The 144,179-nt window shown below is 30.8% G+C and overlaps 8 protein-coding genes across 13 annotated transcripts; 5 read left to right on the forward strand and 3 right to left on the reverse strand.

Moving 5' to 3' along the window:
* The first annotated feature begins 19,436 nt into the window (after nucleotides 1–19,436).
* Nucleotides 19,437–21,009, forward strand: LOC113858152 (probable esterase D14L). The gene is made up of 2 exons (XM_027490647.1): nucleotides 19,437–19,804; nucleotides 20,559–21,009. The coding sequence occupies exons 1-2, from the start codon at nucleotides 19,437–19,439 to the stop codon at nucleotides 21,007–21,009; spliced, it is 819 nt and encodes a 272-aa protein (XP_027346448.1).
* Nucleotides 21,010–31,618: 10,609 nt separating this feature from the next.
* Nucleotides 31,619–32,470, forward strand: LOC113858155 (serine/threonine-protein phosphatase 7 long form homolog). The gene is made up of 3 exons (XM_027490652.1): nucleotides 31,619–32,063; nucleotides 32,114–32,300; nucleotides 32,389–32,470. Exons 1-3 carry the CDS (start codon nucleotides 31,619–31,621, stop codon nucleotides 32,468–32,470), a joined length of 714 nt encoding a protein of 237 aa, XP_027346453.1.
* Nucleotides 32,471–49,929: 17,459 nt separating this feature from the next.
* LOC113857431 (suppressor of RPS4-RLD 1-like) lies at nucleotides 49,930–65,049 on the forward strand. 3 transcript variants are annotated; one of them, XM_027489316.1, is made up of 23 exons: nucleotides 49,930–50,327; nucleotides 50,457–50,566; nucleotides 51,121–51,767; nucleotides 51,865–51,909; nucleotides 52,031–52,132; nucleotides 52,220–52,300; nucleotides 52,732–52,798; nucleotides 55,673–55,773; nucleotides 55,896–56,003; nucleotides 56,561–56,631; nucleotides 56,733–56,789; nucleotides 57,432–57,540; nucleotides 57,623–57,703; nucleotides 58,140–58,226; nucleotides 58,573–58,779; nucleotides 59,583–59,911; nucleotides 62,639–62,725; nucleotides 62,825–62,924; nucleotides 63,619–63,710; nucleotides 63,789–63,827; nucleotides 63,943–64,033; nucleotides 64,362–64,459; nucleotides 64,549–65,049. In XM_027489316.1, the coding sequence occupies exons 1-23, from the start codon at nucleotides 50,206–50,208 to the stop codon at nucleotides 64,835–64,837; spliced, it is 3,120 nt and encodes a 1,039-aa protein (XP_027345117.1). In that variant the 5' UTR covers nucleotides 49,930–50,205; the 3' UTR covers nucleotides 64,838–65,049. The 3 variants fall into 3 exon arrangements, with proteins under 3 accessions (XP_027345117.1, XP_027345118.1, XP_027345119.1); XM_027489317.1 differs by having other exon boundaries at nucleotides 64,573–64,940; XM_027489318.1 differs by lacking the exon at nucleotides 49,930–50,327 and having other exon boundaries at nucleotides 50,459–50,566; nucleotides 51,098–51,767; nucleotides 64,549–64,959.
* Nucleotides 65,050–69,401: 4,352 nt separating this feature from the next.
* On the reverse strand, nucleotides 69,402–71,210 carry LOC113858156. Its single transcript, XM_027490653.1, has one exon. The coding sequence runs from the start codon at nucleotides 71,208–71,210 to the stop codon at nucleotides 69,402–69,404; it is 1,809 nt and encodes a 602-aa protein (XP_027346454.1).
* A 14,048-nt stretch (nucleotides 71,211–85,258) lies between these two features.
* On the forward strand, nucleotides 85,259–86,800 carry LOC113859003 (lysine-rich arabinogalactan protein 18-like). The gene is made up of 2 exons (XM_027491820.1): nucleotides 85,259–85,918; nucleotides 86,569–86,800. Exons 1-2 carry the CDS (start codon nucleotides 85,307–85,309, stop codon nucleotides 86,650–86,652), a joined length of 696 nt encoding a protein of 231 aa, XP_027347621.1. The 5' UTR covers nucleotides 85,259–85,306; the 3' UTR covers nucleotides 86,653–86,800.
* Nucleotides 86,801–94,973: 8,173 nt separating this feature from the next.
* LOC113859014 (54S ribosomal protein L51, mitochondrial-like) lies at nucleotides 94,974–96,758 on the forward strand. The gene is made up of 3 exons (XM_027491830.1): nucleotides 94,974–95,184; nucleotides 95,717–95,823; nucleotides 96,154–96,758. The coding sequence occupies exons 1-3, from the start codon at nucleotides 95,105–95,107 to the stop codon at nucleotides 96,324–96,326; spliced, it is 360 nt and encodes a 119-aa protein (XP_027347631.1). The 5' UTR covers nucleotides 94,974–95,104; the 3' UTR covers nucleotides 96,327–96,758.
* Nucleotides 96,759–102,394: 5,636 nt separating this feature from the next.
* LOC113857999 (aspartic proteinase CDR1-like) lies at nucleotides 102,395–110,445 on the reverse strand. The gene is made up of 13 exons (XM_027490385.1): nucleotides 110,065–110,445; nucleotides 109,823–109,943; nucleotides 108,224–108,651; nucleotides 107,959–108,115; nucleotides 106,801–106,883; nucleotides 106,622–106,718; nucleotides 106,431–106,503; nucleotides 106,070–106,276; nucleotides 105,766–105,890; nucleotides 104,802–104,903; nucleotides 104,637–104,734; nucleotides 102,967–103,134; nucleotides 102,395–102,833 (listed from the first exon to the last, which is right to left on the reverse strand). The coding sequence occupies exons 1-13, from the start codon at nucleotides 110,313–110,315 to the stop codon at nucleotides 102,806–102,808; spliced, it is 1,938 nt and encodes a 645-aa protein (XP_027346186.1). The 5' UTR covers nucleotides 110,316–110,445; the 3' UTR covers nucleotides 102,395–102,805.
* Nucleotides 110,446–136,718: 26,273 nt separating this feature from the next.
* Nucleotides 136,719–139,928, reverse strand: LOC113857924 (FRIGIDA-like protein 3). 4 transcript variants are annotated; one of them, XM_027490234.1, is made up of 5 exons: nucleotides 139,679–139,928; nucleotides 139,194–139,265; nucleotides 137,989–139,054; nucleotides 137,579–137,754; nucleotides 136,719–137,455 (listed from the first exon to the last, which is right to left on the reverse strand). In XM_027490234.1, the coding sequence occupies exons 3-5, from the start codon at nucleotides 139,034–139,036 to the stop codon at nucleotides 137,018–137,020; spliced, it is 1,662 nt and encodes a 553-aa protein (XP_027346035.1). In that variant the 5' UTR covers nucleotides 139,037–139,054; nucleotides 139,194–139,265; nucleotides 139,679–139,928; the 3' UTR covers nucleotides 136,719–137,017. The 4 variants fall into 4 exon arrangements, with proteins under 4 accessions (XP_027346035.1, XP_027346036.1, XP_027346034.1 ...); XM_027490235.1 differs by lacking the exon at nucleotides 139,194–139,265 and having other exon boundaries at nucleotides 139,679–139,922; XM_027490233.1 differs by lacking the exon at nucleotides 139,194–139,265 and having other exon boundaries at nucleotides 136,741–137,455; nucleotides 137,989–139,041; nucleotides 139,679–139,903.
* Nucleotides 139,929–144,179: the final 4,251 nt, after the last annotated feature.

Below are 144,179 nucleotides of genomic sequence, written 5' to 3' on the forward strand. Positions count from 1 at the left end.
TTTTAATTTTAAAAAATATTTATTTAATCTCTGAAAAATAATTATTTTTATTTTTAAAGAAAGAAAATAATTATTTATTGAAATATTAATGGGTATCTTAGGATAGAGAAAAAAAATTTAAAAATTATTTTAACTTGACAGGTCCAATTCCCGCTACTACGTATCCTCAGGTACAATGAGAAACTCAAAATCACGTAGTTCTATCATAAAAATTTTAAAGTTAGTTTATTAAAATTAAATTTAGTAAAAGAAAGTTTATTTTGAGATTAAATTATTTTCATAAGGTTATAATATTTAAGATATAAGATAACACGATTATACATGCATCCTACAAAAAATAATACGGAAAGTGAAGGGAGATCACACAATTATATTGTAAATTATTAAAAAAATATTATTTTTAAATAAAATATTTAAATTATGATTCATGTTGAAAAAGAATTTAAGATTACGTAAGTTATACATAAATCTCTTATGATTTATTGAAATATCGAAAGTAATGTAAATTACACATCAATATTGCAAAAATTTGTATAATACTACTAGAAAAGCGCTATTTACAGATGGATTTTACAGACTGATTGAAATCTGTCTGTAAAATCTGTCTATAGTTTGCCCGCCATTTGGCGCGAAATCATATAGACAGGAATTATAAACAGATTTTTCTGTCTATAATTTGAAAATAGGAGGGAATTTTATAGCGGGAGTTTCAGACGGATTTATCCGTCTGTAAATATGGCCGTTTTTAACCAACCTTTTAGATGAAAAATTACAAACGGATTTTTCCGTCTGTAAATGGACTTGACAAATTTACAGCAAAAAAATTCGTCTGTAATTTGTCACCTATAGTTTACAAACGGGAAAATCTGTCTGTAATGACTGAAACCCATAAAATCGCGCCTCCCCCTTCCCCTTCCTCATTTTTTTCATAATTCTCTCTCTCTAGAAGCTCAGTGTTTTGGCCTTTGCGAGTGATTACAGTATTCATTTGAAAGATTTTTTGCATTATTGTATTCCTGGTACGATAATCTAACTTTTAATCGATTTAATTTTTAAATTTTTTATATTTTTTTGAGACTTAAAATTTCTAAGATAGAGTTGTAGGATTGGAGATTTTATGACATGGGGAAATGACGTAGAGGTCTTTCTCTGAACCTGATTATTGTGTGCTGCGGAATTGTTTCTGTTTGTGGAGTTTGTAGAATATGCATGTTGTGAAGTTACAAGGGGATGTGCTCTAGAAAGGTTTAGGACTGTGATATGTTTGTGTTTGATGTATCGATTAATATATTGTTATATAATATATTAGTTATTTGTGGTGAAATTTTAATTTTTGTAAAAAAATAGTAAACAAATATAAGGAAATTGACATTTATTAGGGGAGATTCTGCCAAATTTTATATTAAAAATTTGTGTAATGTATAATAGAAGGTTGATACCACATTGTATATTTGTATTAGGTTTATATAGTTCTTAAGGAAGATGTTTCTCAAAAATCGTCAATGGATGTATGATAGGTTGCACCCAAGTTAGGGGGAATAAAACCTGAATTCTTTGAGGGTGTAGAGAAATTCATACGTCTGTTGTAATTCGTAATAATTCATCACTAACCAAAAAGTTAGGTGTCCACGTTCTAAGTGCAAGTGTAGAAAATTTTTGGATATTGATTCAATTAGATATGATTTGTATAAGTTTAGATTTAAACATGATTATTGGATATGGACTGAGCATGGGGAAGTAGTTAATTTAGAAAATCAAGTAGATAATTCAAATATATTACAATCAGGTGAGGATGTAGGTAATGTAAGTTAGGAAAAAAGCAATATTCGTTATCAAGAAATGGTTTATGATGTTGTTGGTCCTCAATTTGGAATTTTTCGTGATTTTGAAGCTGAACAAGAACCTAATGGAGAGGCTGCAAAGTTTTATAATATTTTAGAAGTAGCAAACAAGCCTTTATGGGATGGGTGTGCATTCAGAGTTATCTTTAGCAGTAAGAATGTTAAGCATAAAGTCAGAATGCAATCAAAGTCATAGTTCATTTGATCAATGGGCTACATTAATTAGTGAGCTTAGTCTCCAACCTGACTCCATCCCAAAAGACTTTTACCAAGCAAAAAAATTAGTTTTCAAACTTGGATTAAAAGAAGTCAAAATTGATTGTTGTTTGAAAGGCTGCATGCTGTATTACAATGATGATGCTGTTTTGACCAATTGCAAATTCTGTGGAGAGCCTACGTTTAAACCAAAAAGAGGTGGTAGAAGTGGTAAATATAAAGATATACCGCAAACTAGAATGCATTATTTGCCTTTGATTCCTAGGCTAAAAATGTTGTATGTGTCTATGAGTTCAGCTCCTTACATGACGTGGCATGCTAAAAATAAAAGAAGTGATGGGATAATGACTCATCCATCTCATGGCGAGGCTTGGCAACATTTTGATCAAGTGTATCCTAAGTTTGCATTCGATCCTAGAAATGTAAGGTTAGAGTTATGTGCTGATGGGTTCGCTCCAAACAATCAATTTAATAAACCATATTCTTGTTGGTTACACCTTTTAATCTTCCTCCTAAAATGAGCGTCCATATTTATTCTTGACTTGTATAATTCTTGGTCCAAAAAATCCAAATAGCTATAATGCAGGCTTCCCAGGTTAGGAAACAGGAGGAAATTATCATGGTGCCCAATCCAAGGTATATTGCTCCTCCCCCTCCAGTACACAGAGCATAGGAGAGGGATCCACTGCTATCTTAGCTGTAAGTGGACAGCAGTCATAACAGATCCAGGCATCATCGAGATCGTTACAAACTTTGAGATGAGATGGGTCCCCTTAGTAAGTTTCTTTCAAAATATGCCAAATATTGCGTATTTTATGTGAATGTTAGTCCTGATGTTTTATTTTATTGTGTTATCAGTTGGATACCACCACAGAAAGGTCTCCACCAGGTCACAGATACGATTAAGAAGATGTTTGATGCACCTTACACAAGTTTTGCAAAGGTGCCGAAGAATACAAAGATGGAATGGTTCAAAAATTGGAAGGTAATAATAGTGTATTAATTTTAACTAAGTGTAATTACATATGATTGTTTATACCTTCTCTAATGAAATTGTGTTTTTGTAGAGCAACTTCTCCATTCCCCCCAAGACGAAAAGATGATTTTCAAGGCCTGGAAGAGTCGCACTGCAAAGCGACTAAGACATATGTACACTAAGGCTTGTCAGGACCCTTCTAGTGCTGATTGGGTAGCACTCAACTTTCTTCATGTCTTGTAGGAGTATTGGGGTACGGATGAGTTTAAAAATCTCTCAATAAATAACAAGACAAATAGGGCATCTAATAAGGGGGGTCACTACATACTGGTGGGTCTACGACTTTGGCTGACACTAAGGCGAACTTGGTATGTGATTTTAAAATTCAGTTTACTCTATCTATAATTTCATATTTGAGACTGTGATTTATTTCGAATTGCAGGAGAAGTCGTTGAAAAGGCCACCTACGACTAGAGAGTTGTTTAAGGAGACACATACTCGCGGGCAGGACAAAAACTTGTGGGTTGATACACGATCTCAGGCTACATATGTAAGTCATTAATATATTGATACTATATGTTATTATTGGTGATTTATTAAATAGTTCTCCAAAGTAATATTTAATTATCTGAACTGAACTGTAGGATGATTATGTTCAAAGGCTTGAGGAGACATCTTCTTAGGATCCAGAGTCAGTAAATGAGGATGCTATGTGGTCACAGATAGTCAGTGGCCTTTATAAAGGTCGCATTTATGGCATGGGGGCCGCTTTGCAGACTCCATGTCCCCTACATTTGTCACAGGAGATGCCTCTTCTCTTGCACTTGAGGAAGTGGAGGACATGGTCCGCACTCAGGTCCATGCCCTCAATGAAGAACTCCATAAGCAGAATGAGGAAATGTGGAAGAGCAAGGAAAGTGCATAGAAGAAGAAGTGGACAAAGAAAATGGAGAAGAAGATAGAGAAGAAGGTGGCATCGAGAATCCAAAAGGAGGTCCAGCAGCAGATGAAGCAACAACATATGCATGCTTATTTTGATCTCATGAGAGTAAGCAGCTCCACATCTCTTCCTCCTCCTCCACCAGCTCCAGCACCACCGATTTTTACCTCCATGCATCATTCCTCTTCCGACTCCTCGTCTACTAATGATAATGCTCCTTCAGATGATGATCATACAAATTATTTATGATAAAGACTTGTATTTTATTTTTAAATGTATTTATTTGGATGCTTTTGTCTTTCTTTGTAATAACATTTAAATTTTATATTTTATAAATCATTTTTAAATGTTTAGATGCCCAATTTATAGCTGTTATTATGTTTATAAATTGTGATAATCAGAAACAGTCAGAAATAACTATCTATATAAACAAAATAATAATAATAGTAGTAAAATATATCATAGACGGATGTTTTTGTCTGTAATTGTGAAATCTGTCTGTAATTCTTTACTGACGACGATATTACAGACGGTTTATGTCCGTCTCTAAATCTGTCTGTAATTTCAAAAATCGTTTGTAATGGTTTAAAAATCTTTCTGTAAATCCTTCTGTATATACAGACTTTTTAGTAGTGTAAATTAAAGAAATATTTGGTTATTTAATTTATCAAAATTAGAAATATAAATTAACAAAAATTAAAATATGAAATTAATTCTATTTAATGAAAGGAATAAATATATTTAAATTAATTGAAGAAGATAATTATTTGATAAAACAATGAAATTTTATTTGATAAATTTATATTGCATAAGACTCAAGGTGACGTAGGTACACAAAAGTCTTAACGATTTAAAGCGTAAAAAGATAAAGACTCTACATAATAATGCTATAAACTGCTGCATTAATAGGATAAAAATATTCTAAATGATAGATTTAATAAAATAACATAATTGATTAATTTTAGAAATCATATAAATTTTTTTAAATATATTGGTGGTGTATAAAACTTAAGGTGAAATTGGTACATATAGGTTTTGACAATTTATAATGCATAAAGATAGAGTCGCTACACATTAACATTATAAATTGTCATATTAATAAAATAATTTAAATTTAAATTGATTGATTAATAAATTATTAATTAGAATGGGAATACATCTTGATTAATTATTAGGACAATTATCTAATTAATTAAAGTCAATGTATGATAAATTAATATTATATAAAGTCTTGATGACGTAGGTACACGTTAACTTTATCAATTTATAATACATAACGATAAGGAAGCTACACGTTAGTATTATAAATTGATGCAAATATTGTACTATTTATTTGTCTAAAATGTAATTCACCATGAAATAAAAGGTCAGAACATCAATTTAAAATTGAACTACATCAACCTTCTAATATTAATACAATAACATAAGGAAATAACAATACCAAAGAATAAATAATTCACAAATACATGAATATACCAAATCTAAGCAATAATACAATAATTAATATGAGAGTTTTTATTCTCACGTTACTTTACCTATTTTTTTTTTACTTATTTTTAGATTTAGTTGGTTGAATCCAATGTCTTTAAAATAATAATAACAATAACAATAATAATAAAAGGAATAAAACATAAAAACGTTCAAGCCTAATCCAACAATTATTTTAGCTCAAATCTCTTTTTATATAGTCCAACAACACTTTGTTGCACAACAAAATAAATAAACAATAATAATAAAATAAAAATAAAGAGTAACAAAAGGGAAAAAATAGAGGGAGATGATTTAGCTGCTGGAAGCTATAACTCTGAGCACGTCTTGCACCCTCATTTCTTATCGATCATTTAAAATAAAATAGTAATATAAAGATGTGATTTTATCAAAATTGATTGTGTAAAATAAATTGTTTTCATAAATGATGAGAATCAAAAAAGACCTATTGAAGACAAAAGCTTGAAGGCATTAGAAGGACTTCAAGGACCAATGACAAGGGTAAGGGTAAAGAGAATAAATAGAGACTTAGAAAAGATGATTGTTGTCTTATTTAAAAGAGAGCTTAATTTAGAGTTAGAAGAGTTCAAGATGGTCAATTACATGTGCTTAAAGAACTTAGACTTCAATGAGTTTCATTAGAATTTAATTACTATATTTATTTTAATATTAGTCATTACTTATTTTAAGTTTTTAATTAGGATAAAATTTTGCTATTTTATTTAGTTTACTTGAATTTGAGCTTATTGCCACAAGAAACCCGTTAAGGTTGTATTTGTGTTGGTCTATGAGCGTTAAACATATATATGCTCTTATATACACATTTTTAATTAGTTTTGAATACAATTTGAGATTGAACACTCTTGTGAGAGCGTGTGACTCTAAGTTCTTGAGTGAGCCAATTTTCTTTGATTTATCAAGAGGTCAAGACTCCTGTGACGATCATTCTTTAACTTATCCATCTTGCGATTGTGGTGTCATTCTCCATCTCTATCCTATTTTTACATTTATTAATTTTCTTCTTGTTTCAATTCCTATTTGTGCCCTAATAATTTTATTTTTATTGTATGAAATCCAATTCAAAATCATTTAATTTGGCAATACAGATTGTAATTGTCTTCAATAAATACTTCTATGCTAGTGAATCACATCAAACCTTTCTAATTTTTTTATTAATAAAATAATAATTATATATTAATAATGATAAATGGCCTGTAACTATTTATTTATGTCATTCTACTACGCCAGAATGGAGATTTGAGAGTGATTCTATTTTAAATTATAGAGTGTTTATAATTGCTCTAAAATCTTGCGCTATCTGATGTATTATATTTAAGAGAGCGGTTAAACAACCACTCTCAAAACTTAAGATTGGAGAGCGGTTTCACGCGGGACCGCTCTCCAAAGTATAGGTGTAAGATTAGAGAGCGGTTCCATCTCTAAAGTATAAACGTAGACCGCAAATCTGAAATTTGAAATTAATTTCTTTTTGAGTTTTCTGTTACAAAGTAAAATTAATTTATTATTACGTTTAAATCAAAATTTAGAATTTTGTGAGTTTTCTTTATTTTTATCATAAATCAAAATTGAATCTTGAGTTTATACATTTGGTATTAACCAAACAATCCATATCTGCATGAACCAAACAAAAAAAGAAGAAGAACAAATTAGTAGGATAATTTTTAACGTTAATAGAGAGAGAGAAAAAAAAGAGAATCAATGATTCACCGTTAACAAAGAGAAGAAGAAAGAAATAGAGAATGAAGAAGTACTTTCAAATGTGAAAAAAAAAATAATTTGTTGGCGCAGAAATATGAAGAGAGCAACAGAGAATGAATAGGTACTTACATATATGAAAAAAACTAATTGTTAGCGCAAAGAAGATGAAGAGAGCAAAATGAAGAGGTACCTACAGATGTGAAAAAAAATTAATTTGTTAGTGAGAGAAGACGAAGACAGCAGGCTAACAAAAAAGATGAAGAAAACATCAAAGAGGCAGAAAAGACAAACAGAACTTACAGTAAAAGAGACAAACTTTGTTAGTTAAGAAGAAGAAATGCGTTGAGTGTGTTACATTTATAAACGACTTTAATGACTTTAGAAAGCGGTTAATAGAGAACCATCTCTAAAAACTCATTTATGGCGTAGTGTTCATTTTCTATTTACGTCTTTCATTTTGCAAAAGCTTGAGACATAGTTCGACGAAGATAATATCTTGTGTAGTATACAAGTTGAGTAATATTTCAAAGCAACAATAGAGGATGATAAATGACTGGAACAATAACTAACGGTGCGTTTTTTTTTTCCTCTTTCTTGGCCTTTGATTTCTTTTTCTACTCTTTGTTTCTTCTTCGTATATTTTCTCCTACAGTTTTAGATCTTCATTTTTATCTTTCTCTCCCTATAAATGGTTTGCTCTCTTCTTCGTATATTTTCTCCTACAATTTTAGATCTTCATTTTTATCTTTCTGTCCCTATAAATGGTTTGCTCTCTTCTTCCTTTTTTCCTCATATATTCTTCCTTGAAATTTTTCTCTCCTTCGCAAAGAAAGAAATTTTTGCTTCTCTCTAAAAAATGGTTATTGCCTCCTCTAAAATTTTCTTTGTCCCCTTTCCAAAAAATAGTTCTCTTCGTAAATCTCTTGTAAATCTCTTTTTTCTCTTTATATTGGTCTTCATTTTGTACTTTTAGGGTTTTTATAAAACGTCAAAAACTTTGAGGTTTTTTCCTTTCTCATGTTTAAAGCTCAACTACGTGCTCGGTATAAACTTGCATAATGCAAGATTTTTCTTTCCGAAACTAAATTAATTTTTCAAGTTTTTATTTTATTTTTATGTTAAAACAAGCCTAAAATTTGAGAACAAAAAATTGGTATTCACATCAGTGAAAATCAATTCTTTTAAGGATGGTTTTAAGAATGATATTTGTTTTGAATCAAAAGTCACATAATTGGTGGCACCCAAATCAATTATTCACGTGCTATTAGTAATAGGTATGGAAAATTCACCATCATTACCTCTAGTTGTCATCATGCAATCATCTCCTCAACAATGTCATCTCTATTCTTCACCTTAATAACAATTGTAGTTGAATTTTTCCTTTGTTGATCCCAATTGTGACCCATCACTCTATATATCCATTGAGTTCAAATAAAAGACTCTTAGTGTGTCCTTGCTGGTTGCAGTGAGTGCGTTTATATTTAGAGTTATATATATTTGAGTTAGGTTTATGATGATTTCTTTTCGTTTGACCTTTCAAATGTCAATTTCAAGCTATCACTCTATATTACGATGATTTTAATGCATAACACTTCTCCAACTTAGGAATACATTCTTTGCATAAAATCTCTCCTCAAATTTGTTCAAACTTACTATCTAATCTAGCAAAAAATATATGCACCCTTAATTGTCAAACTGACTTATAATATGTTGTGACATCTTTAAGATCTTTCATAATGATCATATTACGATTATCCAATTCTTAAAAAATTTCTATCAATTTTCTATAATACTTTGAAAAAGTCCTACTTCTTAGTTTGACGATAAATGCCTTTTGATTTAAGTTAAAATCTTCTAACTTGCCACTTCCACAAAGAATGCCTTAGAAAATGCACTTTAAATTATTACAAGAAAATTAAAATTAATCAATATCTTATTGAATAACTAAAATTAAAATTGAAGTTGATCTAATGAATTTTTCACTGCAAAAGATGTGGTTATGTTGAAAAATACCCTCTCAAATATAAAAGTACAGTAGAATTTACTAAATAGATTGTATGAATGATATTCTTATATTAATTTAAAAATAAATTTAATCCAAATATATAATTTCTTTTATATGTAATTTTGTTTGTTTAGTTAAACATATTTATTATTTTTCATTTTTTGTTAATCATTTAATTTTAAAAAAATTAAAAAAATGAAAACGTTGCAGCTTCCTTCTTGAAATCGTGCGTAACAATGAGTTTCCCAAAGTGATTTTCCTTACTTCTGCTACCCGACGAAGTAACTAAACGGGGGAACAATTAAATTAACTTTCTTATGTAAATCATTCCTCTTGAATTCTTTCCTCGTTAAATCCGTGCAAGCAAACGAATTATGTTTGAATGGTTGATGAAATAGAGAAGAACAGATAAAGAGGTAAAATATAAAATAGAATTTTTATTTTTTAATGTTTACATAAGCTGAAATAATAAAAAAAAATTGGATAAGTAAAAAAGATAGTGAAAAATAATTCTAAAAGATCAAATTAATTTGGAAATGTTTTAATTATAAAATAAAAAATATTTTTATATTTGTATATTATATAAATATAATTTTTGAAATTAAAAAAAAAAAAAAAAAAAAATATATATATATATATATATATATATAAACTGTTCCTCCCCTATCCAAACAGGCCATAAGAAAGTGAATGTTCATCATCATCATTATGTAGGAATATTTCAAATCATTAAAAATGGGATAGCTAAAGAATGGTCTGCCATATTTGAACACAGCTCAGAGAAGCGAACTTGTATGCCGACTGGTTAGCAAAGAAAGGACATAGAAATGATAATTTCTTCGAGATTTTGAGCTCTTGCCCTTAGCACCCGAACTCTGTCGTGCTATAATGGGATTAGTTTTCACTTGGAGTCAGCTTTTCTTTTGCTTGGTTTCTTGTTTTTGTTGCACCAAACAAAGAATTTAAAGAACCTATAAAACCAAAACAATGACTGAAAAGTAAGAAGCTTAAAGAGATATAGAATAATAAGAATAGAATTGCAAATATTGGAAACATAAATGTTGGTGAGATTGCATATTCAATTTTCTCTAAAGCCAGAAGTCTTGTGAAGTCAGACATAATAGTCAATAGCAAGAAATTAAGTAAACAATATTTAATGCTTACTGAATAATGGAATATATTTACAGATTTCAGACACCATATTAAGTTCCTAAATTTTTTACACAACATTCCAACACCTCGTGAAAAATGATTTTAGGATTAGACGTCATAAAATAGAGAAAAAAGTAAAAAGATAAGAAACATAGTTAAAAAATGTGTTATTTGGATGATGAGTAAAAGAAGAGAAAGAAGTGTTTTTCTAATTGTTTAAATAAGTAGAAAGGAGACTCTAAAGAAATAATAGATTGAATGGATGAAAATGATTTTATTAATTTTATATTTTATAAAAAATATTAAATAATATAAGTATTTAAGTTTGACATTTAATATTAACAAATCCTAATTTTTTGTATAAATACATAAATAAATAACCAGATAAAGAGAGAGAATCTTTACAAGGAGTAATGTCGCCAATAAAAGCTAAATCAACGTTAGTCAGCTGAATTATCTTATGAGAAGAAGAAAGTAAGAAAAAATATATTAAACTTGTCAGTATTTACTTTTATTTTTCATAATTATTGCATGAGTTTTGTACTGACTCAGTTTGATATCACATTGGCTAAATATCTCGAATTATCAACCATACGATGAAATTATTATAGAAAACACAATGACAACAATGTGCCTTCTCGTTTCATGAAAATAATATTATTTATAACCAAGTGAGCAAATGAGATTATGTTGAATTTTTATTTTAAAATGCTAAAATCTTTTTCTTTTTTAGGTTTTGTGTTTGGATTCATCCCAATCTCCTGTTTTCATATCGGACATTAACAAAGGACACGTCAATTAACATTATCCACATCTTTTTCTATCATGTCATTAGTAGTCGGGTTTTACAGTGAATTTTGTGTGATACTCCTGCAGCCACGACCTTGGCTTTGACGTGGTTCCCCATTCCCTTTTTGCGTTTGGTATTTTAAAAAATAACAATGTATGAATCCTTTAGCAACTCTCAAACAAGAAAAAATATCTCGTGTCTATAATCCGTAATTATATAAAAAAAAAATATATAGAATAAAATGGGTATATTGAAATAAAAAGTGATAGTAAAAAAATTAATAAAAAAATATTGAGAATTTAATGAACATATATTTCTATTGACTTTTATTTACTTATTTCTTTTCTTTGCAACTAAGTAAAAGAAAATAATACAGTTATTTTCATTAAATAATCTTTAATAGCAATAACAACAACTTGAAATAAGTTTTGTCTATTAAAAATATTGTAAAAAAGAAAAGTTTTAACTCGCCTCACTTCTCAATGCTGAACTGCAACTATCTCAATGTACATATATAAATGTGTGTGCAATCCATTAATGGACATTTTTGTCCTTATCTCTCTCTCTTGCTCAACATGGACCAGTTCCGTTGATTTGTTCGAAAATCCAGCGAATCTTGCTCTGATTGAACTTGGAAAACCCAAATAAAGCGATTATACAACAATCATGTTGTAGTCCAGTAAGGCTCTATGGACCATTGTTTTTATTGATCCAGAAAAGCCCAAATAACCCTGAGATCAACAAAGTTCCTCTCTCAACCAGTTACATTATTAAAAAAAATATTTTTTAAAAACATAGACTATTTGGTTTTAAAACTTATTTTCGGTTTTTTTTATTTTTAAAAGTTCTACAGTAAAGTATAAAAATATTTTCTCGTATAAAACTTTAAAAATAAAATTAAAATATCAGCTTTATAATTAAAATTTTAAAAAGTAGTTATTGAAATTAATCAATTCCTTAACATGGAAGTTCAAACTCCCACTTATCTAAAGTCTTTTTTGAGTTCGATAACTGTTCCACACACTCATTCTATTGAGTTGAGACGAACGGAGTGCCTAACGCGACAACGATTTTTTCGTTTCATAATAAAGTTAAAACAAACATTTATATATTTAAGGCCCTCATTTATTATGGAATTTCTTTTAATATATTTTAAAATTTTTTGTCAATCTCCCTCTACTTGTTTTTATAGGCCTAAAAATGATAAAATTTACTTTCTTTATCTGTGTTCTTAATAGCCTTCTTTTTATATGTCCAAACTAAGTTAATTATTTTTAATAAGTGCTACTTCAAAATCTTCTCATTTCCAATCATTTTATATCTTATCTTTGTAGATTGCAAAACATTCATTTAATTTTTGTTTTGGTTAATTTCATTTTTTGTCTCCTAACTTTTATTTTTGTTTGATTTTAATCCCTAAATTTCTAATTGTGTGATTTTAGTTTTTCTTTTTTTTTAATTAAATAAATTTTGTCTATCCGTTGAGTAATCAATTTTTAATAGTTAACAAGCTTCTTCCTTCCTTCCATCAAAGGAATCATCAAGTTGAGCATGACCCATCTGCAAATAAATTCAATTTCGTGTTCTCCCTAATTGGAGCTCCTTTTCTTCCTCCACAATGTTGATATTGCTTTTGTCTTCCTTCTCTGACTCATCTGGAACTAAACCAATTGAGTCTGGAATCGACATTTAGTGATGATAGGGAGGACTTGTTCACTGGGTTAACTCGCTAACTAGTCATATCGAAGCGTTGAGTTTGACAATTGAAATTTGAACAAGTCTTCTCGCATTTCATTGACGGTGATAATGCCGTTTAATGCTATGAACGAAGTGTGAGACAACAACAATTCAGAATGTGAAAAATATTTTTGTATGTATTCAATTCATTTGGACTTCTCACGTTTGTTCTTCTCTTTCTATGCAATTCATGTATTTTAGCAACAACAGGTGGTGGTGAAGATATATAGGTAAGATTACTGACATTAAATACTCAACCTGATGATTTGTTTCATGAGATTATTGAAGGCAGAAGCTTTGGACTTCTTATAGTAGAACTCTGGCCAAGAGGAGAGGAGTAAAAACTTATATTTAATTATTAAAAATGAGTGAAATTTGTTTAATTAATAAAATAGAGAAATTAAAATTGAACAATTAAAAATTAAGGACTATAATTAAATAGGTACTAAAGTTGTGAGATTAAAAGTACAATTAAACCTTTTTTTTTACCAGGCTGTCCCTTTAAAATTCAGAAAAAATCTAAAATAAAAGATAATTGGTCGGATAGCTGTTTAACAAAACTTCTCTTTAAACTGAGTAAGTGTTTTATTATCACAAATAATTTTCTACTTTAACCACATATTATGTGTAATATTTTTATTTTTCTTTTTACCAATTTTATTAAACCTATTATTCTTGTCTAAGATTATTGTCATGAGGTGTTCTCCAACCCAAAGACAAAAGACTAATTTTTGCCTATAATTTATGGTGACTTTGACTCAAGAAAATTTGTACATAATAAAATTTAAATTATTATTTATCTATAAATTAAAAAAAAGTTATTTTACTTTAATACAATATTTTTTCATACTTTTATATTATGATTTAATTATTTTTTAAGAATAAATAAATTTATTAATCAATTGTTATATATATGTGGTTAGTGTAATATGAAAAAAAATTATATGTATAAATAAATTTATAAAATAAATACTCTAGCCTTTTTAAACCCTTCATAAAATTATGCTTAACGTTAATTTAGTCTTCTAAATATTTATAATATAAATTCTTGAAGCATCGAAAGAATATGAAAACAATTTTTATTTTCAAGTATGTTTCAATAAAACAATTTATTTAACATAATTTGATGGACTTATTTTGTTATCATAATTTTGTTAATATTCAAATTCATATCAAATAATTTTTTTAAATGTAAATTGACATTTTTTGTATTTTTAAAAGTAATCAATCACAATTTATTTATTAATATATTTTTTAAATAATAAAAAAATATTTATTATTATTTTTCTAATTTAAATAATTAATAGTATAAAAATATTATTTACTCTATATACTCTTATAAAATCTAGCAAGTTACATATATTTAGTGTAATACATAACATTTTAAAGATGTATACGTCACTCTAAATTAAAATTTATAAATAATTTAAAATGAAAAGAGATAGAAAAATAGATATAACGTGGTGTTAATAGTACTAATTTTTTATGAGTTCATGTTTTGGAAGTAAGGTATGGTAGGTTGGCCTCTTCTATTCATAGACCTATTGTGAATAATAAGAGTTCTATGTGGTGGCATGAGCTGATGGTGGTAATTCAACAAGGTAACTCTTGATTGGATGAGAAGCTAAATAAGTGTGTGGGGACTAGTGTGAATACTCTGTTTTGGTGGTATAAGTGGGTTGGTGGCTTTGTGTGAGATGTTTCTATGTTTATTTGTGGTAGTAAGGAATGTGAATTCCAATATTCTGGAAAATAGTTTCCATAATGGAACTAGGTAGGTATGGGAAGTGAGTTGGAGGAGGAATTTGTTTCAACATGAGCACCTTACTAATAACCTCATGTTAAAGCTTGTGGACGATGTTTATGTAAGTGGGTTGGAAGAAGATAAATGAATTTGGAGAGTTGATTCTTCAGGGTGCTATTCAGTTCAGTCTATTTATTTATTTTTATATGAACAGATGGGCTGTCCAAATAATATTGCACTTGTTATGGTGGACACTCTCAGAAAGTTATGGGAAGGGAATGTTCTTCTCAAGTGTATTGTTTTTGCCTGACAATTGTTGTTGAATGCACTCTCATTTAGAGAGTTGCTAGTTAGTCGTGGTGTCCATATAACTGATACTTCTTGTTGTTTCTGTTCTTATTTGGAAGAAATTCCAAGTCATTTATTTTTACTGTGTCCAGTTTCATCTAGGATCTAGTACTTTATTGCTCGTTGGCTTGGATTTGTAGTAGTTTTGTCTTTCTTCACATTTTTTGGCTTGGATTGGTGTTGACAGTAGCAAAAGTGAACATCATAGTCTGTTTATTGTTTGGGTTAGTGTTGTGTAGTCTTTATAGCTACATAGGAATAATATCGTGTTTTCTGCTGATATGTTAGATAAAAAGGAGTTGTTGGATTCTATTATCTTGAAATATTAGAAGTTGTTGTCATTGTATAACAAGAGAGATCCAATTACCTTTGCTAATTGGCACTTGAACTCACGTCTCTGCTTATTTAAAAGTATTAGATAACTATGTTTATGTTTCTTTTTATTTTTCTTGCTTTTTTTAGAATACCAATTTATTTTTCTTTGTGTAAGGTTTTAAATACTCCTTGTACTCATTTTAATAATATTTGTTTGCCTAGTGCATTTTGTCCTTATATTTTAGTCATTGTAGTTTAAATTGCTCATAGTTTGTTATTTTAATTTTTTGAATGTTAAAATTAAGTCTACATAATAAGATATATTTAATTGATTTATATAAATGAAGAAATATATATATATATATATATATATAAAATATTTAAATAAAAAATAAAATCTAATAAAAAATTCAATTTTAAGGTGAAGAACTTTTTTTAAGCATTTAAAAAAATAGAAAAGTAAATGTAAGCAATTAAAATAAAAAAGACTAAATTCACTTATATATTAAAATATAAGGATCAAAAGTGCAATTAAACTATCTCTGTGTAATACAGTCTTACTAATCCTCATGTTTAATAAATAAAGAAAAGATAAAATATTTATTATTTTTTAAAAGATATTGAATGTATTTGTTGACAATAAAATTGATATTAAACTTATTCATTCATTTAATTTTGGTGTTATTAAGTGGATTAATGAAGTAATTTTATAAGAGAGAATAAAATTACTTCATGACACTCATTAGTAAGACCTTTTTGTAATTTACCAATTTTATTAATTTGATCAAGGTATAAAAATAAATAAAAAATATTAGAAAACGATTAAATGATTTTTGCACTGTTAATATGAAACATAATATCTTTCAATTAAAACTTTCATTTTTTTTATCCTTTTACATCAATCAATAATGATAACAAAAATCGTTAACTTACTTCAATTAGTGTCCTATCTGTTGAAAGGTATAACAAATCTCGTAATTCTGCATATTTGCTAACTCCTTTTTACAGTCAAGTTTAGCGTTATGATATTTTAACTTGATTCAATCCTATAAAAAGGAGATATAAACAAATTTAATGTGTAAATGTAATTAATTTTTTATATTTAGTTGTCAAATATATTTATAAAGTGATTTTTAATATTTAATTTTTAACTAATTCATGTAAAACACGCATTCCATGACTAATATTGAATATTAATCTTGAATTTATTTAACTCTCGCTTTGAAAGTTATAAGAAATTCACTTTTATTTAATTACGAGGGTCCGATGCACATGGCCACAACGTGGATAGATTGGCATGTCAATGAATGTAGGATACGCGATGACCATGTTGATTGCAAGTGCGTAATGCCGTGTTGTCATTATTTTAAGTTATAATTTGATAAGTTAACGACATAAAATCAAAATTATTTCCTTGACCTAACACATTCAGTCATTAGTTTAAAAGTTATTTTGAATAGAAGAGAGGTGGGTTAGTAATAGTAATCAATAGAATATAACAGCAAGTCATTTTTTTTTTTTATTATCCTTTTTCTGGATTATGATATATTTTCTTTTGTTATTATTATTACTATAGTTTTTTTACTGTTATTACTATTTTTATTTACTTTAATTATTTTTTATTATATTATTATTATTATCATTATAATTGTAATTATGTCATATTAATGTTATTATTATTATTATTTTTATAACTTACACAACTATTATTACCGTAATAAATTTATTATTGTTGTTATCACAATTATGATTATTGGTTTGTATTTAAATATAAAGGTGCATTGAATTCTTAGTACTTGAGGTTGAAAAAGGTTGAGTTGAGTTTCTCATCATATTTTGATGATCTTAAAGGATAATATTCCTTGATATTAAGAGAGGATTGTGTTCCTAATATTGGAAGTTGAAGAAAACTGAATTTGCTTCTTTATAATGTTTTGGTGATTATAAGAAAGTGTTGTTTTTGTAAGAGATATTTCAATGTTTAAGTTAATGATAGTTTATATCTTCTAATATTAGTATAAATTTAAAAACTACTTGATTTGAGGAGGTAAGTGTAAGAATTTTTAAACTTACACTAATATAAGAAGATTATGTCTCATATATATTTGTTGACATAAATTTTTTATCATCATGTGTACATAATAGTATAACTCTTTAAGTAAGAAAGTGTGTTAAATGTTTATACAATAAGCATGATATGTCAAATAAAATTGACAATATGTAAAAAATGTTTGAGTTGTTAATTATAAAAGAGTGTCAATATGATAATTGAAGCTAAAAGTAAAAGTATATCTTAATTTGAGTTAAGTCACATAGTTTATCTAAAATAAATAGTTGATTGATAATCAATTTAGAGTTCATAATAATAAGTTGGATGAAAAATCTCTTTCATAATAAACTTAAACATAATGGTAGTGACATAAGAGATTGATTAAAGACATATATTTTAAAATTGTTATTATTACTATTATTGATATTATTACTACTGTTATCTTATTGTTATAATGTCATTAATATAATTTGACATATGAATTTTTTTTATTATTTAAACATAATTTATAATAATATTGTTAAAATGTTTTATGTATAATTAATCAAATATATATAGGATAATAACTTATTTTATTCGTATTTTTTTATTTATTGTATCTCTTTTTCTATCTCCATTGCCAAACAAGAATGAACAATTTTTAAAAAAATAGTTAATGATTTTTAAATTTATTCTTTTCATATTTTATAGCTACAATAATTAAGCCATGTTAATTAATATCTTTAGAACGAGGGTTAAAATATTAATACATAATTTTCATTAAAAGACGTATAAAAATTATATTAAAAAATTATTAATAAAATTTTTATTTTAGATTTTTAACTAATATCTTAAAGACTAGTAAATTTTTTGTTTAAATAATTTACATAATTCATTTTTTAAAAACTTATAATCGTATATTTCATTATCTTACTCTTCCACATGACATAAATAACCCCTGACTCGCTTTTAATTAGAGAGGAGCTGGTTTGTCATTTTAAGAAATAGATTATATTAAGACTAGCATTATTTAGGTCTATAATTAATAGACAGTCTTTGTTCATCGTGCTAGGCTGAATTAAAGTTCAATTCATTCTAAAATTTTAAATAGTATATCGTAAATATTTAATCCTAATATTGGATTATCTGTAGATATATTTTCTAAAACTTTTTCGTTTTACATTATTCTCCAGTCTTTAATGAAAAAAGATATTATAATATCTTATATTAATTAATTATATGAATTTTTACTGAAATAAAATTTTAACTTATATTAGAATTTGAATGCAAACCTAAATAAATTTAAGTTTGAGTAATTTATTTATTTTAAAAAATTTAATAATTTAAATTTATAATTATCTTATTTTTGTATCACTTAACTTGTTTCTAAGTTCCAACTCATTAACGTTATATATATTTTTTATTTTGGGTTTTAAAGTTTATCCAATTTTGACTTATAATCAGCATTCACTCACGCTTGTTACTTCAAGTTTACAATTTTTTGTAATAATTTTTGTTTTTGGTACTTGACATATTGTACTCCTTTTTTTGAGCTTTATATTTATTTATTTCTCCAATTTAAGTTTGATATCTTATTAAAATTTATGTTCAAATTATACAGTTTATTGTCATAATAAATAATTTAAAAATAAATCCAAATTTAATTCAAACTTAAAATTTAAAACTTAAATAGAATATTTTCCCATATAGTTTCAAATGTCTGGTTGAACAAACTCGTTCTAATCAAATCTTTTACTTTATCTCTTTTTTTTTCCTTGTCTTTCTATATCTTTTTTTTTTTATTTCTTCTTTTCACTTTTTTTTCTTTTATATCTCTCTTTTTCTTCTTATATCACAACATCCATCACATTTTTTTTTATCTCTCTCTCTCTCTTCCATCTCTTTTGTTCTGCCCATTTAACACTTAAATATTAGGTGTCCCCGTGTAATTTTTATTTTTTAAACAAGACAAAGGAAAGAAATAATGTAAGAACATCGTTTTCAAAATTATTTTTCTATTAGCTTGGTCCTTCCTCAGTTGCCATCACAGCCTTCACAAGTACAAATAAGACGAGGAGGTCTGAAACTTAGGAAGCCCAAGAGTCACGCTCACAAAAGCGTCAATTCTCGAAAAAAATGGGGATAGTGGAAGAAGCCCACAACGTGAAAGTTTTGGGATCGGGCACGCGGTTTATAGTTTTGGCTCACGGGTTTGGTACGGACCAATCGGTGTGGAAACACCTTGTCCCTCATCTCCTCGATGAGTTTAAGGTCATACTCTACGACAACATGGGAGCTGGCACCACTAACCCCGATTACTTTGATTTTGAACGCTACTCAACCTTAGAAGGTTATGCCTATGACTTGCTTGCTATCTTAGAAGAGCTTCGAGTTGATTCATGCATCTTTGTTGGTCATTCAGTGTCCGCTATGATCGGTACTGCTGCTTCTATTTCTCGCCCCGATCTATTCGCCAAGATCATCACGATCTCCGCTTCTCCTAGGTGAGTTGCTACTTAATGATTGAGTAATTATTATCCCTTTGACTTTTGTTTACAAGTACTAACAATGATTCAAGGCTCAATATTCTTAGGGTTCGTCCAACGATACCGGATAAAAACTTATTAAATATTTTTTTAATTTAAATTTATGCCTGAATTGTATTGAAAATTCGGGTAAGATGTGTTGGTGATATATTTTTATAATTTTTCATTACTATTCCAAACATACTTGTTAGTATTTTTTAAAGAAATAATATGTTTTTAATCTCAAATTATCTCATATTTTAAGAGTTTTAGTTGATCTCAAAATAGTTGTTATTTTCAATTAAGCAAATGTTAATTACTTTTTATATAACTATAGCCTTATTTATAGTTACTTTTTAGGTTGTTTAATTTTTTAATTAAAATTTTATTCGAATAACAAGTGTTGATGATAATTAACTTTTATTAGGTAAGTTATTGACATAAAATTTTAATTTTAATTTAAGCACATGTTGTCAAAAAAAGAAAGAAAAGGAAAAATGATCTACACATTGTTTTAATTAATTAATCGACAACTACATTGTATCTCATTTGATAAGGGTATTTTAATTAATAAAAAAATCATAATAATTTTTTATTTAATTTTTATAATGATTACTGCAATTAATATTTTAAAATATATGTATTGTTTTAAATTACAGATATTTAAGATAAAAGAAATTATCATTATTAGCAATGAAGGGATTAATAATATTGCATGGGGCATTTGGGGAAGGTATCTGAACGACATGGATTACTTTGGAGGGTTTGAGCAAGAAGATCTAGACGAGTTATTCAACGCCATGGCGGAGAATTACAAAGCTTGGTGCTCAGGCTTCGCTCCAATGGCCGTTGGAGGGGACATGCAGTCAGTGGTAGTGCAGGAATTCAGCCGAACCTTGTTCAACATGAGACCAGACATTGCTTTAAGCGTGTTGCAAACCATTTTCCAAAGTGACATGAGGCAAATTCTAAGCCTCGTCACTGTCCCATACCACATCATACAAAGCATGAAGGACTTGGCGGTTCCCGTTGTGGTGGCGGAGTATCTCCACCGTCACATTGGCGGTGACTCCGTCGTTGAGGTTATGTCAACGGAGGGTCATTTGCCGCAGCTAAGTTCTCCTGATATCGTTATTCCCGTGTTGCTCAAACACATTCGTCTTGATATTGCTACTACAAGGTAATGTGGTGGCTCCATTATTGAGCTTTTTCAGAAATAAAAAATAAGATTTGGAATGTGTCGGTTTCGAAAAAGACCAAATGGAAATGGGGATGGGGGCACATGTTCCCCTTAGCCCCGTGTGTGTTGCTGTTTGTTGTATTCCATTTAATTGTGGTAGTTGATCCTATTTATTAGTAGTGGCAACCATTATTTAATTAATGTCCCTGTAATCATGCACTATGAGGGTGGGGGATGAAGAATTGATCAATTTGTGTGACCCAATTCAAAACATTATTTTTAAATTTTCTTATAGTATCTTCACAATAATTTTCTTATGTTTGATATTTTTATTTTGAAAATATTTAATGGATCTACTTTTCGTTCAATTTTTTTTATAAAATAGTAAAGGTATTATTATATTGTAAGAAGAAACATCATTCATTTTTTCATTAAATTAATGATTTCCTTTTTAAATTAATTTCTTGTGTCTACTTAATTTGGCTGATAGTTTACTCTTGTTTTTTTTTTCTTAAAAGTGTATAATTTTTATTAAAATATTTATCATGTCAAAATATAAAAATATTTATTTATTGCATCTAAACATCAAACTTAAAGATTAATAATATATACTTACAGAATCATATAATCAAATATGTGTATTATTTAATACAAATAATTAGATTAAAAATATAACAAAGTAATGTATTTTTAGAAATAATCCAAATATTTAATATAATATGTTAAATACTGTTATTATTATCTTTAGAATAATAATTAATAATATTTATTATTTTAATATAAATTTAATAAGATGCTTAAAAGCTTCTCAATTAATAACCAGTCATGCTTAAACCCTTGATTTTGTTTGAAAGTTTTGAGGATTATTGCTTAGCTCGTATTCTTTGTTTGAATTGAGGAAGGAAAATAAAAAGAAGGAATTCAAGTAAAAAGAAAATAATAAGAATGTAAAGTAGACTTTTATGATATATATATATATATATAATTTGGAAGAAACATAGAAAGAAGAAAATAGGAAAAACAACATTTTTTAATAAATAATTAAATTATACTCCTTATAATTTAGTAAAATATATACATAACAAGCAATTTGGTGTCTCTTTCTATACTTTCCCACCCTCTCCTCCCTTTTCTTGGCTAGACAGGAGAAAATAATATGTTAGATTCTACAAGTTTTTGTTTCCTATCCTATTACTTTAGATTCTACAAATTCCTTTAACACAATTCGTAAGGGAAAAAAAAAGGTAAATTGGTTCAACTCCTCACGGTGTGTATGGAAAAGATTTTATTAATAGAGACTATATTTATTTCAATAATTTTTGTCTAGAGAATATAATCTTCAACTGTCAACTGAGAAATAACTTCGTTACTTACCAGGAAAACAAAATTGCTTTTCCTATTTCTTTCTTTGCATGTATTTTTCACTAAACAAAGTAATAGTTCGGCTTATTCAAGGAAAAACAACAATATTTTTACTAAGAAACAAGTTCCAGGTGGTGATTTAAAAATAGTCTTAGAAAAATGAAATTTAGAGGAAAGTCTTATATATGAGTGCCTTAAATATATTAGTTATAAATTAATTAAAAAATTATTAAAATTCATGATAAACTTAATTGCATGGTTAGTATTAGATCTTTTATTTTCTGTAAAAATTTTACTTTTAGTTTCCAGTTAAGGGAAATCAAAAGTTGATTTTCTTAATGCAATTCATGAGAATCAGATAGAAAGGATGTGATCTTATCCAAGTTGACAAAATGTCTTTTTTAATAATTAGGATTTAAATTTATTTTTATCGGAATAATTTTAGGTAAATTTCAACTAATACTTAAAGTAATAAAAATAAAAAATATTTATTAAAATGTAACTTTTTAACATTATTAATACATTGAGTGTCATGATATTTGATAAAAAATGTATTATTAATTTCTTAATTAATATCTTTAAGGTACTTGTCAATAGCATCTTAAATTGTATCTAGCAAAAATTAAAATAATAATAAACATTGCATACCTACAATAGTAAGAGTATGATACTAAAAAATGATTTTGTTGTTGTATAATATTAATACATACCATTATAAACATATTATTAATATAATGGCATTGCATTGTTAATGAAAATATAATATTTATATTAATAGTTAATTTTTACCAGACAAATATTATACTACTACAAGCAATAGTTCAAAAACTGTTTTAAAAAATATAAACACTAAATAATAAGGGTATGTTTGATTAGTGTTTTAAAAATAGTTTTCTATTTTTAAAAATATAATATAATACAAATTTATATTAAATTTTATTTTTAAAAACAGAAAAATGTTTTTAAAAAGAAAACAAAAACTCTATTTTTTTCAAATTAAGTTTAACCAACTTACTAATATTTTTTTTTATCGATATATTATTTTTCGTTACTAGTATTTGTTATCAAATCCATTATATGTACATTAATATAATAATAATTTTAAGTTCTTATAATTAAAAGAAAATATAAGTCATTTGTTAATTTGAGAACATTTTAAGGCCGGGCATCTTAACCAACAATATTCGAGTGAAACAAAAAAGATATAAAAAAGTAAGGGATTTGAGAAAAAAGCAACAAAGAACTTAAAATATGATAAATTTGGCATGCTTACAATATTTGTAAGCATGCTACATAATATATATATATATATATATATATATATATATATATATATATATATATAAGGGAATATTTCTTCTTTGATTCTTTGCTTCACAATAGTTTATCCCTTTCTTGTTAGCTGTGTGGTTGCCTTCCAACCTGTCTAAGGAAGGAATGAGGAATCAGACTTCTGTTGTGATATTTCTCTATATCTCTCCATCATTTTAAATAAAAAAATATATTGTGAAAAACTACAAACTTCTTCATAATTTATAAATTAGCAGAATGCAACTTGGCGACAATGTTATATTCGTTTTCAATTATAGATGTAATTAAGAAGGAAAGAGAGGGTGGGACAGAAATGATACTGAGTCATATATGTTTTATAGTTATTAGTAAAAAAAACATTTATAATTCGTAAGATAATGTTTTCGTTTAAATTTCAATAAATATTCATCATTTTTTATGATATGTATGTTATAATACCTATATATAATTAAATTAAAATATTTTTAAATTGTTAATTCGATTTTAAAAAATAAAAATTAAATAAACTGAAAATTTTGTATTTTATTTTTAAATTGATCAATTTATGAAAGTATTAAAAATATAAGCACACTATTAATTGAAAGAAAGAAACTTAAATTGAGAAGCAAGAATTCAATTTGTAAAACATTTGAATTAGGATTATCATTCTTTAACAACAAAATCTGCTTATACATAGTATAGAAAAAGAAAAATAAGAGAATGAGAAGAAAATTGAAAGAATAATTCATTAAAAATAATAAATGTTGAGTTTGTTCAAATTATAACTTCATTTGAAGAGATAATTTACATGTCTTTTTGAGTTTTAAAAATGAAATGTTAAAGACATGGAAAATTAAAAAGAAAAAAGAAACTAGTTAACTTGTGTTAGTTACACAACCGAAACCATGTCTTTCCAAGTCAATTTTCTATCCACTTCGTGTGTGGCTATGCAACATTGACTGTGTACCCTAGATGAGTATGGCAGGTTACATGTTCAATGCTCATTCTTTCAAGCTCTCAAGCATTCAGTTCTCCAAATGTTCCTGCATCCAAGGAAAATGATGAGATCAAGGGTTACTAGAAATTTTAGAAGAAAATTATCATACTTTGCTACAAATTTTTATAACTAAACAATTAATGCAAAACTTTAAAATTTTACACAACATTGCCATTAAATGCATACTTATAGTAATAATATCAACAATAATTATTTTATAATTCCAAACAATTAAAAGGAATTTTAAGACTTATCAATATTTCATTCAAATTGAATCATATTTATTTATATGTTTGATTAGAATGTCTCTCTAATAACTTAACCAAATTAAATCGCAAAGTTCATATATATATATATATATAATCATGCATACATGATAAAAATAAACTCTCTTGATTAGCTTTTAAGAATAATTAAGACAATTTTTTAGTATATTCAATTTTTCCTTTGTTTTAGACTTAAGTTTAGAAGCTCATGCAATAACACATATATTTCTTATTTATTCTAATTTATATTGAAGGGACAAAGAAACTAATTTTACCTTTAAAATATTAAATATGTTTATAAAGTATTAAGAGGTTAATAAAAAGTCTTATAATACAATTTTATTTGTCCTTAAAAAATTATTTGATTTAATTTAATCTTTAAATTTATTTTAACAAAATAGTCATTTAATATTGTTTCTTTAAGATATATTAGTTTTTTTTTTAATCACTAAAGACTTATTAATATGAAATTCCATCATTTTTATCCAATAAGATTTTTAAAAAACACAAATAATAAAGACTTGATTTGTTTAGAAAACTCACTCAATTCAATTTAGTTTTTCAAAGTATAAATATTAACTACAGTGACAACTTTATTTTAATAGTACATTTATTCTCCACTTGCTGCTTTCTTCTCATCCCTTGTGACCTCTTATCAATAGAATTAGAGATCTGCTTAAGTCTGTTTGTTTTATTAGGATTAGGCATATCTATAAAAAGGCTAATAGGTGTGATGATGTTTTAGCTAAATTTGGGCTTATAGAGCTAGCTCCTTATACTATATTACTATTTTTCCTGATGTCCCTATTTTTCTCCTTCCCTATTTGAATTTGAATGCTAGTAATTTTAGGCATCTTAGAATTGTAGTTTTATAGACAACACTTTTAAATATTAATAACAAAATTTATAAATTTTATAAACAATAGATGAAAACTATCTTTAAAATATAATAAACTGCAGTTATTAATTATTGTTTAATATTTAACATAAACAATTATTATAAACTCTTCTAAGACATTTAAAGAATAGTTTTGCAACCATTCTTGAATAATTCATACAAAACTCATTCTAAAAACTTGTGTGACAATACTTAATTTTTATTTTTAATATTTAAAATAAAAAATTAATGGTGGCATAAAATTGTTATATTATCATATTATTATGTTAGTTTAATAACAAAATTTATAGTTTTTAAAAATTACAAAAAAATCATTCTTAAAAATAAAAACTATAATTATTAATTTTTGACTAAAATTTAAAATAAATAATGATTATAAGCCGATCTAATAGGTTTAAAAAACAAATTTATAAAAATTTTGAAATAATTAATATAAAATTATTTTAAAAAATTGTAAGACAATATATAATTTGTGTTGTATAATATTTAAAATACACAAAAATTATTAACTATTACAAAAATTTTAAAAAAATATTATTTATGATTTATCTATATGTATATATAAAACCAAAATTTATTAATTTTTAATTTAAATTTATAAAATTGATAACTAATATTGATTCATATTTTGTTCACTTTCTCAAACTTTTCTTTCTTGTTATTATTATAAAATAAATATGAGAAATGATGAATTTATTATTCAATTATCATACATAAAACTAAATATAGTTATCATAATACTATTATAAAATTATAACATTAAAAATAATAAAATAATAGTCCAAAATAATTATTCACAATATAATAATTTAAACATTTGATATTATACAATTAAATATTTCATTAAATTAATAATAAAATAATAATATAGACACACACATATATATATATATATTAATTTTTAATAATCATTTTATTATAAATTATAAAAGTTATATACAATCGATCAATTATTATTCAGACTGTTAAAATACTTTTAAGTGAATTTTAAGAATTAAATATAATATAATTTACCCAATTCACTTTAACTTTGCTTATAAAAATTATATATTTTATTAATAAGAATATATTTTTAATTAAATTATTAATAGAACATAATTTTTACATTAGAGTATATTTTTAATATAAATTACATTAAATTTACTAAAGAAACTAATTAATTTTTTTAAAGTATTTCTAATATTGTTGCTTTTTCCCCCTATTTGCTCTCAATTTTTTTCACTTTCAATGTTTTCTCTTGTACTTGCTTGCATACTTGATCTCACGCCAGATATGAGTACAATTTTTGTGCACTTTTGTCTCCATTGTTAAGAAACTACATACTGATTTTGTATTTAAGAACAATGAATCTTTAGCTCTAGATTTTTGAATTGTCACTACATAAAAATGAAAATATGGAAGAATTATGGTGGTTAGGGAAACTGTCAATATACACTCATTTTCAGTCCAAGCTGATAGGAAGAACCATTGCATGCCCTCTAAGAAGAAAAGACAAGGAAAATATGAGAAATCATAGGATGAAGTTTACCTTATAATTGATGATGTGCTAATAATTGAAAGATTAAAATATTGTTGTGTTTTTAAAATGATAGTGGTTATTAACTTATAATATAAGTGAAAGCTAAGTGAGTTATGACTTATGAGTAGTGAACATTTTAATATAATGTGCTAATAAGTCATCTATAATTCAAAAGTAACAACTTTTTAAGTATACCACTTGATAAATAGATGTGATACTTTAGTATGTTGCCATTGTAATTTATTAAAATGTTGCCTATATTTAATGGTTATACTTTTTTTTATGTGTCCATAGTAATTAAGTACAATAGTTTAATCTAAAACTAAAAATGTGTTTGTAAATAATTGTCTTAAACAAAAGGAAACAATGTTATAAACGGAAGTTAGTTTGAGTGATAAGTGGCTCGGTATCGCTTAAGTAAAGTCTCAAGTGTGCAACCCAAAAGGGAAACAATGTTCAAACTGCTCTGATAAGTACCACTATCCAAAGTAGATGGTGCTTAAAGAGCGGTTCATATAACCACTCTCCAAAGCATGTACAACATAAAAGACACTATAAAGCAATTTCACATCATTTTAGAGAGTGGTTCAAACTGATCTGATAAGCACCACTATCCAAAGTAGATGTTACTTAAAGAGCAGTTCATATAACCACTCTCCAAAGTATGTATATGAATTGCAAATCTAAAATTTAAAATTTCTTTATTTGTGAGTTTTTTATTACAAACTAAAATTAATTTATTGTTATGTTTAAATTTAAAGTTGTATGTTTGACATTTAAATTTTTTTTTATTACAAATTAAAATCGGTTCTTTGTCTAATGCTTTGAAACTTGAGTTTGTATGTTGTGTTAATTAAACTGTCTACATCTGCATGAATCAAACCCTAATAAGAAGAGAAAAAAAAAGGATTATTCAATGTTAATAAAGAGAAAAGGAAAAGAAGAGAGAATGAATAGAACTGTGAGAAAAATATCTACAGATGTGAAAAAGACCAACTTTGTTTGTGCAGAAAAGACTAAGAAGATGAAGAAAACCTACAAATGTGAAAGAGAAGACCAATTTTGTTAGCGAAATAAAGAAGAAGAGAGCTTACAGTGAAAGAGACCAACTTTGTTAATACAAATAAGATGAAAAGATTCATAAGGTATTATTAGAGTGTACTTCATTTATAAATTAGAAATATCTAGACATTTTAAAATTTTAATTTGTGAGAAAAAGAATTAATAGAAATTTGAAGAGCAGTTAATAGAGAATTACTCTCCAAGACTAACTTTAGAGAGCGTTTAATACATAACATCTCTCTAAAGTCACATTTTAAAGAGTAATCAATAGAAAACTTAAAAAAAAGGTTCTCTATAAACTGTTCTAAAAAATATATATTAGATATTGATTCAACACTAACTGCTTTTTAAGTGTACTATTACAAAGTGATTTTACTATAACCATTATCTAAGTTAGTGTTCCAAAATTGTTGACAAAAGTAAATGCAACAATTTAGTTATTATAAACTACATTTTGTAGCCATTAAATATATAGTTGCACATGAAAAACTTTGTATTTAAGATTGAAAATAAATTTGAACTCATAATTCAGTCTAACATAACTTATTGGTGAGTTATGTTCAAAACAATTAAGTTCATAGAATTTTCAGAATTTATTTCACCCAATTTATGGATTAGGCTAGATCAATCCCTCGTGAGTTGGGGTTAGTCTACTGCATTGATAAATAAATCTTGAATCCTAGTTCTCAAAACATAAAATATGTCATATGTGATATGTGTATTTGTCTAAATTCAAAAACTTTAAGAACCACTTCTCCATAAAGGCATTAATGATGACAAGTACCATTAATCTACTATGTTTTATTGTTCTCTTTCTGTCATATGTCTTCCTGTTATTTTTAGTTCTTTTTATATCACATTCAATTTTCTTTGCTGCTTGACATGTGTAATATATATTGCATCTAGGTCTCTCTATGTCCATACTTGGCATCCCCTTTGTGTAAGTTGTGCTCTCTTTGCATCATGTATGCATTATTTACGTTCTATACTTATTGTGTCATAGTGTGTAGGACTGGGCAATGGACGGATTTGGATGAGTTTAGACTCCAAAATTCAAAATCGAAAGAATTGACTAGATAAAAATTTAAGACTGCTTCTGTCTGAATTTTCTCTTGAATTTAGCGGATAACGGGTTGAACTAGTTGTGAGTTTAGCAAGTGGATTCAAACGGGTCTGCCACTGATAAATAAAAACTAGAACATAAAACCTTTATAAGTATGCTTTGGTTAGTTTCCCAATCTTTTTTACATTTTTAATCATCCCTCATATTTCGTCACTCTGAAATAATCGGCTTTTTTTGCCCTTTTGGGGTTAATTTGAAAAAAAAATTATCAAAATAGGGTTTTATGGAAACAAATTTCCATTCTGGGGTTGACGGGTGATGTGGCAAGAGAGTCGTCTAGAACAGGAACGACACCAAAAAGCAAAATTGTCCAATTAACAGACAACACACGTGTTGTACCAAATAAAGGAAAACAAAAATTAAAAAATTTAAAAATTTAAAAATTAAAAATGAATCGACGGGTGGAGAAGAACAAAGCCACGTGTATAAATCCTAGAGAATCTTCTGGGTCAGAGCCGACGTCAGTGTCGGTGAGATCAAGGACGATTCAAGACAGTCGTCTGGGTCAAGGATGACATTCCTTTCATTGGTCCACGTGACAGAAAAGTTTGACCGTTTGAACGCAGGCTTCTTCCTTTCTTCCCTTTCTCCTTCATCTTCTCCGTTTCGCATTTGTAGAGGTTTGTCGTTGCTGAAAAAAATACAACGTTTATTAAGATTTTTGAGCAAAAAATTATTAAAAGGTAATGAGACAAATATTTTGAATATATTTTGCTTTTTAAATATGAAATTGCATGTATGTAATATTGAGATTGTGGTGCATGTGATTGTGGGTGAGTGGTTGGCTCGTGAGTGAGTGGAGCTTGTGAAGAAAAGGGTTCCTTCAAATCCATATCAAAGCTACAGAGGTGCACAAATTAATTTTAGTTTTTAAATATTTTATAAATTTATTTATTTATTTTGTAACAAATAAAATTTTAGATAAATTGTATTAGAAATTATATAATAGATATGTTATTATTTATAATTAGTTGTTTAAAAATGTAATAAATAAAAATTATAGTAATTCATAATATGTATTAATTATTAAATAAAAAAATTCTATTATCATAACTTGATAAATTAAGAGGAAAGAATAATATATATAAATATATAGTTTAGAAAAAAATAAAGAAAAAATATATATAGAATGTAGTGAAAATATTAAATAATTAATGTAGAAGAAGTAATAAATTTTCATATTTTAACAGTAGATTGATATATAAAAAAATTAGTGAAATAAAAAATATTAGATATAGTAAATACAATATTTTTATTAAAAGAACATATACAATTACATTATAGAATAGATAAAATATGAAAAGAAAAAAATTATAAACATATTTAGAATATTATATTCATAAAAAAATTATCAATAAAATATAATAATTATGTCATCAAATTTATTTAAAACATTGCATATTTAAAAAAAATTATGATTTAAGAAACAAAATAATTATTGAATAAATATAATAAATTAAGAAAATAATGATTTTATGAAAATTAACAAAACAGAAGTTTTATTTTAAGTAAGAATGTAGTAATTAATTTGCTAAAAAATAATACATTATTATTTTTCAAAAATTTTATAATTTATCTAATTTAGTTCAAAGGATTTTAGATATAAGGTATAAATTTGGTTTTAACATGTATTTTATTTTTAAACAAATAAATAATTAAATTTGGTTTTAACATGCATTTTATTCTTAAATAAATAAATAATTAAATAAAAATAATTAAATATTTAAAAGTTGTTAAATTGTTAATACAAATAAATAATATAATAATTAAATAAAATAATATTTTAGGTTAATTTTAAATATTGAAATTGTTAGAGTGAAATAATTGTAATAAAACCCATGTACTAATAATGAATAATAAAATGATAAACTGAATAGAATTTTTAATTTATTAATTTGAATGTACATAATTTAAGTTTAAGTTGACAAATTTAATTTCAGATGACATTATCTTCATCGCGGAGTAGGGTTTTAAATCCTAGCCTGAAGGATGGTTCATTATTGAGGTATCAGTCTGTTCACGTATCAGAGCATATTTAGGATGGATGTGACCACCTAATTCTGAAGGTAAGAAGGAGTCATTTCATACTGGCTGGCATGGAAGGGGTTCCAGTGGAGATAATTTCTCATCTTACCTTAGCTGGATTTGCTGGAGTAGTTCAGTTGGCATGCTTTCCTATTGACCGACATCTTATTACAGCTTTGGTAGAAAGATGGAGGCTAGAGACTCATACCTTCCACATGGTTCCTGGAGAGTATACTATAACTTTTCAGGACATTGCTATTCAAATAGGGCTTCGTATAGATGGAAAGGCAGTCATTGCAGCTGTAAGAGGTAATAAGGCACAAATTATGGAGGACTTGCTTGGTATTAGGCCACTTGATGATGCATTTATGGGGAGCGGTTTGAAGTTGAGTTGGTTGGACCAACACTTTACACATGTTGCAATGCATAATCATAATGAACTTCAGCTTACTCGCTTTGCTAGAGCTTATATTCTGAGATTAATAGGTGATTTCATGTTGGCTGATCATTCCTCTAGTAGGTCCCGGTTAGGTACCTTCCATTGCTTGAGGATTTTACTATCACAGGAGAGTACAGTGGGGGAGCTGCAGCATTGGCATTTCTATACCAAAAGTTATGCATGTCGACCAATATTAAGTGTTCTGGTATTGGAGGATTAACCCCACTACTTATGATGTGGGCATGGGATAGGTTTCCATTTTTACAGCCTAATAATCTTGTCCACACACGACCAGATATTCCTTACGGTGCACGGTATGTCTTGAATTATTGTATGTGTAATTTATGAATTACTTTTCAAACTTGTGTTACCATGATTTAAATTTATATGTGTGTCTTGCAGGTGGTTAGTGAGTCAGAGTTATAGTAGACATGATACTCGGTCCCGACATCGTCCAAAAATCCCTAATCTTGTTCCGTTGTGAATTTCGAGAAAATGCCTCCAAAATTGTGCCAAAAAGTATCTTTACTTTTTACTTTTCCAAAAAGTCACTTTTTGCCTAAAAAGACGTGAGATTCATTAATCATTTCTGAGATTTAGTAATGATTGCTTAGCCGCCGCAATTATTACACCTTTTTGCTTTAATCATTACTTAGCCGTCACAATTAATGCATTAGACCTCCTCGGATTTAGTGCCGACCAATCAAAATTCATGCACCCGATTTTGTTCCCTAAAGCGAGAACATCGTGATTACCCGAATCTTCCAAAATCTAATTCCGGCCAATTACATTTCATGCAAGTATCCTCGTTTTCCGATTCGAGGACGCCTTGAATTTTGAACCTCCTTTGGTGTTTTTCGAGAAGCCGCCATCATAAATTTTATCTTTTCCGAAAATTGCACCAAGTCTCGTCGCATTTATTACGGCCAATCATATTTCATGCAAACTTACTTCCTATCAAAATTCGTGCAACCTAAAAGTTTGGACCCTCGATTCGTGTACGAGACATTGTACCAACCTTAGCCGATTTCCATTTTTGGTAGCCGACAATCTCACACTTATTTCTTGCCGAATTTGTTTGTTCCACCCTAGTTTGACTTGCAAAAAAAAAAAAAAACCATGTGCACACTTTCAATTTTTTACAAAGCTTTAAAACAACTATTTTGTGCCACTTTCTTAGAACACATTTCTTTCTTTTTCATTCCTTCTCGTACCATTGGAACCGCGCATGATTTTTACTATGTTGCACACAAAATCAACACATTTCTCCTTGCTTTTGAATGCGAAGAACCGTGTGAGTAGTTTCAAGGATTTTAAGACCCTAAGTTACTATTTCACTTGAGTTTTGTGTCACTTTTGGAACAAATCCCTTTCTTTTTCATGCTATTGGAACCGTGCACACCTTTCACCATTTTGTACACAAAATTACTATATTTTTCCTTGCTTTTGGGGGTAATAGGAACCGTGTGGATGTTTTCAAAAATTACAAAGTCCTAGGTTACTATTTCATTTAAAATTTTGTGCCAACCAACTCTTTTGAATCACTCTCCCTTCACATCACTCATTGTCTTATGGAAAACATGCAAAATTTGATAAACACCAAACCAAAATCAGCAAGGTAACTACCTTGGTTGGCCACCCACACACCAAGACACTTACTCACAAAAATCTCCTCTAATTCACTCTCCTTTCTCCCAAACCGAGAAGCACCCCTCCCATCTCACTCTCTTCACTCAACCATTCCATCATCACACACAATCTCATTCTCTCATTCTCTTGCATGCAACCGTGAAGCCTTACCTTTCCAACACTATCTTTTTCTCTCAAATTGCCCAAACAAGACCGAGAGCCCTCAAGTCCCAAAACTCCACCACTTTTCACTCAAACACTCTCATTTTCCCCTTATTCTTCAAAAAAAATCGAGAGCTTGTAAGCTCTCAAGCTCTACTCAAAATCCTCCCACCCTTCCTTTGTTCATTTCAAGCAAACCAAGAGGATCAACACTTCTGATTTCATCCATTTTTCACTCATTCTCTCAAGGTAACTGAGAAACTCATAGCCCTTTCTCTCTTTCTTTTTTTCGTTCAAACCTTTTGGAGTTTTGTCCAAGTATTCTCCTTCTTATTCCCTTGAGTTTGATGGTTTCAAAGGATATTTTAGTGGAAGATTTTGAAGCTCTTGAAGCAACTCCTTCTCGGATCCAACCTTGCGTTTGGAGAGTTCAAGCTCAAGCTACCTTCCTCTCTTCATTTTCGTGCTCCACTTAAGGCAAGGGGGAGTTCTCACTCTTTTCTTGTCTATTTGCTTACCCTTGGCTATTTTCGTGATTTCTCTATGAAAAATAAATGTTTTGCTCCTTGAAAATCTCTTTGTATTGTGAATGAGTTCCATGCATGTTGATTTCGAGACCTTTCTTGCTTGAAACCTTAAATTTTGTTCTTGCATGTGTGTTACTCCTTCAAAGTTCTCATTTTTAAGCATTACATGTTTATTTGGCCTTATCACTTGCCTTAGTTTTCAATTGTCCCTTGCTGGACTTCTATTTAAATTGTTCCTCTTGTGTTAAAGTGATGGACAGTGAGTGTGTGCACCAAGATTTATCCCTTGCATGTTGTTTATGGTTTTAAAATTTCAATCTTTAACTTTGTATACGTCAACCATCTTAAAAGTTTCCATTTTTAAGCTTGCATGTCAATTTTAACTTGTATGCTGCCTCGATTTTGTTCAACCCTTTGCTGAAAAATGTATTCAAATTCCTTTTTGCTTGAAATGTTGAGCCGTGAGTGTGTGTACAAAAAATCCACTCTTGCATGTTGATTTGTTAATCTAAAAGCTTTGATCTTTGGCCTTGCATGCATCAACCTCCTTGAAAGTTCTTATTTTGACCATTGCATGTGAAATTTCCTTGTGTTTGGCCTCGGTTTTTGCTAGTTAAAAGTCCAAAATCTTGTACAAAGGCATTTCTACCTTAACATGTTGAATGTTTGTGGTTTCTCTAAGAATTTCAGCTTGTGTGACCCTTGACACTTGGACGATGTTAGGAAGCGATTGCATGTACATTTTAAGAGGGCGTAATGGTAGAAAATTAAAGGAAATTGGATGAGTTTAGGGGCTGGACAGTTTGGGACTTTGACATAAAAAGAGTGTTTCCTTTGTGAAATTTGATGTGGTGACATTGGGGAAATATTATGTGAGTTTAAGGGAAAGTGTGCTTGTTGTTTCCAAAAGTACATGTGTCGAGAACTTTGGAAATCATTGAGATAAGGCGCTGGACAGAATTGGAAAAGTGTTCAAGAACAAAGTTTCATAAAAAGAAATGGTAGGAAAAATCATTTTAAACAAAGAGTAAAAGTGTGGTGAAATTCCTTGCTGAAAATTATTTGGACAGCCTTAGTTTTACCTTTAAAAACTTGTTAAAGTAACCCCTAAGGTTTGGAAAAATTGCCTTGATACGCCTTAGTTCAAATTAAGACTTTTTGTTAAAAAGAAAAGGTTTCAATTTATTTTTACCTTAAGAAAAATGGCGCTGGAATGTGTGAATGAATATGTGGAAGTGCTTATAACTCTAAGGGTAGCCCCATGTGAATGTTGGTTATATGCTCATGAGTTTGGCCGTGAATAGGTGTGTGTGAAAATGTTGAATTGCCTATGATCTAGGTGCTGAAAAATGTGTGAATGGTGTGTAATGTGCGTCACTACTTGTGTGTGTGATTTTGAATGGACAAACGTGAAGCATGAACGCATGAAAGACCCAAAACATGAAAATATATGTGGTTGGAAATTGATGAATGATATGCCCTTGTGATGGATTGGTGATGTGTTAATCAATTTGGAGTGTTCATGCATCATGGTATTCTAATAAGACAAGAATTTGATGAAATAAATATGGTGCAACCTTTGACTCTAGATTTATGATGTTGATAAGTTAAGTTACTCTTGGGATTTTGTAATCCAAAATGAACTTGTGGCTTGGTAAATGGATGGCTTGTGGCAAGTAAGGAACCGAGAGTGTAAGGAGGTAAATGGTGTGGATAACTTGTAAGAAAAGAAAGAAAACCAAGAGAGAATACTAGGAGTGTGTGGTAAGAAGGTTTAGAACGTGTAAAGGATTAGAAGTAACTAAGTTAAGTCCAAACTTCAACATTAAAATGGGAAGCCGAGAGAATAGGTAGTTTGTATTCATGTGAGGAAACATACTTAAAACAAAAGATTAGGTGGAACCTATCCACAAAGATGTTTGAAACCATGGAATCTATCCATGTCTCTAAGTCGTTTGACTGGAAACTTGCATCGTTATATTCTTTCCATACGATGCTGGGTTGTTGTGCTTAATTCTTTTGAAATGAGAAAACTATTGAATAAAATTGAGGATGTCACTTCATGCATCATGTCATTGTGTGAAATGACTCGAAGGCAATTACAAACGCACAACTTGAAGGTATGGTAGGTTCGATCCCATGGTTGACCTATTGGGGGTGGTGAAAGGGGATCTGGAGACTCAAGTGGTAACAGGTAAGAGGCGCGCCTGCAGCCGAGTCATGACCCACCTGCAGACCTTAGCCAAACCCGACAAGGACCGCGCATTCTATGGTCGTCGAGGTCCATTCCCGAAGAGACCCACTAAGGGGCCAAATACCATTGGTGTTCTTTGATGTTGAGCGCATCCGATATATGTATAAATTTTATACTGTTGTGCAGAACGATGCAGGGAATGAAGTCCTCCGATCGCCTTTCCGACTCGAATTGTCTAACTCTATGGTACAACTGGGGGAGTCGCCAGTCATAGAGGATGAGATCCCCATGCATTCCATGTGCATATGATTGAAACATGAGCGGCAACCTCTGTGAGGCTGAAACTTGCATCATGTATCATTTGCATTACCTTTAGAAAATGAATTGATTGTGCATGATCGTGATTGAGACTCTTCGAAATAAATCTATGTTGTTTCATGTACATCATATGTGGTCATGTCTTGAATATCCTAGAAATAGTACTTGCTGTGGTGACTGAAATTGATTATGTCTGAGATGCTGCCTTCCTTGGGGCATGGCAATTGCTTGTTGTTTGTATTTGGAGAACTCACCCCTTGGTTCGTTGTTGTTTGTGTTCTTTCTATATGTTTAGATGGCCAGAAACAGTGCACAGATGCTAATCATTCCCTCTGAGGAAGACATGTGGGTGTGTGACGCCACGGCCCAGCAGAGTATATTTCGTGGCTTCGCTCGCCTCAGCTATGGACAAGAAAGTGAAGGCTCTTGGTTGACCCATCTTGTAGCCGATACTTCTATTGAGATTGTTTTCTCTATACCCCCTGGTGATACACAGTTACCCTATCCCGCTTTGAATACTACCCCCTCACCTATGTCTGTCGACCGTTCTCCTACCCCTGGACCTACTCCCCAGCCTGTACCATTCCCTCCTTTCCACACTGACTCCCCACCTGCACCTGCTGAGAAGGATGTCCATGTGGTGGAATCCTCAGTGAGGTGTGGAGCTAGACCGTCTTACATGTCACCCACCTACCGATCGTCCCATTCCCCTTTTGTTTCCTCTCTCTCGCCTCCTAGCACTGCCGGTTGGATCGAGGATAGTGATGGAGAACCTGCTGCTGCTGCTGCTGCTGTGTCTGCTTCACCTACCTCGTCCGAGGAGTCTAATCCTATAGAGGATTATTCCCCTCTCGATTGATTTGGGATAGTTTATTTGTTATTGTTAGGGAACTGCTCTTAGGGAGTCGATTATGTTATGTTATGATTCTGCTATTTACTGCCTGCTATGCTTTAAGTTCTATGACTGACTTTGTTGAATCATTTCACTTCTATTTACTGGGGAAGTAGCTTAATGCTAGAGATATGTTGGCATGATTTCTCTTTAACTCAATTACTGTGATCTAAAGTAGCGAACCTCTAATGAGGAAAGAATGTGTTGGTTGAAATGACGTTGTGCACGTTATCACCTTGCAAAAGAACTTTTACCATGTAAAAAAAAAAAAAAAAAGGCGGTCTCAGATTTTGGTGTTTTCTGTATGTGCGATATCAGAGATATGTTTCTGCAATGTGTGGATTTGGGTCGTTACAAAGTATGATACCAACTTTGTAACGACCCAAATCCACACATTGCAGAAACATATCTCTGATATCGCACATACAGAAAACACCAAAATCTGAGACTGCATTTTTTTTTTTTTTACATGGTAAAAGTTCTTTTGCAAGGTGAGAGAGTTAACGTGCACAACGTCATTTCAACCAACACATTCTTTCCTCATTAGAGGTTCGCTACTTTAGATCACAGTAATTGAGTTAAAGAGAAATCATGCCAACATATCTCTAGCATTAAGCTACTTCCCTAGTAAATAGAAGTGAAATGATTCAACAAAGTCAGTCATAGAACTTAAAGCATAGCAGGAAGTAAATAGCAGAATCTGAAATTTCAAAACATAACATAGTTGACTCCCTAAGAGCAATTCCCTAACAATAACAGATAAACTATCCCAAATCAATCGAGAGGGGAATAATCCTCTATAGGATCAGACTCCTCGAACGAGGTAGGTGAAGCAGACACAGCAGCAGCAGCAGGTTCTCCATCACTGTCCTCAATCCAACCGGCAGTGCTAGGAGGCGAGCGAGAGGAAACAAAAGGGGAATGGGGCGATTGGTAGGTGGGTGACATGTAAGATGGTCTAGCTCCACACCTCACTGAGGATTCCACCACATGGACATCCTTCTCAGCAGGTACAGGTGGGGAGTCAGTGTGGAAAGGAGGGAATGGTAGAGGCTGGGGAGTAGATCTAGGGGTAGGAGAATGGTCGACAGACATAGGTGAGGGGGTAGTATTCAAAGCGGGATAGGGTAACTGTGTATCACCAGGGGGTATAGAGAAAACAATCTCAATAGAAGTATCGGCTACAAGATGGGTCAACCAAGAGCCTTCACTTTCTTGTCCATAGCTGAGGCGAGCGAAGCCACGAAATATACTCTGCTGGGCCGTGGCGTCATACACCCACATGTCTTCCTCAGAGGGAATGATCAGCATCTGTGCACTGTTCCTGGCCATCTAAACATATAGAAAGAACACAGACAACAACGAACCAAGTGTCAATTCAACCTTTTCACAGTTTTTTCAAGGAATAACACAATTCATGAATAGTACACTATTTCACATCACTTCTAATTTTTTCAGCAACTCATTCAAGCAAACATCACCAATTTCAAGTACCAATACCAAGCAACATCAAGGTCAATCACAATCAATTTTACAATCAATCATTCAATCACACACTCAACCAAGTCCCACACGGTTCAAGGCATTCAAATCAATGCAACACACTTTCAAATTCAATTTTAGTTTCCTTAAAATGCAAGGTACATACAAGATATTTTTCTGAAATTTTGCAACACTTTTGGATGTCAAAACCGAGACCATCCAAGTTCATTTCCACTCTTTCTTTTATAACTCTTTTTCTCATTACTCTTACTATACTTTTCAAAATTATTTCAAGGTTCCAAATCAATTAATTTCAACCTTTTTCCTCAAAATTTTCAGAACTGTCCAGCCTCCAAAATCTCATCATTTGACAAGTGACTAACAAGCAAATTAGGAAAAATCAACATGCAAACACAAGGTTCCATTATCTAAGTGCAGTATTTTAATTTTAAGCAAAGGACTATGTTTAAAAAGGGTACACCGAGACAACACAAGGGCAATTTAGTGTTCAAACTCTCAAAATTACTAAGGGAGTTCTTTTTATGAAATTAAGTTTGGTAACAAAGTGTTCAAGACATGCAAACTCACGGTTCTAAGGTCTCAAGGGTAGATTTCTGTTTATTCAAGAGATTTGGCAAGAAAACCTCTAAACTGAAACTTGTACAAAAGGTTACCAACATATTTTCAAGTCCAAAATTTTGTACAAAGGTTGGATGTCACATGTAAGGGTTAAAAATTCAAACTTTCTAAAGAATCTCTTCACACAAAACCAAAACCAAAGTTGAATCAAGTAATTTTCAAGCGAAAATCCAACAAGCAAGTGAAGGAATACAACATGCAAACTCATGGATCATGGCTTTGAAGGTGGATCATCATAGAAATCAAGGATTTCAAACATGCAAGGGCAAAATCGAAATACTTTCAAGGAAGAAATTGCAAGCACTAAATAAAGTTTCAAGCTTTGAGAGAAATCAAAACATCTAAGCATGAAACCAAAAATTTCAAGGAGATCAAATGGAGTACAAGACAAATACTCAACATGCAATTGAAGGAAATTGTCTTCCAAGCTCATGGTTACTTGTTTTCAAAGGTGGATCATCATTTAAACCACGAATCCAGCAAAGAAAGTGAACAAACCGAGACATGCACAAGGATGAATCAACATGTAAATAATCAAAATGCAAACTTTAAGAGAGATTACCTCCTTTTCACATAAACCGCCAACATAGAGGTAAATAAAGTGAAGAAATCAAGTAGAATTTAACATGCAAGTGGTACAATGAGCTTGATCAAAGTTATTGGAAATAAAGATGGAACCTTTACAAGATTTCATATAGTTTTCAACCAAGGAAGACAAACAAAGGAACAAAGGATGAGAACTCCCCCTTGCCTTTGAGTTTTGGGCGTGAAATGGTGAGAGAAAGGGCTGGATTTTTGTGGATCTTCAAAGAGAGCTTGCTGGACCAAAAAACAGCAACCAAGATCTTCAAGTTCTTCCTCCTAGGTGAGTTCTTTCAACACGAAAATTGGAGGATGATGGAGGAAGAAGATAGTGATGGAAGGGTGAAGTGTTTGAGTGATTTGGATGAAGAAATTGTGGTGTTTGAGGGGCTGGAAGCTCTCGGTTTTCTTGAGACAGTTTGAGAGAATTTGAGACTTTGAGAGAATAAAAATGATGAAGCAAAGTGAGAGAGAGAAATGAGAAATCAAGTGGAGAGAATGAGAAGTGAGGTCTCGGTTTCTTGTTTCCAAAATGGGCAAATGGAAAAAATATGAATAATTTATATGGAGGTTAAGGTCTTAATGGTCCAAGGTAATTAGGAACTCATGGTTAGCTTATTGGATAAGCCTTGGAAGTCCCAAAATTTGCTCACGGTACAAAAGAAGTAGAATTGAAGTGAAATAGGTGAGAATGGTGCAAGAAAAAGGTGTTATGGTTTTTAGTGTAGGAATAGATATTTTTAGGGAAACTTGCAAGCAAAGTTAGTATATTTTGGCAAGTAAAATGCATGGAATAATTTAGGGCTGCATGCAAAGGTTTTGGGTGGAGCAATTTCCAAAAATCGGCACAAAACTCCAAGGTTAAGATTTTGGGCAGCAAATGCATGTAATTTGATTGGTCGGAAAAGAATGCGACATGACTAGGTTGAAACGTGGACGAGACATTCGATGTGGTGCTAATTTCAAGAAAGACAATTAATTAAGGTAGTTATGGTGTCGACAATTTGGAAGACATGAAAAGAAAGTTCTGAAATGACTTTGCTGGCGAATCGGGAGACAAGAATCTCTTGCATGTAATTCTAGTGGTCGGTACTAGATTTTGGGAGATTCGGGTAATCATGGTGTTTGCACTTTAGGGGACAAGAATATTTTGCATGAAAATCTAGTGGCCGATACTAGATTTGTAAAGATTTGAAGTAATGATTACAGGACTAAGTAATGATTACAAATTTTTTTGAAATGATTATAAAATCTTTTGAAATAAATATAAAATCTTTTGAAATGATTATAGAATATTTTGAAATGATTACAAAATCTATGTAATGATTACAAAATCGTTTTGCAGTAATTACAAAATCTTTTGAAACAAATATGAAATATTTCGTAATGATTACAAAATCTTTTTGCAGTGATTATAAAATCTTTTGAAATAAATATAGAATATTTCGTAATGATTACAAAATCTACGTAATAATTACAAAATTTCACATTTTTCGAGAATGATAATTACGATTTTTCAATAATTTAAATAAGACAAAATATGGCTTTTTGAACAAGATTCTCAGGGGTATTTTTGGGTAATACAGCTGAATACAATTAGGACAATTCTTGGATGATATCGAAGCCAAGTGTATTACATGCAGTTACTCTAAAATGCAAAACTTAGAGATCAAGTCATTATTCTCCTCAGTGAATAAAAATAGAAAATTCAGCATCTATCTAATTATTCCGACACTAGCAAGTCGGAATCAACAAATAATTAAAATTCAAGAGCTAATAGCCAACTAACGAAAATTTGGGGCGTTACAAGACTACCCCTCTTAGAAAAATTTCGTCCTTAAAATTTCTAACCTGAGTCGAATAGATGCGGATAGGCATTTCTCATGTTAGTCTCTCTTTCCTACGCGACATCTTCCACACTATCAGCATTCCAATGCACCTTCACCAAAGAAATCTCCTTATTCCTAAGTTGCTTATCCCTTCAATCAGTAGTTGTGAGATTTGAAAGATGTTGTGGAGATTGGATAGTTTCGAAGGTAGCGCGATTCGATAAGCTGAACTTCTAATCTTCTTTGAATTTGGTAGAGATCAATGAATTTCAGTGGAGTTTGTGAGATTTTAGAGCTTTACCCACTCCAGTAGTCGGATTAACTCTAAAAAAATACTTGGCTAAATCAAGAAGCACATATGCTTGGATTTCTCTAGAAATTAAGTTGCCTATCAAAGTTGTTAGATCTTTCAAATTCTCAGCCTCAAGGCTATTCGAATTGACCTATCAGAATGATTAAAGCCTAGGGTCTTATTTTGGAATTCAAGTAAGACATGGTTGGCCGAAAGCCAATCCATCTCCAGAATAACATTTAACTCAGAAAGAGGTAGGCAGATTAGATTGACAAGAAAACTTTTGCCTTCAATTTGAAGTAAACAATTCAACAAACATGAGATGTAATCACAAGATCATTTACAGGAGTAGAAATAACAAAATCAAATTTCGTGACAAAGATAGGTACTTCAAATCACCTCACACAGGATTTAGAAATGGAAAAATGTGTGGTGCCAGAGTCAAGCAACATATTAAGAGAAGTCCTATTAAGAACGCATGTACCTTGGATTAAATCTATAGCTTGAGCAGTCTCAGCACCGCTTATAGTGAACACTCGTCCTCTAGTATTTGGCCTTCTAGTAGAAACTCGAAAAACATTAAGAGAGATATCACTTACTACAGTTATAAGTTTGATCATTTGAAACGTGATGAGGTATTTTGTTAATATACATTGATACAACATCAACACGATGGGTTAATTATTATTCACAACAAATTTACTATTTTGCACAACTTTGAAAATGTAGATCGTATGGCAACCGTATAGTATGGAGTTGATGAATTCTTTGCCCCCCATATTCACTAAAGCATCGAATATTTGGAGGTCAGTTGTGCCACTTATATGTTTTCAAATTTGTGAGTGGCACCAGCCTGACTGTGTAATGCGGCAATTTGGGATAGTTCAATATATTCCTCGTGCTCCATACTAACCTGATCAGTTACATGACATTACTTTAAGAGGGAAAACTGGTGAGAATTGGTTGGCTAAGTTCAGAGGCATAGTGGAGCTATGGGACTTGCGTCAGGCCTGGGTAATGACTAATGATCCTCAGATTGGGTTGTTAAGTTCTAACTCTGAATATATGCTATGGTACATCACTCACACAAGACGATGGATGACCAGGGATGCAGCTGTATTTGCATTACTTGTAAGTAATATAAATGAAATTACACACTATTTGATTGTGGTTATATTTGTTACTTGTTAAAGGTTTATATTGTGTCATTGTAGGGAGAGGCTCATGAAAGAGCATATTACTTGTGTAATGATGGTAAAGCCTCATTTTCATTTGAGGAGATGAACGAGTTATGTGAGACCATGCTCTCACTACAGAATGAACAAGAGCACATATTAGAGCCTGCTTCTTCGTTTGACCCTCCTATTCAGAGTGGAAATCTAGTTGATCCGGCCATTGACATTGGTCAACCTACAGACCGTAAGGAAGGAAAAGGTTTGCAACGCCGTCGAATAGAAGTGAAGGTAAAATTAATAATATTTCTCTTAACCATATTACATGTTGTACTTATGTTCTTACATGTTCCTTATGGTACAATTTGCAAGCGGCAGAGTGGTCACTTCCCCTTTTGCCAGAACGCAGAGACGTCATCTATTATATCCCACCACAGTTTCCCTTCAACCCTTCCCAAGCCACTCAGACATCTTATTTTCACGCATCACAGTTCACTTCACAGCCTCCTCCATCTCCATTTAGCAGTGGTCAATATTATGTCCCCAAGGGTAGCCTCTACATGACACCTCCTTCATATGAGCCATCATTCTTTACTCCTGATGCACTGGCTATAGGAGGTCATCAGAGTGGGCAGGGATGGGAAACATCATCAATGCAAGTAGGTTCAGAGCATGACATTGATCTTAATGCAGATTTTATTGTTGTTGTTGATGCGGAAGTACAAGATGTGCATCGGAACCCTCATCGTGAAGCACGAGATCGTCGTCGACAGTGCATACTCACACCTCATGAGGCAGGGCATGCAGACCAATCCTTTGACTCAGATTGATGGGTTGTTATTTATATATTTATTAACTTTATGTTGCACTTTTTATTAATATTACTGGAACATGTTCTCTATATATAATCGATGTTGCTATATTACGCTATACTTGTAAGTTATTTAAAACATTAATAAGGAAATATGAGTTACACCCTTATTGACATTAACAACAAGATACATTAATACATTAATAACATTAACAACAACAATTTGTCGTGACACGTAACATGTTCTTACATCTGGTGTACATTACGATCATAATGTTGAGGACATTGACGTTGGTTATGATCAGGTTGTCGACACAACCTACATCTTTGTCGTGGTTGTGACTCAATCTAATCCATTTCATTCTTAATTCGAGTAGTCTTTGGTCTTCCTTTACCTCATGCTCTTTCTACATCTGGTACTAACTTCCACTCATTATTTTGTAAAATATTATTTTCATTTCCAAGAGGCCACCACTGAGATGAATATGCGTTCACAACATACTGTAAAGTATAAACATGATCCACATATTGCCAAAAGTCTATACTCATATGAGTACAAACAACTATAACATATGAGCATGGATATCAGAATGCCTTAAATTTCCTGCATTCACAATAACGTGTGGATAATGACTGTCCACTTATGATCACCTCTTTGTGTCACTGGATTAAAAGCCTCTTCAACCTCAAACCTTGTTCTTTGTATGTCATACCGCTGAACTTGATGTGAGGATGCTTCTTGTTGATTTATTTCCATAGCTTCCATTAGTTTCTGACTGTATCTTCCTCCATTATTAACCTCATGCATTGCGGTTTCATCATGCTTCACAAAATATTCTACTAATCGAGCATACGTAGCTTTTACCAAGGCAGTAATAGGAAGATTTTTTGCCCCTTTCAAAACTTTATTTACAAACTCAGACAAATTAGTAGTCATGTGTCGATAACGATGTCCTTCATCATTATAAGCCAAGCTCCACTTTTCCTTTGATATATTATCTATCCAAGTCTGAATTTCAGGTGATTGTGATCGAAACGTATTAAGCTTAGATTCAAAAATACCCTTTGATGGTGTATATCCTGCATTTAACGATGAAAGGTAGAATGTAAAGGTTAAATATTCAAAATCTATTAAAACTTAAATGAATCAAATGTGAAGAATACGTACTTAATTAAATTAGTTTTTTCTTCAAGTATTTTTGAATCATCGATTGAATTTGCTTGCAATGTGACGAATGCAATAAACATGATAAGCATCTAGTGGTTGTCGACCTAGATGTGGGTTAGACACTGCACCTTTTATACTTTGATGTCGATCTGAGATCAAACATAGCCCTGCCTTATTTGTCATATGTATACGAATCATGGCTAAAAACCATTTCCATGTAGATAAGGTTTCTCCTTTGACAATGGTAAATGCAATGGGAAGCACACAGTTGTTTCCATCTTGAGTCGTAGCAATTATCAAAGTTTGTTGGTACTTACCGTACAAAAATGTTCCATCTACCTGTATTATAGGTTTACAAAAGTTGAAAGCTTCATGGCATTGCTTGAACGACTAATACAACCGATGAAAAACTCGATATCTATTATCCACGGTACGTCCTTCAACATAATCATTTGTTTCAATTTTGTATACAGATACAGGAGCATGTAATTGCATGTACTCTAGCCATCTTGGCAATGCAACATAAGATTCGTCCCAATCACCAAATACAGTAACTATTGCTTTTTGTTTTGCTTTTCATGCCTTCTTGTACGAAATTGAATATCCAAATTGACCACTAATTCTCTCTTGAATTAACGAAATAGGCACTGATGGTTTTTCTTTCACCATACCTGCATCTCATATAATGAAGGAGTTTTTAAATTTGTTGGGATGTAATAGGATGAAAATTAGTATATTTTTTCTATTTCAAAATAATAAAATTTAATATAACATTTGACATACCAAGAATGCATGAGCAAATAAATTTGGAATCCAACTTTTGGTGGTCTTGAGAGATTGAAGCATGTACGCACGTATGAGCACCACCCCACTTTATAATTTTCCACTTGTCTACATTTTTTGGCAACGATGCTCGAACTCTCCAGGGACATCCACTATTGTGATTGACACACTTCACAACACATGTTGCTTTTGACTCGATCACAAAAAAAGTTTGATGTTTCCTCATGGCATAATGTTTTATAGCCATTCTTACATCTTCTTTAGTGTCAAATAGTTGTCCTACATATAATGCATCTCCTTCTTTCCATGATTGCACTCTAATTTTTTATCAGGGTGTTCCCAATTAATATGACTATAATGTGGGGTTATATTCCAAAAAGGCAATGTAGTTTCTGCATTACAACAATTCATCCGTCAAATTTATACCCTCATTAACAATTTATACAGTATTATAAATATAAGTTATGAAAATATATCTTTTAAATTATTATCTAAAATCATACCTCCATGTTGTTGTTGCATTGAACTAACTCTTACAATACCCTCCATATTGATCATTGAATCACAATAATCATCTGTCTCAATATCAGAAAAATTATTTAATGAAATATCTTCTTCATCTTCATATTCATCATCTTCATCTGTAGATCGTACATTGTAAACTTATATTATTAATAGTATTTGCAGTATCAATTTTAAAAATTTAAAATCATCAACTTCATATTACTTTCTCTTGTTGCATAATCATCATCGTTATTATCACTTCTATGATTGAGTGAGAGTGATAAATTCACTTCTAACGGACGTGGCACAACAGAAGATGTTTCACCGACCGTAACATCCACATATATCTCAACTACATTCCTATGATGTAATTATTGACACGTACTTATCATCCAATCTATGTTTTCATCGTCACATACATCCAGAGTTGTATGGTATCAACCATTTGTCCAAACTAAAATTCGTGAAATTAATCTAGAAATTACGTGACAACTAGACAATTTCAATTTTGTATGTATCTTTCTTTTAAACATCTCAAGTGTGACGTTCTATCTTAATCATCTTTTTCTCTCCTTCAAAAATTATACCCTCATTTCCTTCATATATTCTACCATTTGAATATAATATAACAACAATTTCATTTATCATGCATTAAAAATAAGCCAAGCTTATTTAAAAATTTATTTATAATATAATAAAATTATATTTAAAAATTTATTTGTAATTACAAATATTTAAATCTTTATTTTTTAACATTATATTTTATCTGTCTTATTTTCAAACATAACAAAAAAAATTATATTACAACATTAACACTTAAAATATTATCCAAATATAAAATAAATATTATTATTTGAAATATAAATTCTTAATAGCCAATAAAAAAATTATATATTTATAATGCTTAAAAAAATCTAACCTTATTGCCTAGTTGCAATTTCTTCTCCAGCCTATCTGGTTGCAATTTCTTCTCCAGCCTACTCGATCTCCAACTCCATGGTTATAATTTAAAAGTTTCGTATTTATACACATTTAAAGTTGGACAAAAGAATGTATCAAAATTTTTATCCACCAGTTATATTAAAATCGGGTATGGTTGGACGGCACTAGAGTCATCTTTGTTGTGGACGCTACTAAAATCGTCTCAAAATAGATGACACAAGTTTATTAAACAACACGTGTCAACATCTCATGAGTGTTGGCTAATCATGGGACGACACTCTCATGAGTGTCGGTTACTAATGGGACGACACTCTCATAGTTCGCCACGTCATCATGTGTGTCGTCCCTGTTATGGACGATTCTCTTACCACGTCACCTGCCAACTCCAGATCGAGAATTTGTTTCCATAAAGTCTTATTTTGATAATTTCTTTTAAAATTAATTTCAAAAGGGCAAAAAAGCCGAAATAATCTTGCACTTATAATTCCAGAGATGGCTGAACTTTGTTCTTGGCCTTCCATGGCCAAGGTAACTATATATACATACCTGTAATTCAAGTTTAGTAAAATATATTTCATAATAAATCTAAAAGCATAAACCTGTAGCTGATCGAATACATATATTTTTAACTTTAATTAAAAATATATTTTTATTGATCAAACGTTTCTGTTTGTTACTTTTTTTTTGCTCTTTGTTTTTGGTTGTTGTTATGTTTGTCTCTTTTAACCCTATTATGTTTCTACATGTTTTACTCATTGCATCTTTCATATGTCTACTTTATTTTATTTTAACTCATTGATTTCGTTTTCTAGCTCAAGAGTCAAATTAACCCGTTTTAACAATTATATTCTTTAAAAAAATTAAAAAATAATTTCCTTTTAAATCTTTAGAATCAAATTCTTTTAAGAGATAGTTTAAATTTTTAAAATATTAATATACTTTTTATTTATATTATAAATTCATTCTTTTTAAATAATTAAAAAGTAAAAATAGTAAAATAACATATGAAGTGCCCTCAACTAAGTATTTGACAAACTCTAAACCCTAAACTACTTAAAAATTAAGTATAATTTATTTTAATAAATTTAAATTATAAATATGATATATATATATATATATATATTAATTTAAATTACATATTTTTATTGAATAAATTTTTTTATTAAAAGTGTAAAAAAAAACTTTATAACTTTTAATAAACAGAGCTATATAAGAAGCAACAAATAATTTTAATAATTATATTTTACAACACATAAATTTTTAAAATACAGATAAAAAATTTTGAGTTCTTAAAATACAAAATATTTTCACTTGTTATCATAACTTAACTTTAAACAATGTTTGATTGTATTGAATGAATGTGTTGTAAAGTTGAATTTTAATATACTTCATTTTATAAAAATTTTATTTTAAATGAGTTTAAGGTACTATAATTTATATTTTAAAAATTATTAAATAAGTAAGTTTATGCTAATATTTAATATAATTTTTTTAATTTTTATACAAAACTTACGATTTAACTGTTATCTTAAACCAAAGTTTTTATTAAAAAATACTTTAATTAAAAATAAATAACTGACATAGTTTTTCTTATTAAATTATGTTACAATAAAATAAATAAAATAATGTGATATTTTAATGACTTTAAATACACTATTAATTACTTATACAATTATGGATATATTTAAATGAATTTTATAAAAATTTATAAAAATACTTTATAATTTTTATATTTTATAAATTATTTTAATTCATATCAATAAATTTTATAATTTAATTTATGATGATATAAATTTATTAAAAAAATGTTAGCAACATACTATTTTTAATTATTAAATAAAATTATTAAAAATTATATGAATGTTACAGTTTTTCATTCATAAATATATTAAAAAGAAGACGTTAAAAAATACATAGCTAGTCTTACTCATTTATTAATAATAAAATAAATATTAAATAAGCATTTAATGTTCTTGAAACACACCCTAGAAATAGAAATGGTGTATCAGTATTCAGTACTCAGGTTAACTTGGGTGGATTTGACGCGTTTGTGCCGTGCACGTGACCGGTCGTTCGAATCACCGTTACTCTTTAGGCAGTCTCCTTCTTTCTCTCTCAAAGTCCTAAGCAACAAGTTCCCAAACTCAACAGCACTCTTTAATCTTCTGTGTTTCATCACTGTACAAGTGCATTTCAGCCCCAAAATTTTCTTTCATCAGACCCCGTTCAAATTGAAACCCCGAAGCAAGCGAAGAAGAAAAAGTGTCACCGATCCGTGCACCTCACGTGACCCATGGCTCCCGCTATCTCCGAGCGAGCCGAGTTGGCCAGGCTCTGCGCCTCGAGAGACTGGTCCAAAGCCATTCGAATCCTCGATTCGCTCATTTCTCAGTCCGGTGCAATCCGAGACATTTGGTGAGTATTTCGCTTCCTTTTTTCCTTTCATTGATTAATGATTATGGTCGAATGGTTTGCATATACATGTATGCTTCTGGCTCGTGAATTTTTACGCGCGATCTTATTCTGATTCATTGTTGCTTTCAGCAACCGAGCCTTCTGTTACAGCAAACTAGAGCTTCATAAGCACGTGATTAAGGATTGCGACAGAGCGCTTCAACTTGATCCTATGGTTCTTCAAGCTTATATTCTCAAAGGTTTTCCTCTCCCCTGTCAAATTCATTCGTCTATTTTTCTTCTTTCACAATTTTTTTTGTTCCGTCTTTGCTGTGATTGAAATTAGGATTTCTTACTTATTTCAATTGCATGCTTCTCTGAGATTGGTAATTGAACTAGATACGATGTAAAGCATGTTTTCCTTGTGTGCTATGCCTGGACATTGACTGTCACTGTTGACTTTATCTGACTATGTCCCGTGGGCTTTTTCAGATATGCTATTTATTTCCAGTGATCAGTTAAATAGATAAATTAGTTTAATAATGATCATACTTTAAAAACGAGAACGATTGTGTTGGAATTGTTGTATAATGGATCTGGTTGGTTTATTTTTTCAAAGCTTTCTCAGAAAATCTGCCAAAAATTTAGTGATTATTTCTTTAAAATAAGCTGAACCAAACATGCACTTGGTCATGCTGTTTATAGATTAGTGTCGCATGATCCTTTTGTTTATGCTGAAGGTTCAAACAAAATTTTCTCACGCGCAATATATTTCTGTCTTTTGGACTTAGTGGTAGTCTATTCTGTTGTACAGGTTGTGCGCTCTCTGAGTTGGGAAGGAAAGCGGATGCTCTATTGGTATGGGAGCAAGGCTATGAACATGCTCTGCATCAGTCTGCAGATTTGAAACAGCTACTAGAGCTTGAAGAGCTTATGACGACAGTGAAGCATAGCAACAATGCACAGTGCGAAACCCATGGGTCATCCCTGCCACAATCTGCATCAAATTCTCAGGGTAATGGGAACTCGGTTGAAACTCATAAGAATCAAGATAGGTTGAGCAATCAAGCTGATTTATGTGGCAATGCTAGTGATAAATCTGAGATATGCCTGAAGTCTACTGATAACTTTGACTCAAAAAATGAATTGCATGATGAAGATAGGGAGTCTAATAAATCTGATGGCCAAGTGAATGGGAGCCCTGATGTTATTGACACACTTAGTTACAATTCTGAATCTTGTAATGACTCAAGTGATGCCTCAGAATCGTGTGATAAAGTATCTACCAATAGTACTGACTCTGTTAACATGACTGAGACTTTTAGAAACCCACGTAGTAAGTTTATTTTTCCTAATGAAAGAAAAGATGAAGCAAAGAAAAATAAGAAGTTCTGCATTGCTCGGATTTCAAAGACAAATTCTGTAACTGTAGATTTTCGACTCTCAAGGGGTATAGCAGAGGTTTGTTTTCATGCTTTTACTAGAATAAGCAATATTAAATAACTTGGTGTTTGTATTTCTTTGTTTGAGCATATTTGATATTATGGTTCCTTTGCAGGTTAATGAAGGAAAATATGCTCATGCCATATCCATTTTTGACCAGGTAAAAAAATTTCCTCAGTGGTGATACTCATGGCTTCTTCTTTTGATGTTTTTTCTATCTTCTCTTCTTTTCCCCCTACTATTAAATAACTTACTGTATCCTTTCATCATCATTTATGCAGATACTGAAAAAGGACCCTGCATATCCCGAGGCACTGATTGGAAGAGGTACAGCATATGCATTCCAGAGAGAACTTGATTCTGCCATAGTTGATTTTACAAAGGTACTTAAATGAACACTATCTAACAAGTCTATATAGAGATTTGATTTTTCTTCTCTGTGTAAGTAGCTTACATGCTGTATATATTAGGCTATACAATTTAATCCATTGGCTGGTGAGGCATGGAAACGGAGAGGTCAGGCCAGGGCAGCCTTGGGAGAGTTTATTGAGGTGAGCATGACCAACCTAATTCTTAGATCCCTTGGTTTTTGACCAGGCTCAATTGTGTTATGTGATCCATGTAATTGACTTCACTTAATCGAATAAAGCTTGGTTGTTGTTGTTTTAACGCAAAGTTTGGTTAAAGTAGTATTTGAGCATTGCCACATAAGGCTTTAGGGTTATAATTATATGCTATAAAACTTAATTATTTTGGTGCTAAACTAATGTGGTTATCAAGAACTTTGTGGTCTTTTATCTTGCTAGGTCCAATGTTATTGAAATCTCTAATTACGTGTGACCTACAAGATCTTATTTCATATGGTTCTGTCAACTGAGTCAACTGTGATGCTTCACTTCCTATTGGTGTATATATTTTTTCCACAAATATCAACCTGTAAATGTAACATCTGTTTCCCCTTCTTTTGATATGTGGATGTCAGGCTATTGAAGACTTGACCAAGGCATTAGAGTTTGAACCTGACACAGCAGATATTTTACATGAGAGAGGTAGCCTGTCTTCTACTGATTTTGTTGTTTTGATAATTGATTTATGCTGGAATCATTAATTATGCCTTTGTTTTGCTTTCGCTTTCTTTGTTTGCTGCAATGGTGGGTGCATATATCTTGTGCTAATTTCTAGAAATTCAAATGGAGAAACTAGATTAGTTTTCTGAGGCATGATTGTATTCTTTACCCTTTAATAGTTAATATAGCTTGTGCAAGCATATATTTTCTTTTGTTAGAAGCAGATGGTGAATTAACACATTTGGAATTACTTAAAATCCTTTTTTTTGTGTGTGCACGGAATTATTAGGGAGATGAAGTAACTTAAATACTTATCTAAGTTTTTGTGCAATTCTTAAATTTCGGCAAAGGCTTAATCCCAAAAGCTAGTTATAGAGTGAGGGTTGCCTTAACTTTTATAAGCTCTTATTTGACCATATTTGTAATTGATGTGGAACTTGAACACCACCCCCCCTTACACTCAAGATTGAGCATTTGAAACATGAAAATTATAGTACTGATTTTTTTAAAAAATACTGCACTGGAAAACACATAATAAATATGTTTTCTAATACTCTCCCTCAAGCTGGAGCATGTGTCATATAAACAAAGCTTGTTACAAATGTAGTTAACAGCAGAGTCTCTAAGGGATTTAGCTAACATATTGGTCCATTCATTGATCATTAAAATGAACAAAATTAGTTGTAATATCTTTTGAAAGAACTTTTTCTCTTACAAAGCTTCTAAAAGCAGTGATAATTAAAGTGAACATGTTTAGGGTTTGATGAAATATGAAGTGCAGCTTGATTAAGTTTCAGATGTCTCCCAATTTTAACTATTGGAATAAGTGGGGAGAAACTAGCGACCAAAAGATGCAATTTATTAGTATTAGGATGAGCTAAGCACTAATGCAATTTATCGTCTAGACTCATGTCATGCTCCAATTGTCTGTGCAAAATGTTTATCCTGGACAAGAATAGAGTTATTAGAAAATAATAAAGAGTAATGGAGGGTACGAGTAAATTGCTAATGAATATTAAATTAAAAGGATTCCCAAAGACAAAGCATATAGTTTAAAGAAAGATTGAGAAGAGGATATGTTTGACTAATGCCTCGTACTTTTGTTTGAAGAGGTGAAAGAAGGAAGTTAATTCAAATAAGATAAATGAGAAAAAAGTAATTTTTTTCCAGACATATGACATAATCAAAAGCAATAGAGTCAAGGATACAAGGACCTAGAGAGGACTGTGAAACTAATGCTACAGAATCATCACACTGAGCAATGACAGTGACAGGTGAGATGGGTTTGTGGGAAACCTTGAATTGGAGGAAATCATGATAGTCAACTGCAGAAATAGTAATGTCCTCAGCAGTGCCAAGTGCAGTGACATGAGCAACATTAGCAAGCTTAAGCTGTTGTCTAGCCTTGGTACAACAATTAGCTTCAATATGGTCATAATGCTGGCAATAGAGGTAGTGAGAACCTCGATGATGACCACTATGGTCTCCACTTTGTCCACCATGACAAGGATAGTGGAAGACAAGATTGGATGAATCAGCAGGAGGAGGGATGGAGTAGTGGTCAAAGGCATGAGGAAAGAAGAGACACAACAGTTGTTCATAACTGTCAAAGGAGGGAACAATAGTCCTTGATAAAATTTTCTTGCATATTGTGTCAACCTTAGGCAGAAGACTGGCATTGCCAAGTACCATGAAAAACTTGCCGCATGGAAAGATGAATTGCTGCATCACTGGCAAATGGCATGGGGGTATCAATATTAGCAATTAAATGATCAAGGTCACCAAGATAGGTCTGCACATCCATGTTTTCCAACTTCATGGCAATCAGATTGGAAACCACACTGTAGAGACAATGAATGTCATTGAAATAGACCTTGGCTTTGGTCCACCCAACATAGCAAGTTTTAAAAGCCAAGTATTGTGGCTAGACTTTAGGGGCAATGGAAAACCTGAAGCACTGCACAAAGAAACATTGATTTGCTTCCAGTGGGCTTGATCCTTGTTGAGAATATCCTTGGCCTGTTGTGTCAAGTAGTCTTCTCAATCTTGAACTTTTGAAACCACAACTGGACGGCAACACCCCAGGTGCTGTAATTGGCTGTCCTAGTCAATTTTTCATATAGATTCAGCAGGATGTTCATAAAGGTTACTGCAGAACCAGTCCGAAAGCGAACCGTTAGAAGCCATAAGGAAGTTGGCTGTTCTAGTCAATTTTTCATATGGAATCAGCAGGATGTTTGTAAAGGTTACTGCAGCACCAGTCTGAAAGGGAACCATTAGAAGCCATAAGGAAGTATGCTAAATAAAAAGGGATGGAGAGGGGCACCTAAGAGAGAAGGCAGTGGAGAAGTGGGTTGTGTTGAAAAATAGTGCATGTTCATATTATATGCATTAATATTTTTCATTCTGGAGGTTTATCTGTTTATTCATAAATCAAAATTTAGTCTAGTGGCTTCAACTAAAATGAAGATGACTCAGGTAGAATTTTTGTATTGTGGCTCTAATTTTCAAGTCTGCTGATTTGTTATGGAGTATTTTAATGGGAACGTTATGGGTTTTGATGGAGTGCAGTCACCTAAGGAATTCTACTAGTACTAAGGAGACTAAGTACTTACTATAATTATATTCATCTCCCTCTCTCCATTTCCTTTTGGACACAGTTCCTTTTTGTTTATTTCTTGTGTGAATGCGTGATTATCCTTAATATTGACATTTTGTCTAGAAATCATTGTTAATATCAAATCTAGGGAGTTTGGTCACTTTGGTGCTGAATGCATATGATGCTAACATTGAACTGACATTCTTGTTTAGATCCTGTTCCTAATTAGTGTATGCTTTTCATAAAATTCAATGCAGGAATTGTCAATTTCAAATTTAAAGAATTTGGTGCAGCTGTTAATGACCTTTCAGCTTGTGTGAGGCTAGATAAGGATAATAAGTCTGCCTACACATATTTGGTGGGCCTTGTGTCTTAATATTTGATTCCTCATTGATTTTGGACTTTTGATGTTGGAAAGAAGTTTACTGATCTCCTTATGAAAGGATCTTCATTCTTTCACTGAACAAAATGACTTTACAGGGTTTAGCATTATCTTCGATTGGTGAATATAAGAAAGCTGAGGAAGCACATCTGAAATCACTTCACCTTGACAGAAATTTCCTTGAAGGATGGGCACATCTGACTCAGGTATCTGTTCACCTGTGTTGGTACTCCACTGATAGTTTGACTATGTTAAGGAAATTAACGTATACTTCAAATATGTTTAGTTATATTCTTGAATGCTCTCTGTTATATCTACTCATATCTTGCTTCCCTACTTTCATCGATGGTATTTCCTTCTGCTTGTAATCTAATTTACTTATTCAACTGGACATTAAGTATCCATGTCATATCAGATCAGTTCACATCTACATTTTTTAATTGAATTATAGGCTTATTTATGTAGTAGACTACAATTTTTGGCCTTTTATTTATAGGATTAAAGCTCTTCTGTTAGATATTTTACTTGTAGCTTTTTTCTGAATTTGTATTTGATAGTTTTATCAAAGATGTAGCACTCATAGGTTAATAGCTTTGGTCTGAATGTGTATTTGGCAGTTATATCAAAAGATCTAGCAGTCATTAGTTAATAGCTATTAAGTGTGCTGCCACTGTTCTGCCTGATTATCAGTTATATGCTTAAAGCTATTTTGTTGGATGATTTTGATTGGTAATATTGTTCTGAATGTGTGGATTTTGTGCAGTTCTATCAAGATTTAGCAATGCCAACAAAAGCACAGGAATGTCTAAATGAGATGCTACAAATTGATGGGAGGTAAATGTTGTGAATGAACTGTATTACTCATATGAGGATTCACTTGATGTACTTTGTGCCTGTTGACTTTAGGGCTGATTGCTTTTACATTTTGATGTCAGGTTTGCAAGAGCTTATCATTTGCGTGGCCTTCTATTCCATGCAATGGGTGAGCACAGGTATTTGTACAAACCATACTCTCTGATCAATTGAAGAAGTTGAATATTTATTTTAAGTGACTGTTTCTTACTTGTCACAAGTCTTGAGTATTTGGTTCATGAATACTAGTTTGGACATCTTTAAGATGTAGTAGCATGCTGACAAACAATTCTGGACTTATGGAAACATATATGGATGGTAGAAGAAGAAAAAAAAAAGTTGATAATACTGGTTTTAGATTACTTGCTGTTTTTCATAATAATTATAATGATTGAAATGGAATCATCAGGAGGGTCATTTTGTATTTGTAAAGTTAGGTTTGTACTAGAGAACTAGCATATTGAGGAAGATTTATTTTTGGATTGAGCATTCCTGAAGTCATAAATAATTTCTGATTACTAATTTTTAGGGGAGTTAAATGATCAGCAACTGGTATTTTTGTCCATCAAGGATTTTAGAGAGATAAATTTTATATGAATTATTGGACAATGAGGATACTGGTATAAGTATAATAATTTGTTGTTTGAATTTCTAATAGCACCTAAGGTCCATGTAAATTGCTTTTAAAATTTTCCCACCAGACATTAGTGTTAAGATTTTTACCTTGGTATGTTCCATTACTTTATTTTGTTTCTAATTTAACTTGGGTTTGAATGTGACAGGAAGGCTATCAAGGATTTGACAATGGGGTTGAGCATTGACAGCACCAATGTTGAATGCTTCTATTTACGAGCTTCCTGCTACCATGCTGTTGGACAATACAAAGAAGCAGTATGATATTTCTAGATTTAATTTTGGGGGTGCAACACTTGGTTTGCATTTGTGATGCTACAACTTCATTTAATGGTCTCAGGTTAAGGATTATGATGCTGCACTGGATTTGGAATTGGACTCGATGGACAAGTTTGTGCTCCAGTGCCTTGCCTTTTATCAGGTCTTGTTTTATTGAAACATACTATTCTTGTCTGTCCACCCCCCCACCAAAAAAAAAAAAAAAAAAACTACTCTACTAATCAAAAGGAGCATAAATAAATTTCCTTCTACACTAAAACATCTACTAACAGTGACGCAAAATTGACAGCATTGAGCAGTGACTAGTCATTTTGTTGTCACGTTTTGGAAGAGAGCTGTTCTCTTCTACTTTAGTTCCTCATGTTATTTAGTTATGTCAACATTGAAACACACTTGTAAGACTTGTCTTCCCTTGATTCAGCTACATATAACTAACCAGTTCTGTACATTCTTTTAGTGCTAAAATTCTGCTGATGGACTTATGTGCCATTGGTGCTCTCGGAATTAATGTGGTACTTATTAAGTTTCATTTGTTAAGAGACTTCTATGATGTGCTTCAACCCTTTTTTCTTTTGCAGAAAGAGCTTGCTCTGTACACAGCCTCAAAATTTAACAGCGACTTTTGCTGGTTTGATATTGATGGGGATATTGATGCACTTTTTAAGGTAAAATTTATGAAAACAAGTCTACCTCTCCTTGATACTTCTCATCTTTCTTAATTCATAGGTGTGAATTGGAAAACTCTGTTTACTTGAGTTTAGGATTTCTCAGTTCCTATGTGGTGATTCTGGTCATGTGTAAAGTAGATCACTTACCACAAAATTTGGAAGAATAAAAGGAAATATAATATTTTCATGAGTATGCCTATACCCTATAGGGAATTTATCATGGGTTTAAAGGATGTTTAGCAATTAGGTTTTAAATCATGTCATCAGATTCTTGGTTATTCACATTTTGTAAAGCAAGAGTTTCCATTTCTATTATATTCATTTGTATCTTCATTATATTCAGGAGTACTGGTGCAAGAGATTGCACCCAAAGAATGTATGTGAGAAGGTTTTCAGGCAACCTCCTTTACGTGAGTCTTTAAGAAAGGAAAAGCTTAGAAAGCAAGAATTTACTATTACAAAGCAGAAGGCTACTCTTCTACTGGCTGCAGATTCCATTGGCAAAAAAATCCAGTATGATTGTCCAGGATTCCTACCTAATAGACGTCAGGTAAAGCTATTTCTGGTTTTCTGATCTTCAATATCTTGTGGATTATTGATTGTTGTCATTTCTCTTCTTTTGTCAACAAATCCGTTTTCTGTCAAGGGCCACTTTTATTTCTCGGTAGTCTTTGGTTTGCTAAATTAGACTTGTGCTTACTTGTGCTCTGATAGACATAGAAAAGGATTTTGTTGCATCTAAAAATCTGATGATCCTTGTTTGTATCATGTTGTAAAATAGAAAACATTATTTCTATCTACTTCTAGGTGACTAATACAAGCAATGTTTGGCTTTTATTTTATTTTATTTTGAGGTGACAGAAATAATTGTGCTTAATGATTGAATAAATTTATAAAAAGGTAACAAGGGATGTCAGTTTTCTGGTTTTAATACCATAACTTCTAAACAAGTCAAGCCTTTTCCCCTTGAAAAATTTCTATTGAAGAAAACATTCATTTTTAAATGTATTTCCCAAAGTAAAAGCACACGGTTTTCATAAAATTGTAGCATTTATTTGGCTTTCAAATAGTTTTAAAGCCATGGATTGCACATATATATATATATATATATATATATATATATATATATATATATATATATATATATATATATATTTGTAGCTAGATTATTTTCTGTACACTTTATTCTAGATATCTCTGAGTTGTGATGCATTTTTCATTTCTACATGCTTTCAATTTAAAGTGACTTGCATCCTACGTCCTACCAACAGCCGTGGTTTATTCTCATTTTTCTTGATACTATCATCTTTTTAACCTGTTGATATCTATATGTTAATATTTCCTTATTATCAGCATCGTATGGCTGGACTTGCTGCTATTGAAATTGCACAAAAGGTCTCAAAGGCTTGGCGTGCTATGCATGCTGAATGGAAATATTCTGGTAAAGGCAACTCAAAAAATGGAAGAAGGGCCAGGAGAAGGGAAAGAATTAATACCCCCAGTCAAAATAGAGGCGGTGCTGGTTGTAGCACAAGCAGTACCTCAGAAACATCTTCACCTGGAATTATAGATGATAGATCATCCAGCCGTATATTGTCATGGCATGATGTTTACTCATTAGCTGTTAGATGGAGGCAGATTTCTGAGCCTTGTGATCCTGTTGTCTGGGTGAACAAGCTAAGGTATCCTGTCTGTGGGCTAAATATTCAAGCACATTACATGCACCCATGACTTGTTCATAATAAGAAATTTTATATTGTTCACATCTAATATGTTACACTCTGGACATACATAGATTTTCATTTTATCTCCACTTTTTTTTGCATTCTCTCTTATCTATCTGATTAATATAATTGCTGATTATGCTGTAAAATCCTGGAGTCCTAGAGGCACAACAGAACTATCGTGCTTTGTGGTCAACAAATCTTTCAGAAATTTTAAATATATTCAAAGTTACACTCTTAATAAGTTCATGCAGATAATATAAATGTAAGGTCATACTTGCCAAACTTGTATTGCATTCCAACTTGCTGATTTGAACTCTTATTATTAAAAAACAAAAGAGCTGATTCCTTGATACTTTGCCTTTACTCGTCTATATCTGTTGAGTCTAAAATGAGTAAACTAAGAGTGTTACAAAACCACAAATAGAAATGGGAAAGAAAAGAAAGTTTTTATTGAATTGAAAGGAAAGAACAAAAAATAGGAGAGATTCCTCCTCCAAGGTTTTCCCTTCACAAAGGATTTTTCCTTTCAGAAAGAACAAAACATCAATTTACACATGATAATAAATTTGAATGTCTTTCCCACACATCTTCATCTTATTTATTTATCTCACAAACTCCTCCTAATTAACCAATCCTTTCCATTAACTTTCTACAGTAACTACCTTAACTAACTTTCCCCTCACTCTCTTCTAACTTCTAACAATACCACCCACTTGAATTTCAACCTTGTCTAATTATGGAACTATTATTGAAATCCAAAGCTCTAGTTTAGGCACACAAAACAGGGGATGTGGGATATTGAGCTTTGGGGAACATGCTGCTGTAACACAATGGGATCTTTGCAGATTTTTGGGCCTGAAAACTGTTAAGAAACTTAGGCTTAACTCACTCCTAAAAACTAGCTCATAGGAGGAGGACTACTCTAGTCCTTATAAGGAGTATTCTGGCTCTATTCTTAACTAATGTGGAACATCTTAACACACTCTTTCATGTTCAGAACTGGACATCTATTGCGTGAAATTTGCAGGACTAGATATCTGCATGGGTGGATTCAACAGGATTGAACATCTGTAGGTAGTCCAATGTTCAAATTAAATAGGTTCTGATACAATGTGAAGATACTTGGGCCTAATTCACTCTAAAAAACTAGCTCATAGGAGGAGGACTATCTCAGTCCTTATAAGGAGTATTTTGGCTCTATTCCTGACCAATGTGGAATATCTTAACAAAAACTCCAACAATAAGATGAAGTTTGGCCCAATTTATGCCCCAAAGTGTGCCTAAGAAACAAATCTTCCTATTAGCCTCATGATCTCCTCCCTAGCGTTAGTGAATTAAACTAGTATAAATTATTATTACTTAAGCACATTAGGAGAATTCAACCTAAAAGACTAGTCCATTAGGTGGGACTTGGTCACTTGGGAGAGTCCCGTGACTTAAGTACTACATTAAGCATCTTATTTTACTCAATGAGAGATATATTATTGCCGCTCTCTTTAAGAGTTGATGTTGACTACAACTTCACTCTATCAATATTGATCCTATGGTAGCCCTTTCCCCTTACATTGGTGGCTTCACTCACCTATCAGGATTCAATACGTTATTGTACCTTAATCCAACTTAAGGTAGCCCTTTCCATCACTTGCTCAATGAAAACACCAATTGTTATGACTTGAGCACGTGATGAGAGCCCAATACAAAAGACTAGTGCATTAGGTGAGAGGGAGAGCCTCACGGATTAGGTATCACATTAAGCATATTATTTTACTCAATGTGAGACTCATAACAGTGTGTGCAACTTCTCCTATTTTCAGGATAACCAACTTTAAACTCTTTGTTAGACAGTAATGACAATCAAATAATCCTTTCAGTGTTTCAGTCCTCTTCCCCTGCCCCCAAATTCTGAGTGTGGATGATTTTATAAATAATTTTGGTTATTATAATTTCTTTTAATAACATGTTCCATGTTCATCTCATATTGATAAAAATTCATTTGGATCCTTTACTGGTTACTACCTATTCCTCTAAATTTCCATGGCTGGTCCCTTCTCTCTTCATTCTTATAATCTTATCACAATTTAGTCCTTCAACATTTTTGTGCACATATGTCAGCTTTGTCCTTTTGCATATGCTTTTAGTTATTACTACTACTACTTTCTGTGAGATTTTAGATCTGTTTGATAGAAGGATTGCATGGAATTATGTTAGTCCTAAGTTGATGTCCTTTGTTTAGACTTCAACAGAAATGGCAGTCTATTTATTATATAATTAAAGAGGGATAGAATCATAGAACTGCCCTTAGAAAACTTAAATGCCTCAAGTTTTATCATTGAAACAAGGAAAATGAATTCTCAGTGGAGCTAGAGTGAGTAGGTTTATCCAGCCTTGATATTATTATCAGCTTTTTATGCTTTCAATTCTGTATGAATTATTTTGCTAAGATTGATTTTACATTTATTCAAATTATGCAATCGTTTTCTTTTATTCTGACATATATACTTTACATTATTTGTTACAATAGGCTCAGAGTTATATTGGTCTAGGTTGGATAAGTTTTTGCTTTTATTGATTGCTAGCCTCTTAGCAATATAATGTACCTGGTTTTTCCTCTGATTATTATTCCAGAGTTGGACCACATTAAGATCTTGTGTTGGGTTTTGAATTGGTTTCTTTGCACTGCAGTGAAGAGTTCAATTCTGGATTTGGTTCTCACACCCCTATGATTCTTGGGCAAGCTAAAGTTGTCCGTTATTTTCCTAATTATGAAAGGTAAAGAGCATGTTTTTACCTAGTTAGAGTATGACAATAGGTTTGGTTGTGTAGTAGTAGACTGTTTTTGAAAGTGATTATAATTTTTAAATGTCACAGGACATTAGATATTTTGAAAACTGTCATGAAAGAAAGATCATTTGTCCGGAGCAAAACAGATGAGATCATTCATCTTTCCAAAGATGGGAAATTAGAAGAGGTGAGTTGTTGATTTAGATATATTATGCCTTTTTCTTGTAACATTGCTTAGTTTACATGCAAAAAGCCTCTTCCGTTTAGTTCCCAATTCAAATTTTATGGAAGAAACTTGAGCCTAACTCATTCTTAAAAGCTAGCTCATAGGAGGAGGACTATCCTAACTCTTATAAGGAGTATTCTGTCTCTATTCCTAACCAATATAGAACATCTTAACACTCCCTCTCTCTTAGGTCTAACTCACTTCCAAAAGTTAATTTATTGAAAAAAAATTATCGTAGTCCTTATAAAGAGTATTTTAACTCTATTCCTACCCTACATGGGACATTTTAACAATGCTAAATTTTGATAATTTACAATTTGCATGATAGACTGTTTCTTATGTGTCAAATCAAAGGTGATCTCGAACAAGGAATATTTGGTTTCTCTTATTGATTGGTTTTGGTGTTTTAATAGCTCATAGACATAGGATATCCCTTCTAAATATAATTGAAACCAAAGTTCCAGCTTTCTATTTTTTCAATTAGTTTTTTGACAATAAAATGCTTCTAGGTTCTTTTCTCATGCTTTTGAATGATATCAAATTCTAATAATAGTCTCCGGTTGATTTTACATGTTTTTTTGTTTTATATTTTGCATAGCTTGAAGTGTAGTATCCTTTTTATGAAAACAGAAACTTTATAATGTTTGATGTGCAGATTATGCATGCAAAATCGTGCTCTGATCTTTATAGAGTTGTTGGTGAGGATTTTTGGTTGGCTACCTGGTGCAACAGTACTGCATTTGAAGAGTAAGTGTCCTTGGTGCTAACATTGTCTGGAAACATAATTTCTTTAATGCTTACTTTCTGGATGTTAATGTTTTTCAGGAAGCAGCTTGAAGGGACTAGGATAACCCTTGTAAAAATGTAAGCTAGATATGAAAATTTCAAATTATTGTCTTCCACAATTTTCTTTTCTTGGCTGTAAAATTTTACTTTTCACGCTTGTATATGTTATTGGGGAACTGAGCATGTTTTTCAGGGGGGAGCATGGTTTTGACTTTGCAATCAGAACACCATGTACACCTGCTAGATGGGAAGATTTTGACACAGAAATGGCAGTGGCATGGGAAGTATGTTTCTCATACCGAACTTCTTTTTGTATGTTAATTAGCTGATAGTGATATATATACCCCCGTGTATGACCCTTTTGTGGCTTGTTCCTAAAGAATGTTTCTTTATCATCTTTACCAATGATCTCATCCCATCTGCATCAATTATTTAAATTTAATCATCATTAATACTTCTTTAGCCATTCTCGGTTTTAGAAAATTGCTAAAAGATATTTTATTCTTCTTGAAGTTTCATTTGAAAATATGCTTGTGTATTTCTTATAGCTCAAGTTACTAGATGAATTGAAACATTTTATCTTGTATACATCTTGGAACTGTTACATGTCAGACTCTCTGCAATGCTTACTGTGGTGAAAATTATGGGTCTACTGATTTCAACGTGCTTGAAAATGTGCGAGATGCAATTTTAAGGATGACGTATTACTGGTATGACATTTTCAAAATGTGTAAATTACATTTGATTTTGATCATTTGTAAATCATTTCTGTAAATCTGACGGAACTGCTTTTTATTAGGTATAACTTTATGCCACTGTCTAGGGGATCCGCTGCAGTTGGATTTATTGTTATGTTGGGCTTGTTACTTGCTGCCAATATGGAGTTCACAGGAAGCATACCACAGGGTTTACAAGTAGATTGGGAAGCCATTTTGAGCTTAGATCGAAACTCCTTTGTGGATTCGGTAAAAACGTGGCTGTACCCATCTCTGAAGGTGACAACCTCGTGGAAAGATTATCCTGATATCGCATCAACTTTTGCAACAACAGGATCGGTTGTTGCTGCTTTGAGCTTTTCTGATGATTGAACTAATGTAAAATTGACCAGGTGAATCAATTGCATATTAACTGTGACGGGCTTGTTTCATTGTAACCATATCTCAGTACAATAATTTAAGTTATGGCATTGGTTGAAAAATTACCATTTCTCTTTTCCCCATTTTTCAACTATCACGGGTTGTCTTACTGGTCTTTGCCTTGCTCTAAATTGAGATAATGGAATAAATTTACACACTAGTTTCTGAAATATGTAATTTGATTAAATTCATTCTTCAAATTTTAAAATTTAAAATTTTAATTTTTAAAATTAACAATCGTCACTCATATTAGTTTTTATCACTAAGAGATGTTAAAATTAGATAACAGAGTTGATAATTTGTACGTTAAATGATGTGATAATCTATTTTTGACATAAAATATTTAAAAAAATTTTAAAAATAGTTTATCATAGACTTTTAATATTTTTGAGTAATAAGGTCTTTTATTGTCTTCTATTTTTTTTTTCTCTTGTTGTTGCTGCAATGAACTGTTAAATTTAAAAATGATGAAACTAATATTTCTAATATATTTTAGAGAAACTATAACAATTTCTTTTTTATTAGCTTCAAAGAAGTTTTGAACTAAAAAAAAATTATTGTAAGAGGATATAAAAAATTTATAAGTGACAACTTTTAGGACATTAGAAGAATAAAAAGTCTTAAAATAACATATCTAAAATCTTTTCATTGAATTAATTATAATTATTTTTTTACTAACAGATTTAAAACTTAAATCTAGTGATTCAACTAAAAAAATTTAAAATAAAAAATTTTAAAGCGTAAATGTTATTACACCATTATTTGAAGGAAGGAAGAAGACACAATATGAAGGTAAAGTAAAAGATGAAAAGAGATTTTATTACTTGAAAATGTTAAAATCAAAAGAAAAAGATAAACTATTTTTAAAATATTATAAAATAATACTATTTTATATTAAAAATAGACTGTTATATCATTACTCTGTTACTTAATTTTAACATAAAGGCTAACGTGATTGACGATTATTAATTTTAAGAATTAAAAATTTAAATTTAAAATTTAGAGAATTGATATGAATGAAACTGTATATTTTTAGAACTAAAGTGAAAGTTTATTATAAAATAATAGACCTATATTTTTTGTTGTATTTTGCTTATTAAATTGTTTGCAGCGGCAATTAATTTTATCATAATTTTTTATATTTTTTTATTTATAATTTTTTAATGTGTGGCTTAAAATATACTAAATAACTTATATACATTAAACTTTTTTTTGAAATCACAAAATTTAATGTATCGAAAATCACATAAATGTTGTAATTTTTAATAAAATTTTATTATTTATTGATTATTATCGTGTGTCATGTTAGAAAATGTGCTTTATTTATTCTTCGCCCTTATTCTGGTAACACCTCATGGTTAGGTGTACATCCATGATTGAGATATTCACCCTTTCTTTTATAAATATTTTATTGTCCAGTGCGCAGAAAAAACCAAAGCAGTTTGGTCGGATATAGCGCATAATTCAAACTTTATTGCTAAAGATCCGTGGATTTTGCAATAGGTCATTAAATAATATTTATGGGGGAATATTTTATGCTTAAAACATCGCAAATCTTGTTTTAACCTTCTCCTAAATATGTTTAGTTTCTTTTAAAAGTTATCATCCTTCGAGTTTCAGTCTTTCAGAATATAAAAAATATATATTGAAGCCTTTTAAATAAATTTATCGGGTTTAATTAGGATTAGTTGGGACATAACGTGATTAGTAAATGTTGAAAAATTTAGGAAAAGAAATGCTTATTAGAGTGTACTTGGTTAATTATTTTTTGTCTCTTGTTAAAGTTTTTGCGTCCCTAACAGCGAATCAAAGATTTACATTTATAATTAGATTAATTAGTTAATCTGACCGAAAGTATCTTTTCACTTGTTAGTCATATAACTTTAAAAATATCTTCTTAGTTATTATAAAAATATTGGTTTATCTTTCTTTTTAACGCCACATGAACTGATTACATATTCTCTTCAAAATATATTTGTACCTTTGCTATTAAAAGCATTCATTCTCATTCTTATATATCAATCGTCACTTTTTATTTAATTTTTAATTTAAATATTATTATCACTAATTTAATTAATTAATAAAAAATATTTTATATAAATTTATATGAAGAAGAGTGTCAATAAATATTTTTAAGTTACAGTAGAGTTAGCCCTTAGTGCTGATACAGCGGAGGTTCGAGCCATGAGTGAGTGCAGTGCATGTTCCAACTGTCACGAAATTGCTTTATTATTATTATTATTCACTGAATATTTAATTCTTCAGTGGCATCAGATTCGGTGCTATGGCCTATGGGTACCTAATAAAGTTCATAAATTCATCTATCAATTGATGTTTGGTATATCTCGACGCAGGTCCATAGCATAACATAGTCTTGGAAGGGAAGAAGATGGGCACCAATCTTCTCAGATGCAATTTACGTCCATGAATTGTAAAATTAGTAGATTTCCCAATGCAAGAATTGGTTAAAAATTAACCGATAAATTTATTTTATTGGAAGAGGAGAAAAAAAAAGTTTAAAGGAAGGAAGAGAAAAAGAAAATAGAAAGAAAGGAAAAGAAGTTAAAAATCTGTTTTATTTAAATGTTTAATATTAAAAAAGAAAGATGACATGAAGTTTAATTATATAAATAATTTTAAAATTAATATTTTTATTTTTATTAATTTTTAAAAAAAATATCAATTGAAAAATTAATATTTCTTTTAAAAAAATTAAAATCTTATTTATAAAATAATATAAAAAAATAGAAAAGAGAAAACTTTTAAAATAAAAAAACTCAACAAATAAATTTAAAACTTTTTCTTTCTAATTAACTAACTTTTAAATAAAATTAATTTTTTTTTAATTTTTTTTCTTTCCTCTCCTTATCTTATAAACTTAACTCTCAAATATAGTATTACAGAATATTAACTTGAATTTTCACAAGTATTCTTTCACGAATATGAGATGTTTTAAAATTGAATGCGTTTTCATAAGAACAATTATATGTATGCGGTCGGTAAAACGTTTGTAATAGAATTTGTGCAAGACACGGTTAAAAAGGAATTCAGATACTTTTCTTTGTCAAATAGTCAAATACTCTTTCCGTTAATTGACGTTTATGCCTTAGGTAGGAGTTTAGAAAGAGATAAGTAAAGAATTTAAAGGGAAAATGAAAGAAAAAGAAAGGTTAATATAAATCTTTTTAAGCTGAAAAAACTTTAAAAAATATGAGACTAGAATGGTTATTTTTAAGGTTTATAAACTTTCTCTTGCTTAAAAACTTTCATAATTAAATATTACATTATTTTATTTTATTTTTACTTAGCTTTGAAATAAAATCTTAAAGCTTTTTACAAGGATTAAGGAACATGATAATTATTTTATTTAGTAAAATAATTTTATCAAATTATCTTTATTATTTGTTCTAATTTGTTGAAAACATTTAAGTCACATAAAACTAAAAATCTTAAAATGTCACTTAATATAAAAAAAAAATTACTAAAACATCACTTAAGTTTAAATGGAAGATACGGTCGCAGTTAAAAAGAACACAACTTTGAACAAATAACGGTACATTATAATTAATTACACAACTCATTAATCATATGCCTTTTTTTGCTTTTTCTGTGCGTGCCGGTGTGTGTATTTATTATCTCCTTTCGTAATTCTAGCATTTCAGTCACAAGTATCTCTGAAAAAACAAATCAATTCTTATATTTTCCACGTCTGCTTTCTGTTCATTTTTATCATATATATATATATATATATATATATATTTTAATCATATCACTAATTACATCTCTTATTTTTCTGTAGTTTTCTTATCTCTCTTCTCTCCGTCCATTTTACACTAAAACAAAGGTGCCAATATCACAAATTATTTTCTAACCCTCATGCGAATCTAAGTAGCATTATACATAAATATTATGTATTAAACTCGTATAGCAATTTCATTTTTCACTTCACAGTGGTTGTTCAAATTTCCTAGTAAATACCATTGCTGCTATGAAAGTATTTAAAATACTGAAAAAGTTAGAGCATATTTGATTATTATATTATATTTTTAAAAATAGAAAAGTATTTAAAAACATCCACATAGTTAGTTATCTCTATCTCAATTTCCATTTGATTTCCTCTTTTTCTCACCTTCGTTTATGTTTGTAACGAAGGCAAACGTTTACTGTGTTCTTCTCGTACGCTGGCTAACAAATCACTCCATGCCTTACCCCTTTCAACGCTTTGCAAATTTATACTAACATTTTTCTATTTCTACTTGTCCTTCCATACTTTCTTCTCTCGTGTGCTCTTCTCCCACTGAAAGATTCTTCTACAATGTAACTCTTACCTGTTATGCAAGCATGAAAAGGGTTAAAAAACTTAGGATCCTCCATTCACCAATTCAATGTTTGGTTCTGTCTCTAATAAGTGTACCCATGGATTTCACTATAAACGTCCCACGTGGAAATAAAAATAGACTCAACAAAAAAATTAAAAAAGAAAGAGGACAAGATAAACTTTAAGTTACTTCAAGGTTCAAACAGTGTGTAACTCACCTTTCATTTTCTTCCTCAAATTCATAACGTCAATTCCATTTTGACACATCACGAATTCTTTCATTTCTTCATGTTTGCTACACAATTTTGACTTGGCTGAGGCAAAGAGCCACGTGGCGTTCATCTGCGTGTTAACTATTCGTGCTGCATAGTAAGGGATCTTGAATCCCTTTGTTTGCCAAGAACTGAAGCGGGTACTAATGAAAGTTAAACAATCCATTAAACTCTCCTTAGCAAGCCCTTTCATGTCATAAGCCTGTGATCTTCTCCACAAACTCTTACTGTGAGGACGCGCCACACTGGAAAGACACAGAGCTCGAGTGGCATCACTGATGGCACCTTCTGCATCTCTAAGAAGCAAATAACACTGAGCTCTATTGCTGTGAAGCACTATTCTCTCTTTCTTAAGTTTTAAAGGACACGAATCCAAAGCCTCAGAGTATTTCATCACAGCCTTTTCAATCTCCCCAGACAAAAATATCTTATTTCCTTCATGCTTCCGAACACCCAACAAGGCTTTTCTTTCTCTGATTTCTTGTTCACTCATCAGTTTTTCTCTCTTAACTCTCTCTACCTTCAAACTCCATAATTCTTCTAGTGTTTTCCTTGTTCTTTCGCTGTATTTCAAACCCAAATTGCAAAACTTGATTGTTTGGTAATCCTGTAACAGAACCTGCATGATTGCTTTTCCAACTTCATGTTTTTTCCCTTTGATGACTCCGAGTTCAACCAAATCAGCAAGAACTGGTGCTGCTGTGTCTATAACTTTGTTTCTTGTAACTGGGTCTCTCAGAAGTTGCAAAAGACTTTCAATGGCCATGTGTTGTCTTTCATCTGAGGATCTTGACACATTACAGAAACACTCTATGACTTCTTGCAAATCTGCTATGCTTTCTCTTCCCATTTGGGTGTGACAAAGTGTTTTTAGAAGGCCTATTCCTGCTGGTGAACATGGATTTGATAGTCCTCCCCACATTCCACACAAATCCTTCAAGAATTGCTTCTTGCAGATTAATCTTAGAGATCTTTCTCTGCATGCAAAGCAGTGCAAGAGATAGAGTGACCAACACTGAAGCTGGCTAGCCCATTCTTCTGCTTTTCTGTTTTCTAATTCCAAGCCTCCAAACCCTCTTGTTAGCAGGTTTCTATGGTACTCCAATCTTTGCGACTCCTTCACGCCAACAAAGTTTTCATATACCTTGTTTAGGCACGTGGAAGTTATGTTCATAGCTGCTTCTATGATTTCTGATTCATATTCCTTAACGGCTTCAAAAGTTGCTTTATGACTGGCTAGATGACCCAGTGCTCGAAGTGCAACTCTTTGTTCAATCCAAGTTATCTTACCTTGAAGCAGTTTCACCAGTGGCTCAACCACTAAGGACTTTACAGCTTTCTTTGCAAACTTAGTTTTGTTCATGGTATAAGAACCAATGATATGTGCTGCATAATATGGTATATATATGTTCTGGTGCCTAAGAAGCCATATTCTATCACTGACACCTTTTCTAATGAGTTTGGCCATGCATGTGAAGATGCCAAGGAAAGGAAATTCTGGGTTGTTTGGTTTAGTCATGGCGATTTTCCAGAGGCCACTTAAAACAAGGATGTGTTCTTGGTCTTCTTTGCGGGGCATTTGTTTGAAGTATTGGGCAATTTTAGCTCTTCTTACTGAAGGGACAGTTTCAGACAAGATGCAGAAGAAACAGGAACGGTTGGTACATGATGGCATAGAAGGAAGCAAATTGTGACCAATCTTGCTGTTTGAGTTTTCTGGGATTCGGGACTCCATGGTTGATGAAAACGATTTTGAAATTTTGGATGGTCTTTATCTTTCGTATGGATGGATGAGATCACATCCCAAACAAATTTTAAAAAATTGTTAAAAATAGTTAATATATTATATTTTGAAAATTTTATTACAACATATCATATTTACCCTTAATTAAAGTCAAACTCTTTATTACATAATTTTTCTAATGTAGGTCTAAGAATACAAAATAAAAAAATGTAAATGATAAACTTTTATTAAAAATTATAATATTAATGTTATTAATGTATTAAATTTTATAATATATTATCTATTATATTGATTGTTAAAAAGTTAAAAGGTACGAAGAGTAAATATGTAAAAGAATAATATAATCTCATAAAATTTTGTAAATCATCTTATATTAATAATTAATTAAAATTTTTAAAAGGTTATGGTTAAAGAATTAAAAGAAAATTGACAAGAGAAGTAAATAGTATAAGGACTATTAAAATTAAATATATGTAAGAAAGTAAAGGAAACTATTAAAATATATAACACTAGAGTGATGATAAAACTAACTCATGACTAGTGAAAGAATAAAGATAAAAATTAGGATAATAATAGTCTATACTGAATCAGTTAGAAGAAGAATGAAGAAAATAAAGTATAAAAAAGAAATTTTATTGAAAACAAGAAAACAGAGCCTCTCTCACTAGATTCTCTTTTTAAGATAAAAAAAATGAAAAGATATCTCACAACATAGTTGATGTCTTCTTATAACGAGTTGAAAAAGTATTATTTCTACAATTTAACTCATGTTCACTAGAACTGTATCTACAATATAAAACAATTATCTTCATTTTGGTAAAACTCATCAGGAGAAATTTGTGAAGATTTTGCCTCTTCTTTTCTAATAATTAAAGTATATCATTTAAATTTTGTTTTAGATTTTTTTTGAATTGCATCTTGATAGGAAATTTGTGAGATAAGCTTTTTGGTTAAGAAATAGAGATGTACTTGGATCTACTATCTTCAGAAATTAAGGATTCGAGACAAACCATGTTTTTACATCATCTAACTCTACCTTCAAAGTATCAAATTGGTTCCACCATTTAATAAAGGTGTGCCTCTGGAACATTGGAAGTCTTCTGATTTTCTTGCTTTCCATACTTGGATTGCCAGGAAAATATCCAAGCAGAGGAGAAAGTTGAGAAATACTTAAAATTAGGAAGGATTCTTGATTCTTGCATACTTGGAACTGACCAAATCTTATTTTATGGTAGAGGGAAAATTGCTTCAATTGGTCTAAAATAATCTCACCATTGGATGAATCAATTTGAAAGGTTATAATTTTCTTAAAATAAATTAACCAAAAATATCAATTAATCTTATCTTGATCTCCAAAAACTCCGGTCCATGCATCTATATAATCTCAATAGTTATAATCAATTAGATTAAAAGGCTAGAAAAACTTTCTCAAATCATTTGAATTTTTTCTAAAATTCTTTAGTGCTAAAACTTTGATAATTGGATTGTAGAATTGGTATTGATTGCAAGATCTTTTTTGGTCCTTGTAATGTTTTATGGAGACAAAGTTAGAATATGCTTAAATAATTCACAAAACTGTTGAGTTTTATTGATGGTTGTTGGTTTGAAATAGAATCCTTGGTAGGAAGACTTTTGAAATTGTCTTGCAAGGATTTTTATCCAAAAATTGGGTTTCATTTGGATAACTAAAGAAAATTAGTTTTTTAGAATATAATGCGTTTGAGTTTTATTGAAAGAAATTTGTGTTTTTTTTTGGCATGTTACCAACTGTTTTGTATCTTTTTATTGTTTGAATAAGAGTTTTAAGGTTGATAAGATATGATCCTGAATCTTCATATGATGCAAAAGTAATATTGGTTCTAGTTTTCTGTGTGGAAGTTGAATAAGACTTCTTTCTTGAAGAGTGATTAGAGTTTGGATTGAAAAAGTATAATTTACTTTAGATTGCTTGGCTATATGCTAGGTTGGTGCCTTAGCTAATATTAATTTTGAGTGGATGACTCAGCTTTGGAAGTATTCAAGCAAGTTGAATTGATGACTCTACTTGCTGAGTTAATTTCTGGGTGGATGACCTGTCGGAGTAGATGACTCTTATCTTACTTTTGATGGACTTGGTAAAGTTAGAGCTAATCTAACTCCTTTACTTTTACCACCTCGAGAGGGGGCTAAAATTTTTTTTTTCGGCATATTATTTATCTTGTAAGTATTCGAAAGCAAGATAGTTAGGAAGAGAATCAGAAGTGTCATTGAAATATTTAATTTCAAAGTAAAAAAATACTTAAAATTACTTGTCATCTAGCAAAAATTTGCTTTGATGCAAATTTTGTTACATCTTTTTGTAAAATTTCTCTTATTAATTTGCAATCAACTATAATGAGAACTTTTTTATTGAGTAAATCATATTGAAATTTGGAACACGTAAAACAATTTTTCAAACTTTTTTTTTAAGTAGAATAATTTTATTGTACAAAATTCTAATGTTTTGATGTTTATGTAATAGCATGCTTTTAGGAATTATTTTTTTGTTTCAAAATACCACCATAACTAATGTCATGTAAGTCTATTTCAACAATTTTAAAAGTTTGAAGAACATGAAGATATATACATTTAATTGTTTGGACATTAAGCTTAATTTCTTTTACAATATTATTATGGATATCAAACCAAGGTGGAGCATTTTTTCTAAGTCACGCAAATGCTTAATTATATTGTTAAGATATAGGATAAAGTCACATGTATAATTGAGACAACCAAGAAATATTTGTAATTGGATTCTGTCAATAATTTGGTTTGGAAATTTGTTAGCAAATTTAATGAATCTCCTAATAAGAATAATTGTTTGTTGATGGATATTATGTCCAAGGAAATATATTTTTGCAAAAAGGACTAATTTTTTATTTGGATATTGCAAGATCATTTTTTCTAGCAATATTGATAAAAAATATTGATATGCTTAAAATGTTGATCAATAGATTAGGAAAAAATTAAAACATCATCTACGTAGACTATGGATTTGGAATAAGGATTAAGGATATCATTCATAATTTTCTAAAATTTAGAAGGAGCATTTTTCAAACCAAAAGACACCACATTCCATTTGTATTATTCAAAGGAAATAGTAAAGGAAATTTTATACCTATTTGCTTTATTGATCTGGATTTGCCAATATCCTGATTTCATATTAAATTTAGAAAATATGCATAATTTAATCTGTTAAGAAAATTCTTCTTATTAGGAATAGGATACCTAATCTATTGAAGATTTAGTTTTTGAAAAAAAATATCAATTTAAGAAAGAATAATTTAGTGAATTTGTTGTTATTCTTTAATCTCTTTATTGAGATTATAAATCTCAATTTAAAGATCTTGAATGGATGTTGGTTTTGTAGGATTGTTCTCAAATTTCCTAAGGATTGGGTTAAGATCAAACTTCTTGGTAATAATAAGATATTTTGATTTTTATTTGTTTTCTAAAACTTCTTTGAATTTGTTTAGAAAACTTCTTTTTTTTAGAGGTCAAGAATAGAATTAATAGCTTCAAACAACAAATCTTGGATAAATTATTTCTACAATTTTGATTATACATTTATAATTATTTTTCTATTTAAATTATTCTTGAGGAACATATAATGCATCTTAAGAAATTTTTAAAATTATTTAGTCATTCATATTTTGATTTATATCCTCAAAGCATACCTCTTCGTCATAGAGATTATGCTTTCAAGTTATATCTAGTGTTTGATTTTATTACTTACTGAGCAAATTTAGATTTCATTTAGAGTTGGAGGAGAATAAACTAAAGTTAGATCTACGGGAGATATGAGAAAAAGAGCGAAGAAGACAAGACATGATTTTATATACTCTGATCTTATCACCATCATTTAGTTTCATAGAAATAGATTTGTAGAATTATATGTAACTAATTTCATATATTTGATTATTATAATTTTTTTTACAAGTTGTCAAAAATTTTATCATAATCACCGACTATTATATTCTTCTATATCTTTTGAATAAAATGTCAACAAATTATACTCATATAACCCTACACCACTAAGACTTGTTGTAGCTTTAGACAAAAAAAGATTAAAAAAAATTATTGTGCTTTTAGTAAAGATTTTCTACATTTATATTTAAATTTACTGAATTTAAAATTATAAATTTTCATTAGAATTCTCCTTTATATATAATATATATGTATATGTATATATATAAAAGCAAGATTTTCTTAGATTAGTGTAAGTTTAAAAACTCTTACACTTTCGATATCTATTAGATATAAGTTAAATGAAAGGCTCATATTAAAAGTAAGAATTTTCAAATTTATACTAGTACGAGAAGATCCTATTATATATAGAGAGGGAGGGTGTTGCTAACTATGTATCTAAAATATAAATTTAATGTAAAAAATATAACTAATAAAATTAAAAGAAACATATATTTATATTTATTTAAATGTAAATATAAATATGCTGTGAATTAAAAGAGGGCTAGTTAAGAAAAACAAAAGCATTTCTTAAACATGAAAAGGGAAGCACGAGAAAAAATTTTACGTACAAACTTTATTAATAATGCCTTCGAAAATACACGAATATGGTCTTTATCTATGGTTAACTGTCTATTGCGCTTAGCCTACAATGGGAGTGATGCCCTCTTCAGCCGAGCTCTGTAGTTTTCATGCGTGTTTTTATGTGATGACGATGGAATCATCCAGTTCCCAACTCAAAATGTCACCAATTCAAACCTCTATAACACAGCCAAGTAAACAAGGATTTTCTGAATCGGAAGTGTCTTATGTTGGTGGATTGACAGTAAATAAAGGTTGTGTAAGTGATAAGGCTTCAAATCTAAAATTATTTGAGATAATTTTTCTCGTTGAAGTCGGCTCACATGCCAAAATTCTAATATGATATTATAGTATATCTCCAATAAAATAGAAGTTTAAAAGAAAAGGGTCAAACATAAAAAAAAATAATTAGACTTGTGGCTTTAAAACAATTCAAGTAAAAGGAGCATAAGTCCATACGATTTAAAAAACAAAACAAAACCTGAGGTAAAGATTCAAAAATTTGAAGTTAACGGTCTAAGCTAAAAAAATATTAAAATTTATAATCACATAATATGTATCAAAATAATAAAAATTTAATAAAACTACAATAATTTTAAATTTTAATTTAATTTAAAATAATATTTTATCATATAATGCCAAAAAAAATTAAATACAAAAAATTAATGTGTTAATAACCATAAATTTAAAAGATAAAATTCTTAAAAATACACTATAAATTTTATTAAAAAAATGTAAAAAATTAAGACATATTTAAATACAACAAAACATATGTCTGTAAAGAGACCAACAAAGAAAATATTTGACAAAAATGTAAATTTTGAGATAAATAAATAAATAAAAGTAATGAATTCTATAATTTCTAACAGAAAAAAATACATTTTTACATGAAACCAAAGATGAGTAATTGTTGAGAATTCTGATTGAAAACACTGTAAATATTATATATCAAGTATTGTATATTTTAGAATAAATATAAACGTAAGTATTAATAAAAAATTTGAAAGTTTAGATAAGATAAAAGAAAAATTTTATAACTATACTATAAGCACTCAGAGAATTTGAAAGTTTATATAAAGTAATAAGATAAATTATTCTATAAACATAATCATAAGTATTCACAAAAAATTATAAAATTATATAAATTAATTAAAAAATTAAATAAAAATTTTTATCTCTAAAAGTTAGAATGAGATTAGAAAAAAAAATATGAGTGAAATGTAATATACACATTATTTTCAAATAGTTTTATTTTTAAAATGTAACATATATTAATTGTGAAATAGAATAATTCTATTGAAAATTTCATTTTCTAAATAGTATACAGTCATTTAAATATAAATGCTAATTATTTAATATATATATATATATATAATATTAATTATTTAAATTTTACCAGTAAATGCTTAATTGAATTTGTTTATTTTAATAAATGAACAAGTTCTAACTTAACTTTAAGTTTAATACATAAATGAGTCAAATTTAAATTTCATAAACTTAATATTAAAATTTTTAAAAGAACCCGTTTGTAATTGTAATAGTAATTCATCATATTTAAATGTTAATTATTTAAATAATAAAAATTTTAGTTATATATAAAAGAAGATACACTTAATCAATTGTAATCCATCATAAAAATTAATTTTCATTTTTATGTTCAAATAATTTTCTCTCCTTTTCTCATCTTATAATGTAGAAATATCTATTAAATGCTTAATTAGTAAATTTAAATATACTTTTTTTTTTATCTAAACCCTGTATAATTTTTATGAGAAGTAATCTTGTTCAATCGAGTAGAATTACTATAAGAATTCAAAGATACTTTAAAAATATACTTGATAAAAAAATTTAATTTAAAAATTAAGTTATACTTAAATTAAACAAGAAAAATCCAAGCTTCATTTATACTTTAACAAGAGAAATATAAACTTTAAATTTAATCTCTTTAAATTAATTAATTAAAATTAAATAATATATTTATTTATACATTAGATTTAAAATTTAAACTCAACTTATTTGAACGTCTAATCTCAATAAATTAGACTGCTTCGGACATACCGATGCTTGAAATTTGACACTTACATTAATTGTAGTCAAAATGAAACAGCGTCTTAAACTCCACTGTGAACGTGCTTTTAATCATGGTTTTGGCCTCTTTTTTTATGTTACACTCGTTACAACAACAAAAGAAGAAGAAAAAACTTTTTTTTTTTTAATGCTTTTGTAAAGCCTTTCTATGGTTAAAAGAAAATTGACCTATAAGGTGTCTAATTTGTTTTAACCCAACTTACTTATTTCACCAGTTATATGAAGCAACTCACAGAAATTTAAGTTAATTCGTTTATTTTAATTTTAATTATTATTTATTATTTGTTTTTTATTTTATTATTGTATATTAATCTAATATATTTACACAAATTTCTATGTAATATTTGTGCTCTAATTTTTTAATTTTTTTGAATATATATCTTTATATATATATATATATATATATATATATATATATATATATATATATTTGATTAGTCAATCCATCCTATCAAGTTGAGGGACTCAGATTAACTTTTTTCCTGACTCATTTGAATAGTAAACTTGGTTGGGTTAATTCATTGTTGAAGTCAACGTGTTATGAGTTAACCCAAATAAGTTAAGTTGATCCATTTTAACAATTTTAATTAATACAAATTAAATAGAAGAATTATTATTCTCTGTAATTCTTAACTATTACCATACAAATCCAAAAAAAAAAAAAAAAAACTTCCCCACAAAAATAAGAGAACGAGATTGGATTTTATAATAAAAATTTAACTTCTTTCTAACTCAAGCATGTAAAGAAATGCACTCGTTTCTTATGACATATTTGTTAATAAAAATAATAATGAACTAATTTTACTTTTTTTTTTATTCTATCCTCTTTGTTCGTAATAAATATATATTATTTTTTAAAATGTATCAAATATAAAATAGACTCTTATAATGTTACATATTACATACATTGACTTTTTAATCAAATTATGTTATTATTAATTTGTCTAAAAGTTTGTTTGAGATTTAATTTTTAGAATTTAATTAAAAAAAATATTTGATATTTAGTTATGTTTGAAAACTTTTAAATAAGAGAGGGAGGGTTTGTATTAACTTACTTTTTTCTTCTTTCTTTTCTTATTTCTTTTCTTTCAAACTCTTTCGTTATTTTTCCTTTTAAACTTTCAAACAAAGTATAAAACTATTTCCACCATGGTTGAGTAAGAAATATCAATTCGACCAAAATAGACTTATTCAAAGCGATAAAATACTATGTAGGATGGATCAAATCAATTATCAAGTTATTTGATAATAAAAATCAATTCAAAGCAGTTAATTTTAGTTGAATGAGTTCAAAAAAATTATGTTGTTAGTATCCAAACTCGACTGACAATGATACTTTCCAATTCTCATATCATATCTCATCTTTCTTTGCTTACGATGTTGTTGTGTTTCTTGTCAAGGTGAAGGGATGAAGTAATCCAATGGTAATTTTAGAAGCATAAATGGTGGTTTGATTAATTGAGTTATGACTATAAGAAGGGGACTATTAAGTAATGCCATAGTAAAAAAAGACACATAGTGGTGATAAATGATGGTTTGATTAATTGAGTTATGACTACAAGAAAAGGACTATTTATTAGGTAGTGCCATAGTAAAAAAAAACACATAATGGTGAAAAATATAGTAATAAGGCTCAAAACCATACCACCACCCGTTAAAACTATAAATTTATTTTACTTGCAATTGACTAAGTCATTAAATAACTTAGTTAAGAACAGGTCACATTATATCAAGTTGAATTTTTTGTGATTTATAATTTTTACACTTGCAATTAATTGTAAGCTATATCAATGCCCAGCCCTAATTCTCACATTCCATTTGTTACTCTTCATTTTATCTTTTCATGTTTTCCTTCTCTCACACTTAAAAATTAATATATGTTTGAAAAAAAATAGTCAGTGATATTTTTATTAAAAAAATTTAAAAGAAAGGGTTATGTTTATAAGAATAATTGAGGGAAACAAAGAGATTTTGAAGCTATTATTATTTCATGCATTTAATTATTGTATTTTTTAACAATAAAATAAATATAGTGTCTCATTTAAAGATAAAAAAATCATCAAATTAAAAAATATATTTATCTTACTCTAAATTGATTAGTAGGAGTTTAAATAAAACTTTATCTTTAATCTGATATATCTACAAGATTAATTTACAAATCTAGGTAATAATTAAACAAAACTGTAAAAAAAAAAAAAAAAAGGTGATTTGAACATTTAAAGAAATTATTCCAGGAGTGACGACTCAAAAGTTTAAACCTCTTTTTTTTATTGAGTACCACTTTTTTGTAAGTAAAAAAGTTTTATCCTCTAGCATAGATTTGTATGCATATAAATGAGTATCAGATTTCCCTTCTACCAAAAGTAACGATATAAAATTTAGATATATAATATATCTTGGACTTGGTGATGAAGAGTACTGAAGCGTGTATATTGCTCATTTGCTATTTGATCACCTTTATTCTTTATACTTATGGTGTGCCTTAATAGCCAAGATATCACAAGCAAAGTCGAAAAGAAGAAAGTGAAGAAATACACTGTGATACTGCGATTAAACACTGAGGATTTGATAATTGACATCATATCACTAATACAAAGCTGTAAAGCAGGTATCATGGCCCTTGTTATATCTTTTCTCCCCGGCCCTTTTCTTAATTATTACACTTACAATTATATTTGCTTTTCATCCCATCAATTACCATTAAGTGGTATTTGATACAAAGAGTGCTTTATTATTTTTAAGAAAATAACGTGTGAATAAAAAGTCCTTTTATGTTTAACAAAAAAAAAACATTTTTTGAAAATTAAAAACTCATAAAAATGTTATTTTTTAATAATTAAATTATATTTTTATGTTTATAGGCATCTAATAAATCTTTCACGTAATAGTTGCAAGTAAAGTTATTAAGTTTTTGTATAATAATTCACTCAACACATTTTATTTTATTTTCAAAAATTCTATTCCTGAAAATCTCATATTTTTTAGGAGTAATTTTGTTGGAAATGAAAGCTTTCTTGGAGTCAATGTAATACAATCCTATCAATTGGTTAATCTACTTGGCCATTTGGTTATTATGTTAACTAATTTCTTATTATTGTCTTGTACATATTAAACTAGTTTGTTCAATAATTCCAATCTAAAATAATAAATTTTAAGGCATTAAAATAATATACTTGTTTTACTATTTTAAAAAAAGTGAGAAATCAAAATAAGAAAAATCATATCTAAAAAAAACAAAGTTATATTATTTCTATGTCAAATTGATACGGTACTTTAGACAATTTTATTTCTCAATCTTTTTATATTTAATCAATCAATTTATCACAAAATTTTACTTTATTTTTTCTGTTATACACTTAATTATGTATATATATAAAAAAAACCTGTACAAATATAATTTATCAAATAAGTATTAAATTATCAAAATAGGACAAGACTTAAATAAGTAAAATAAAGTCGATAAATGAGATAATAACTTGTTAATGCCTAAGCATTGAGGGCTGTCTGAAATGAATAATTGGTACATGTGATTTACAAGTAGTTGATAAGAATTGTTGATAGTCTCTCACAATTAGAGTAATTTAATCAGAGTAGGGGTATGATGAGTAAGGATATGTACTTGACCCAACAAAATTTTCTTTTATATAGATATTGATGGTCACAAAAATGAGTTAAACGTTTTTTACACTTAACATTGTAATTGTTAGATATATAATGAATTTAGCTTCTTTACATGTGTGATGGTTAGATCAGTTTTGTCACAATATTGAATTTGCAATGAATTAGGATGAGAGTATATCCATAGTAATCAAGAGTTTAACAACCTATTGATAGCAAAGTTGGATGTGTAAATGTGCCTTTTACCCAATTCTTTGCACATCCAAATTTAAAATAACAATTTATCCAAAAAATAAAAAAACCTAACTACTCAATGGAGGGAACTAAAAAAAAAATATCAGTTAGTTTAATTGATACATATTTAATTTTTTTAATAAGCTTTTAGGTTTAAAATTTATATATTAAAAATATTTTGTTGAAAGAATTAGTCTCATCATATTTTTAATTTTGAAATAATTAGTCTCACCATATTTTTAGTTTAAATTATGTATTTCTTCAAGTTAGTTAAATCTTTCTATTTGTAAAGTTAAATAAATTTGATTTTTTCATTAATTTTTTATTGCATATTCTTAAATTATTATTTTATATATAAATGTTAAGAGTTTATGATAAATTTGGGATGGAAATAATTTTAAAATTTAAAGGTTAAAATTTTAGTAAAAGTTTTAAAAAATTTATGGAATATTTTAGGATATGAGATATTGATTTCAAAATAAAATAAAATTATTTTGTGTAAATTTTAAATTTTTATTCGATAAATTTTGAGTAGATTTTTTTTTAAAAAATTAATCACGTAAAAAAATAATTTTAGACAAAAAATTATTAACATTGCCAAATTTTCTTAATTAAAAAAATTAACTCAAAAACTTACAAACTCGAAACGACACCCAATTTTAATTAAAAGAATTAAAAATATAATTAATACTTATTAAAATATTAATTTAATTTTCATAGATGTTAGCACTCTTTATTCATGAACATTATAAAAAAACTTTTCCAATTTGAGTAATTAAATTACATCAAATTCAATTGAAATAATCATTTATTGGTTTAGTTAAGTTTATGACTTTTCAATAAATGAAAATAATAATCAGCCATATATTTTTATAAAAAAATATTAATTTAAACGTTTTTTTAATCTGTAAAAATATAATTAAATTTAATTTTGATCTTTTACTTTTTATATTTTACTTATAATATCTAAAATAATATATATATATATATATATATATATATATATATCTAATTATACCATATGAACTACCATTTTAAAGTAAAGTATATAACATATTTAAATATATACCATATTATTAATATATGATACTGAATTTTTAAAAAGATTTTAAATATTATAAAAACTAAAATAAATGAAAAACTCATGTGACAAAAAAAAAATTATTTGTATTTACAAAAATTAAAAACATATCTTACCCAGATTAAAACGTTATGGTCAAGTGCAAAGACCATCCCAAATGACAAAACCTTGACTTAGAACTCATCTGCTGCCATAACAAATCGTGTCCTACATTGCCATCGTGCTCGCAACACCGTGATGTTTGCAAACTTCGATGTCGTAAGCCCTGAACTTCAGCCCCCACTGGCCACTGTGATATCGTTATCCAATTTGCGATTTCGACAAAAGCGCCTGAAGCTGAAATCATGCCCTTTACCCCCAGTTGCTGCTACGCAAGTGGTCCTCGACACTTCGATTCTTTCCCCATCTCCTCTACCAATGTCCAAAATTGTTTTGTTTTTCAGTTGACTTCTATTCTATCAAATATCTAGATATCTGTTTATTAATACATATAAATAACCATGCCAATATATTTTGAGCTCATTTCGCTTCTGAAAATACATTCTATTTTTATTTTTATTTTAAGTGATAATTGAATATTTTTATAATATTGATAAAAAAATTATTAAAAATGCTTATTCTTTGATTTGTTGAAGCGAGCTTGATGAGTTGTATGACTAGAGTATTGGGTTTGGTTATTTTCTGAAAAATCTTTTTGTGATTCCATGCTAGTAATTCTGCATTATTTTAATGAATCATTTAATGCCACAATGAAAAAGTTGGATCCGACAGAGGGGATCAAACCAACCCACTTTTAATTTGGTTTGAATTTCGTAAGAGAAACTAAAGCCAACAAAATCAAGGCAATTAAAATTTTGATTAGCTTCCATTTTTTTTACCTTTAAATATGAACTGAACCGATTTGCGTACACTCCAGAGTCCAGACATGAGATTGAAAATATTCATTCTATATTTTTCTTTAAAATGGAAAATCTTACGTAGAAGGTACGGTTGTTAAGGCAATTTCGCGTGGGACCCAATAGTTGGCGGTGCTGCTAGTTGTGTTGCCAATATTTGCACCGTGAAATTCTTAGGTCTTTGATAAATGATTGCATGACATGGTGTTGTGGCATAAGATTACTGGTTCATTAAAATGGGTTTGGCCCACCTAAGCAATTTAGTGTACCGCTAACACCAGCTGGCATTTGGTCCCACAAAACACCAAATCAGAACCAGCACAGAAACAACACTGTGCTAATTGCAAAACGAGTAATAAAGCCACAAACCAATGCACATTAGCGCAAATGTCACTTGCTATATTCAATTCTTCGATATCACATGCGCCTAATGCCAATATGGGCCCCCTCCAGACTGGATCAAGCGCCATGCTGCTGTGCTTTGTTTTTTCTTTTTTGTTTTCTTTTCAATATAAATTATCTTTTGGATTTAATAATTTATGCACTCAGGATGCTAATAAAACATAAATAAAGTGGCCTCCCTTCTTTTATTAAATGCTACTACTATTGAATAATAATACCTTTCAAAATATTAAATTTTTTGCTATTTCAAAATATTAATTTTATTATCTTAAATGTTGCTACCGAGTATCCAAATATCATGGGCTATTTAATGAACGTAATATCTCCGCTTTTTATCTGTTATTTTTAAATTTGAATCAACTTCCTTGCTTACTAGTCATTTTAAAATTTAAAGTTAATATTAATTATTATTTTTCAATTATATATATTGAAAAAAAATGAAGAATCACAATATTTGAAATGTCCAAATAGTAAATAAAAAATAAAAAATATATTTAAAATTGTAAATAATTTTAATAAACTGAAAAAAAAACTTTTTAATTTATGTGTTATAACCACAAACGATAAATTAAAAAAAAGCATGAAGTAATTATTTTAAAAAAATTATTCTCAAAATAAGAAATATTTTCCGATTTATTTTATACCCAGTGTGTAGTATTTATACTCGTTAATAAATCTCACATTTTACTTATTTAACAAAAAATCAACAAAACAAAAGTCTTCATGAAATCATGAAAACTCCAAATATGTCTCATTTTAAGATTTTGAGAATTAATAATATTTCCAGTCATATTTTCTCTGAAAAAAATCACACATCTTTCCTCATTAGTAAATAGTAATACTAATATCTTCTTTCCGAATAGATTATTAGGGAAAAAAGCAATTAATAATAATAAGAGAAATTGAAGAATTGAAACGCGGTGTTTGGACCTACCTTAGACACATTGATCCAACGGCTAGTGGTGGTCCATGATAAGGCGGGACCCACTTGAAAATTAGCGGTTCTGATGAATCGGCACGTATCCGTTTCTATTCTAAACAACGGTATCATCCAACAACATCAAAGGGCCAGATTTATACGCATAAATAAAACTAACGAGTAACAAACAAAGGCCTATATAAACCTTTCGCCACATTTCTCAGACCCCAAATCTCTCTCTTTCTCTGTCTCACAAACACACTCTCAACAGTGTCACCCACAAATGGATCGAAACAGTATCCTCTCTCTCGCATTGATCTGCATTGTAGTCGCCGGCGTCGGAGGCCAGTCTCCGGCGTCAGCGCCATCTAAATCTCCGGCAACTCCGGCCGCGACCACTCCCGTTTCTTCACCAGCCCAAGCTCCTTCCAAGCCACAATCACCAGCACCCGTTGCTTCTCCCAAATCCTCTCCTCCAGCTTCGTCTCCTCAAGCTGCAACCCCCGCATCGTCGCCGAAAGCATCACCCTCCAACGCCACAGCTCCTGCTCCGGCGACCAAACCTCCGGCCGCGTCTCCTCCTGCGGTGACTCCAGTGAGCTCACCGCCGGTACCAGTTCCGGTTAGTTCTCCACCCGCTCCCGTTCCAGTAAGCTCACCTCCGGCACCGGCACCGACAACTGCTCCGACGACTGCTCCTCCCGTGGCGGCTCCGACTACCCCGGAGGTTCCGGCTCCAGCTCCCAGCAAGGGGAAGAAGGGTAAAAAGAGTAAGAAACACGGTGCACCAGCACCTTCACCGTCGTTGCTTGGTCCTCCTGCACCACCGACAGGGTCTCCTGGACCCAGTGAGGATGCTTCTTCTCCTGGACCTTCAACTTCTGCGAACGATGAGGTATGTCTTCTTGTCTGTTCTACGTGTAGTGTACGCTTATTTTGTTACTTTTGTACAATCCGCATCAGATCTGGGATTTGTTATTGTAGTTTATGACATCGTGAGAGAATTGCTTGTTTGACTTTAACCGAGTTTGGGTTTTAACTAACTCAAAGCCTTCAACGGTAACTTTAACTCACAAACTCACATGTAGGTTACGGTGTGGCCACGCGCCACCATTTACAGTGGATTTGGTTAGGGTAACTTTTGGAGTTAATCAAAGGAGAACCCACGCTTTTTTTTTTCTTGCATTTTTTATCATTAATTTTTTAGGATTTAAAAGGTTAATATTTTTTAATATGTCAAATCAGGATTAAATAATCTAAAATACTGCTAATATTTTAATTAATTTTATAATTATTTAGGTAATTTTTGTGAATTTGAAATAATCTAAATTCACATTTAATAGTGAGTTAAATCTAGGATTTTGCTTTATAATAATAATTATAAAGTTGTTAAGAGAACATGAGTAACCTTTGTCTTGTAGGAAAAACATTGGTTGGTTCCGACTAGAGATTGTTTATATTACAAATTATTGTTAATTATATATGTCTGTATGTAAATGGGAATTTAATTTTAATATCTGAAGTTTCCGCCTTTTATTTTTTCAGAGTGGAGCAGAAACCCTTATGTGCTTGAAGAAGGTGCTGGGAGGCTTAGCTTTGGGCTGGGCTACCCTTGTTTTGATGTTCTAGAGAGACACTTTGTTGCTGTTATTATATTCTTAGTATCATTTCTTTCTTTCTTTTTCTTCTTTTCGACCCTGTTTGGGCTACACATTACATTTATTTACATTGTTACCTTCAGACTGTTATTATTATTCTATTGATGTTGTTGCCATGCCATTACTAGCGGGCCTTTTGTTTTGTTGGATTTGGCTTTACATCACTGCTCCGTGGGACAGCTTGAAAAGTAGACACCGGTACATGTCGATGACTTTTCTTTTTATACTCATTTAAATTTTATTAACGAAGTCGGACTACGAGTAAACAAGTGATAGGAGATAATATCACAATAACAAAGGCACATGAAATGCAGCAGAAATTATTTTCTAAAATTACAAAAATCTACAGGGAGTAATGAAAAGGAAAATAAGTACTAAGGTTTTTAATGCAAAAAATCCTTTTAAAGTAAAAATTACGGGTCATTTAAATAAAAAATTATCTCTATTATATGAATAAGGAAAGTCTTAATCAAATGTATAAAATAATGCTAACAATCTCTCAAACAACGATGCAATCAAATTTACAAATGTAAATAAATGATGAAAATTCTTAAAATAGAGTAATTGCTCAAGAGAGATTAATACCATGCACTATAGACTCTGCCTCATGATTCAACTATTAAAAGTGAAGAATTGTGTCTTAAATCTACTCATCAAATTTTTTAATTGTAATTTTATAATTATTTTGGGTTTAAAGTATAAATAACTTATCTTCTTTTTACTTACTAAAATATTACTCTTTCTAACTAAAATGAATTCACTCTTAACTTCTTTTATCTCTCTCTACTTATTAAGACATAAATTAACCTTCTTATTTTAGTTTTTCCTTGATATTGAGAGTGTAATACTAAACAAATTTTCTTCTCACAACAACTATGTGGAGATGGTTGTCTATTTCACAATAAACTTCTATTTTGACAATATCTTTGTCATAATTTTAGGACCATTATTATTGGTGTGAATTTTTGCCAATTCTAACAATCTAACATCCAATACATCACAAATTCTATAATATTTTACATCAATCTGGTTAAACTTAGAATGAAAAGTTAAATTTTTACCTAAATGAATAACAATTTAACTATCACAAAATAACAAGTATTTTCCTTGAACAAAATCAAGATCTTATAAGAATTTATCTCCTCATAACCTTAAATAACTACTATCACAAAGATGTCTCAAAATCTTTTTTACAATAAATGTTCTCTACTTAAATTTAACATAAATCTACTTATTGTATCAAAAATATGTATTATATTTATTCTTGTGCATACCATTACATTAAATTACCCATAACAAAGGCATAAGGAACATATTTCATATTTAATGTCTTAGATTCATTTGAAATACTCTATTTAACACTCAACTTAATATGAGTAAGAAGATGAGTGATTATCGCTTTAACATTTTCCATTTGAAATTTCTATAATATATTTTTAATATAGTGCTCTTGTGATAGCAAAATTTTCTCAACTTGTTTATCACACATGATTTTTATACCAAGAATCTATTTAAAATCTCTCATGTCTTTCATAGTGAAAACCACAATTAATTCCTTTTTTAATATGTTAATATTAAAAATATTTTTCTCAATAATAAGCATACCATCAACATATAATAACAAAATAACAAAGTTATCATCATAAAACTTTTTTTTAACAAAAACACAATGCTCAGAAGTTGTCTTCTTGTAGTTTTGCTCATAAATAACAAACTTAAACTTCTTATATCACTATCTTGGAACTTAATTCAAACCGTATAGACTCTTTTTTAACTTACATATATAGTCTTTTCCTTTAACAAAAAAACTATTAGGTTAATTTATGTATATCTCTTTCTTTAAATCACTATGAAGGAAATTTGCTCTACTTCCAAATCAAGACTAACAATAATTCTTAACATAATTCTAATGGATGACATCCTCGTTGCAGCAAATAAAATTCCATTGAAATCGACACATTTTCTTTTATTGAAACATTTTACCAATAATTTGGCTTTATATCTTAGAGATATAGAATTGCTCTCTTACTTTAACCTATAAATTCACTTATTTTTCAAGGCCTTCTTGCCTTTAGGCAGCTTTGCTAAATCTAATGTGGGTTTATCATGCAAAGGCTTCATTTCATCTTGTATTGCATCTAACCACTTTTTTTTTTTTTACACTTTCTATGGCCTCTTGATGATATTTAAGTTTTACATCAATTTTGATTACATAATCACCAAATGATTGTCTCTATCTATTAAACCTCCTAAGTTGAACTTAAGGTGGTTTAAGAACATCGCTAAGATTCTCATCTTGTGACATTTTATGCCACTCCTTAACATCATCAATTGGAACATCATCTAAATCATCTCCAACCTGTTAATCATCAACATAATCATGTTACTTGCCATGCTGAGCACTACTCTCAACAGTATCCAACCTATGAATAGATGATCGAACTAAACTTACATAAGGCAAATTATTATCTTTCTTTAGTGTAGTCTTTTTCACTTTATCAATGCTTTTAATATTTTAGTCTTTCAAGAACTTTATATTATGACTTCTAACAAGTTTTTCTTGATGAGATCATACCATTTGAAATCAAATTTATGTTGAATATAGCCAATGAAGATACACTATCTGGTCTGGACATTCAACTTGGAAGTTTTCATCCTTTGGAACATTACAACCAAATACTCATAAATGATAAAATCTGACATTCTTGTCAAATCAAATTTTGTTTGGAACTTCACTATTCAAAGCAACTGCAAGACTCGTAATAATAATATACATTACTATGTATAATACCTTATCCCAAAAAATGCTTAGGCAAATGTACTTCAAAAAACATACATTTAACTCTCAATCAAAGTCTTATTCATCATTTATGCTAAACTATTTAATTAGGGAGTTTTAGGAGAAGTCTTTTCATATTTAATATCATGCTCCTTGTAATGGACATCAAAGAGTCCACAACACTCACCATTATTGTTAGTACGAATGCATTTGAGCTTCTTTCTTAATTACCTCTCAACCAAAGAGTGAAATGGTTTAAACTTCTCAAGCTCTTAGTCTCTTATTTTCAAATCATAGACCCAATGCTTTATCAAACAATCATAAATAAAAGTAACAAAATAAAGCGTACTGCAAAATGACTTTACCTTTAATAGCTCACAAATATTAGAATGCACCATTTCAAAGCAACTGCAAGACTCGTAATAATAATATACATTACTATGTATAATGCCTTATCCCAAAAATGCTTAGGCAAATTTACTTCAAAAAACATACATTTAACTCTCAATCAAAGTCTTATTCATCATTTATGCTAAACTATTTAACTAGGGAGTTTTAGGAGAAGTCTTTTCATGTTTAATATCATGCTTCTTGTAATGGACATCAAAGAGTCCACAACACTCACCATTATTGTTAGTACGAATGCATTTGAGCTTCTTTCTTAGTTAACTCTCAACCAAAGAGTGAAATGGTTTAAACTTCTCAGCTCTTAGTCTTTTGTCTTCAAATCATAAACCCAATGCTTTATCAAACAATCATAAATAAAAGTAACAAAATAAAGTGTACTGCAAACTTACTTTACCTTCAATGGCTCACAAATATTAGAATGTACCATTTCAAACAACTCTAACTTCTTTAAAGGAGAATGTTTCTTAAATAATACTCTGATCTGTTTACCGGCTATGCAATAAGAACATTTCTCCAACTCTACACTCTTCAATCTTAGAAGCACATTCTTTTTACTAAAAGAAGTTGATCTTGAGTATTCTTTATGATGGTAATGGAGATGAAAATAGGAATAATTTTATCATTTCTCATTGGCAATGCTAGTATAATTTGGTATTCATCTTGTGAGTCCAAAAAAGTTGAGCCCAATGAAGGTTCAAAAAAGAACTTTTATTATACTATTGAATACATAATTGATGGTAATATAAGATGATGTACTTGTCAAGATACTTCAATACTCAAATTAGTATTTATACTGATAAAATAATAATAATAAAAAAATATATAATGCATAAACTAAACAATGTCATTATTTGGTTATATAAACTTAAATGTCAGAAACATATAACCTTGTTACTACAGTGAGATCTCATGTTTTAAGACAATATGATATAATTATAGAAAATTCTAAATCCTTAAAAATATAGGCATGCATGAAGCGTTAGATATGCATGCACATGTAATTAATTAAATTTTTAAAAAAAATCTATCTCAATTTAATATTAATAGTTAATAGACTTATAATATTATTAGAAATTTTTAAACTTTATTGGGTTATTTCATCTCTTTATAAATAAGAAAAATAAATATATGAGATTATATAATAATAAAATAATAATAATAATAATAATAATATAATACATTGTAAAAAGTTACTAATTTGTCATTTGAATTTTTGATAATTATATATGATATTGAAAGAGAATGTAAAAATTTGTTAATTCATTAGTTAGTAGTAATATTTTAAATACTAATAACTAAAAATAAAATATGTAATTTTGTTAAGATAATTATATAATTTTTTTACAAGAAATTACACAAATAAATAATGTAATAGTATTTTTATCATAGTTTTAAAGAATATATAATGTATGATATATACATTTAAGAGTCGTATATTAGTGAAGTTTTTGTGTATTGTATAGATATTATTAAAAAAAATAAAATTTTAAAGTAAAATAATATTTTTTGATTTTTAAAATTTAATAAATTTTAAAAAATTATTTACTTTATTATTAATAATATATATTATCATATTCAATATGATTAAATTAAACAGATTTAATTTTATATTAAAAAAAAATTAGACTATTGTATGTAACCGAACGTGAAAACTAATTAATTTATATACTTTCAGTTTTGAGAATGAGCTTACACTTTTAATGTAGATAAATAAAAATAATAATTTTTACTAAATAAATAATGATGTGATAGAGGACAAATTTAGAAGATGACTCACTTTCAGGAGTTAATGACTTTTGTTAGGTTTCAGATTCTTTTGAGTTTGACTTTGTTAGATTTTTTTTACTACATTATAATGCTTTTATCTTTCTTCTTGTAACTTTCGACCTGCCCATTATCTTGAAATTTTTCATTGTGAATATATTATTATATTTTAATGATAGAATACCATTTTTTTTTCTTTCTTCTTTTTTCCCACAGGTGCTTTCAAATTTTTATAGCATAAAATATTGTTTTACAAACAAAAAAAATATAAAAACTTAGGAAATAAGTTTGGCTTCCCAAAACAAAAATTTTGCAATGTACAATTCTACACCTAACATCCAATTGTGCTTTAAGCATGAAAAAGGAAAAACTCAGGATGGTTGGCATTTTGTAAAAATCTTAAAAGCACAAAATGAAGACCAATATAAATAGAAAATGAGAGACCCGGAGGTAAAGGGAACTTTTTTTTTTCTTTTGAAGAAAAGGGATACAAAGTTTTTTTCATAAAAAAAAAAAGAGAGAGAGAGCAAAGATTTGAAGTAGCAACCAAATTTTGAAAAATTTTGAGAAGAAAGAGCAAAAATGTTTAGAAGAAGACAACTAGTTTTGCAAGAAGAAAGCAAAATTTTTAGGAGACAAGCATTTTTTTTAAAAGAGATCAGAGAAAGAAAAAAATCAAGCTAAAAGAGAGTAAAGAAATAGCACCGTTCTAGCAATTCATAATCTAAGTGTTGTTCACATTTGAAAACCTCTTAATCTTTTTAGGTATGATCATTGTTCATAGACCCATATTCATATAGATATTTCTCGAGCCTTTTCAAAATGAGAGAGAGAATAGAAATTGAATGGTAAAAACAAGGAGTCACAAATATTTGATAATTTTTTTCCTTTTTATATTATTATTACTTTCAAATGAAAAGAACAAAAAAATGGGATGTGACTTTGTTTGACCTGCGCAAAAGCATTTATGATGCTACCTACTTGATAAAGTTTCATCTTTTATGTGGCATTATTTTATATCTTTAAACATTTGACGACATTTAATGACATTTGATGAGATTTGTAGGAGTAAGAGGATAGTAGCCTATAATGCGATTGAATCATAATTTTTTTATATTTTTTTCTTCTTTTTTTTTGTTTTTTTATTGATATTTTTGTTTTTTATTTTTTATCTTGTGGTGCAACCAGATGCAATCAGACTCTGAAAAAAAAAAAAAAAAACTAAGATTAGTGTTGATTTAGTTTGGAATTTTTTTTATCTTTATTTTATTTATTTTCATTATTATTATTATTATTTTAAAAATATTAGGTTTAACCAACTAAATCTAAAAAATAGGTAAATAAATAAATGATTTATGTCAAAATAAATAATATGAAAATAAAAATTCACATAATAATTATTGTGTTATTGTTTATATTTGGCATATTTATGTATGTGTGAGTTATTTGTCTTTAGTATTATCCTTTACTTTATTGTATTAATTTTTAGAAGGATTGATGTAATTAAATTTTATATCCATGTTTTGATCTTTTATTTTGTGATTAACAAATTATATTTTTAAACAAATAAATAGTGTAACGTTTGCGTTAATTTATAATACTAACGTATAGCTTCTCTATCATCATGTATTATAAATTGATAAAAATTATGTGTACTAACGTTACTTTAAGTTTTATATATCGTCAATACATATATAAATTAAATCTAATTTCTAAAATTAATTGATTATTATTATTTTTACTATTATTAAATATATCATTTAAAATATTTTTATCATATTAATACAACATTTTATAGTATTATTGTGTAACCTCTATATTTTTATACACTTTAAATTATTAGAACATATATGTACCGACGTTACTTTGGATTCTATACAATATAAATTTATCAAACGAAGTTTTAATCTTTTTATTAAATATTCTTTTCTTTTTTTTATCAATTCAAATATATGTATTCCTTTCATCAAATAGAATTAATTTTATATTTTAAATTTTTTTCAAGTCATATTTCTAATTTTGATGAATTAAATAACTAATCATTTTCTTATTTTATTATACGAATTTTTGCAATATCGATGTGAAATTTACATTGCCTTTGATTGCCCAATAAATTATAAGAGATTTATTCATAACTTATGTTATCTTAAATTTTCTTTTAACATTAATCATAATCAAAATTAAAATTCAAAAACTTTGTTTACGAATAAAATATTTTTAACGATTTGCAATATAGTTATGATCTTCCTTCACCTTTTATATTATTTTTCGTAGGATATATTTATAATCGCATTATCTTGTATCCAAAATATTATAATTTTATGAAAATAATTTTAATTTTAAAATAAATTTTCTTTTACTAAATTTAATTTTAATCAACCAACTTCATATTTTTTAAATAGAATTATTTGGCTTTGAGTTCTTCATTTCACCCGAGATACATAATAGCAGAAACCAGACCCATCAAGTCAAAATAATTTTTTAAGGTATCTATTAACATTTTAATAAATAATTTGTCTTCTTTTAAAATAACAATAATAATAATAATAATTGTTATTGTTTAGGGGTTAAATAAATATTTTTTAAAATTAAAATAAATTTATACAATTAATTTAAGGTAATATTCTTTTAAAAAATAAATGTTATAGGGTGCTAACACCTTTTATACATGTAAATGACTCATAGATTCATTTTTTGTTTCAAAGATTATGTTTTAAAATTTTTCTAAAATTTATTTTAATAAACTTTGGTGACGACTCCCTTGATTTTTTTTAAAAATATTTTTTATTTCTAGAAGATGTTTTTCTTAAACGTTTTTGTTGTACTGTTTTTATTTCTGTTTTAAAGCCTTTCTTTCATGAATGATGCAAGTTTTAATTTGATTCTCTTGGTTTAAGAGAGTAATCTGATTATATACTATCTATTGCCTCCCTTTTTCTTGTATTTTGCATTTGTAAATGTAATTCTAAGGTTCAACTCTACAAGACCATGATTAAGTGACTTAGAATCTCATTTAATGCTAATGTTTGTAAAAAAGATTATGTTAATATGATGCTTTAATTATCATCACATGTCTACATCATTTTTTAATTTAATAATTTTTTATCCATTTTATTATTTTTATTATTATTTAGGCAGGACAACTTGCCAAGTTTTCAATGGCTGTTTTTTTTGGTCGAAACTTTTCAATGGGGTTAACATGTTTAACACATTCCCAAAAATGGGCCAGCCCATCTTGTTCCTCTTTTGCAAGGATGGTGGTGGATTGGGGCAAGCCCAACCTTTGTCAATGTTAATTACTGCTAATTTGCCTTAATTTCCTTGACACAGTATCACTAACGTTAGCAGAAGATTGTGATTCCGCCCTTGTTTCATTTCGGCAGTTTGCAAAACTGCAAAGCCATAAATTGTTTTTCATTAACAAATTTCTCTGCAACCCTTTCTCCTTTATCTTTTTATTTTAAGAAGCAGAATGGCTTTGCGAGGGGTTTGGCAACTTCACAAGCTAATTGTCAGCTGTTGCGACTGGGGCGGAAGTAGCAGAGGTATTAGGTATCGAAAAAATTCTTATAATATCTTCAATGCAATGTATTTTATATGCTCATATTCACAGTTTTGTTCTTGGGGACAGTAAAGTTTTATTTTTTACTTTTTGGGTATGTAGGTTTATAGGTTCTAAATTTCTATTGTGCTATAAGACCAATTTGTGTGCTTTGAAAGGATGGTGTGGAGTAGATCATAAATGTTTTGCCATCATGATTCTTATGTTATGATATGTAATTTAATGACTGGAGATATTCCTTCCAGGACTTAACAATTGAGATTGGTTATAGTCTTGCGTAGTTGCATATCTTCCAATAATAAGGTTTTAATCAGACTTGTGTTCTTTGAAATGGATGTTGTTCTGTGCTTTTTTGGCCATCTTTCTCCTTTAACTACAGGCTTATTCTTTGTTCTTTTATTTTGGTAACCGGTAAAAATTTAAGTCTAGAAATCTAGATGATAGCTTAATAACTGAACTTTATGTTCAACATCACCATTTTCTCCTAAAATTTACGAATAACAATTTGCTCTTGTTTGATAGGGCATTTATGGAGTCACATTTACCAGTGTTTAAGGAGAAGAATCCTCAATTAGAGGTGGTTACTGAACTCATTCGTGGTCAGCATCCACATCTTAAGGGTTTTTACAGTAAGATTCCTGTACTTGCTTGTAACTTTTTTTGGTTGTAATTGGTGATTGTCTTATGTGATGTTGCCAAGTACTGATGCTGGCTGGTGGGGGGGTTAAAATGAAAGTGCTGATATGACAATGTTACCATGGATGAGTGGACACACTAGAAAATATAGAATTAGAAAGGAATGCATAGAGAGAAAGTTGAGATAACATTGATCATGGAAAGGATAGTACAATCCCATCTTAAGGTGCCTTGTCGTATGGTGTCATTTAATTCATGTTGTCAAATCACACCTGATGAGAACAGGTTTTTGTTGTGATAGATGATTCTCCTATGAAATGCAGAGAACAAGAATGAGCGAGTGATATGTGTGAAGAATATGGATCCAGAAGACATACTTTTGCATGCAACAAGGCTAAGGAATGCATTGGGAAGGAAGGTAGTCAAATTGAGGACAAGGCACGTAACCAAACACCCCAGTGTGCAAGGTACTTGGACAACTGCTGTGAAGTTTTAAGATGGAAAACTTGGTGTAAGAAAATTCCCTAGGGCACAGTACCATGGTGGTTCCTTTGCTTATGGTGAGTTAGTATATGTTTGGAAACCCTTAATAATCATGTAAAAACATGTTTCAACGTGAAAGATATAATTTGTGGCGTTGAAATAGATCCATATTTGAATAGATTTAATACCAATTCAAACACGCCATTAATCAATTTGGGAACTAGTGGGTATAAGTTCTCATGTATCTGGCACAATCCCCAGTTTTTCAATAATAAGTGAAAAACCTAAGTAGAAGTGATTTTTGGTTCCGTTTAAAGTAGTGTTTGTTTCAGCGGCGTGGTGCAATGGGCAGCTTAATGGAGGAAATGCTTGTTTCTGAAAAACAATTGCTTCGGATACGAGATTTTCATGGTTGGCCTCAAAAAATTAAATCAATTTGTAAATAAATAAATAAACCTTTTGGTAGTTGAAACTTTTTTAGCGTAATTCTGACCCCTTTTTGTATAAATTTATGTAAATTTGGTTTTAAATGATGTTGACTTCATAAAAATATTTTCATTTAAACTGGAGCTTGAATTAAAATAATTTATGACAATGTGTTTTTATCGGAAAAGTGATTCTAAAAGAATGGATTTTGTTTGAGATAAATGTTTCCTCTAACAGTAGTAAATTATTGCTTTTACTCAAATGTGAGTTTTGTTTTGAATTACGGTCGTGGAAAATGACTAAAATACTATTTTTCTCCTTAAAAAATTTAAATAAATGACTTCAATCACGTTAATCCTTGAAAGGTGGAATTTTTTTTTTCATGCTTTTCAAATATGAAAATGTGGATTAATTTAATTTAATATAAAAAGGATTAAGATGATCTCTTTTTGTCTTTTAGAGACAATAGATATTAATTATTTTGAGAAAGCACAACGCTACTTCACTCCATTGAAAATCTATCAAACATTTTTTGAACTCACATATTGAGTTATAGACCTATGTTTGCTTGGTGCAGTTGCATATCTAAACACATTATAAGTGCATGTGTGGTTAAATTTTTATTATATTGACTTTGATTAAACTTATTTATCATAAAATTTATTTAAAATTGAATTTGGTGTTAAAAGATGTAATGTAGAAATCTTTATTTAAAAAATGATTATAGTTTAAATAATTGTTGTATCTTAAATTTGTTGAACACAACGGAGAAACAATTCAAAATTTGTTTCTTAATATAACCAAAATCTTATTGGAACCAGAACTCATCGAGGAATTTACACATGTAGAGAAATAGGCAAACTATAAGCACACTTTTCTGAAGACTTGGTAACTCAAATTGATTATAGTTTAGTTTCGGTTGGTCTCCTATGGTTAAGTTTCTATGTGGAACGAGTTAGAAGCATCATTACAGCTAGTAGTTAATACACATGTAAGTTCAAGATAAGCAGACTCCAAAATTTTGGATATATATATATATATATATATATATATATATATATATATATATATATAAAATATAATATAATGAAAGTGTGATTATTCGGTCCTAAGAAAACTTGATATTGTGTTTCCAAACACAAGTTAGAATCTCCCAAAAGTGGAACCTAATTTAAGTTAGTGTTTTGTGTAAACTCTCTGAACAGCAAATGGACAATATTAATCATATTTATATTACGTAAAATTTTTTAATCGATTACTAAAAGGCTAAAACTTCAACTAATGAAATAAAATGTGCATACACATTAAAAAGTATTATTGTAATATAAATATGTCTGAACAAATAATATAAAATAAGTAAGCTTTATTTTATTAGGTGAGATCAGTTACGTAGATCGCATAATGTTATTGAGCTCAATAAAATAAAACTAAATCTTTAAAAATCTGGTTAATTAAAAGTTTTATTTTAATAATTTTGTGTAATGTTTTGTTAGGTCTCTCAACTTCTCTTTATCAGATCAAGAAAAATTTAATCTACTCTCCTAAAAGTCTTCTCTACCCATAACCAAACTACTTTATATAATTTTCAGTCATCTTTTCTACTATAGGAACTACTCTAATATTTACTCTTATACTATCATTTTGTATCTTGTCTTTTCTCACGTGTCCACTTATCCACCTTAACATTCTCATTTTTGTCACTCCTATATTTTTTCTCATGTTGTTCCTTTAAGATCCAATATTCATTACTATATAAAATAGCTGATTGCATTGCAATACAATAAAAATTTCCTTTCAGCTTGATAGGTACTTTACATTTACAACTCCTGATGATTTTCTCCATTTTAACCACCTAGCTTGTATTTTGTAACAAACATCTTCATTAATTTTTCCATCATTTTGTATAATAGATCATAAGAACCTGAAATCGAAAACTTGTGGTATAATATCCTCTCTAATCTTAACTTTTAACATGTAACATCCTTATTTTTAATTAACATAATAACAATATAAAATCAAAAAAAATTTTGAAAAGCAGAAATTTAATTCGGAAAAACTTGAATAATAAGACATTAGCCTTTAAAACTAGTTAAGAGAATATCAAATAATATGGTCATATTTGTTTTCATAATGTACAGTAGATATCAGTACTTTCAAATATACATAAGAGTTATCAAAATACATTATGACCATTTCATTTACATTTACAAATACTCAAAATAGTACTGGTCCTAATTAGCAGTCTGCCCACCAATGACTAAGTGACACTAGTCTTCCCCATGCTAACCCTCTATCATCGCTAAGTCTTAAGAATCTAGTTCGTCATTTGAGTTAAGGTATAGATCACCGGGATCGGCGGTGACCTGAGTATCCGTAATCTGCTCGATCGTCCATCGCGATGGTATTCTGGAATGGTCGTGATCATGGCATGTGACAAGATACGTTACTGCTGCTGGGTTCTCTCAGTGTTAGAAAAGATATAAATATAGAGGGTATGATGGATTCGATGCACAGATAAATCAAAAGGAATGTTAAAAGCTAACTCCAGCTCCATCATAACTACCTCACTAGGTACCTCACTATCATAAACAAGAATTTTAAAGTAACTAAGTCTTCAGTACTCGCCAAATACATCATTTACATTATCTATTATTGAACTATCTACTACTCTCATTCCCTCTATGGGTGCTGTCATCTGGATTCCCTGAAATGGTGACGTAAGGATGAATCTCTACATTTATTACCAAACATACATACACAGATAATTCAATAATACAGATAAAACATTCAACATGCATCATATAACAATTCAGTTATGCATCCAAATTATGTTTGTCTCTATTTATCCTTTCGATACTCATTTTCATATTTAATTCCATTCTCAATTGCACTGTCAGTTCCACTGCCCCTAGGATCCATCGAGGTCTTCCTTAGCATAAATAGTCGTTGGATAACTGCAGTTACACAGATACAACGTGTGCCGACCCGACCCCTTTTAGCAAAAATGTAGTCAGGAGTATAAGTCAGGAAACAAGTGAGACCTGTGGTATTCCTATTCTCATTTGTATTGCGCAATTCAAGAGGAATATCCACTACCCTCATTTCCCCAAGACTTTTCAGTCTTCTTCATCTTTCACATTCCCAGTGTACCTCTGAACCATCTATACTCGTCCTTATCATATTCCTTTCTCACTTCATTTCCCTTTATCTATTTTTTTCCATTTCATCTCTATATTTTTCATTCTCTGCTTACTAATATATTATTCACACTTTTATCTCTCTATTTTACTCTAGTTTCATTATTATATCATACATCATTCAATCATTGCCGAGAATTAGTCTCCTCGGACTCAGTCCACCACATACATGCATATACACTCAAATCAATGATTATACACTTCATCAAACACTACAAAACATGCTTCAAACATAACAAAAACACATTCTCATCCAAAATACACTCAAAATCATGCATTTCATCACAATTTTTTTCATGAATATAGACATAACAATTTATTGGTAACAAAATAGAGCTCTTTTTACCTTGAAATGGAGGTTTAGTGAAAGGTTTTTGAGGTTCTTGCTCAAAATGTGATATTCTTCCTAAATATCACAAGAGACCTCATTTAGAGAAGAAGAATCAAGAAAATAACCAAAGGGATAGAGAATCAAGCTTCAAAAACTTACCAAAGAACAAAGAAAGTGATCTTTGAGACTTTGATCGGAGAAAAGTTGGAATTTTTCAAGGATTTGCTAAGAAAATGAGGAGAAAAGTTAGAGAGAACGCATGAGAGTCGTGACTTGGATTATAATTCAAGTTTCTTAACTTGGAAACCCTTAAATACCCCTCAACTTGCGACATTCTCGCTATAGCAAGCCAATTCTCGCTACAGTGAGTAATTCTCGCTACAGTGAGACATTCTCTCACTACAGCGAAAAAATCAGACAAAAATTGCACTTTGCTGTCTATCATTCTAACTACAGCGAGAGCTCCTCGCTACAGCGAGAGAGCACCAGAATGTCTGATTTTGATGCTGATTTTTTGCTACAACAAGACACATCTCGCCACAGCGAAAAATCCTGCAACTCACCCATCTAAAACTCTTTTAATTTCAAGCAACATGCATTAATAACTCACATCAAGTATAAAATTGATAATTAATAAAGTAGGGATGTTACATAACACATGATCCTCGTCTTGTTTTTTGCTAAACTTATAATGCATATACTTTGTCTTACTTCTACTTAAGTGAAAACCCTTAAATTCTAAAGTCTTCCTCCACAATTCAAGTTTAACATTAACCTCCTCTTTTGAATACTCATTTTGAATACTCGACTAACACTATATCATTTGCAAATAACATGCATTAAAGGATAATATTTTGTTTGTCATTTGTAAGTACATATAAAACAAGATTAATCAAGTAAGTTCAAAATGGAACCTTGATGTAAACCTATTCCAATTGAAAACTTGTGGTATAATATCTTCTCCAAGCTTAATTTTTAACGCATGATTCTCATTGATTTTTACTAAACTTACAATGCATGTATTCTGTCTTACTTCTATTTAAGCTAAAATTCTTAGATTCTAAAGTCTTCCTTTGTAAGACAAGTTTAACATTAACCTCTTTCAAATCCTCGACTAACACTATATCATATGTAAACAACATGCATTGAGAGATAATCTTTTGTATATCATTTGTAAGTATGTCTAAAATAAAATTAAACAAGTATGTTCAAAACAGAGTTTTGATATAAATATATTCTAATTAGGAAGTTTAGATTCTCCTCTAAAAATTTTAATATATATGGCTATCTCTTCTTACATGTCTTGTATAATTTGAAAATATTATAAAACATTAAACTATTTTGTACAAGATACTATTCAAACAAAAATTTCCTACAAAACTTTCTACAACACTATCTTCATACCACCTATTTTATTTTATTTTACTTTTTTTTATCTCTTATGATTGTAAAAGAAATTGTAAAAATTTACTGTTCAAAAATATTTCCTCTGTTGTTTATTTACTGCCCTATAATTGTTGGTAATGGAGAAACATCCTTTCCAAGGCACGTTTTACAAAATGATCTTATTATTCAATTGTGGTAGAACGGAATTTTGTTTGTTTTCCGAACAGACTGTTAATTGATTCTTCAAAATTATATACATCATATTAATCTTCTAATAATTGTAGTTAGTAAATTAACCGCTCAAAAAGCATATCATAAATAAGAACATGAGAGTAATTAATCTCCTTATTTCTCACACATTAATCGATATCCCCCATGCACATGCACATGCATGCATTTACTTATGAAATAAGAGTAGAGAAAAAGAAGTAAAAAAAAAAAAAACACTACAGATTTTACATAATACTTTTGATTAAAAAATAATCTATTTTGTACTTTCACTTGTATTTCATTTTAATGTGAAGATGAGTAAGGGATAGAAATAAGTAGAAAAGAAGAGAAGACGAGTAAAAAATGAGTACAGTTAAAGAAAATGAAAAGAAAAGTTAAGTGTCGCCACAATCAAGGCTTGTCGTCGCAAGAGAATTTCACCTCTACCTCTAACAGGAGGAAACCCAAATTTTAACATGATCTTTCAAAGTTTGGAAACAACTTCAAATATAAATTAGAAGACACAAGTGTAGACAGTCAACAAACTGGTATTTACAGCATCGTAGAAGATTATAAAATGCCGTTTATCTCGAAATTGCATCTTCTGTTCTTACAATTATCCGTGTTTAATATTTTATCAGATGGATAGGTACCGATATGCCCAGCTTTAACTTATGATGAAAACACAAGTAGATTAATTTCTAAGACATCATTCCCTATTTAGAAGATTGTAAAAGGAAAATAAGAACAAAACTCGGTAAAAAGCAACAACTGGAATGAAAGGTAAAAAAAATTACAATTACAGTATATGAAATTGTATTTCAACCTTATGCTGGCACCCTTTGATTCACCTGTATATTACAATATTCACAAACAAAATTGAGTTTACAGATGATAGAATATCTAGAGAATTCTCTATGTACCACTATCAGGATTCAATGATCACTGGATATCGTTGACAGCCTGATTTCTTTGAAAAAAAAACAAAAACTTGATCAGTTGAGTGAGTTTGATTTGCATAAATTGCTCTTGATAGTAGTTGAATATGCTATCGACACTAATCAACCAAGATATTCAAAAGCGGTTGCATGAAGTTAGCTCACAATGGCTGAAGTTCTTGCTCGGGAACAGCCACATCCACTGGTTTGTATGAATGCACACTTTGCCGTTTTTTTTTCCAAATTAAGACCATTCCTAATATTGACAATCCTAGAAGCAATGTGAGCAAAACAGCTAAACTCACAACCATGTAATATTGCTCCCACCAATTCCTGCATCATTATAGATAAACGTGTTAACATTATGAATAAGGTGAATTCAATTATGAGAAGTTTTAGATTGACACTGCTTACCGTGAGAATTTGATTCAAAATTATAGAACTTAACACTATGCAAGATTCTGTGTGTCATGTAACAAAATTTATCTTTAAACAATGCCCTTGCGGCTTGCACATACCACCTGAATAGAATGCTTATTCAAGAATTTCTCAATAGTCATTACCCTAAGAATTTCTACTCAACAATACACCTTTTCTATTTCAATGATGATATGTGGCCAAAAAACACTCCTACCACAGGTAAGACGAACAGCAGCAAATTCAATAGCATCAAGGAGAAAGAATTAGCTTTCCTGGTGAAAAAAGGATACTCTATCTATTTTGTAAAGGCTATATAGCATGACCACCAAAGCCAAAAGAGAAGACATCATTATAAAGAGCTAACCACCTTTAGATAAAGCCTAGCCCTAATCATAATAGTGTGTTTGGCAAGGCAAATAAGTTATGACAAGCTTAAAAGGTTGTTTACCAAAATAAAGCTGTTAGCTTATTTCACTAAGCTTAAAAGCGTTTGAGCTTATAAGCTCTTGTTTTTTTTCTCTTTACTGTCTTATTAGATTTTCCTTCTTTATCCTTATTATATTCAGAAACCTCTAGCATTCTCGCTCTTACTCATCAAATATAATTTATTTTTAATAAAAAATCATCAAAATTATAACATAAATTTATTTATATTATCTCATTTTATTTAATAAAAATATTTATAAAAGAGAATAAATTAAAAAAAAATATTATAGTATTTTTTAAGATGATAAATTATTTCAAATAGATTTAAATATGAAGAGACAATTTTTTAAAAATATAGTGACTAAATTGCATGTTATGGTTAAGTAATTAAATATCTAGTGTGTTTGGTTACACAATAAACTAGTAAACATGAATTTAACGCAAAAAAATACTAGTATAACTAGTAGCGTTAAAATATATGTGGATTCATATCCATTCAAACATAAATCCAAACATGCTAATCACTTTATACATGTCAACTAATTTTATCTTTATCCTAATTCAATTAGCTAACTTATTAGAGTCCATTTGGAGATGAAGATAAGAATGATAGAATAGCATAAGCTGATCCTATTTGCTTATCTTATCCCAATTCATTAGTTTAAAAATCATTATATGGGGCAGTTGGGTTAGAAACAAATAAGATAGAGAAAATTTTCCTTTCACTCTCACCTATTTGCTTATCCTATCCTTTTCATTTAACCTTTTAGCTTTTAACTAGATTTTTAACTTTTTAGCAAATTTCTCTGCTAGTTTTATCAAACACATGCACGAGATCAAAGCATTTTCATTTGCTCAAGATCAGATATGCACAATATAAAGCATGAATTATATAGAATCAATATAAGCCAACCACAACAAATACAACATGGTATAAGTCAGATAATATTCCAAATTTAAAGTTTTTTCATTTTCAGAAAATAATTTACCTTTCCAATGGAGGCTCAACATTCCAATCAATCAATTTATAACTTCCGAAGGTGCCAGGAAGTTGCATGCGATGTTCAGCAATCCGGGAGATTATACTCTGTACAGAAAATCACCATCAAATGGGCAGTCTTCATACAAATGCAAAAGAACAAATGCTGACTTACCATTGCAGTAGTGTTAGAAATGTAATCAGCATATGCTTTTGGGGTTATAGCCCATTTAGAGAGAGAATCATTTCCAAGAGATGTAAAATTTAGTAAGTGAACCTGCATACAGTAAAAACACATTAGCAGTGAAAATTTTGCTGAAAATGAATAGTTTAGGTACTTTGGAAAGCTATGAAGCCCAGATACTTCAAAACAGCAAACATATCCGTGTCAAACACGTATCCGATACCGATATGTGTCCGATACATCTAGATACTTATCTCAAAAGCATCTATTGTTTAATTTATTTTTAAAAATTAATTTCTAACCTAATACGGCTTAGATATGACTGGACTCCTAATCATTCGATACAGTTTAGATAGAATTAAATAGTATAAAGCCAGAACCTTCTTTTCGTGATAGTTCTATATTTCTTTTGGATAGAACTACCAATTCTTTTGTGAAATTCTAATTTGAATAGGGTGGAAAAGTATGTAATTTTTTTATGTGTTTATAGTAGGAAAAATATTTTGACTTAGTTACTTGACAAAGGAAAAATATGATCTCATATTTTTTTTTGGGTAAGATGCGATCATTGATATCCAAATATAATACATTAATATAAATGAATTATCAATATCTCTTTATAAATATTTTGTATATGTATAAAGTATGTTATTTCTTTAAATTCATGTTAACGTATCTAAGCAGTATCGTATCTTGAATTTCAAATTTTTCTCCATATCCCTGTATCTGTATCTTATCCGTGTCGTACTAAGTACTAGCCTTCATAGTTGGAAAGTTATCACCATAGCTAAGAGACATAACATAAGACCCCTACCAAAATCCCCAATCTATCCTAACCACCTGAACTAGCCATGTACATGTAAATTTTAATCCAACATTTTTTAATTGCATTAAAATTGTTATTGAACTTAAATATGTAATTATGTAACATGCAATGTTGTAATCATTTTCTAACCTGGGAAGTATTAACATCTAAACCATGAGCCATGAGTCCAGTCAACTCTGTAATGTGGCGCTTCATATCCATGTAGGTGATGTTAAATGAAATTACAACCGTTATTTGTGCAATTTGGGGTTCACCTGTGCATTTAAGTTTATCAAAGCACATCAGTCATCAGTGAGCATATATACATCAGCATTAATTTGAGACATACAAAAGGCATGATGAACTATGTGAAATATACAATATCTGGTCTGGTCCATGTTAACAGATGATGTCTCTGTATATACTTTTATTGAAGACCAGTAACTTATAATACCTTGAGTTACATTATGTTGAGACATTGATGGAGCAACTGAAGGCTCTAATCCTTCAGTTGAATTTCTTACTCCTGAATTTGGAGCCAATGAAGGTGGGGCAGCAGATATCTGTAATCTTTCCCATAACTCAGCACAGTTTGTTTTCCAGAAACCAATTTTTGTTTGCTCCCGATCATACATTACAAGAGTGTTTCGGACAATGATACCTATGCAAACAAAAATGAAAGAAAATTATCATAAAGAATAGCAGAAACCTACACCAGAAAAGCTAGCCATGTAATACAAAATTAGAGAGGAACATGATTACGCATCAAGTATAAAGCATAAAATGGATAAAGTTCCCAAAAGTAAATAAGTTACCTCCTAAGAGAGTAGTTGGATCCTTTCCATTTTGGAAAATCCCCAAACAATAAGCACCTCGCACTTTTGAATGCTTCATAAAAATGACACCATGAAAAGTAGGGATTATGAAATCAGTAAGATTTGATAACAATTTGCACCAGCCTGTAAACACAGATAAAGACACTAATGATCTCATATATATAACTAACCCGGAACATGTAATTTTCAGGTGACAGTGAGTACTTGTGACCATTTCCAAATACCATGTCAACCACTGGAAAGCTTTTAGAGAGTTGTGAGACATCACTGAATAAGAAGAAAACCCAAACTGTTAATTAAACTGCAATGGAAGAATGATGTGAACCTTAAATTAAGGTAACAGACATACCTTCCAGCACCAGAAAAGCAGATATCATTATAATTTGGATCTGGACCACTGATTTGCTTGAAAGATTGAAGTTCCTTCAATATCTGCAAACAGAATAAGTACATAATCAGAGTCATCAAGTCTATATAATACAATTCTGTTGCTACTTGCTAGCACTTCATATTGAAAAAAGAAAACACTTCAAATTATGCCCACTGATAAAAGAAAAATTAAATACTTCATATCCCAATTTTCTTAGGACCACATTAATAGAAACCATAGATGAAACTCAATCAACAAATTAGAGATTCTTCAAAGTAAGGCATAGCTACTATTCCAATTTAAATAAAGAAAATCATAATGATTCAGAAACCTTTAAAATTCATTCAGAAAAAGTTAGCAGTATCAATTATAGCATTCCATTAACTAGAATCCACCAAAAAAACCACTACAAAGTTGACATTTAAGACATGGCACCAAAATCTGCACCAGTTATTAGAGAAATCATCCAAAGCTTAATCAGATATCCATACAGTCTTACACACAATGATTTTAACTGTACTGGAAATGGTAAAAATAACTTCTCAGAATATAAATAACTTGCCAAAGTCAATCAGATAAATCTCCAAGAAATTCATAAAAAATGTCAAAAAAAATTAGTCAAGGTGGTCAAATCCTTCAACTCCTCCTATCACCTAGCAAGGCCAGACAATGTTCAGAAGAAATATTGCATTGTGATTCACAAACAACAGCGTGCAGAGATAGCTCCTCTTTGTAAAGTAGAGATGTCAAGGCCTCCTCAAAATATTTAAAATTGAAAATTTTCCTTTCACTTTTCATTATGATTATTAGAATATGTGCATATAGCTTGGTCTCTATTAAGATGTCTCAGATCGGCTAGAAACATGATCACAATACTCCTTATAAGACTTGGACAATCCTCTCTCCTTGTGCTAGTTTTTGGGGTTGAGTTAGGCCAGTTTAACAGCCAAAAATTTTTGGTTTTCCTTCAAGTCTCTAATGTAATTATATTCTGGCCCATTGAACAATTTATTCTAACTCCTGATAACGTGAGACTCGTAAACTAGAAAATGATAGAAGGTGCTTTAAAAATGAAGGTGAAACTAAATAAATGCAACTGCAAAATCTTCATATGAAGATATTAATGAAAGAACTTACAGCATCTTTAAAAGCAAGAAATACTGCTTCTGGTAGGTAAGCATAGGTTGTACCACTATCCAAGACAGTACCATGTTTCCCATCAAAAACATTTGGGTTTAGAGGCAGTCGCTTCCCCGCAACATGTATCTCCTTCAAATCGATATTGTAATATGGACTGTCGCCACCCCGAAACTAGAGTAAATGTGTGAGATTAATAAAATGCATTTGTTAATAAAATGCATTACATCTCATTTCCACAAGATAAGAATTTTGATATACACACCTGCGCACGGGATCTGAATATGCAAAGATCATGTCTGATGGAGGAGATATGCCACCAAGAACCATTGCACCCCCACCAACATCCATTCCACCATAGCATAGTGAAAATGAATCACTAATTACATTTTTGTCAACAAGTTGATCCATGATACTAAGATCTCCACGGCCCAAACCCATTATGCCATCAGCATGCTGACTATAAAGATCACCAGTCTCAACATTTTCACAGCCAAAAACAGCACGCTGTGGGGCAAGCTCACTCTGATTTCCAAAGGATATGACATCCTCACCAAGGACGCCACTGCTAGTACTCATTTCAGCATACTGTCTCTCATACACACACTGCATCCTGTCATTGTCACAGTTGCAATCCAATGTGCATTTGACAGGTTGATAGGTGCTTGAAGATTCTGGCTGAAACTTTGGGTCCTGTTTAAACAAAATTGGACACACAAATCCAATATACTTCAGATAAAGTGAATGGGTAACAACTTCCACATGCATAGGTACAAAAATTTCTAAACAAAATTATCCATTTACATCTCTCTGATTCCAGTTAAAATCACAATCCCATCCATTTGCAATAAATTGGATATGTAATAACATACACATGCATAGATACAATGAGTTTGAAACAAATTCATATTTTAGATATCTTTCTACATAAAATAAATGGTATCCAGAAACACAGAAGCATAATTTGTCCACCGCATTAATAGAGATGGAAATCAAACAGGTTAGAGCAATCTATGTAATGCACGTGCATTAGCAGCATAGCTTATATAGGCTTTTTTGTAGTCCTCACTTTTTTATGAAAATCGAACAATCTATTTTACTCTGAAATCTTTTCTGAAGGTTTAAATTACATGATGGCCTTCAAATAGGTTAATGCATCTACAACTTCAAGGTCTCAAACAGGCATGAGAATCAAATAAAAATTATTGAATTATTTCTAAAATTAATAAAAATATATATCATAAAGTAAGGACACAATTATAAATTCACACAAGGACGTCATGTTTAGCTAATGAGTTTGTTTCAAAGGCCGGATGTTAACCTACTAAATAACTTGGGTAATGAATATCAAGGCAAGGGGAAGCAGAAAGCCAAATAAGTTGCCAGCTTAACCCCCCATTGAGGGTGTGCTTGCGATGAGAAAAAAATGTAAGAATGAAACGAAGTACATTACTATTAGTATCTAATCTTTTATTGTATCCAAATATCCTATCAATCTTCACTCGTCCAATTGACACCTTTCAGTTTACACTCTCACAAACCACCCCGCTGCCTTCATCAATACTTGCAAAAGCCTAGACCACAAACCAAACTGCCTTATCCTATTATGCCCAAGGAAAGCATTTTCACAATCACGAGTCATCATCCTATCTACAACACAATAACAGCTCTTCTATACAATTTAATTTTCGTTTTTCCATTTGCAACAAATAGGCATCCAAATAACTTGTCAAGGTAAGATCCATCAGTGAAAAGCAACAGATAATCAACGTAAGCACACATCATCCAAATATACGTAAATATTATTATGTACTAAGAAAAATAGAAAAAAAAAAAAGGAAGAAGAAACGGAGTCAAGCATTACCTGGTGCCTGCCACACTGTTCGCACGTGGAGCACGGAACATACGTAACGGTACTCCCCGTATCAACAATAAGAGCAAACATCTGCGGAGGTGTACCGATCCAAAGCCGCGTCGTGTAGTACCTAAACCATTCAATTCGCCGAGAAATATACACAAAAAACACATGAATCTCGAATCACCGAATTCGATTTGAAAAATACACGAAGAAGAAAAGTGCGAGCAGCGACGACGGAAGATGTTTACCCGTTCAGGAGGAGATCGTCGTGAAGACTCATACGAGCGTTAGGGTGGCGTTTGGACTCCGATCCGTGGAGTTGGCGACGGGGATCGAGTGCTGACGTGGAGGAATTGGGTGCTGAGAGGTATAAGGGAAGAACCATGGCAGGGCGAGAGGCATGGTGGGGGTTATGGAGGAGCACGGTGTCGCCGGCGACGGCGATGAGGTGTAGGATTAGGGAGAGGGTGCCGATAACGTGAGTGGGTACCCGCGCCATGAGTTGCTGACTCGGGCTTGTCTAACGAGTCAGGATCCGTGTTATGCTTCTTCGTTAACGGACAGAACGAGAGAAAGAAAAGGAAGGACGGTGGAGAGTCTCTTTCTCTGTGAATTAGAGAAAGGAGGGAAGTCAAGACAGCGTCTGTGCGAAGGAAAGATAATGAGACAGAATAATCAATTTGCGTTGCCTTTTTAAATATTTTAATTTTAGTTGTTTACTTTTTTTGGTTGATTTTTTTATTATTATCTTGTTTTAATGATTATGATTATTTTAATTTAATTAAAAGAAAATAAAATTACGCATAAATTAAGTGTAAGGATTTAAATTATTCTTAATTAAATAAATAAATTAGTTTGGATTTTAACATTTTTTTTAAGATTTAAAAGTTGTTTTTATTAATTAGTAAGCATTTGTTTAGTTTTAAATTAAAACACTTTGAATAAAATATTTTTAAATCATTAAATATAATTAAAATATATAAAAACTGAGCTCATCAATTTCAATTTATTATAAGAAAATGGAATGAAACAAAACTGTATTGCTTGTTTGCTAATAAAAAAAATATTTTTTAATACAAATATATAAATGGAGATTAAGTTAATTTTTATTAAATTTATTTTACTTAATAAATTCTGATGAATATTAAATTTTATCAATTTAAATAAATAATGTGTTTTTAATATATTAACAGTGCATGTTAAGTTTTAATAAATTAAACTATTTGTAAACATATAATTTTAAATATTGTTAAGCACGTTAAATTATTCTAACTTTATTTTTTATATTGAGTTTGAATTTATTTGAATATAATTATGTTAAATATTTAACTTTAGCGAAAGATTCTATAATTTAGACTAAAAATAAATATAATTTTAAATTCAATATTTAATTATATTTTATATAAGTATATTATACGTTTAAATAATTTTTTAATAATGGACTAATTAATTTTTTATTTATATAAATTTTTATTTAATATATGATTTTATTAATAAAATTTAATATTTTAAAAATTATTAAGTGGATTAATATTAATAAAAATTATTCCTTTATTAACTTGATCTTCACTCTAAATATATAATTTAGATTAATTTATATATATATATATATATATATATATATATAGATAACTTGATTATATTCAAAATTTTAAAATTAGTTTATTTAACTTTAAATTAATCAAGGACAAAAAAATTAAATTTTAATTAAAAGAATACCCAAATACAAATAAATTTTCACTTACTAAATTTTTTTATATAAAATTAATTTTTTGTAGCCGAGAAAACATATTATCATTCGAAAAATTTATAAAAATATACTTTAACTATAGTAAAACTTAAAATGAAAATGAAAAATATAATCACAAGATAAGTATATATAATTGATTTAAATAAATAAAAATAAATAACTAAATTTAGAAAACTTAAAAATAATTAATTTTGAAAACATAGTGATTAAGATTTTAAAGATTTAAATTTTCATATAAAAATTTCAAAGTAATTAAAACCTGAGATTTAAAGGAAAAATCCTAACGTTGAAGAAAATTTTAAAATTTTATGAAAAATAAAATAATAAAAGTGTCAATATATTTGTTAATTAGTAATTATTAATTAATATTTTTCATATAATGAAATAATTTTAATTATAATGATTTATTTTAATCTTTATAAAATTTCTTTCAGGAAAAATAAATTAATCTAATAAGGTAGAGATTCGTTGGAAATAACCTGTTTGTTTAAGATTGAAGTAACCATCATTAGGCGTTCAAAAAGTGGAAATACAGTCAATAAGTATTAAAATTCCACTAGTGGTAGTTGAATCCTCGAACAAACAAGCCAAAAACTCGTAACTTTTTCGATTTCAAAGCCAACATTTATTTCGACATCATCATTTGTTGGGCGACGAATAAGTTATACAAAATAAAAAAGTTGAGCACTAAACACAAACTCGTAGCTAGGATTGGATATAGTATTAATTTAATAAATTGTTGTGATTCGTGACTTATGAATAATAAAATAGGTAGTTGTAACAGTGAAAAACTTTCATATATTTTTAATATTTTAAAAAAATAAATAATCACTCTGATTTTATTTTTTTTATTAAACAGGGCTAAAAGTCCAAAATAATACATAAATTTAGGCAAACACTCTAGGTCAAGAAACTCCTAAAGCATTAGCAGGGGATCGAGGGAAGGGGAAGCTCTAGTAAAATAAGAAGACATATATATCATCCTCAAACTCATGCTTAGCCAGCCAATTGGCATATTGGTTGGCCTCTCTCAAAACATGGCTCAGCCTAACAAACTTAATTCTCATAAGGAGGTATCTAATTTTATTAATGATTAAGAATAACGAATGGGCACTACTTTGAACATTAGCTATTAAGGAAATAGCATCCTTAGAAACACATTCAACCCATATTACATTCTGTTTCGAGACTTCATTATTGAGAGCAACTAACTGCCATTATTCCGAGGCTTATATATGGAGAACCCGGGCATTCTCTTCTCTTCCCATTCCTCTAGCTCTCATTTCGCGCATGTGCTTGGCACTCTTGGCTTAACAACATCCAAGAGGAATTGAACCTCTACAAGTTCTTTCTTTGAAAACTCGAACCCATTTGATGTCCCTCCTTTTTCCTCAATAGCTGTCTTAGTTTAGTCTTTGGTTGGTGTACGACTATGAGCTTCTGGGCCTGTACAATTTCCTGTCTGAAAAGGCAATCCTATACAGGAAGGGCCAATGGCAACGTCCCGCTGGTTCGTCTACCCGAGCACCGTGCACTCCTGCAGCATCCCAAAATTACATATTATGGTTGAGTCTAAACTGTTGCACTCATTTAGCTAGGGCTCTTAGCTTCAGGTGAGAGGCCCGAACGAAGCGGCTAAAGGCTCCTTGGTCTGGGACTTGCGTATCCCTGCCCCATTGAACCAATACAACATGAGGAGCGAGTTCTTGACCGAAGAGTAAAGATGCCATAACACCTTCTTTCTCAACTCCTAAAACTCTGACTCCTCTTACTGCCCGCTCCTTATTAGCAATCCGGTGCTATCGATCCTAGTTGTTCAAATTTGCTTTGCCTTCTTCGAGTTTAGTACCTTTACCTTCCCACCTTGCTAAAGTGGGGGGACAGTGTGGTGTACTTTTGACCTCACTGAAACGAGCTCCAGGGCTTTGCTGTTAATAACTAAAAAATAGGGGTGGTTCGGGTTATTGTTAGGTAAGCTATGGATAATAGCACTGTACTAAAAGTTGAGATAAAGGTACCTCATATTAATAAAAGAGCTCGGCTAAAAGGGCCCTAGGATTACCTAATTGAGTCTATTGAGAGACCACACCTTACGCTTTCTTTCTCCAACAGCTAATGAAAAGGTTGGGCTTTGTTAGTCTAGACCTAGCAGGGCCTTTCCTGTACTTCCCGCTCAATAAAGAAGGCTGCTTGCTCATTCGTGCCATTTGTTCTTGTCCCCACGGGATCTAATTTGCTCACGTGAATAAGCAGGATTGCCTAAAAGTGCTCCTAGCTATTAAGGGTAGGTCACTTCCTCTTTCCTGGAGATGAGTCTCCCTCTCTTATCTTAGTAGGAGGTTGACTATGTCCACAACTCATTGTGTAATAAATAAAAAGAATAGGTTGTGAGCTCCCTTGATGTTTTGGATTTCTTCTTAGGTGTAGGCCTGTCCTTCTTCTTATTGCTGGGTTGTAGTTGATTGAATAAGGCTTACCTGCTTTTTCTCTGGCATGGCCAGTTTAAGAATTCCTTTATTCGCGATAGAAGATGTGATACCAGTGCTGTTGGATTGGGGAAAGCCTAACTCTGTTCTTGCTTGTATGAAAGCGTAACTAGTGTTAGCTCTTTTGAAGGGAATAAGCAACTTAACCCCTTGCTTGTGTGCATCTTGCCACAATGATCTGGTGATAAACCAAATCAATTTAGGCTTTGGGTATTCTTCCTTGGTAGTGGGATAGCTCTTAGGTAAATCTCTTTATGTTTCTCCCATTCATTAAGCGAGACGGTGAAGCTTTAAGTGGCAAACATATCCTTTAGGGACAGCAGTTAAGGTATGAGTCTTTTCGTAAATACTCTCATCCCCAGCCCTGGAAGTGAGTTCGGGTTTAGATGTTGATCTTTTACCGCATTGTCCCTATTCATTACTGAAACAATTTTCATACAATTGGCATTCAAATTGGCTGCATCCATGGCACAAAGTCTTTTCTTATCATTCGCATCTTCAACCAAGAGGCAAACCCTTACTCTTCATCTTGATTAGCTCTACCTCTGCGGTTTATTCAAATGGATCACTCATCTTTTAGTCCTTTGATTACCTATATTGAAGCCTTGCTGCTCTTGCAACTAATCTCACTTCATTCTTTCTCTTTTAACCCATACATAGCACTAAGCAAGATGAGCAACCCTTTCTTTGATTTTTCTTAATTTACACCTATGCCTAGGTGGCAAAGCCAATCGAATTGAAAGAAATTTTAGCATAGGATCCCTTGGAACCACTCCTCCCAAACCCTACATGAAGCACAAAGTAAATATGTTGCAGGGAGTTTGCTCAAAACACTGATTAGAGATGCCTAGCCCCTTCTTGAGAGAAAGATCGAAGATTGCAGATAAAGTCACATTTTTATCTATACTATACAGGGCTTCCCTTTTTCCCAGGATGAAGGAAGAGACTTGTTAGGCACTGACCGACATAAAAAGAATTTGCTTCCTTGCTGACCGAGCTCCCTTCCAAGTCCAGATGCTTGTGGATGCCTTTAGATCACTTCTTTGATGAAACAGTAAATGTTTTCCCCATTGTTTGACATAGGTGTTTTGAGATGGAGAAAGGTGGAAACCTATTTCCACTATCACCAACTGAAACCCTCGATATAAGCTATAATAATGCCCTATAGAATAGAGAAGAATTTGACTACTAGGGCTCTTCGGACCGAAGAAACTCAATAGTATGGGACGAGGGTCGGAGGCGGTACTACTCCCGAGCGAGAGCAAGCTTAAGAATCAAGAATGAAGACTAGTAGTGATGCATGGGACAAACAAATCTATAAAGAAGGCCATGTGCATTGCTCATCTTTCTGAATCAGGAAATCTAGGAACAAACTTCCTTGAGAGAAGTTACTCCGGCGAACTAATTAAAAAAGAATTTGACTTCCTAGAGATAGGTAGCGAGTTTTAAAAGAAAAGATGAAATGGGGCACGGGCGAGGGAAAGGGAAGGGAGGTATTATTCCTAGGCGAGAGCCAATGGGACCTACTCTTCAATCTATTCTAATGCGACCGAAGCGGATGCAGCTTTTTTCATGGCCTTGGGAAAGAAAGGAAAGAAGAAGCCCTTTGGGTGCAGTCAATCTCTTTGATATGGAATTTCTGGAAGATCAAGCATATGTTGTAGATATGGATTGAACTAAGAATGAAAAGAAGTAGTTTGAAGCCAGGATCTTGAAAGAATTTGACTCACTAGCAAGTAAGAGTGAGCTAACAGGTTAGCACCAACTAGCAACAATCAGCTGACAGTTAATTTAGATGTGACCCAATCAGCAACAGGACTAGTAATGCCATGAAGAAGCTATTACGGGATAGAATCTTGCTACATTTATATTGAGAGATGGAACTTACTTCCCAACAGAGAACTCCTATTGAGAATGAAGATAGAAGATAAGGTGTGCGAGTAATGGTGGGTGATGTTAACGGATAGCAATAGCACTTACGCTTAGGGAGAAAGAAGGAAGCTTTTTTGCTGCCCTAGAGAGCTAATCAACTAATGAGCTTGTACGACTCAAGGGATTGATCTTGATCACACTTTTATGAAGTGAACAAAGAAATGATGTTTTCACACCCCATCTGGGGACCTATCAACATCAGAGAAGCTCGATATAAGGCATAATCATGCCCAAAGAAAACAAACTCTTCAACCAAACAAGTACTTGTCTTCTTTCTACGTCAAGAGAGTTATGATGAATACTTGGAAGCGAGGGTCTTGGCTTATGTCAAGATATTGATTCCTTCACACAATAATTTGCTTCTCGTATTGATGAATTAGAAGAGATGTCAACCGACAATCGTATCTAGAAACAACGATTAGTGGATATTGGGACTGTCACTACACAACAAGCAAAGGATTGGGGATTCAGTGGTGTAATGTTAAGAGGTCGTGCGGTATGAAGACATTGATAACAATATGGGGGAGTTCTAACTAGGCAACAACGGTTCCTCCTAACCCTACTTAAGCATGCATATTCTGTCAGTGAAGACTTGGTGTGAAGCCTTGGAGCTTACGTTAGAAGAGCAAAAAGCCTGGGGCTAGGGTGAGCTGAGGGGAGACAATGTAAGCTCAGTCAAATATAACTGTTTTAGACGGGGCAGGCTACCCACCTTCGAATGGTGTTGGTCCTACAGAATTAGCTAGAAGCTATCGCTTTAGGTCAAAGCATTAAAAGAAAAAGACCAAAAAACACGGCAGCATAAGAACCATGGGACCTCCTACTAGTAAAGGGAAAACGGAAGTGCGTGTTAGCTCACTAGCTAAAAATGCCCTTTCCCCTTACTCTAACAAGTAAGCAAGCTTCACCCTTCTCCTATTTATTCATTAGGGTGTGTGGCTGCCACTCGCCCCTCTCCCAGCAAGAGGATGTGTGCCTTAACTTAAAAGAAAGTTTGTGCGTTAACGCTTTACTTTACCAAGGCTTTTCCCTACCTTCTCTAATAGAGGAAAGTAGGAGCTTGTTAGCGGGTCGAGCTAAAACCTTAGCACAAGCATTAAGTAAGCTCTAAAGTGAAGGCCTTTTCATAATATGAAGGCAAGCTTCATAGCTCCAACCTAGACAAGGCCTTTTTTCCCTTTTTTTAGATTGAGTTGCTAGATATGGGATCCTCGTAGTAGGCTAGACCAACATCCAGTCGAGAGAGGGCGACCTTTAGAAGCAATAAGTTAGGAAACCAATAGAATGCTTCGCGTTTTCTTATCTTCTTCCTACCCTAGGAGTAGGAGTAGCACAAAAAGAGGGATTAGCATTATTAACCCAATGATAAACCACTAACACCTTCCTCATTGGGGCTTTGCGCACTGAGAAAACGCTCTAGCGAAAGCGGCCACTAGTTACAAAGTTTCAAAAAGGTATCGAGAGAGCTATCATAATCAGGTGCGAAGCAAATACCCCCTATTTATAACGTACCCCTCTTCCTATTTAGGAGGTTGAAACGAGAAATGGCTTGATGAACTGTTCCGTTTGCCACGCACTGGCCCTATTCACTTGCTTATCGCAGAGACTGTAAGTATACAATGCCCCACAACTATAAATAGTATAGTGATAGTGGGGTTGAAACACAAGAGTGTTCGCCCTTTCTTTCATTTTAAGTAGGCCACTTTTTCTGGAACGTAGTCCAGGATAACCGTGACTATGTAATAATATATTATGTATATATTCGGAGTTGTCATTTTGAAATGATAGCTTCAACTGCAATTTGACCTCCAAAAAAGGAAAGTTGGCTTGACGAGCGTAGATGCGAGGAAGCGGGAGCAATTAAACAAAAAATCTCATTCTTGTTCTTCTGCTTAAGGGGCAAAGAGAAGCGCTTTTGCTATTGAGAAAGCGAAGGCGCGAAGGTTCAAGACTTAGCCGAGCGTTAGCAAAGCTAGATTCTCATAACGAGGCACTTTGAGTTAGCGAAGTGTTGTAGTAGCACCAAAGCCCTATGTGTTATAATGCTAAGCCAAAGACGCTTTGCCTTATCTATAGAAGTAGTCAACTAAGTTCTGAACGAATTAGCCAAGGACGCTTCGCCTTATCTATAGAAGTATTTAACCTATGATGGAAAACTATCACGTTAGGTTTGGAGAGAGATTGTAATACCTTAAATTTAATTTCAATTAAATAATGATTTCACAAATCAAATAACCAAATTTTTATAAAAGATTTCGAAATAAATGAAGGGTTACAACTTAATATCAAATAACTGCTACAAGACTAGTTCAATTACAATGTTTTCAAAATAAATTCTAAGTCCTATAGCAATTCATTCGTCTCTTTACTAAGTCTGGTGCTGATCGTCTTGGTTACCTGAAAAATGAATGTAAGGGTGAGTACTTTACACTACCCAAAACACACAATAAATGTAGAGTCTCACCTCTAGAACATTCCAATAAATTAAACAAACATAATCACAAGCAGCATTTTACATCCATAAGTACAAAACACAAATTCATACATACGCATACCAGCCACACTCACTATAGTACTGTGATCACAGATTTACACTATGAATAGTCGTCAATTCCCCCACTTCACGAATACCACGTGGGCAGTCATGGGTCGTTCAACAAAGATAGCGGTCAGAAGTCTAGTCAGGAAGAGAGTGTGTCGCCCATGGTACACCTATTTCACAGTCGATGTCACCACCACTCCCTCTTCCCTAAGGTATTTCTACCGTTCTCATCTCCCACATTTCCAGTATATCATTGAACCATTTATAGCACATTACAGCAGTGCTACTGCGCCCCAGTCATACACATTTCAATATGCGGCACATAGCCCACATTTAACAGTACACGGCACTAAGCCCATATTTGTTCAACTATACGGCACTAGGCCCACATTTCATTTTCACAGCACACACAACACATAGCCCACAATTCATTCATGCCACACGACCTTTAGCCTATTTCCATTCATATTACACGACTCTCGGGCCCACATTTTCACAATGTTTATTCAGATATACATACATGTATAAATGGCACAAGTGCCCACATAACATATTTCAGCAATTTCCTACCCTCTACTCAGCCACATCATAATATCATACAAAATATCAGCAAATTACACATAAAAAAGTAGGGTAGAGTCCTCCTTACCTTGAATTGAAGACCCACGTCTTAACTCAATTACGGAAATGCTCCTCACACGACTTTCGGCCTAAACACATGGAAGAATTCCATGAGAACCCCGAAAATCACCAAGAACAGAGAAAGGGAAGGAAAACAAAAATCCTAATCGTTTAAAACTCACCTCTAAGCGTTCCTCATACAAATCCGAGCTTCAATCTCGCTCCCGAAAGGCTTTAGAGACAATTAATTGGTGGAATAAGGCTTTGGGAATGAGAGGATCAAAGAAATTTCGAAGGGAGAGGGAGAGGGAGAAATAACTCTTCTCGAACCCTAACCCCCTTTAAATACTTTCCTAGCAGCGACACGCCTTCTCACTACAGCGAAAAAATCAGAAAAAACTGCATTCTGGTTTCTGCAGAATCTCACTACAACGAGACTGTACTAAAAAATGCACCTCAAACTGTTGCTCTCTTACTACAGTGATACGCTTCTCGCTACAGCGAGAAAGAGACAGTTTTAGTCCTTCCTCCTAGGGCCCTCTCGCTACAGTGAGAACAACCCAGTACCACGCCTGCACTTAGGCACTTAGCCTGTTTCAGCCCTATCTAGTCATGCATACACACATATATATACACACACTCACAATATACATACATTCATACTCATTACACACACACACACACATATATATATATATATAAATAACAATAATTAATATTACCAAAATTTGGGACGTTACAGAGATCCTCTTTTTTAAGCAAAAACAGGCGAACCAAGATCCATGATACGAAAACCAAAATCAGAATGGGGAAGAAAACTATAGGAACTTTTTCATGCTCTTTTGCTCCTTGTTCGCAGAGCGATATACCAAAAAATAAAGTAAAATGATCTCGTCTGGTCGACCCAATCATTCTATTTCGACACATTGGGCTATGGGACTTGAACCTAATTCTTTCACGACTCTCATTTCTATCTCGCCCACTTAGCTATCGCGAATTAGCCTTTCGATTAGATAAGAATGGTCGACCTTCGTTTATAGAGCGTGTTCAACTCGCATGTATTAAGCATATAATGGAAGTAGCATGATAGGAGCTTCTTTGTGCTTAGGACACAACCTATAAACTTCAACCTTCTCTTATTTTTTTTTATAGTTAAGATCACCTTTTATACCAAAAAGCTCCTTATATACAAAAGCACCAATGATAGAAGTAGAGAATACGATCCTTCTTCTGAAAATCATCTGCAGAGCCAAATCCCTTTATCTCCTCTCTCAATCCTTTCTCTCAATTTTTTGTTTGCAATGCCCTAACCCCTTGTGTTAAGCATAATGAATTACCCCCTAAGAGCTGATTCGAGCACTGTAAGATTAGTCAAGCAGGCTAGTCAAGTACTCCTGTAAGCTATAAAGCAAAGAGCATAGTGGCTAATCTGTGCAAGAAGTAACTTCCTCCTTTTTCTTTCTTCCCTGCGAGCCTCTGTATAGCAGGCCTCGACACACCTCTGCAACATAGGCTTTCTTAATTTTTTTTTATAGTAGAATAAGCAGACAGTATTGGGTCTTTGCATCTTTTTCGTTATCAAATCTTAGCTCTTTGGATCCTCTAAACTGACATCTTTTACAAAGAATAGTGGCCACACCCTTTCCTAGCTGACCTCTGAAAAAGAAAAACGAGTCAATTCGGCTCTTTTGCAAAAGGTGGAGTATGGTTTCCTTAATATCTAAAGCGTAAGAATGGTTAGGAATCGCTCAAGTGGGCTAGCCCATTGAGTGACAATAGCTAATTAAGAAATCAGTCCCTAAAGGCGGTATTGATGTCAGCAGGTTCTCATCCTTTTACCTCGCACACAAGCTGCCTACCAGTCTGGAACAAAGTCTAAGAGCAAGTTCATTCGCATTTCCATATAAGAATTGCAGCACAAGCTTACCAGACTAAGCAATTGCTACTCCTTTCTATGAGAACTAGGTTGATTCTGACCCTACAGTTGATTCCAAGGACTTAACCTTCGACAGGACTGGAATCTTTGACTCCTTTCTGGGACCATTCCGCAGTGCCTGAGAAGGTCGAGTCATTCTAATTGCGAAGTTCATTCTCGATTAGTCATGTGCAGAGGGAGAGAATGATTTAATTGCCCTAAACCAAGTCTCATCCCCCTACCCCTACTCCAAGGGACTTCACACTCTGGGAGTTCTGTCTACTTGACTAGCTTATTCGGATTTCAATTACTAGCCCCTAATAGGTATTATCTTCCAATCAGTGGGTTCATGCCGCTCAGAAAGCGAGACTTGAGAAGGAGGCTATAAGAAAGAGTCTAGCATAACTGAAATCGTCTAAGCTAACAAAGATCTAGAAAAGGAGGATGTTGGGGAAGAAGGCTTTAGTGAAGAGGAAAATACAGACTGAAGCAGAGAAGGCAACCATTAGGTTGGTCTGATGGTGAAGTACCTAGCAGAAGGTAAGGCTGGGAAAGACCACAAGAAGTTAGAGAAGGGACATACCTCGTCAACGGAGTTTTCTTATGAGCTTTCTTTCAAAAGGCTTGGCTCTGGAAGATGACCTGATGGAAGAACACTTTAAGGTTGATGAGTCAAGCAGTTAGACCCAAGTTAAAGAAAATGAGCCAAAAACAGGCATTAGTGTCCGAGGGCGGAAACCGGTCTCTATAGACTAGAATATTCTAACGTAGCATTGTTACAGTTTTGGTTACTTTCTTTAATTGAAGTGAAGTTCCAGAGTGAAAAAAAAGTTAACTAAAATAAAAAGTGAATCTCAGAGAAGGGAAAACAAGAACAGTTAAGTAGATTGTCATTTCGTTGATAACTTATCCGAAACAGTCTAATCTTTTGATTGAGACTCATCTTTCATATTTACTAAACTCCGCTCTAATCATAAAAGACACAGATTAAAGTGCCTTAGCCCATAGAAAATCAATACAAGGAATGAAATCCCACTTCCTATGAATCCCTGGTTCTAGCTTCATACTATACTGGATAGCTAAAAAGAAAAGAATACTCACTTCCAAATGAAACTTATTATGGAGTTCTATTTCTGGTCCCTCAATGTGCAGTCTTGACAATGGTCAGACCTTAACACACTTTTGCTATACAGATTCACTCCTATTACAAGACAAGAAGTAACAAAGGCAAGGGAGAGGGAAAAAAAAAAAAACCAGTAGAGAAATTCAACTCTATAAGGTTCTTTTATAATCTACGTATGCGTAAGAAGGAGGAAACTTTACATAACCGAGAGTTAATCCAATGCAATCTTCCTCAAGTGGAAGTACTCTTAGAAAGGTTTAAGAATTTAAAAGAGATGAGTGAATCTGTTGTAGCCTTTCTTTAGTTTTAGAAGGGAGTAACTTAACTTCAAGCTTCAATAAAGCCAGGAAAGGTCAAAGACGCTCAACTAAGCAAAACAGTGATACAAAGTCTAATTCAAATAGCTGATGTTACGGTAAAGTCAAAAGAGAGTTCTGAGTTCACAACGTTCGAAGATGCTCTTAGATAGGAGCTTTGGTACAAGATGATCGGGAAAGGGATAGGGTGGCAAGGCAACATCTCTGTTAGATAATAAGCTACATCGGCTAGAGGGACGAGAGAGATGTTATTCGAATGACAGAATGAATAGGCTTAGAGCACAGACAAAATGAATCATCCTCCTGCTTATTGATATGAAATAAAATCAAAGCCTTATTAGAATCAGAAAAGCCTTTCAGGAGTTAAAGAGAGTTTTTGTTTTAAAAAAGAATCACACCTTCCTTTCTGCTTTTGCCCTTACTTTAATGCGCCTGATTCCTTACCTTGAAAAATGATGATTTAGCTTTTTAAGGAATTCTAATCCTCTCTTGCATTACAACTAAGGAAGAATTATTTTCGAATAAGTTAAGCTGTTTGAAGGAATTGAATCCACAGTAGAACTACACCTATGCACAAAAGAATGAATCCTTGAAGAGCGAGTATATTAAGTATAGAATCAGATGACGGAGAAAGTTCTTACTACTCGAGAAGGAGTTGTGAGACTAATGTATGTTCTCGCATTTGCAATCGAAAGGGCAGAGGTAAGGAGTAGTTTCTATTTCTGTCTTTATCATGCTAGCAATAAGAGATAGTTAGCTTTCAATCTACCTGTCTCATTCAGCATCCTAGAAGATCCCCAGCTACGCAAGAGAGAGAAATTGACTAGCAACTTCTGTAAGTCAACTGTTATGCCTATCTCTTCTCTTTCACCAACTCTATCCTATAGAATGAGTTGCTTATTCTATTTGTCAGCTAAACAAGTAGAAGCTAGCAGTATAGACTTGTTTTCTATTGGATTAAGCTAATCTAACTCAGAAATGTCAGTTATTTAATACATGCAAGTCGTAGAACTACTTAACTCTCTGAGTCTAGATCTTCGATTCCAATCCTGCTTTAGTGCATCTTTTACTTGACAGTTACATCGAGAAAGGCGTGGTCCCAGAAGTATTTTTTAAAAGATAGCAAAAGAAGAGCTTAGCTTAGAAAGTAGTGTCTCCAAAAGTAAGTTTATTTCCTAAAGGAAAAGGAAATCCTACAGGTTGGATTATTCGTGTGTCCACGGGACAAGTCCTATTTAAAATGGATGGTGTGAGTTTGTCAAATGCTCGATAAGCCACTGCATTAGCGATGCATAAACCATGTTCATCAACCAAGTTTGTTCAGTGGTAGTAATGTAATTAGTTAGTGAAAAAAAACCAAACCAGGATTCAAAAGATTTAGGCAAAGATTTGTTCCTGAACGAGAGAAGTGAAAAGACATTAAGGGAGAAGGATATACTCCTTTTTGAATCGTCAAAATTGTACGACTGTTTCAGGCATACGACCCAGATACATTATGGTTGTTTTTTGTGGTACTCTTTCCTGTGATTGTATTGGATATTAATCTTTATGATCACAAGGTGGTGCTTAGGCATGTCTTCTCTAATTACGTTCAAACATGATAGGGAAGCCAAGAGGTCCAGGGACATAGCCGACCAATGCATTCTCCATCTAGCAGTTAACCAACGAAAGAGAGGGGAATGCAGCCCCCACCGTCATATGAGTCAGAGATTATTATAGTTTAACTCTTGTGGGAAATTCTAGATGTTTTTTTTATTATTATTATTTTGGCGATTCTGGGAGGGTGAATCCTAGGTTCCGCCACAAGAAAGAAGGGCAATTGGTAGTTACTTACAAGGAAGTGCTGCCCAAAAGGGACTACTCTACATCAATTGAGATTGGACACTAGTCCTTCAAGTCTTCAAAGATCAAATTCAATCGATTATTAGCATTTAGCTTGAACAATTCTTGTGACAACAGAAGGAATTCCTTCATTTCCTTTCTCAAACAAAGACAATAGGAAGATATCAATTTTGAACAAAAAGGCTATCTCGAGTACAAGCCAAGGAGAAAGACTGTCATCTCAGGCATACCATCAATAGAGTAAGGAAAGAATAGGCAGAAGGCGCGCTAATCAAATCCTTTCTTTCAACTCTATCCCTTCCTGGTCCCAGCTAACCAAGCTCATTCCCAGCTCACTATAAGCTCAGAGTCACTAACGCTAAAAGGAAGAAGAGCAACTTTCATCATTCCTATAGTAACAAAGGAAACCAAACCCAAGTAAAGTTAAGTCGAGTCCTTTTCTTCCCCACTGTATTGAAGTCGGAGGCAGACACGTGGGGTTCACTGGAAGGGGGAGTGGTGAGAATTCAGTTTTGTAATGTAATGGAACTCAAAGCTTGTTTCATAGGTTGTACTCGTACTCACCGACTACACAGACTCTATACTAAGTCATAAGCGATAGCGAAGCCAAGCTGCCAACCAAGCTAATGCGCCATCCCTATCCCTTCCCGATGAAGCTTCCTTTGATTTGAATAAATTAGAAAGGAAGGCGCATGCAAGAGAAAAGAATTTTTTTTAAGGTAACACTTCCTCTCGTCTTTCTTAAAAATTCTCCCTAAGTAGGATTTGAACCTACTCCCAGTTGGCTAGCAGCATAGGCTAGGCACCATAGAACATGCCATAGTGCATGCCATAGCGATAATGACCACCATAGTAGTTGATAGACATATCAGTGTTAGCCACATTTTTCCAAAAAATTTTCAAGTCTTCTTACTTGTTGACTAATTCTTGTTACTTTAGCTCCCGTTCCTTCCCGAGCATCTACACCCGCTCTAGTTCTTCCTGTTGTTTGCTTCCTACTTGTATCATTCAACCTGTGTAAACCACTATTTAAAGTAAAGAAAGGGGTACCACTTTCATAAACCACTATCAATCACTGTAATAAGAGCTAAAGGACTATGAACTTTAAGGAACAATGAATCGAGTAAATAAGAATCGAGGAGGAATTGAACCTCCCAGCCAGCTAGCCTACGTTCTAACCGATTCATCTCTATCCTCCACTCCATCCTTTGTTCTCTCAGAATATATTCTGTCTTTTCACCGCTCCATGGGTAATTCTATGCATAGTCCACTAAAAGTGATTAAAGGTTTGCCTAGTTAGAGTTTTGTTATTTCAAAAACTATTATTATATTAGCCAAAAGGAACTCTTTTTATCCTCCAGTTTTCGGGTGGCCCACTTTCTTACTTGTCGCAATCGTCTTTCAATTTCTAAATCATCAAGGAAGTTTTCAAGGATTAGAGCGATGTCCTTTTTTTCTGTTTATTTTAAAGGCGGTCCTTTTCTTTCCCTTGACCGATAACTCACTTGTTCAATACTGATAACTGTTTATTTTTAGAGGATGTCGTCCCCTTGGGACTACTAGTAATTTCGATTGTTGAATCTCATGCAAGTTAGGTTGTGCTTGCACTTTAGGTAAGTGTGTGTTGACCATGCACTCTCGCGTCATGTAATGTCGTATGATAGAGGTGATGTGGTGATTGACCTCAATGCTAATGGTTATCTTCAAGGTTCAACGAATGAATGAAACTATGATCGTACCTAGATAGAAATGAGGATCTTCCTCTTATGTCTCCAAGCTGGCCATAATAGAATAGATAGGCAAAGTAGCCAATAGCAGTCTATTTTAGCTTATTGATAGATAGTAGGTTGCTTCCCCTATCCTATATAGTAAATATATATATATATATATATATATATATATATATATAGAGAGAGAGAGAGAGAGAGAGAGAGAGAAAGAAAGAAAGAAAGAAAGTTTAGCGAACTTCCTTTTCCCTTACAAAGGGGTCATAAAATACCTAGACTGGAGCACACTAACTTAAAGAAACGATTGTCTTGCCTCAGTTATGTACTAATTTGATTCATTGCCAGACCAGAGGGGTACGGGATTAGACCACTAAGAATGACTTCACCCCAACCAAGAGAAACAAGAGAAGAATGACTCCCCATTTAAGAACAAGGAATGGGCCAAGGCTTTTTAGGCTGGTCTAAGATAGCAAGGTAAAGGCCCTACTACAGAAGAAAAGGTACGAAAAAAAAAGAAAGAGGAATAGGTTGACTACCTTATTCACTTAAACAATTGAGGAAGTTACACCTAGATTACTTCCTTACCAGTTTAAGGAAAAATAGAACAACTGAAATTGCTCACACTGACTTTACCCTTAACCAGCTTGCAAAAAAACAAGGACGAAAAGCTCCACCACTGGTGACAGCTATCGAGATATTAGACTCAGTAACAGACAAAGAAATAGAACTAGACGAGACCTTCCCCTTACAAGCTCAGAAACTCACCAAGACACACAATACTGATAGCAAGTACAAGGCCTGCCCTAATATTCTACAGTAATGCAAAATCATTTATTCAAAAACCAGAGAGTTAGTCCACTAGTTCACACAATACCTTTGAAAGAAAAGACCAAAAGTATAAGCAAAAGAAATCCATGTTTAAGACTACAAATGACCAAACACCTTAGAGGGGGACTTCTCATGCCTTTTGCTTATATCAAGACACCATAGAAGAGGACTGACTCAATAGTTAAATAGCCCTTGTTCTGTTTTGCTAGGAGATCAAAAATGACTCCAAAGGGCAGGGTCAGCTTGGAGTAAGAATTGCTTGACGGGTGCTCAACTTACTATAGTGAGGGTATGTTTTAGTATGCCTTCCTTTCTTTAGTAAGAATATGTCAACTCTTTCATTGAGAGGTACTAGGATCCAGTTACAAGTCTGGAATGGAGGGTTCCTTAGCACCTAGAGTGAGAACTCTCATTATGCCCTTAAGCGATAACCCTTCTTCAATCGAGAAGATAGGAGTCGCCCCAGTAAGAATTCTCGATAAAGCGCCTTCAATTACGTGCTCAGTATTTAATTTTAATGCGCTATCACCACTTCAATGCAATTCAGTAGTAGAGTCTTCTATGAAGGAATGAATTCAAGAGTGAACGGCTGTAACACATAGGAATATAGAATAGGAAACTCCATTCCGTATCACTGCTTACAAAAGGAATGGAAACTCTTGCAACATTTCTCACATTTGTCTGTATCGGATCTATGCCCTTCTCATCTTAAATTTGCCTCTTCTTTCTCTTTTATAAGGGATTTTTACACTGAGATTTCGTCTCGATACAATAATAGGCCTTTTAGGTTAGGCCGGGTCATAGGTAAACTTAAAAAAGTATCAGAGCTCTGGTAAGGCTCGCATAAGCTATGGCTCTGAGCTCATCCGGATCTGATAAGGCCAATCCGCTTCCTCCGGCTCTGCTGGTGCAATTGGGAATATCTCTCTCACCTGGTCAGCAGTACATCATTCATTCCGAAGATTTTTCCCATATCTGGAAACGGCAACAAAGGAAGAAAAAAGAGGATAGGCAGCCCTACTAAGCTAAGAGAAGGGGCGAAGCGGCTTACCTTCCTTTCATTCCAATATGGCCTGCAACTTTCTGGGCATGAGCGATTCTTTTTTTCGATGAAAGCGGAAAGGAAATGAAAAACCTCATGAAGGACCAAGGCAATAGCAGCGTCCCGTCGACAACCCCTTAACTAATAGCCGGAGCTCGACCCTCTTGCGACCCCATACATATCCATATGTAAGGAAGAAGCTAAAGAAGGCCGCACCTCCCTATTCATTACATCACAATATCCGCACCATTTGCTTAACACACAGTTTTTGCATTTGTATTCGTAGCTTACTCACTTGCCAAGAGAAATTCATCACATACTTTATGGCTTTATGCTTCAAACTGTGATAAGAACGAGAGGAGTAGGCATGTCTAGTATTCCAAGTTCAATTTATATTGACTCTTCCAACACTAGAAGCAAAACTACCTGCTCAGGTTAAGTAAAAGAATCTCTAAACCAGATATATGTCACGTATAGCGCTTACAAGACAGCTACTGACAAAGCTACCTTGGCTAGCTACACTCCCTAAATCCCTCAATGCTACGCTTCTTCCTTTGCAACTTCGATATGTGAGTGTTTTATTTTAACTTTAACTTAAATAACAATTTATTTTATTCTCTATGTTAGTTGGGAATATAATAAAATATTAGGGATAAAAATAAAAAATAAAAGAAATATAATTCATTAATATTCTAAGTAAGAGATTTGAAAGAAAACATAATTAGAGAAGGATAAATTCGTTGACCTAAAAAAATGATAAAAAAAAAGAAGAATTAGCAAGAGCAGCGTCTTAAAAGCACTCTTAGTGGAGGAAGGAGGTAGACATGAAGCAAACTACAAGCGCTTAAGAAATCAGCGTTGCAAGAATGTCAGGTCATAAACAGAAGAAATTATTGCGGTAGAGAGAACTCTTAAACCATTAAGCAAAGATTGAGATATTAAACTCATATAGACTACTGGTGTTAGAAACCAATTCATATAAAGACAAGATATGTAAGAACACTTCTTTGAGACTAAAGGCATGTCACTTTAGCTTCCTAGTTTTGCGACATGGTATCTAGAAGTGAGAAGAAAAAAGTCAAGTTACAAGGACAAACATTATCTAAAAATGGTTTAAGGTAACAAATGGTAAATAATAGAGATATGAGTCATTATCATTAATTGTTATGCTACTTGTATACCAATGGACAAAGAACTATAAAAGGAATAAATAATACAATACTTTGAATGTTTTAGGACCCTCTCCAGAGATTACAAAAGAAGAATGAAGGAACTTTATGGGGGATTTCTTCTCTCACAAATGTGCTTCCTAAGCTCTTAAACTTAGAGAGCAAAAGCACATAGATGCGACAAACCACAAGAAAGTGTATGGCAAATGTTCCTTGGTATGTTTAAGTGAAGGAATGATGCTCGAGCGAAGCTAAGAGAGCACTCTAGCAAAGTGGAACTCATAGGCGATATTTGGCTTTGAGATCTTTCAGGCGTGTTTAACTCTAGCAGGAGCATTCTATAACTTGAAAAGGAAGTAGCAGTTGCTCCTGGGTGTTGACCATAGCTTGCATCTCGAGGCATCAATCAATCTCTTAAAAGAAAGAGTCATGTTGAAAGATAGAGGTACATGCATGCCTCCGAAAAAGCACTTGTTATATTCGTTTACCCTTACAAGTTGAATGCCTATGAGCTTTTATTCTTGTATACTTCATAAGCTTATGAACTCAACCTTGTAAAATTTTTTGTTTTGAAACATTTGGCGACTCCAATAAGAAAGTACACTTGGAAATAGAAGGAGCTCAAGTGAAATAACCCATGATGACACTTACTGAAAATGGGACAAACATTTGGACAGGAGCAAAGATGTCACTTTGTGGCATAAGATAACGAGATATGTGCAAGAGTGGACTCCCCAACATCACTTTAAGATTTGAAATAAAAATAGTTGTTACGGATTCCAAATTAAGTTTCAAAAAGATTTGACTTGTGTCAGAAGCATAGTCATATTGCATGTATAGTTATAAAGGTTTCATAACTTTTGAAGTAAGTTTTTGAAGGTTTTTTTTTTTTTTGTTAAGATAATAACAAATTTGAAAAAGTCATTAACAACTTTTGTATAGACATTATGTCCACTACTCCTTTTTTTGTAGAATGGGTCACAAGAATGAGCATGGGTCACAAATAAAATAAAACAATAAAAAAACTAAATGTGCTAGAAATGGACAAATAAAAACAAGATTACTTTCTCTGTTTCTGTCTCTGTAGTTGCAGACCTCACATGTTCTTTCCACTGAACTCTCTCACCAAATATCTCATTCACTGTTTAACATAAGGTGCACACATGTCATGCCTTAATCATGATCGTAAAATTGGCTTAAGAATCTTGCTATATATAAAACTGTCAAGCAAAATGAAATTTGGTGAAGAGGAGCAAGTTAGCATTGGAGGAAAATATTTTTAAAATGACATATAAACACATTAACATTTTATAAGAGGTTAATCTATGTCGACATTATTGTACATGATCAAAAAGTAATTAATTTTAATGTCTTGGGACCACAGTAGGATATTACTTTACTTTAACTGTTATAATAATATATATTTTTTCTTTCTTTTTCATTTTGAACTCAGGTACTAAAATAAAACTTATGCAAGAAGGAAGAATAAAATAAGACTAATAAATAGACTTATCATGTCATAATTAAACTTAGTTAGATAAATGTTAAAAATATAGGATATGATTGAAAAATTATTATTTAGTGTTATCTTATCCTATTCACTAAATAAAGACTATAAGTTCAATCATTTCTAATTGAGCCAAAATTATATGTATGTAGTAGTTACTACGTATGCATGTATGTATATATAATTTTTAATTGAGCCAAAACTTATGGTCTTACAATTGTTGGATATAAGACTTTTGAGGTAACACATACAAGTTCTCAACATAAATGTGGGTTCTCTCTCTCTATATATATATATATAACCTTTTGACAAGTTAGAAGAAATCATATATGCAATTGGTGAACCATTGGATGCACCACAGAGATTAAATTATAATAACGAAGAAAACAAAAAAGACTTTGAACCATTACATTTTGCAAAAAGCGGACACAACTCTTGTATTATTTTATAAATAGAAACAAAATGAAAAATACCATAGCACAACTTTTTGTATATACATGTCATTGGATAACTTGATGTATTTTGATGAAAATAACTTTGCACCAATTCCCAGTCAACATTAGAAAATGGATTGAGTAAAAGTTACATTGCTTTATATCAATTCATAGTTGTCATGGAAAATAAGTTGAATAGAAGTTATACTAGATAAGAAGTGGCTTTGCACAAGTATTTGATGGACACATAATACACAAATGTTGCTTTTAAAAAAAGGGAAAGTATATCTCATGTGCCTACAACAAATCTAACCATGCTTTACAAAAGGGATAAATTATCTCTTAATCACTAGAATTAGTAAAAAAAACATTGTTAATAGAGCGAACTCATACGTGATAGCGCATATTAAGAAAGTGCACAAGGCTTGAGGGAACGAAGTAAATTCTAAAAGAGAGATGTCATGAATAATTGTGAAACAAAAATGAAATGAAAAATCCATGCCTAGAAGCAGTAGAATCCATAGTTATGAAAGAAAAACAAGTCAAAGATATGGTAGCTATATGGAAATCAAAAAACGCATTGAGATGACAAAAAAACAAATAATGAAATACTCAATCTTAACCATTTATAACAAAGTGTAATAACTAGAACATAGGTGCAAAGTATATATGTTGACATTATAAAGTTAAATACTCAATCTTAATTGTTTATATTAGAGCGTGATAACTAGAACATAATTGCAAACTATACACGTTAAGTCATAGAATTAAATATTCAATCTTGACCCTTAACATGATATCTACATCTTGTTATGTCTTTTAAATAAGTGACAAAATAAGTTACAGACATAATAAATAGTTACACTATAGAGTAACAATCCACTCATTTGATGAAAATATATACTTTTTAGTGTGATAAATTGTTGTTTTCTTTAAAACACTAGTTTTTTTGAACACCGCACTTTAAGGATGAGAGTGTGCTCTCTTTCATGAGATTATTTTCTTAATTGATCATGTTCAAGTACATAATAAAAGGTATCAGTGCTTTGATATTTTGAAAGAGTGGAGAAGGACATTTTCCAAAATGCACTTAGTACCTCGCTTCCTTCCTCTAATAAAAGGTTGAATGTTTCAATATTTGGAAAGAGTAGAAGAGGAAGCTTCATCTACTCTTTTCAAAACACGTTTAATGTCTCACTCCTTCACATAACTGAAAAAGTCTTCTCAAGAACTTACAAGAAAAAGTTTGAATCTTTAAGTTAGGAACACAACCGCACTTGTAAAGCACAAGGTCAAAATGCTCTTAGGGTCACTCTCTAACAAGCATAGGCATACTTGTTGTTTATGGGCAAGTGTACCCGTCAAAAAGAAATTAAGGGTTCTAAAAAAAATTTCTGAATTATCTAATATTTCTAATTATTAATAATTTTTTAATTTAATTATTTGAACTTAAAGGATATGAAATTAAATAAAATAAGAATTCAAATATGAATGATTAAAATAGAATTAAAATTAGCACAACTTCTGACAATAAACTAATCAAGAAGAACTTAGGACATATGATTTCATCCTCGCAATTCTTGATGTTCTCTTTTAAATTAATTCTAATTTCAGTTTTTCTATGATTGCTAATTACTCGTAATAAAGCTATTAATACTCAATGGTCATGCAATGTTAACAATATTTTTCTAGTTATTAATTATAATGATCATGTAAAGTAAAAGGAAAAGAAAGCATAAAGAGCCTATGAGTTGGTAATTTAATAACAATTAAAAAAAATTAGTTTGGTTCACCTAATCCTTTATCTTATTTTACCTTATAGATCTATTAACTTTATGTGGTATGGTCACCTATAATATAGTTAATTATGATATGCTTAAGAGTTATCAATTCCAAATATACAAATATAACACAATAGGATAAATATCAATCAAGAAAGAAAATGTAAAATTATTATTAATAAAAAATTATCTTATAAAGTTATGCAAAGAATTTACCATAACCCTAGCTATAGATTTAGCCAGATATAATATAAAAGGTAATCAAAACAATACTACACAAATCCATAGGACTCAAAAAGTAAATGCAAATTAGATGAGTCTCCAATGGAGAAGAGACGAGAAGCGTTCTTGATTTTATGCACTCCTAAAACTTCAATAGTTGTCAGCAACTGACTAGTACTAAGGTTGGGGATGTGAAAGAGATCTGATAAAGGCATGAAAAAGATAAGGTAAAAACCAAATGTGAAAAGTATGAAAAAAATATGCCTAAATCGCTCCCCCTAGGTTCTCTTTTATAGGGTTTCAAAATCCAAAAATCTCTTCATAGTTGGACTTCTCGTAAGTGATCACGGTCGTGCAAGGCCATAAGCATGGTCGTGCACATGGTTGAAGTACTATTGTGCTGGCTACTAGGGTATGAGCATACTGACTATAGCGAAGCCTTACTTTCCAATCAATTTGAGCCCAAAATATACCAAAAAATCAACTTGGTTCTCATATTAATCTGCACCATAATCATAGAAATTAATTTAAAATCTAAATAAAATAATAATCATTTATCAATATATAAACTATAAAAGTATGTCAAGATACAAACTCATCACCTGTAAAGCACAAGGTCAGAATGCTCTCAAGATCAGTGACCAATAAGTATAGGCACTTGTAAAGCACAAGGTTAGAACATTTTCAAGGTCAATTACTGACAAGTATAAGCATACTTGAGAAGCACCAACATATAATGCCTTTAAGATTAGTTGCTGACCAGTTAAAATTGCTCAAAGGACTTAGAGGAGAAGTTTGATTCTTCTAAGTTAGGCACACCTATAAAGTGTAAAGTCAAAATGCCTTCAAGGTCAATTGCTAAATAATAAAAAAGAAAAAAAACACAAACAAACAAAAGCAAGTAGAGACAGAGAAGCGAAGTTTGATCTTTCTATAAGGAAAGTAAAGAGCAAATGAAAAAGATGCAATTACAAGTGAAGAAAGGCAACTAAATAAATGAAAATAAATTTGAAGCATGCAGGTATTAACACAAATTACAAGCAAGGAAAGGAATGGTGAGGACAATAAGCACTCAAAATCAGTCATAATATATCATGCACCCATAAACACTCATACATGCATTCATACATAACTTACATAATCAATCATGACATAACATGCATTTATAAGTACTCATACATCGCATACATTCATACTTAACATACATTTATATATAAACATTCACACATTTGCATATAGAATTCACGCATAATGTCTCATAAAGAGCTATCACGCATATCGATAAGGATGTTTTGTTCTCAAGAACATGACTCAATTTTTAATATAGGGCAATGTTACATATATTTGTCTGATACTTTAAAACGCTTGTTAAATTAAAAAAAAGAAAGACTATATAAGGAAGCTCCACACTTGTATTGGTACATGACAAGTACTAGCTTAAGGAGCATTTATCGCCTCACGTGGATTCACTATTACCATATGCATAAAAAGGAGGAATAATGAATAGCTCTTATGCACCACTTGATAAACACACTACATGTTTATCCTATAAATGAGCATTTCAGTGGTCCATCAAGCTTTTCATGCAATAATGCTTTAAATTCTCTCTAAACTCTCCTCTCCCATTTGTTTCAAATACAAGTGAAGTATATTTCTAAATATGATAAGACCAAAAGTGATTAAAATAATGAATTTATAATTAAAATATGACATATTCTTTTTTACACTTAAATGAAGAATTTGTTTCAAATACAAGTAAAATATGTTTTTAAATGTGAATTAAAGTTTATAAATGTGATAAGACTAAAAATGATTTAAATAATAAATTTATAATTAAAATATGACATTAACCTTTTTACATTTCACCATGAGCAATGATATAATTAGTCACATCAACAAGTAACAAAATAAAAATAATAATAAAGACTGAAAGAAGACAATTTCATATGTTGATAATTATATTTTTCAAGAACTAAAAATAAAGTGAAGTATATTTTTATAGGAGTAAATAATAATATTGATTCCTAACTTTATAATGCCTTTTTTACTCCTAATTTAAATAATACTTTATTTTAGTTCCCAATTTCCTCAAACATTTTTCACATTAGTATTTATTATCAACTATTATTAGTATCCACTAATAAAATTTCCTAATTAAACATGTTAATCACATTAACATTTCATTTTAGTTCCTAACATAATTATAAATATTTCAGTAAAATTTTTATATAATTAAGCATACATACTTCGTGCTATCTGAAATATAATTTTGAGGTTAGATAAGAAAAGAAATATCTTTGCTAAGTTTTTTTTTTTTTCCTAACTGTTTGCGTGGTCTTAACGTTGAATTAAAACACAAATGTTTTATACGGGCAACTCAACTTCGATCTACATATATTGTTTATCTATTTTAGATATAATTTCAACACTGAGACTATATATATATATATATATATATAGTCTTTTTTCTTTTGTTTATTTGTAATCTTCTACATACTAAGTTTGTTTGGCCTCTTTCTTCCTTGAGCGAGTGAAAGATGCAAGGAATTTGTTTATGTGAACACAAGCATGAGTTAGGGTTTCTAACCGTGATAAGACCAAAAACAATTAAAAAATGGATTATAATTAAAATATGATCTGGACCTTTAGATGTTTTAACAGGTCATTAAAGCACATGGTAGTGCTGATGTAAATTACGGTTAGCCACGTCAAACACTTAACATAATAGAGGCAATAATGAGGACTAAAAACAGAATAATTTCATGTGAGTGACAAGAATGAAAAGATAAAAACAAAATAAAATTGTATTTCTAGAGAGAGAAATACATATTTAAACCCATTTAATATGAGTTGCTTATTAATTTTAAGGTCTTCTTGTCCCGTTTAACCCCAGCAAAGGTTGTGTGGGTCATGAACTAGTCTTCGGACAAGTAGGAGCAGTGCAGCCAATGTCACTTTCCAAGGGGTGAATTTTGACGATTGTTCCAAGTTAATAAGAGCACGTTGGGCATGATTTGTGATGAGCTCAACTTGGTGTGGTGATGATAAAGTTGAACAAGATTCTTTGCACACTCGATTTGCAAGTGGTGACCGTTTGTATATGGTGTAGACGATAATGGAAAGCTTTTCTTTGGGGGCGAAGGACGGGTTTTGGAATATTTCATAAACGTTAGTTGAAATCCTCTGTAAGCTTTTAAATCAAGAGGGTGGCAACAAGGAAGTCGTGTGCTAAAGACTTTTGAGGGAATTGTTACAGTGGCCAAAACCACAGCCCTAAAAGTAATATTCCAGTAGATTCCAGGCGCAATAAGAAGCTGGACATGTTCAAATCTACCTTACCTTCTAATACCGTAGATACTTCACCCGCAAATACTTATAAAAACAACTTTATCAATCTTATCACTATCATTTATATTAAAAACTAATTTGCTGCACATTTAATAATCTTATCAATACTTTTACATAGGTCATCCCAATCAAAATTGTGTTTGCTAAAGACAAAAGGTAATGGTTCAAACATTTACCGTGAAATCACTCAAAGGCCTAATTTATACTCCCGCATGATTGTTTCCCAAAATATCAATATAATGGATCCTCTTGTACATATCGGATTGGGAAATCTTCATAATTTTGTAATATGGCCAAAAGTTTGCTCCCAAGAGGACCGTGTAATATGCACTTTATTTAACACAAGTTACCATTGGATAGAAATGTAAGCGTACACCTGCCCTTCGGCATCATATCAAAAAGAACCAAAACAATATATTTAATGCACAGGTACAGTCACTAAGGGTGTATTTGGTTTTCCTTTAATATGAATTCCTAAGCATGAAAATGCAAAAGTAATAACTTTTTGCTTCTTGCAAATGTACGTTAAAGTTCTATCCCAACAGAAAACCAAACATACACTAATGAGTTGATTGCTCATAAGTCTCTGGTCTTTCCAGCAACGCTTGGATGTAATCATATGTATGGCTGGTGCGAGGAATGCAAACTAGTACCCATATAACGACCATAATTAGGAGGGGCATTAGTTGGCTGAGTGTATATAGCTTGGCCAGGAACTTGATAATCATATGTTATTGCAACTGAATGGGGATACCTATCAGGAGTGCCTGCATATGCTGCCCTAAGAGGAGGAACCTGCCTACCCAAAACAAGAGTTGAAGCAGCACTACCAACAGATGAATGGAGTGAGCAATATCTCTCATTAGGTCTCGGCCTCTTTGATTGTGGACGTTTACTAAAGTCTCCACTTCTCTTTTTATCTGCCTTTGATTTCTCTAGTTGAGTAACCCTTTTCCGAAGTGTATCAAGGGGGTAGTCAGATTCGAGCTTGTATTCTTCAATACACTTAATTACAGTTTTCAGTGCTGCAAGCTCTTGTGCATTGGCATCATTCTGCAAATAAATGAGAGTATGTACATAAAATATGACAATACAAGCAATGCAGAACAAGATGAATTGAATAAAGACAATTATTCAATTGAAATTGCAAATTTGCAATCAAGCAATAAAGCATACCTTGGCACTGGCAATATCACGCACGTTTCCAGTCTTTACTTGTGAATTTCTCCTTCTGTTCTTGAGGTATAACTTCAGAAGGGGTACAGGGGCAAAGCTTTCTTGTAGCTGGAAGGCATGAATAAAATGTACGGCTGCAATTTGTTTCCCATTATTGATTAAGGATTCTACAACAACTGCACAAATAGTGAAAATTACAATAATCAACATCTGATAATCATATTACCTCTTGGCACGTGTAAATCATACCAAAAGCAGCAGAATATATGTCACATGAGTCTACTCTTTTGGTCAGGTAATCTAGCTATACTGCCCCAAAAGAAAACTACTCATCTAGTATATGGATGATATCTGACAGGACAATCCTTCATTGCAGACTTCACAGGTCAGTTTATTAAAAGAACACCAACCTGGCATTTTGTGAATTAACCCAATAGAGCGGCAGAGCTCAGGTGCCTGCCTAAGCTGAGCAACTGCAAGTACAAGCTTGCAGAGTTCTTCTTCATCAAACTCTGAAGCAATCCTAAAAGTTGAAATAAGCTGCAAGAATGCCTCTGCTTCCAATGAATTTCCATTGGCAGCATCAGTGTCTGCTCTAGCTAACTTGGGCCTCCACTCATCAGCAATTGCTTTGGCTTGCTGCTTGGTTTCAGGGTTCAGAAGGTGATCTGCACCTGGGTCAGCCCTTGCCAATAAGGTGGCCATGGCCTCCAAAATTATAATACAGGATTTGCGCATGCCCTGAAGGGCAGCACCCATTTTATCTTTTAGTTGGATAGTTTCATTGGTGGGGTAAAACCCCTCCAGTAAATCCAGCACCAAACGTGCTGGATCAGTTGCACTTTTTAATGCAACAGAAATTTCTCCACGAATAACAGATAGATTTTTTTTATTCTCCATTATATAACTCAGAAGACCCTTCGCATCCATTTGCTCACAAAAATGTGTCAGCTCAGGATGTGGCCTAACTTCAACAGTCATGCCATCAGATTTTTCACATGACTTATGAGGAAAATCCTCCTCTGAGGAATTTGCATCGCCAAGAGAGCTGCTTACCTTGTTATCTTTGTTCTCCCCATCATACACAGACTCCAGAGTTGCATTCTGGTGATTTGCATGAGCCTCTACAATGGACACTACAGCAGCATCTTTAAGCTCCTGCAACCGATCTAAGAGATCTTGCTCTTTTGAAGCAACTGCTGCCTTCCTCTCAGCAAGTAGTGCATCCAGCTCTAATTGTTTAGCTTCATACTCCTTCTCCTTAGCTTCCAGCTCTTCAACTTTCTTTTTCAACGCGTTCTCAAGGTCGTGGAAATGTTGCTTAATTTCAAGCCACTGAAGCTTATTCTCAGAATCCCCCTTCCGAGCTTCCAATTCAAGAAATGCCTGAGCAAGCTGCTCTATCATAGACTCTGCGTTATTTTCCTTGCCTTGCTCCATGTCGTCACCCATATTCATGCAGCCTAGCCAACAATGCTTCAAGAACAGTTCGACTTAGCGGTCAAAAACAATTACGAACATTAACAATAAAATAAGAAAAAAACAAAAAACCGTAGTTGCTGCTAAATACATCTATCACAGGAAATGGAAACAGATTAAAGACCAAATTATTAACCTGGTATTTAATATCTCCATGTCTTCCTCACAGCTTTCTACCCACCTCTCCATACCTTCCTCAACCATTTATCTAAAATAATTACGTTTTGCATATCAAAACACCAAAAGTACCAATAGCTTATCAAATGGACCCAAACAATTTGGCAATATTTTTGTCACATAATGTCTTCCAATGGTTAATGGAATAGGGCAAACATCAGAAGGTTTAATTATTATTAAATTTTAAGGGTTTAAAATGCAGAGCTGCAATAATACCATTGCAGTATATTAAGGATACAACAGAGCAACGTTGCCGTTGTAGCAGAACGCATTTGCAGATGTTTACAGTCATAAACAAAAATATCGACCGAAACGAAATACCGAATCCAATTCTTTACAAACAGAATTTTGAAACCTGCTAGGACTTACAAGAACGAAAACACGAAATCCAAACATTCAGTTAAAGATATAGAATGAAGGGTGAATCAGGTAAAATAGTAATACCTCAGTTCTAATGCGAGAAACTCGTAGCTAAAATAAACCAACCCGCAAGCTCTTGTCTTTACCCCCAATTTGAAAATTTGGGGCGTCAAAGTCGCAGCTTGGAAGTTAAGGAAATTAGGCACCGTTCGGATGAGAGATTCAAAAGCTTACTCTTTGCTTTACGTGTTAGGGGATGATGGACGAAGCACACGGGCGAAAGATGAAGAAGATGGAAGAAGAGTAGAAAACAGGAATAGTGAAACGGGACTACAGATTATTCTCGGGGTAAAAAAAATGGATTTATGAAAATATCGTATTCTGCTTTTAATTTTACTTGAAACAACATATTATCTAATAAAAGTAGAAAATTATATTTTTAGATAAGTTTATTAACATATTTTATGCTTCAACTTAAAAATATATAATTTGTTTTTTATTTTTTAAATATATTAAAATAATTTTATATAAATTTTTAAATGATTTAAATAAAACAAAAATAGTATTTAATATGAAAAATAAATTGACAAAACATATAGACAATTACCTGAAATTTCCGTCAAACGGTAAAAATTATATTTTTCTTATTTAACTTACATTTAACTCATAAACTACATCAACGTGTATTTATATTATATTTTATTATAGCAATACTTTAAATAAAAAATGTTTATAATTTTGTTGATATATACTCACAAATAAAATATAATATTAATAATATTATATTTAATACATTATTTATTTATAAGTTCAAGTAAAAGAGTTATTTATATTACTTTTGTTAAATACATAATTAATATATATACATATATATATATATTAATTAAAAAAAATTCTCACACTAGTATAAGTGTAAAATTTCTTACACTCAATTTAAATTTTTTATTTAATTTATATCTAATGAGTTATAATTTATTACTTTACTAACCGTTAGGTGTAAGTTAAATGAAAGACTCAAATCGAGTATAAGAGTTTTTAAACTTATACTAATATAAGAAAATCCTTCCTCATATTAATTTTATATTTAATATTATTTTTAAGTATAATTTTTAATAATATATATAACATTATTTTTTTTATTTAATAATATGTAATCATCTAATAAATAAAATAAGACAAAATTGCTTAATAATTTTAGAAAATTTTGTCTAATAATTACTTTGATAATAAATTTATGAGGGAAGACCAACAAAATTTTACAACCATTAGCCTTAAAGTAAGAGAAAATTACTATATTTATTTTTAAAACTATGTATAATAAATATAGATAATTCTACAAGATTGAATTAATTTTTTAATTTTTTAAAATTCTATATCTTTTATTAATCTTAGAATTAACCAAGTGAATGATATCTTGGAATCTATCTTCATCATGACTTTTTCATATTTGAAAGCTTATACTTAAAAAGAGACTTGATAAAAGACTCATAATTCAACAATAAAAAGAGTAAAGATCAAGTTTGTTGGCAAAATCCACAAAGAAGTTGCTAATTCATTTACATTGAGTTTGAACTTGTTCTCATGGGAAGGATTTGAAGCAATAATTACTTTTATTTTTTACTTTATGAATAGGATTTGCAAAAAGAATAATATTAGAAATAATATAATTCACATAGTTCCAATTATCAAAGGATTTAGTGTCAACATCTATATGATTAAGAATTCATGCATTTTTGTTATTCTACAATATTCATGTAATTACTCTAAAATTAACATAATTCAATTACTTAAACTAAGGCTAAAGAAAATGCTCCAATGACTATTTTATGTAAAGAATGCTCAAATTCACTAGCAATATAACAAGAATACACATTATGAATTTACATATATTTATATTTCAGATTTAATTCTTTCTATAAGAATATAATTATATTCTTAAAATAATAAATACAACTTCGTATAATATTAAATAAATGACTTAATTGTAAGATTTTACAGTACTATTATTAAAATATCTTTAGTTAAATATTAATATTAGAACAATATAATATTTTAAGAGTAACGCATACATGAATTGATGATCAAGTTTCACATGTATATGAAATATGAAATCCTCACATAGATACACATTGAGAGTAATGATATATTGAACTTATAATGAGAAAATTATATGGATCATTATATAATTGTTATAAATAATTTTCAATGTAATAATGGTGTATGTGGTCATTCATAAAGTCACTATGATTTATATATGACTAACTCTATGTATTAATCTTATCAAATGTCACTTATAATAAGGTGATTATAAAATTAAATGTTAGACATAAAGTAAATCTATTGAAAAAATATGAGTGACCTAAATAAAATATGTCCCTTTTATGAAATAAGAGTAATATTTATAAAGTTTCTAGATAGAGTTAGACTATAAAATATAATTATGTTCAATAAAACTTAATGTGAGATATTTATTTTAAAATTTTGCTCAAGTATTAAAAAAAATAAAATTAAACTTTATAAGGTAACACGTTTCATACCTTGTATTTAATTAGATATAAAAATAAAGAAACTAATCATATAATTTATACATTATCATATAAAAAGGTTATATTAATTTAAAGACATTTTTAGTATTTAAACATAGCAATGTATTGCTATATATTACTCACTATTTATGATATTAAATATAAATAGTTTATATTTAAATATTGTAAACTAAAGGCTAAGGAAGCTCACAAAGGTGATGGACATAAGGAAGTGATCAAACTAACCATGAAACCACTGAACAATTAGAAAGCTTTAGATGTGAAGGTCAAAAACAATGGAAGAAAATAAGAAGTAGGAACCTAGTGCCATGCTTAAGCATAGACAATTATCATGAAGTCATTTGTTATATTGTATAATAACTAGTTAGTATTCAATAGGAGCCAAAAAAATTAGTGAAAATATAATTAATAAAGTAAATAACTAAGTTTGATTTTAACTAAATAGACTGATTTTATTTTACTCTCCTACCTAATTGATCGTGACTTAGCCACCATTTTTGCTATAAATAAGAGGCCATGAACCAAATTCATCTTGTACTAAACCTTCAACCATTTCTTTCTTTCTTGCCTGAATTGAGTGCTTGCCTTGGTGAGGTTATGAAACTTTTAGATTTTCATTAAGTTTTCTTTGTATTTTTAATTTTAACTTAAGTATTCATAAGTGTTATTAAGAGTTTCAAATCTTAAAAAATTTGAAACACTTCACTTTAATTTTTAAGAAATCTTACATCTTGAATCTTTGAAGTTTTAATTTTAATCTTTAGACTTATAAAGTTTAAACCTTTCTTCTTTATGTCCTTCAATCAAACTCATGAAAAGGTAAGGAAAAGAGCTTATATCACCTTAATGAAATTAGAAAAAAATAAAAACTAAAATAAAATTCTCTAAAATCTCATGGCCAAGTTAAAATAAATTTATAAATGTTCTTCATCTTCATTTTTTTGTTTGTTTATGCTTTGTTTTTTATCATGAAAGTATATAGGAAAGGAGATAAGCTTATATCACCTTTATGAAATAACAATCAAAACAAAAGAAGGTAATTTTTCCTAGAATTTCAAACTTAAACTAAAATTGGAATTTCATTGTAAATGTCTTAAATTCATTGAACCTTATATATATTGACTAATTCATAATTAATTTTAAAATTAAGAAATGGGAGAAGAAAATTTTCTTTAATTTTTGATTAAGATGAAAATCTTAAATTTGTTCTTTATCTTGATCTTTACAATAATTGTTTGATATAAAATTCATTCTTAAATAAATTATAACCTATTCTTGGTTCAGTTTGCTTGAATATATTTTGATGACATTTCATGTTTCTTCATGTCTTAATTTTCTTGAGTTGAGTTTGTAAGTGTTAGTATTTTATTTGAACTTAATATAGCCTATAGGTTCTGTTTAGGTAAACTCTTGATTAAGTTTTTATAGAGAAAAAAATTAATTTAAAAATAAATAAAATTTCTCTCATAAGTTATAAATAACTCATATTTTTCTATATTTTGAAAAGTTTTGAAAAACTTTCTCATTTAACTTTTTAAAATTTTAAGCTGATAAGTTATTTTTAACATAAAAAATTTTATTTATTATTTATACTATTTTTTTCTCTTATAAGAATTTATTTTTAGAAAATTATCTAAACGACTTATTTGTTAATTCCTTGTTATTTCTATGAAAATTTGTGATTTGCTAGCTTTGACACTTTCTTTGTTTGAATGAATATAGTTATTTTCATATATTGATGAAGTTCTTATTCAAAGTGACTATTTTTTTTATTAGAAATGACCAAATTTTATTCTATTTTTGTAAACTTTGAGATATAATTTATGTTTGAGATTGTTTGAAATAAAATTTAGAATAATAAATTTTGAATATTTTAAGTATAATATATTTAAACTTTGAAGTATGAATAGTAAAAAACTTTGAGAAAATATATTTTTGTAAACCTTGGGATATAATTTGTGTTTGAGATTGTTTGAAATAAAATTTAGAATAATAGATCTTGAACATGAACTTGTTATAGAAATCTTGATTATTTAAGT

Source organism: Abrus precatorius, unplaced genomic scaffold (genome assembly GCF_003935025.1).
Source record: "Abrus precatorius isolate BTA unplaced genomic scaffold, Abrus_2018 Scaffold2, whole genome shotgun sequence".
NCBI classification, from domain to species: Eukaryota; Viridiplantae; Streptophyta; class Magnoliopsida; order Fabales; family Fabaceae; genus Abrus; species Abrus precatorius.

Bases quoted from the DNA above. Each gene is read 5' to 3' on its own strand.
- LOC113858152 (XM_027490647.1), top strand. From the start codon at position 19,437: ATGGGGATAGTGGAAGAAGCCCACAACGTGAAAGTTTTGGGATCGGGC. The intron at 19,805-20,558 runs GTGAGTTGCTAC...CATTTGGGGAAG, and splicing joins ACGATCTCCGCTTCTCCTAG to GTATCTGAACGACATGGATT.
- LOC113858155 (XM_027490652.1), top strand. From the start codon at position 31,619: ATGGAAGGGGTTCCAGTGGAGATAATTTCTCATCTTACCTTAGCTGGA. The intron at 32,064-32,113 runs GTAGGTCCCGGT...TTACTATCACAG, and splicing joins GTTGGCTGATCATTCCTCTA to GAGAGTACAGTGGGGGAGCT. The intron at 32,301-32,388 runs GTATGTCTTGAA...TGTGTCTTGCAG, and splicing joins GATATTCCTTACGGTGCACG to GTGGTTAGTGAGTCAGAGTT.
- LOC113857431 (XM_027489316.1), top strand. From the start codon at position 50,206: ATGGCTCCCGCTATCTCCGAGCGAGCCGAGTTGGCCAGGCTCTGCGCC. The intron at 62,726-62,824 runs GTAAAGAGCATG...TAAATGTCACAG, and splicing joins TATTTTCCTAATTATGAAAG to GACATTAGATATTTTGAAAA. The intron at 63,828-63,942 runs GTAAGCTAGATA...CATGTTTTTCAG, and splicing joins AGGATAACCCTTGTAAAAAT to GGGGGAGCATGGTTTTGACT.
- LOC113858156 (XM_027490653.1), bottom strand. From the start codon at position 71,210: ATGGAGTCCCGAATCCCAGAAAACTCAAACAGCAAGATTGGTCACAAT.
- LOC113859003 (XM_027491820.1), top strand. From the start codon at position 85,307: ATGGATCGAAACAGTATCCTCTCTCTCGCATTGATCTGCATTGTAGTC. The intron at 85,919-86,568 runs GTATGTCTTCTT...TTATTTTTTCAG, and splicing joins CAACTTCTGCGAACGATGAG to AGTGGAGCAGAAACCCTTAT.
- LOC113859014 (XM_027491830.1), top strand. From the start codon at position 95,105: ATGGCTTTGCGAGGGGTTTGGCAACTTCACAAGCTAATTGTCAGCTGT. The intron at 95,185-95,716 runs GTATCGAAAAAA...CTTGTTTGATAG, and splicing joins GGAAGTAGCAGAGGTATTAG to GGCATTTATGGAGTCACATT. The intron at 95,824-96,153 runs GTAAGATTCCTG...TATGAAATGCAG, and splicing joins ACATCTTAAGGGTTTTTACA to AGAACAAGAATGAGCGAGTG.
- LOC113857999 (XM_027490385.1), bottom strand. From the start codon at position 110,315: ATGGCGCGGGTACCCACTCACGTTATCGGCACCCTCTCCCTAATCCTA. The intron at 108,652-109,822 runs GTAATGCTTGAC...TTGTTTAAACAG, and splicing joins AACAGTGTGGCAGGCACCAG to GACCCAAAGTTTCAGCCAGA. The intron at 106,504-106,621 runs GTTAGTTATATA...ATTTTTATGAAG, and splicing joins CTGAAAATTACATGTTCCGG to CATTCAAAAGTGCGAGGTGC.
- LOC113857924 (XM_027490234.1), bottom strand. From the start codon at position 139,036: ATGAATATGGGTGACGACATGGAGCAAGGCAAGGAAAATAACGCAGAG. The intron at 137,755-137,988 runs GTTGGTGTTCTT...CTATTTGTGCAG, and splicing joins GTTAATTCACAAAATGCCAG to TTGTTGTAGAATCCTTAATC. The intron at 137,456-137,578 runs GTATGCTTTATT...ATTTATTTGCAG, and splicing joins GTGATATTGCCAGTGCCAAG to AATGATGCCAATGCACAAGA.